This window comes from Mesoplodon mirus (genome assembly GCF_964341445.2).
Source record: "Mesoplodon mirus genome assembly, chromosome: 11".
In the NCBI taxonomy this organism is placed as follows: Eukaryota; Metazoa; Chordata; class Mammalia; order Artiodactyla; family Ziphiidae; genus Mesoplodon; species Mesoplodon mirus.
In genome coordinates this window covers 40,136,275-40,279,413 of record NC_138987.1, presented here as the reverse complement: position 1 = coordinate 40,279,413, position 143,139 = coordinate 40,136,275, and the positions used below count along the sequence as shown (strand labels likewise).

The 143,139-nt window shown below is 51.3% G+C and overlaps 2 protein-coding genes across 2 annotated transcripts in view; one reads left to right on the top strand and one right to left on the bottom strand.

Moving 5' to 3' along the window:
- The window catches only part of EFCAB6 (EF-hand calcium binding domain 6), a 202,887-nt gene extending 139,036 nt beyond the window's left edge, over positions 1-63,851 (top strand). The window contains 11 exon segments of the mRNA XM_082634692.1: positions 6,660-6,848; positions 11,774-11,929; positions 19,901-20,096; positions 23,166-23,357; positions 45,137-45,364; positions 54,162-54,392; positions 55,703-55,856; positions 57,928-58,079; positions 58,083-58,112; positions 60,649-60,798; positions 63,411-63,851. Of these exon segments, the coding sequence (XP_082490818.1) occupies positions 6,660-6,848; positions 11,774-11,929; positions 19,901-20,096; positions 23,166-23,357; positions 45,137-45,364; positions 54,162-54,392; positions 55,703-55,856; positions 57,928-58,079; positions 58,083-58,112; positions 60,649-60,798; positions 63,411-63,533 (1,801 nt within the window). The 3' untranslated portion in view covers positions 63,534-63,851.
- A 13,885-nt stretch (positions 63,852-77,736) lies between these two features.
- Positions 77,737-139,860, bottom strand: MPPED1 (metallophosphoesterase domain containing 1; the record flags this gene model as incomplete). The annotated part of the gene is made up of 6 exons (XM_082636261.1): positions 139,469-139,860; positions 130,232-130,417; positions 99,316-99,537; positions 82,554-82,669; positions 79,885-79,998; positions 77,737-77,855 (listed from the first exon to the last, which is right to left on the bottom strand). The coding sequence occupies exons 1-6, from the start codon at positions 139,690-139,692 to the stop codon at positions 77,737-77,739; spliced, it is 981 nt and encodes a 326-aa protein (XP_082492387.1). The 5' UTR covers positions 139,693-139,860.
- Positions 139,861-143,139: the final 3,279 nt, after the last annotated feature.

Sequence of the window (143,139 nt, the reverse complement as noted above, 5' to 3'; positions counted from 1 at the left end):
CCAGATGAACGTCCAGCCAAAGGGCAAAGGGTGTGTAACATTCCAGGGCTGCGGGGTCACCTGGGTGGCCAGGCAGAAGGGGAGGCTGCACATCAGCTGAACCACATCGTGAAGGGCAGAACAAGGTGGGGACCCCATCCTGGAGGCCAAGTGTTTAGTGGGGAAAGATGGAGGCAGGCCCACGTTCTAGAAAGATCACTCTGGCCATGGGGAGGAGGATGAATCGTCAGAGACGGGGAGGGAGGCACAGAGGTGAATTCAGGGCTGTCTCGGTGTTCTAAGCAAGAGGATGGGGTGACCTTCCCTGGGTGGTGCCTGGACTGGGACGGAAGTGACAGGTGTGAGAGAGATTTAGGAAGTGAACCCGCAGCTGAGGGGCTGTGCTCTGAGGGGGCCTGCACCCTGGCCCATGGCGCCCGGACTGAGCTATGTGACCTTGGGCCAGTGGCTCACCTTCTCTGAGCTTCAGTCATCTCTCCAATGGGATGGCAATGGGGACCAAATGATATAAAGAGGGTACCTGGCATAGATAAGCGTAAAAATTAGTAGCAAAAAGATCATATAGATTTGAAATTATTTTCTGATTACAAATTAATGCACACTCATTTTAGAAGACTCAGAAAATCCAGAGAAGCATAAAGGAAAAGAAAAGACAACAAGAAAGCAGCCATACCCCACTCAGCAGAGATGATAAACTTGGTGGTGTGGTTTTTTTCATCCATTGTGTAGGCGTTTCCATTATCTCGGTGAGCCGTCCTCACCCTCATTCCACCTCCTGGCCTGCTCCTCTCAATGGCTCAGCGTTTGCTGACCCTGACTCACCCTGGTCCACTCCCTCCGAGTCCCCGCCTGCCTTACGAAGCAGGAGGGCTAGGCGGCAAGGCGGTGGCCAGCGCCAGGCTGCGCAGGCACCAAGGAGTCTCCTGCAGTCGCCGGTACAGGGGGAGGGGCACTCTCCCTCCTGGCGGGAGTGACAGGGACCCCCGGCAAGGCAGGGAGCAGCTGGGGCCAACGTGACACTCTGCCAGCTCCCGGGGTCTGCTAGTGAGAAGAGGAAAGCCCCCGCCAAAACTGGGTAGCTGGAAGTGAGGAGGAAAATAACATTCAACATTCTTTCGAAAACACAGAATTAGAAAATAGAATATAGACAAAAACTTGTCAGCATCCATTGTTCACTCAACATTTATGAAGCACCTGTGAAGTGCACTCTTTCAGAGCTTTGGGTTAGTCTGGCAGGTCTTGTTTACGCTGGAAGTAAATGAGTGCATTAACTCCCAAATCTCAGTGACCTGGCACATGGATGCTTAGTTCGTATTCACACAAAGTCTAGCATGTCTAGCGGCTCTTCTGGACCGTTCTCTTCCAAGTGGTGATTCGGGATCTGGCTTCCAGTTGTGGTTTCTTCCCTCAGCAGGGTCCCCCGGGACCTGCAGAGCACAGGACCGCACACGGGCTTTGGCGGGCTTCGGCCCAGAAGGACACACTTCTACCCACAGCCTGTGGCCCAGGGCCGGGCCGTGGCCCCAGCTAACTGCACAGGGGCGGACAGAGTGGGGAGCACGTGAGTGTTAAGCGAGCCTGGCTCACCGAGGGTTAAAGGTACACAACCGTCAAGCCTGAAGGAGGCCGTTGTGAAAAGAAACCCGGTAACTGAAGCCAGGCAGGATCTTTTAGCACGAGATTTCAGGAGCAATGCATTTGGTTTTGGAGAGACTGCCGAGAATAAATTACAAGATGAAAGTGCATCCATCCATCCATTCATTCATTCATCGGAGCAATCATTAAGCACGATTTTCTTGAAACTTTCTAAGTTGCAAGCCCTGTGCTAGATTCTGGGGTTCCAGAGATGAAGGCAGCCTCCACCCTCAGGTTGCTCACGACTCGGCCGGGAAGACAGCAGCTGCATGCCAGGAGGGAGAGGCTGGGCAGCCCGGGCTGTGGGTGTTCAGAGAGAGACCCCCAGGAGGTGCGATGCCTGAGTTGAGGCTTAAGAAACAGTCATTAGCCAGAGGTGGGGAAAGGGGGTCCTGGTGAGCAGAGAGGCCCAGAGCCGGGGGAGTGGGAGGTCCCTGGATTGGAAGAGGAAGGATGCTGCTTCCATCAGAAGAGCCTGAGACCCAGAGCCTGCTGGGCACAGGGCACCCCAGGACCAGGGCACAGAGCCCTGGGGGGCACGCCCTTCGGGGGCGCTCAGTGTTCTGAGCCCCTTCTGTAGCCTCATTTCATTGGGTAGAACTCAGCTATTTTAGATCTAAAACCAACTTTGCTGAAAAACTATGAAGCCAGTATATTATAAAAATGCACAGACGACTCAGGTAGGACAGCAGCAGCCTGGGAAACTTGCATATAGATGCCAGTCGTGTACAACCAGCTGATCACGCAGACCTGGCAGAATGTTCAGCAGATAATTAATGCCCAATTTATGCACATTTCTTGTTTGGGTAGGTAAGTTGTATGTTAGTATTCCAATATAAAAGGCAAAGATGGGCTTCCCTGGTGGCGCAGTGGTTGAGAGTCCGCCTGCCGAGGCAGAGGACACAGGTTCGTGCCCCGGTCCGGGAAGATCCCACATGCCGCGGAGCGACTGGGCCCGTGAGCCATGGCCGCTGAGCCTGCGCGTCCGGAGCCTGCGCTCCGCAACGGGAGAAGCCACAACAGTGAGAGGCCCGCGTACCGCAAAAAAAAAAAAAAAAGGCAAAGACTATTCAAAAGTCCCTGTGTCATGTGCATCGGCCCACGGGAAGACATATGACTCTCGGTTAACGTGAAGCTGGGTCATCTCTGTTGCCTCAACCAAGGCAGTGTCTAGAGAGAACCTACCCCGTGCCATGCTGGTGGAACACCTGGACCAGGAGAGCCTCTGGGTGGGAAAAGATTTGAAAAGGTTGAAGGAACAGTTCAGAAAAGAGAGGATCGAATGGGACGTGATGGTCGGGGATGAGTTAGAAGAGCTGCACGTGAAGGAGGGACTAGCCGGACAGGCCCTTAGCTCCGCATAAAGGACGCCTTCGTGACCAACATCGTCTCGAACTCCACTGGGCAGTCCCTGAAGGAGCGGGTTTCCCATCTCTGGCGTGGCTTCATCCAAGGCCAGACCACCGCTTACTGGGGAGTGTAGGGGCTGGATTGTGGCCCTGGATGGGGATGGAGCCCATGGTGTCTCATCTGTGGCTCCAGCAGGACTGGCTGAATGTGCCATTGGGCACTGCCCCCTTAGGCAGCTGGACATTCTGTGCTCTGAAGGGCAGCTCTCTGAGCCACCGGACCACCCTCACAGGTGGTCCCTGAGAGAATCCCTCTGTCCAAGCTGCATAAGGACCACGTCTCCCTCTGCTTCGGACCTGGGTCGTCAGTGGGGCTTGCACCAGACCCTCTAAATCTGGGGTCAGTGGTGCTGGAAGATTCTTCTGTCATTTAGGTAAGAATCAAGTGCTAAACTGAGCGTGAAAGAGTGAGACTTTCTCAGCACAGCAATCGATGTGGACATATTCAGATCATGTGTACAACCAAATTGCTGTGTGTACAATAAATGGGCAGCGTAATCTGATTATATCATAAATTAGTGGCCATTGCCGTATGCAAATGCGAGTTTTTATGGGTCCTCTGTTTATGTGCACGTTTTTCCTGCACATCTGTTGCTGAACCCTTTTAAAATTCAACCTTTACAGGCAAGTTGATTTTTTTTTAATGTGACACAAAGGATTATATGATGAAGGGTGAGGTTATGTAAGCTGAATTAACTCTCTTATTATTCACATTCATAACAATATTTTAGTTGCAATTGTGTAATCTGGTCTTCCGTTCCTTGGAGATGCGAATAGAATGTTTATGATCTTTATTAATGAAGTAATTAAGAAGTGTCTTTTCATTCAGTTCAAGTGTCACGATTGAGAATTTGTTGTTGGGAATCTCGTGAGCATCGCCCGCGGGGATGGCAGGCCTTCCTTAGGGACATGTGCCCTTCATGTTCATTGCTCAGCAGCCAGGTATCGATAAGGAAGTTTTGCGAGGCATGTTGCTGGGAACTGTGGGTTCGCCCATCAAGATAAACGAGGCACGGTTTCTCCTTGAGAAACCCACCGTCGAGCAGGGAGGGAAGACCCGGACTGAAGCGGGGGAAGCAGAGGTGGGATGTGGTTGAGCCTTTGGGTGGTGAATAGCAGCGGCAAACACCAGGCCCTGGTCCCAGCCTCCACCCGCACTCACCCCGCTCCCCGGTCCTCACCACAGGCTACAGGGATCCAGGGGAGGCGGAGATACAGTGTTTTTGCCTCAGGACGAGAGAGAAGTCCCAGAAGAGGCGCCCTGCTGGCCAGGCCTTGCTTGTCAGGCGGGTGGTCTGTGCACGTTCTCTCAGGAGCCCCCCTGTAGGGGTGGGGAGCCCCCTTGGGGAGCTTTCTTCTAGGGGTGTCTTTATAGAGTTGCATCACAGCAGCACTCTGGTGGCATCAGGCTGGTCACGGGCCTGATGCAGCTCAGGGAAAGACCCACGGCCCTGGGATCGCCCTAGGAGCTCAAGAAATGGCAACCCTCCCCTTCCCAGGTGCACTGATGGAGAACGAGACTCTCCTTCCTGCAGCTGGCTCGTCACCAGCAGTAGGAAAAGCCGTTTGCTAGAGGCACTGGCCCTTCGTGCTGCCTGGCACATAAAGCCACTACAAGCCTCGGGCTTCCTCTGGTGGGTGGGTCGCTTTGTTTCGTTTTAGAAGAAAAATAAACTGAATAAAGGTAGAATGGTACTTTTGGGGGTCGCAGGCACTAAGGTCGTACTAATAACGGACACCTGGAAAGGTCTGGAAGGGCTTCCCAAATCCTTAGTAACAACGACAGCACTGGGGATATGATTCGAGCCAGCAGGTCTCGGAGCGCCCTCCCCCTCCATGCTGCAGGCCAGGCGAGGAAACCGAGCCCAGGTGGGTGGGTGGCGGGACCCGGCCAGCGACTTCAGGCCGGTGAGCTGGCGTCTCAGACATCGCCGCCCTCCCTGCCCCTCCGTCGCAGGAGGGGACTCTCCTCACCTTCTAGGACGGAGCACCTGATGAAAGCAGGCCTGGATGCTGGGAGGCAGGTGGAGGTGAGACGCGAGGCCCAGGGGCGCCGCAGAGGGAGGGGTGGGCAGGGGGGCCTCGGGGACTTCTCACCCCTCGTCCTCCACCCAGCACCCCAGCCCTGGAGGACAGGAAAGTCGGGTAAGTAAATCCGTTCTCCTACTCGTTACTCCGGTGGGAGGGGCGCAGGGGACCCGGTGCGGGGCGGCGGCCAGCGTGTGGTCCTGCAGCATCTGGTGGGCGGCGGAGAGCAGAGGGGGCCCTGCTTCACACAGGAGAGCCCAGGGCGCCTGGCTCCGCCCCACAGGCACCGACAGCGGCCGGATGCAGCGTGAAGCCCCCGACATTGTGCAAATACCGCCTCAGCCCTCGGAACGCTGAGTTCATCTGGGAAAAGCCCCGTCGGAATTGCCATTTTTATCTGTTAGAGGAGGACCGAGATCTTTCCGTGAAAATAAATGCTTCTTTTCTTTAAAGAAAATTGGCAATTTGCCTTACAATTTTTTATTGAAGTAATTCTATTCTATTTGAATGCTGTTGGGAGATAAAAACCCTCCATTATGCCTTTTTTAAAATGAATTACAATTTAGAAAAATCCCAATAATAGAAAATGACATAAAAGGTACATAACATAATTCTTATCTTGTTTTCCTGACTAGTCTCTCTCGTTGGTTGTATGTAATTGGCATCTCTTCAAAGAGAAAACGGGGAATTGGAATCAAGTGGCATTCATTTATTTGAGTTTTAAGATTGAATATGCTTTTTGACGGCTTTTCTTCTGAACCTTAGCATAGTTCCTCTTACATGTAGGTGCTCAATAAAAGACCGTTGAATGAACGGAAGGGTTGGTTTTAATTTTCCGTGGTCACAGTCGTATTTCTAACAGAATGTCAGAGGATGAATCCAGTTGCTTTCTTGGGGTGGACCAAGATCACCTTGTGTGAGGTGACCTTCCTGTTGATTGATGAGCCTATGGATAGCTCAGGTTCACCTCAGGTCTGGGGTAAGGCTCAGGATCCTGCGTTCCTGACCCCCGGGGAGGTCGGTGCTGCAGGCCTGCAGAGTACACAGGGTGTGAGGAGCCAGGCAGACGGAGTGCAGACGGTGTTAAAGCCCTGAGCACCTCGCACTGGTGAGAGTTTTGTCTTTTTTTTTTTTTTACATCTTTATTGGGGTATAATTGCTTCACAATGGTGTGTTAGTTTCTGCTTTATAACAAAGTGAATCTGTTATACATATACATCTGTTCCCATATCCCTTCCCTCTTGCGTCTCCCTCCCTCCCACCCTCCCTATCCCACCCCTCCAGTCGGTCACAAAAGCACCCTCTTCAATAAGTGGTGCTGGGAAAACTGGACAGGTACATGTAAAAGTATGAGATTAGATCACTCCCTAACAGCATACACAAAAATAAGCTCAAAATGGATTAAAGACCTAAATGTAAGGCCAGAAACTTTCAAACTCTTAGAGGAAAACATAGGCAGAACACTCTACGACATAAATCACAGCAAGATCCTCTTTGACCCACCTCGTAGAGAAATGGAAATAAAAACAAAAGTAAACAAATGGGACCTAATGAAACTTCAAAGCTTTTGTTTGTTTGTCTTTAAAGGTACGACACCAAGGGAAGAGGGCACATTACTTACCAAGAATTTTTACAGAAATTGGGGATTAACTATTCGGCGGATATTCATCAGCCCTGTGCAAAGGATTATTTCAACTTCATGGGTCATTTCACGAAGCCACAGCAGGTGCCAGAAGAGATGAAGGACCAGAGCGCGGAGAGGGCCGCGCCGGCCGGGTGAGTCTGTGAGCACACGGCCCGGGGGCCGGCGTCCGTTCCTCGTTGACCCCTGCAGCACTGGTTGTTCTGAAGTGGTACCTGCCAGTGCTGGCAAAGCTGCCGTGAAATTGTAACACTCGTTCACTGCTGTAGGTTCTAGAAATCGGCGCTAAGTCACAAAGCTACAAAGGAGTTAAAGAGCTACAAGCCTAGCCCACCCTACCCAGTCACACTCTCAGGCCGCCCTTGAGAACTGAACCTTTGAGGTGTTTACTAACCTAAGCACCTGGCCCCTCCTCTGGACAAGTAGAATGCAGGTTCCACAAAGACATGCCTGTCTCCACCCAGTTCAGAACAGTGCTTGACGCCTAGTAGGCACCCAGTGAGTATTTGTCCAGTGAATGAATGAAGGAACAGACACATTCTTTAACTCAGCAGTTCAACTTTGGGGACTTTATCCCAAAGAAATAATGCGGAAGAGGCCAGCAGTTTAGCAGGTGGAAGGTATGACTTGCAGTGTGTCTTCAACAGCAGCAACAGAAGGACACCTGTCGGCTTCCCTGGTGGCACAGTGGTTGAGAGTCCGCCTGCCGATGCAGGGTACACGGGTTCGTGCCCCAGTCTGGGAAGATCCCACATGCCACGGAGTGGCTGGGCCCGTGAGCCATGGCCACTGGGCCTGCGCGTCTGGAGCCTGTGCTCCGCAACGGGAGAGGCCACGACAGTGAGAGGCCCGCGTACCGCAAAAAAAAAACCAAAAAACAAAAAACAAAAACCTGTCAATCCCAGATGAGGGCCTGGCTTACAGAGCGTGGCCCCAAGGAATATGAGGTGGTGTATGCCAGTTTCAACCATCACCTCAGACACTGTGGGAATGTCTGTGATAGAAGGCTAATTGGCAGTGAAGTTTTAAACAGTCTGTATAGGGACTTCCCTGGCGGTCCAGTGGTTAGGACTCCACGCTTCCACTGCAGGGGGCTCGGATTCGATCCCTGGTTGGGGAACTAAGATCCCGAGTGCCCCGTGGTGTGGCCAAAATAAATAAATAAATAAACAGTCTGTATACCATGATTGGAGCTACACCAAATGTACGTGCCTGTCCACAAGATGCTGCACAGAAGGTATCGTGTTGTATTTGGGTGGTGGGACTGCACGTTGATTCCTTTCAGAGTTTAAAAGTAGTCACTAATGAAACTAGTCACTAATGCCATATTTTAAAATTCTAAAACAATGGATAAAGAAAATGTGGTACATACATATACAATGGAATATTATTCAGCCATAAAAAAGAATGAAATATTGCCATTTGCGATAACACAGCTGGACCTTAAGAGCATTATGCCAAGTGAAATAAGTCAGACAAAGAAAGACAAAAACCGTATGATCTCACTTATATGTGGAATCTTAAAAAAAAAAAACCCAAGCTCATAGATACAGAAAACAGACTGGCAGTTGCCAGAGGTGAGGGTAGCGTGGGATGCCGAAGTGGGTGAAGTGGGTCAAAAAGCACAACTTCCATTATGATAGAAATAGGTCCTGGGGATGTGACGTACAGCAAGGTGACTACTGTTAGTAATACTGTACTGCATATCTGAAAGTTGCTAAGAAGGTAAATCTTGAAAGTTCTCATCCTATGGATGGTGATGGATGGTAACTATACATCTTACAGTGTATACAGGTATCTAATCATTATGTTGTATACCTGAAACTAATATAATGTTATATGTCAATTATGCCTCAATTAAAAAAAGGAACATAGGAGAAAATTTTGCCGCATTTGATGTGACCCTAAAGTGATGGGACAGACTTTCTCAATCAGTCTCGGTCCTGGGTGACCGCCCGCCAGCACTCCCCAGGCCTGGGACCCTGCTCCCCGCTCCAGAGGCTTACCTCCCTGGCACTCTCATCTGTGTGTCTGTCCATCTCCTGTCTGTCACTTCAGCTCTCTGTCCCCATCATCTCTGAATGAGTGAATGAGCTGTTGCTAAAGAATCCCCAGAGGAAAGAAGCACTCCAAGCACACAGGGATGAAACGTAATGGCTAAATGGGGTTTAAGAGAAGGGCAGTTTGAACACACCCCTGAATTATGTCTAAGTTACTGAGTTATGAAGCCCGAAGGCAGAGAATGGAGTTGGTGAAATTTCAAGTAAAAATATGCACAAGATTGGTATAAATATCAAACATGCCATAAAGGTAACGAAAAAGTGGAATTTATCTTTCCCAGACAGGGCTGGCCTCGTCACCCACACGTGTCTTCCCTTCCCTCTCTCCTGCCACTTGTGAGTAATGAGGCTCTGGGAGGCATCTCACATCCTCAGCATCGTCTGCATGTTCTTCCTCTTCTTGTTTCTGTTTATTGTGCGATCATGGATCTGTAGCTGGGAGAACTACGTGCCACTGGACGAAGCGTTTCAGATCATCAGGCTCCGAAAACTGATTCATACTCACCCGGTCCCCTGCCACCATCACGCTCTCTTACCAAAGAAGACAAGCCGATGCGTAAAAATTCATGACCGGCTTCTGTTTCCTCAAAGATGTCAGGTTGTGGAATTGTCCAGTCACTCTGCCCTTCAGGAAGGCCCACTTTTCAATGTTGGCGTCAGTGGGTCTTCCAGAGAACCCATCAGATGCAGTGTGTCCAGGACTTTTAACCTCCTCATTTATACTGAAGCTTTGATAAGATTAAGAAACAGGGGTCGTGTTCATTCAAGTGACTGAAATTTTATGTTTGCCTCTTAAATCTAAGAGTTTTAATTTTGTTTGAAGTGGCCTGAATACATTTTAAAAATTCAGAAGAATCCTTTTCTAAACCCATATTTATTTTCCAGAGTCAGACCAGCAATAGTGAACTAGCCGCAGAAGCTCAGCCGGCTGTTCTCAAATGCAAATTGCGAGGCACAGGAGCAAAACCAGCCGGGCTGCACAGGGTTCTCTCCAGTTCTCTCCAGCGTGCCGGCCCGGCTGTGTGTGAGAGGGGCTCTGCTGCCGTCCACCGGCTGTGCCACTGCCCTCTTTGCGCTTCCGTCTCGTTGTCCAGATCAGGGACCAGACACTGTGTGGGCTGACGCGGGTTCTGCTTGGCAGCGTGGCGTGATCAGAGCTCCGAATCCTCACTTATTCTGAGCACATATTTACCCTGCGAAGGAAATAATCACTGCCTGGAAACCAGTCCAAGAAATACTGAATGCCTCAATTTTCTAAAAATATGTATCTCAAAAAAGTTTTGATTTTTTTATACCTTCATTTACTTTCATTTTGAAGGATTAAGTGGAATATAATAGTTGTGATCACGAGTAATCATTTTGTAGGATGGGACTGAATTCAAAGGACACCTGTGAGGGAATCCAGGGTGTTGCTGCTCTTGGGATGCATTCCCCGGACAGTTAGTGAAGCTCATTTTTATCAGCTTCTCGAAGACTCACACCAGCCAGCTCAGAACCGGAGGCCATCAGGGGAGGGAGATGGTGACCCATGTAGCTTCAGGGTCCAAGCCTCCCTCTCCCCCCAAATATTCCCTCAACTTCCCCTCTTCTGATTTCTGACTCCTCTGTTGCTATGGATTATTTTTTCCAGGCACGCTCAAGGAACAATTTGTGGATATGTATCCACAAATACATATCGGAGGTGGTAGACAATTACCAGCAAAGACGTGTTTGGAGTTTCTGGCATATCCTTTTCCCTGAGTAAGAACCTCACAGCCGAGCTTGAGTCAGACAGGCACAGTGCTTAGTGTGGTAGGAAGAGCTTTCTGGGACCTGGATGAGCGAGTTTATGGAATATAATCCATCCCCTGTAGGTCAGGTGTATGACTTTATTCCTAAAAATGTCCACACTTTTTTATTCCCTTATCAATAATTTTTTTTAAGTCTGGGAAGAATTTTCCTGAAAGACTGAATCAGAAACACATTCCCAAGAAAATCAGCCCTCGAGCACGAGCTGGGGCTACAGCCGGACGCTGTCTCTGTCCCAGCAGGGGAAAGCTGGCTGAGCCCGGGCGCCTCACAGGCCGGCACTATCTGCTTCCTATAAAACAGGGATGATAATTACCCTCCTCCCTTGTAGGGCTGTTGAGAAAAATAAATGGGAGAAGGTACACGAAGACAGCACAGCTTCTGGTTTCCCAACTGATACACGCAAGTTATGGGCTGTGCTTCTTAAGAACAAAGGACCTGGACCCCCGCCCCCGTCAGCGCTCACTGACCAGTCTCTCTGCCCTCCTTGGTTCCCGCTCCCGCATTCCTGCCTCAGGGCCTTTGCGCTGGCTGTCCCTGGGCCCAGAGAGGTCTTCCAAGGGTAAATCCCCACTGGGTCCTTGACCTCCCTGCCATCTCTGCTCAAGTGTCACCTTCCCCAGTGAGGTCCCCCTGCACCCCCTACTGGGAACTGCAGGCCCCCTACCATGGGCATTCTCAGCCCCGCTTGTGGGTGCTCAGCTAACCCCTGACCCACTCTACAGGGCACTGTTGTCTTCCGTTTATCGTTGGCCTTGCCCCAGGGAGAACGTAAATTCTTCTAAGGAGGCCTCTCTCATTCACTAGGTGTATCCTGACACCTAGAGCAGTACCTGGCACGTGATAGGTGCTCAACGAGTCTACATCAAGAGGATGGAGGTGTATTTCCCGTGTCTGTGATATCACTGTATTTTTAAATGCTTGGCTCCATTTTTAAAGTACCCATTCTAGTAAAAAGACAAGGTTGTAATTTCTCTAACATAGTTTTGCTAATGATAATAATAATAAAATGGTAATGATAAAAATGATTATTATTTTTTTCCAGAATACCTTTCAATGTAAATGTTACATCAAGGCTGCAAAGCATCTTCAAAATTAGTTGTCAGATGAAGCATCAAATCATCACATTAGAATGATCATGGAACTCTTGCTTTAAAGAAATTATTTGTTTTCCCAGTTTTAGTGTGTGTCTCAAATGCATTCTCTTTCAGGGATAAGCTTAAGGACCACTATCAAGATATCAGCAAGGCACTCACCAAACTAGATAAATCCAAAAATGGCTACATATCCTTATGCAAGATGCAGAAGTTGCTGCAGGAGTGCGGCTGTTCTCTGAAGGAAGAGGAGCTGGCCGATCTTCTAACCAGGTTTTCTATGATGAGGCAATACGTTTCTTACAGCACTGAAAATCAAGTTGTCGCATTGCTTTCATGAATTTCTTCTTTTCCCGTCCACTCAAACAGCCTTTCGGCATTGAAATAACCTCCATGCCACCAAAAACTCAGCCTCTATCTGTGTACAGAAGTAGAACTGTAATGTTGTACTCATAAAACTTATATAATACTATAAACCAATGTGACCTCAATTTAAAAAAAAAAAAAAGAATGAATCTTCAAATACTCCTCTGGCTGGGCTACGTTCTAATGGGTTTGAGTCAACTCAAAGCAAAAAAAAAGCAACTTGACAAATCCATAACTTTTCCTGGTGTGTCTCAGCAGCATAATCATCCTTTTTTAACAGTATTTTCATTTCACCCAAGTTATTCATGCACTTGGGCAGGAGTCAAGTCGTCCTGCAAGGCTTATTAAAAACAGCAGTCCCCTGCCCTGCCATCCTCCCCATATCCTCCCCAGAGTCAATAACTCCCAATGCTTTAATTCATATATTTTGGTACTTAACTCAGTAGTTCTAAGTGACAAGCTTATACAGCCACTTCTTGATTTTTCACTTCTAGGCAGTGTCTATCAACTTCCTACCAGGAAGATGCGGATTTAACTCTTTTTCACCCATCACATAACCACCAACCACCTCACCCCACAGCCTCCACCACCCCGTGGAGACACATGCAAACTTACCCCGTTGTCCCCCCATATTTCTGTGTCACAGTTTGGTGTAGTTCAATATTCAGGCTTTCTATTACTGTGACTAGCTGATCACTTTTCTTTTCCCATAGAACATTCTGTTTTCCCTGGAGTTAATAATATTTTTTTCTGTTTGCTCAGTTTCTATGTAGTTCTTATCACTAATTAAACCCCCAACGCACCCCAGCTTGTGAAATCTCTTTCCAGTATGTTCAGACACCTCAGCTAATCTGTCAGCTTCGTCTTCTTGGACGTCCCTTTTCATGTTCTTCAACTCTCAGAAATTTTCTTGATTTACTTCATTAAAGAGTTCCTCTCCTGTTTGTTTCTTTCTGAACCTCCTGTTGTTATTGATTAGTGAGCCACCCAGAGTGTCTTCTTATATTTTAAACCTTCCCTGTCCTCCATCTCTTTTTCTTCTTGCTCCACCTTCTGGGAGACTTCCTCAGTTTCAGTTCGCAACCCTTCTTTTGAGATTTTTGTCTCTGCTAATCATACTTATCATATTTTAAATTGCCAGAACTTGTTTTTATTCTCAGAATATTCCTTTTCTATAGCATCCTGTTCTTGTTTCATGGATATACTAGTTCATGTCTCTGACGATATTAAGAACAGATTTTTTTTAAGTTTTCTTCACTTAAGAAGTCTCTCCTCAGTGTTGCTTTTTTCTGCTCTCTTCCATGTTAGACATTTTCCTCAAAAATATGCTCCTATTAAGAATGAGATACTAAGAGATAGATTAAAAGTTCTGCACAGATGGGTAGAGCTAGTCAACTTCAGTTTGAACTGCTTTGGCAGGGTAATCTGGTGGGTAGTTTCCTTGGAAGACTCCCAATGTCAGAATCTTTAAAACTTTTCTTTTGGGCTGGTCAGATTTCCCAGGGATTAGGGTTGCCAGATAAGACATAGAGTGCCCATTTAAATTTGAGTTTCAGATAAACAGTATTTTTTTAGTATAAGTATGTGCCACGCAATATTTGGTATATATTTATACTAAAATTATTTTTGTTTATCTGAAATTCTAATTTAATTGAGTATCCTTCTAGGCTTCTGTTTGTTTCTTTGTTTTTCTAAACCTGGCAACCCAACCAGAGAAGACTTGTTGGTCTCCTGCTGCCAGCACTCTGGGAGCTGACTGGGAACAGAAGGCTGGAAGTTTCAACAGTCAGCATGATAAGCTAAATAATGCCCCCAAAGATATTTAAGTCCCAATTCCTGGAACCTGTGTATGTCACCTTATATGGAAAGAGACTTTATGGATGTGATTAAGTTAAGGATCTTGGGAAGGGGAGGTGATCCTGGGTTATATGGATGGGCCCAGTGTGATCACAAGTGTCCTTATAAGAGGGAGTCAGGGAGAGATTTCACCCAGAAGTGACCACAGAGGGAGAAATTGGAGCAATGTGGCCACAAGCCAAGGATCGCCAGCAGCCACCGGAAGCTGGAAGAGGCAAAGAACAGATTATCCCCTAGAGCCTCTCGGGGGAGCACAACCCAGCTGACACCGTGATTTCTGCCCAGTGAAGCTGATTTCCAACTTCTGGTGTCCAGAACAGTAAGAGAATAGATGTGTGCTGTTTAAAGCCACCCGCTTTGTGGCATCATGTTATAGAGTCATAGGAAACTAATAGAGTCAGTATAAAAGCTTTCACTTAACTCCCCTCTTTTCACTGAGAACCCTCCCTGTTTTGAACTGTGACAAACACCATCTGCAGAGAACACCTCTCCAGATCCTCCACTGTGTGTAGTGGGCGGGTGGGGGCCAGGCACCCAGCCTGGGGAGTCTGAGGAGGGGCACGGGGTCTAATTGCGTCCCACGCAGGCTTTTAGCCAGTCCTTCTCTTTTAACCCCACTTTCATTCCTATGTCTAGGTGTACCTGGAGCCCACTTCTGGAGGCTCTGAGGGTTTGCAGGGTGTATCGGATACCCTTCCGTGTTCCTTCTGTTGGTTCCAGGAGGAGATTTCTTGAATCTGACGCATCTGTTCTCCCTCATCCATCAAATTCCCAGCAGCTGTTGTCTTCTTCCACTTTCTCTCCATCCTTCGTGTTTTCTGCCGGTGTTCTGCAAACTCCAGCCAGCATCAGAAACTCGGCTGGCTTGCTGGGCCCCTCCCTCGGGCTCTCTGACTTAGCAGGCCTGGGAATCTGCATTTCTAACGAGGCCCTGGGTGATGCTGCTGCTGCTGGACTAGAGCATCCCAAGAACCACTGTCTGATGCCTTTTAAAAACGCCTTCTTCTGTCATTTTAGAAGGAACGGAGCTAGATATGTGCGTTCAAGCCACTTTAATGGCAAGTCCTATCCTCTTATAATTTTAAACCCAAATAACTCAGAGTTGATTGGTCCTCCTCGGACTGCTTTTGTATGCAGTTTCTAACTTGCGGTGTCCCTTAGCTGTGCTGGCTGGAAGTTCTATGACTAAGTGCATGGGTCTTATGTTCCTCTCCTTGTGAGGTGAGGATACTAGCACCCCTCCCCTCCCTTTAAAAAATGTTAGCGGTTGCTCTAGGGTTTGCAGTGCACACGAACAACTAGCCTAAGTCCACTGTCAAATAACACATTACTACTTCACGGGAGGTGCAGGTGCCTTATTACAAACTAAGTGTCCCTGAATCTTCTCTCCTGTCCCCTGTAACATTGCTCTTACTCACGTCACTTTTCCATCTGCTGTAGTCACCCAATACATTGTTATTGTTACTTTGAACAGTGATCTATTAGATCAACTAAGAATAAAAGATATTATTTTACCTTCATTTATTCCTTCTCTTAGGCTCTTTCTTCCTTTAGGTAGATCCACGTTTCTGATCCGTCTGATTTTCCTTCTCTCAGAAGAATGTGTTCTAGCATGTTTTGAAGGGCAGGGTGGCTGGTGATGAATTCCCTCGGTGATTGTTTGTCGGAGAAGGTATTTATTTCTCCTCCACTTTTGAAGGATGATTTCACTGCTTATAGAATTCTAGGTTGGTGATTTTTTCCTTTCCACACTCTAAATATTTCAGTCCACTCTCTTCTTGCTTGCATGATTTCTGATGAGAAGCCCCATGTAATTCTTATCTTTGTTCCTCTGTAGATGCTTTCCCCCCTCTCTGGCTTCTTTCAAGATTTTCTCTTTGTCTTTGGTTTTCAGCAGTTTGAATATGATATAAGTGGGTGTCGTTTTTGGTATTTTTCTGCGTGGTGTTCTCCGAGCTTCCTGGAAATGTGCCTTGTGTCTATTATTAATTTTGGAAAATTCTCGGCCGTTATTACTTCAAATGTTTTTTTCTGATTCTTTCTTTTTCTCCTTCTGGTATTCCAATTATGAGTATGTTCCACTTTTGAAACTGTCTCACGGTTCTTGGATGTTCTGCTCTGGGTGGGGGGGGGGTGGTTTCCACTCTTTTTTTCTCTTTGCATTTCAATTCAGGAATTCTCTTATTGACATAATTCAAGCTCACTGATATTTTCCTCAACCATGTCCAGTCTACTGATGAGCCCATTAAACGCATTCTGCATTTCTGTTATGCTGTTTTTCATTTCCAGGATTTCCTTTGATTCCTAAGAAGGAGTACCCGTCCCTGCTTACATTAGCCATTTGTTTTATGTGTTGTCCACTTTTTCCATTAGACTCCTTTACAGTGTAACCATAGTTATTTTAAATTCCCTGTCTGATAATCCCACAATACATCACGTCTGAGACTGGTTCGCATGCTTGCTTTGCTGTCTCTTCAGACCGTGTTTCTTCTTGCCTTTTGGCACGCCTTGCAGCTTCACTGTTGTTGAAAGCCAGACGTGACACGCTGGGTGATAGGAGCGGAGGTAAGCAAGCCTCTCACGTGAGGTTGTGTTGACTCAGGCAGGAGGTGGGCTGCGTTTAGTGCTGCTGTCGCTGTCAGTGCCGAGGGCTTGGATTCCCTAGAGTGTCCTTGTTTTTGTCCCTCCTGTTTCCTTAGGCTTCCCTAGGAACTCCTCCTTAGGTAGAGTCTGTGTTTGCAGCTCTTTTCTTTGTAACCCACTGTTGTTATACTGGAGCTGGCTTGATACGGTGGTAAGGTATGAGGGAGGGGAAAGACTCTATACTCTTATGATGAAATCTCAGTCTTTCAGTGGGCTTGAGTCCCTGGGCTGCAACCTTCAGAAATGTTTCTTAGCTTTTTTTTCTCCCTCAGATGAGACAGGAAGTCTAGAGGGGGCTGGAGTTGGCTCACTGCCTTTCCCCCAGATGGGATAAGGCTCTGGCAAATTCTTTTCCCTTGGAAAAGTATTACTCCAAAGCCTCTGGGCATATTTCCCAAGGATTATTATTCCCCTTCCCCTGCCAGAGCCAAGAGGAGACCATCTTCAGATTTCCACTGTGATAACCTAGTGGGGTTCTTGAAGGTAAGGCCCATGAAAGTAGGGCGTCCCTAAGACTGGGCCCCCCAGGGGTTTCTCAGTCTCACACTAGTCCACACACAGCCCCCACCATTGCTCAAGTTACCACTTAAGTGTTCCTACCAGCTCCAAAGGCCTTTGCTCCAGGAAGAGCAGATCTTGGCTGTAATTCTCTATGTTCACCCATCTCTCCAGATTTTGGGGTGACGTTTTGCCCTGTGACCTCAATTTTCTGATGGGACCAAGAAAAGCCATTGGCTTTCAGTTTGTTCAGCTTCTTTCTTATTGTGAAGATGAAAGTGACACTTCCGAGTGCCAGAGCTTCCCCCCTTCCTATCACTTTCCCTCTCCATGTCCCATCTTTAGTCAGCTACAGTTTTTCTTTGGAAGAGCTAGTTAAATTTAACTTCTAAATGTCCTACAGGCACAACCAGGTCCTCTCTGCTTGGTTCATTGCTTGATTATAAAACTCAAAAACCTGTAAACAGCATTTCATAATTATGACTATGTACATATTCATAATTCATAATATTCAATGTCCGGGTAATGAATGAAAATTAGCTTTCTTCTCAGTGGCACTATCCCTGGGCCTCTGTGTCTACCTTGTTGTAGGCAAACCTGGGGGTACCCATGCATCTTTTCTAAGCCATTTGGGGAAAGGCGGTTCTTTGCTGTAAGCTGCTTCCAAGGACATAGAGAGTAGGGTGATTTCTTTAACCATTGCTGTTTTCTGAACATGGGGCTCGGCTGAAGTTCAACATTGTCAACCTTCAGCTTTCTCCGGAATTCTGCACCACTTTCTGTTCTCTCCACTTTTCTCCTGCTGCCCTCCATCCTAGAGCCTCGCTCCCCACTCTCCTGTTCCAGGTCTGTCACCCAAGAGTGTCCTGGGCTGTCCCCACTATTCTCCAGGGTTGGATCCCCTGTTTCTTATATCCCACATTTTTTTATTTCTTAATTTACATTCTTATTTCGCTGAAGTACTTCCTGGAGTAATTTCCTAAGAAAGTGGGGGGACAGGAAATAAATTTTCTCAGTTCTTTGTCTGACACTATTTTTTATTTTCCTTCACACACATTGTTAGCTCGCCTGAACATAGAATCCTAGGGAGAAAATCATTTTCCCATAAAACTTTGAAGGACAGTGCTCCATTGTCTGTGTGTGTATGTATATGTGTGAGTGTGTGCAAGTGTATGAGTGTGTATGTGAGTGTGTGTTAAGTGTGTGTGTGTGAATGTGTGTATAGGGGAAAGAGGACCGTTTCATCCTCAAATGCCTGTATGTTCTTTTCTTCCTTAAACATGGTCTCCTCTCACTAAATCTATTTCCAGCTGAACAAGAATTCAAATGCATTCAGTGAATAAACCATGGAAAAATAGCACCAGATAAATAATTAACTGAATGATTACAAGAGAGTCTTGTTAAAGCATAGTTAGGCTTGATACTTCTATAAGCAGCGACACAAGGGCTGTGGAATTTCTGTAGTCCACCTGTCAATGGGGTGATCAACTTTTTTACGAATCAAAACCTTAATAAGGATCCATCGCTCAGCCGCTTGTTTCTTCTCAAAGACCTCTTGATGATAAACATCTCTGTTATTTGTAATTATATGTAGATTGTTCTTTTCTAGATCCAAAATAGACTTTTCTAAATAATACTGAGATTAGCATATGCATTTGATTTTATTACTAAATTTTAATACCAAGTTGGCAATTTATCCTGCTGATGAAATAGAGCTGATTATCCTTTTCCTCCGTGTCTCCGTCGTGTAAGCCAGCAGCGCGGGGCCTGTGGACGGCAGCTCTGCAGCTGTGGGCTGGAGAAGCACAGCCCTTGGCTTGTTCTCTTTAGGAGCAGATACCCGAGTCGCTGGAAACTTTTCTCTCCGGCTTCCTGACGTTCCAAGCTGTTCTTTGACACACGCTCCATCCTGCTGAAAGAAAGTTCAGGGATCAAGGTGCCAGCAATCCTCAGGGAATCTAAGTTACAGAAATGTGAACTTTGAATGCAATTAAGCTTTATTTTGAGTTATTTTACATCTTTCATAAATATGCTCTATATTCTCATGAAACGTGGATTTGCGCTCGCGATGTATTCTTGTAGAATGTAAAGGTATTTTCTTCTGTGTTGGAGTGCTCTTTTTCTGCGTGGATGTCCTTGTTGAGACACAGAGACACACACCCAGATGGAATTTCTAACTGAGAAAATACTAAACGATGTAGGTTTCGTAAAAATATGTTTTGAGTGCTTTCAGCTTGACAGCATAATTTCAACCATTCTTGAAAAAGGATTTAGCATCTATTTTACTCAGTTCCTCTTTTCCTTTTCGCTGTCTTTATTGAACTTCCCTTATTTTCAGATTCCCATTTCGCAGTGCAGGCCCTCGTTAGCTAAGGTCCCAATGACCGCACCCCTACCCCCACCCCGACCCCGCAGTCCTGCCCCCAGACCAGCTCTGCCATCACCATCACATGCATCTCCCCAGGATCCGACTCTGCGCGTGTCGGGTCCCTGCCGAAGCACCTTCATCTGCCCCCGCCACAGGGCCAGATTCCTCAGCCAGGCCTCCTCCTCCATCCTCTGCTCTTCAAACCCGTGAGCCCACTGTCCAGCCTTCAAGTCTCAGAGCTTCAGGGCAGGACAGTCTGTGCCCCCCCGCAGCTGGCAGTGGCCCCGCACTCTCTCCTGTCATAGCCCTTCCCCAGTGCCCTTAGACTGCAGTCTTCGTGTGAGCTCGTCTAACAGCATAGCTGACCTGTGTGCGTGCACCTACAGGCCAGGGAAACGCGTCTCAACATTATTCATGTTCTCCACACTGTTCTGTGCTCAGCAAGTGTTTGTTGAATGAATAAGTGATGGGTTTTTTAAATTAATGTATTGTTTTCTTTCTCTTGGGACAAGCTGGGGAATCAGCTGGCATGGTGATTCCATCAATTACCTTGACTTCTTGAGAGCAGTGGAGAATAGCAAGCCGACAAAACCTCAGCCACAAGAGAAAGAGGAGAGCATGCCAATCAATTTTGCGACCCTAAGTCCAGAGGACGTTCTGAAGCACATCCAGGAGGTCGTTGCCTCCTCCAGCCCGGCTTTGTCAGCGGTATGAGAAAAAGCACATGCTTTTTACTGTGGAAACTGAAGTTCTGGGGCTCACGCCAATTCCTAAAACCAGCTCTCAGCCCTGCCCCTCATCCTGGGCCCCTCCACCTCTCGCCACTCTGCTTGGGGCATCAGAACTTGATGGTTGGTCGAGAATAGATTGTTCACTGGAGCAAATGTGTATCCACTTTTGCTCTGTACAAAGCTACCGTGAGCGTGCCCAGCATGTGTTCTGTGAGATGAAAGTGCTCAGTGTTTAGCAAAGGCTGGGTCTGCAGTGAGGGCAAGGGGTTCTGGGCAGAGGGCAGAGGACAGAGGCCTCAGGGGAGCCCAGGCCAGTGGGGAATGAGTGACGCCAGGTGGCCTTGAAGATGTTGGCCGGGGCCGGGCGGTAGCACAAAGCCTCATCGTGACCGGGAGCCCAGGGCAGGGGGTGTAAGAAGGGGGTCCCCCGAGTACACTGACGTTTAGGCTGATGTCTGTGTGACCTGGGGGGGGGGCGTGCCAAGACCCGGTGTATGTGGGCATGACACTGCGGGGCTTATCCTTGGAAGACACTGCTCGGGCCGTGCTCCCCGCCGGGTGCTGGTCCCCCTCGCGGGTCCCCACGTGAGTTTCCCCTGCAGCAGCCGCAGGACGAGAGATGCTGCGTGCAGAGGGCAGGCCTTGCAGTCTAATGAGACGGTGAACACAGGGCCTCCCGGGTGATGCTGGGTGTGTGCGGTCCAGACAGCACAGTCGTAGCAGGGCTGCCTCTGTGTCTGCCACATGCAGACCCTCAGCCCCACGCCGACACCGAGGCCCACCTCGCTGAAGGCCTGCATCCTCTTAGCGCCGGGAGGCAAGCTGGGCCCTGGAGTCCAAGGTTCAGTGGGAGACAAGGAGAAAGGCAGGGCAGCCCAGCCAGCTTGTGAACGTTCTGGAATACCGGCGAGCGTGGCCTTCCTCCCCGACAGCAGACATTGTTTGCATGCAGGAATTCTCTGTGAGGATTTAGCATATTTGTGTCTTTATTTTAATGACTATCTAAAGATCAAAGAAAAATTAGTATGAACACGTTACGGGTCATCTAGGAAGACCATCTGTACCCCTTTCGACACCAGATTGCCCTGGCCCAGTGGTCACCCCGTGAGGACTGCAAACTCGGATGGGCACAGGGACCAGAAGGAAAAAAGTGATAAACGGGCCAGGCCACGGCCACAGCAGGCCAGAGGCACAGCCCTGTCCAGAGTGCAGCTTCTCCCCAGCCCCTGCCGACTGCTGCTGAGCTGAAAAATGGTCCCAGCTCTGCCAGATCTTTGTATTTTTCCTGAGAAGCTATGAAACCTCCTGACTTCTAAATGTCAGCACGTACTTCAGATTTGTCAAAAGCACTGTGCAGGCCAAATAAATCCATTTGCAGGATGGCTCTGCCCCGTTCCAGTTTAGGGCGGCACCATGTCACATCTATCAGGATGTTTCTCAAACTGAGGTCCATGGAACCTGTGGGGGGAACCACCGTTCTCACTTCTGAGAAATACTCCTTAGGAGACGAGGTTTTAAGCAAGAGAGTGAGATTCTCTGGCCAGGAGACTGGCAGATGGCCTGGAGGGGGAGGGCGTTTGGGGCAGCGAGGCGAGGAGGGAATGACGATGTCTGAGGATGGCTGTCAGGAAGGGTACCAGACACATGATGCAGCTCCTTGTGTCACTGGAGACACGTCTCAATGCAGCGTCTTGTTTCTGAAATGACACAGCAATACCTTATATTTATGTGGAGTTTTATAGATTCCCTAAGCCTTGGCATATTTGATTCTTCCACCCACCCTGTGGCTTGTCAGGCTGGATTGACACACAGGGAAGCCACACAGCCCCAGGGAAGTGCAGGTCCCATGGCCACAGCAAGCCGGACCCCAGCTCAGCCCTTAGGTCCACTGAGCCTTGCGGCACCGCAGCACCTTCTAACGCCCTCAGAACAGAATGCTCGGTCAGCTCCCTTCATGTTGACTGCCATTCTCCTGAACATATGCCGAGATCCACTGTGCGCCGGGTACCTGGACAGGTGCGTCTTCAGGTTGCCATAGTAAAACTTAGACCAACGCGAGTTCTGTTGTCCCTCTTTTCATACCGATGAAGTTAAGCTCAGAGAGGTTAAGGGTTTATGGTGGGCAACACAGCCAGGGTTCAGAGTCTACCACCTGGCTGTGTCGTATCTACACAGGCTAAATGAAAGCTTGAAGCCAGACAGTATTAAGGTTAATTTGGTTACCTGTATAACACCTTGTGGACGGACAGGGTGTGCCCAGTTAGTCCTGAGTGAGAATTAACTGCAGGGAATTTGGGTTTGGGTCTGAAAGGACGTTAAATTCTTACTTAAAAAACTAAGATCTTAACTTACCCCTTGATACGGATTTTCTAGTGCAATAGAAATGAATGATTTTGTTTCAACAGATGGGAAAAAATGTGCTTTCTTTTTATAGCAAATGTTTGCACTTCAGTTTGACTGCTTTACTGCTGGGCTGGCGCCGGCTGCCCCAGGCCCTCTGCACAGGCGCAGGCAGGGGTGTCTCCCCCACCGTAAAGGACAGAGCCTCGGTGTTCAGGCCCTGGGGTGTGGGTGGGATGGGGCAGTCCCTCACTCCTTCTCCTGGCCACTTCCCACGTCAGACTCCTATAGCGAGACCCCTGCCCCACACCTGGACGCAGTGGGGTAGCACCTGAGCTTCTCACTCACAGGTGATTCATTGGGGAGCTAGAATTTAATGATGCAGATACCTCGGGCAAGTTCCTTCGTGCCTCGGAGCCTCCTCGGGACTGGCGAGGACCGGGGCTCCTCTTTCACTCCTCTTCATCTTCGTATCCAAAGAGGAGGGACTAAGGCAAGTTTCCTCAATGACACATCAACTCTCAGCCAGGGTGCACATCCTACCTGTCTGTCTTCAGTCCTCGTGCGTTTATTTAGTAATTTAGAATCTACAGGGGACTCATGTTCACTTGATTTCATTTGCATTCAGAAAAGCAATACTTAAGACAAATATTTTTGAAATATTCACTTGACAGTAACATCTGCCTTTATTTTTTTTTAATTGTAGGCATTTTCTGCACTGGATACAGAGAACACTGGGTTTGTAAAGGCTTCGGATTTTGGACAAGTTCTTAAGGATTTCTGTTACAAACTAACAGATACCCAGTATCATTATTTTTTGAGAAAACTAAGAATTCATCTCACCCCCTATATAAATTGGAAATATTTTCTCCAGAACTTCAACAGTTACCTTGAGGAGGTAAGAATGTCTGCAGAACATAAGCATTTCTTTTTGAAAAAGGGCTAAAATTAGTGTTTGCAAAATAGATAATTGATTAAAACCACATCAGATAAATTGGCAATCACCTCAGTTAATTAGTTCATTCTAAATGAAAAATTGATATAAATTCTACGTAGTGTTAGAAGGTAAATACGTATCCTTTAATTCATTAGAAAGTTATTCTATTCTATTCTATTATTTTGTTTATTTTCAAAGAAGTTTAGGAGAGCCTGCTTTTGTCTGGTTGTTTTAATGAGTTCTAAGGATCTTAGATCCCTGAAGATGACCTAGTGTCGAGAGAAGTGAGGCCACTACACGTCAGGCCCTGAACCAGCAATGGGGGAATTAGGACCCACTTGGGAGACATTTGTTGAGGACCCACTATGTGTCGGGCCCTGGGCCATGTATCAGCCAAGCCTGAGGTAGGGGTAATCGTGGAGTTAGTAGGGTCCTGGGGGCAGTCTAAGAGGGCTTCCTAGAGGAGGGTGGGTGGCTGACCACAAGGCTCTCGTTCCTTCCCGGGACCACTTCTCTGGCAGCACGAGCTGTTCCTTCTTAGGCTGTTTCTCCATTTCTAAATGTAAATGGCCCTACATCATTAGCGACAATTACAATCTAGTTTCAGCCAGCTTGGATTTCTTCGGTCACCATTCTGTGCTGAGTGAGAATGGACACACAGGGGTCCCTGCCGCCATGGAAAGGGAGATGAAAACAAATATGAAAGATCCAAACACAGTGCAACGGCTAAGTCACAACAGGCTTGTGCTGAAATGTATTTAACTGTCCTCCTGTAGCTGGACGCTGAGGTCATTTCCAATTGCACACTTTTGTATCTAGTGAACACCCGAGTTCATAAATCCTTGCTCACTTATCTGGGATACGTTCTTGGAAATGAGATTGCTAGAACAAGTGGCATGAGCGTTTTTAAGGTCTGAGACTCACTGTAATAACAGTAACAGCAGCAAACTCAATATAGTGCTTTCTGAGGGCAAGGCCCCGTTCTTAGTCCTATATGGGTATTAACTGGTATAATTCTTTTGCTATCACTACGAGGTACATGCTAGTAATATCCCATTTTATGGATGAGGACACTGGGGCACACACATCAAGTCATTGCCCACAGTCACCCCAAAGGGGGGCAGTAGAGCTGGCTTGTGGCCCCAGAAGCCTGGCTCCCAACTCCAGGTCCCTGAAGGCTGTGCCATCTCCTCTGGGGTGTGTGAGTATTTTCATCTCTGCCATTTAGATGGACATTTCCTAACAAAATATACTATTTTGTTGCCTGTTTTAAAACTTTATATATACGATATTGTATCAGATTCTGTCTTCGGCACTTGTGTTTTTCTTGCTTAATATCATGAATTTAAGATTGATCCATGTTGTTACATTGGCTTTAGTTCACTCGCTCAAGCTGCCATAAAATTAGCCAATTAAATGATAAATGAATATATTCTATTGAATGAACAAACCCCGTTCAGTAGTCGTCCTCCTGCTAATGGCATACAGGCGGTTTGCGGTTTTCTCCGTTACGAGCAGGGCACGGCCAGCCTTCTGTGACTGTGACCCTTGCACACTCGGGGTCACTCTGCCTGGAACGGCTGCGGGAGGGGGCGGGGGCACAAGTTCAGCTCCACAGACACCGCCACGGTGGCTGCACCCGCCAGCACACACTCCCGCCAGCCCTGCGGGAGAGCTGCTGACGCGCCGCATCCCGGAGCCCTTGGTGTTATCGGGAGTTTCATTTCTGCCAAGGCTTTCAAATGTTATCAGCCATCCAGGCTCCCTCGTCTGAGAACTGCCTGGAAGGATTCCACTCCTTTGTTGGTATGGGCGTTGCAAATGTCTTCTCCTGGTCTGTGACTTGTCTTTTCCCTTTGTCTGTGGTGACTCTCACTATTTTTATGTGAATTATACTTTTTTTCTGATTTTAAAAGAAATACATATTGTGAAAATTTTGGAAAATACAGGAAAGTGTAAAAAAAAGAAGATAGTCGTTTAACCCTGTGATGATGGTGTGATGACAGGAACAACCTCCATACGGTTTAGTGAGACCTATTGAGCTCTGGGCCCTCCCCCTGGCATTTGCTCACCTGGTTGCTGCCCGGATGAAGGAGGGGATCAGGTGGAACAGGTGGGTCCCGAAGTCAGGTACCTGCCTCCGCAGCTGGAGTGGACGCCAGGCAGCTCAGCTTCAGAGCTGTCTTCTTCCCAAGGGCCACGCTGCCTCAGAGAGCTTCTTCGTCTATTTTTAATGCATTTACCCCCAATTCTTTCACTGTGGTAAAATACACATACCATAAAGTTTGCCATCTTAACCCTTTTTAAATTAATGCACAGCTCAGTGGCATTAAGTCGATTCATGTTGCTGTGTAATCATCACCACCCTCCACCTGCAGAACTCTCTTCATCTTGCAAAACTGAAACTCTGTCCCCATTAAACACTAACTCCCCAACTCCCCTCCCCCAGCCCCTGGCACCCACTGTTCTACTTCCTCTAGGAATTTGACGACTCCAGGTGCCTCAGATGAGTGAAACCTACGGTATTTGTCCTTTTGCGTCTGGCTTATTTTACTGAGCGTAATGTCTTCAGGGTTTATCCTCTTGTAGCACGGTCAGAACTTCCTTCCTTTTAAAGTCTCATAATAGTCCACTGTATGGATAGACCATATTTTGTGTATCCATTGATCTATGGATACATCTATATCTATCCTATCCAGTGAAAGCTTGGGTTGCTTCCACGTTTTAGCTACGGTACTGTGAATAATGCCGCCATGAACGTGAGTGTACAGATGTACTGCATGTTTTTACATAGTGGAGATAACATTTTATTTTTTATTTATTTATTATTATTTTTGCGGTATGCGGGCTTCTCACTGTTGTGGCCTCTCCCGTTGTGGAGCACGGTCTCTGGACACACAGGCTCAGTGGCCATGGCTCACGGGCCCAGCCGCTCCGTGGCATGTGGGATCTTCCCGGATCGGGGCACGAACCCGTGTCCCCTGCATCGGCAGGCGGACTCTCAACCACTGCACCACCAGGGAAGCCCAGTGGAGATAACATTTTAGATATAATCATGTATCTTGCTGTTTTTCCTTTAACATTAAATTCCACCAAGTCACTTAAAGTTCTTCCAAACATGAGTTAAAATATCTCCATAACATTCCACCAACTCCTTATTTTTAAGCATTTTGGTTTTATTCCAGCTTTCACCACTGTAATTTACTGGGCCATGAACACTTTGTATGCAAGTCTATGTACATATTTTGGACCTTCTTCCTAAAGAAAGAATCCAAGAAATAACTGGGCTCAAAGGATAGGAATACTTTTACTGATCTTGAAAGCAGCCCCATTTTTAAAAAATAATTTTTTCTATTAGGTTGAATCATATGAAATCACCATTTTTAGAGTCCTAAATGATTGAATATTGATAATTTCATATGGCTTAAGCTAATATTTGTAGAAGTAGGCTGTGTCCATTTACATGATTTGGAATATACCAATCTTTTTTTTTTTTTTTTGTGGTACGCGGGCCTCTCACTTTTGTGGCCTCTCCCATTGCAGAGCACAGGCTCCGGACGCGCAGGCCCCACAGCCATGGCTCACGGGCCTGGCCGCTCCGCGGCATGTGGGATATTCCCGGACCGGGGCACGAACCCATGTCCTCTCCATCGGCAGGCGCACTCTCAACCACTGCGCCACCAGGGAAACCCCATACCAATCATTTTGAAGGAGAGAATTAAAGTCCCCCCCTAGGGACAAACAGTGTTAACACGTTGGTATATTTATCTCTAATCCTCTTTTTTATACAAATATCCTATGGGGGTGAGGTCAAGGACAGAGAGTATATGCTGCTGAATTAGGGGGTGGTTGGGGATTTTCACAACTCTTAAAAGACTCTTTTATGTTTTTAAATTTATTTTTCTTTGAACTTTTAAATTTTATTTTATTATTTTTTATTAATTTTATTAATTAATTTATTTATGTTTTGGCTGCATTGGGTCTTCATTGCTGCGCGCGGGCTTTCTCTAGTTGTGGTGAGCGGGGCTACTCTTCATTGTTGCGGAGCACGGGCTGTAGGCGCACGGGCTCAGTAGTTGTGAACTACTTGCAGGCTCTACTGGAGGCACACAGGCTCAGTAGTTGTGGTGCACGGGTTTAAATGCTGCGCGGCCTGTGGGATCTTCCCCGACCAGGGATCAACCCCATGTCCCCTGCACTGGCAGGCGGATTCTTAACCACTGCACCACCAGGGAAGTCCCAAGACTCTTTTTTAAACAAACGTTTATTATTTGTATCAAAGTAATATATGCCCATATAGAAATAAAATTGAATTGTTGCAAAAGATTTAAAAGCAGAGATCACTTGATCAACTGTTCACCGCAGTCCTGCTCCCCAAAGGCAGCCACTGTAACCCCCTGTTGTTTCTCCAGCTGCACCTTCCTGTCTCTCAGTACCTCCCCTCCCCTCCATTCCCTAACCACCCCCAGAAAGGAGAGAGGGCTCGGCTTTCCCACCCCAGCTGCCCACCTCCTCCTCTGGGACCCCTGCATGTCCCTCTGGAGCTGCCTTTTCACTTCCTGTGATATCGCTGGCATTTCCATGTCAGTGATTTGTCTCTAACGCAAATCACTTTGCTTTAGAGACAAAGTGGGGTGGATGTGTACCATCCCAGTCACTCTGTCCATCAGCCAGCATTTCCTGTGCGCCCGCTGTGTACCCAGCACTGAGCGGGTCCTGAGGTCAGCAGTGCCAGGGGCCTGCGTCCTAGCAAGGGAGACGGACGAGAAATGAGAATGTGTACCAGATGTCAGAAGCCAGTATGTGCTGGGGGATAAAATAAACCCGGACAGAAGGGTAGCCCGGTGAGAAGGGGACATCTGAGCCGATACCCATCGGAGGGCAGGGTGGGACTCAGTGACCTCTAGGGAGGGGATGTTGGAGCACAGCCCTGCAGAGACCCAGCAGGAGGGAGCCCTCGGGGCTTGAGGTGTGGCTGCCTGGGCAGGTGGGAGGGAGGGAGGCGAAGTAGGAAGTGCTCAGGGACCGATGAGGGGGGCGGCCCTGTAGCTCACATGGAGACCCAGGGAAGGAGTGGGGAGAGGAGCGTCGTGACCGTGACCAACTAACATTTTATTTTTTTATTTTATTTTTTTATTATTTTTTAATTTTATTTTATATTTTTTTTGCGGTACACGGGCCTCTCACTGTTGTGGCCTCTCCCGTTGCGGAGAACAGGCTCCGGACGCGCAGGCTCAGCGGCCATGGCTCACGGGCCCAGCCGCTCCACGGCATGTGGGATCCTCCCGGACCGGGGCACAAACCCGTGTCCCCTGCATCGGCAGGCGGACTCTCAACCACTGCGCCACCAGGGAAGCCCCCCCAACTAACATTTTAGAGAAGTCACGGTGGACACCGGGTGGGGAAGACTCGAGGAGGGGGCCCGGGGGCGCCAAGGGCCAGTAGGGAGGCGGGCGCACCCTGGGGAGGGATGCTGCTGGCATGGCTCACTCCTGGATACATTTGGAAAGTGGAAGGTGAGAGAATGAGTCAGGAGTGGCCCAGGCTTTGGGGCTTTGAATGGGGAAGGGAGCAGGAGGACAGGTGTCCTGGGTCAGCAGTCAGCTTCATCGGCTTCGCCGATGCCCCGTCGTTGGTCTTGAAGCGACTTCCAGTGTTCCGAGTTCTAATTACTGTAGAGTGTCCTTGCCGAGCACCTATAAGTACGTGCCCAGACCCTTCCAGCGGCTCCCACTGGAGGACTCCACTGGCCACGCCGAATCTTTACGGGCTGTGTCCAGAGGTCACGCAGCCTGCAGGCAGAGGACGCGGCTTGTCCTCACTCACGGGTCACTCTGAGCATCTCTGCCGACCCTTGAGTTCCCGGAACCAGGGGCGAATGTCTCCAAAGCTTCAAACATTGCTACTCGCTTCCCCTGACATTCATCCTACCTGATTTCTTCGCAAAGTCCCCTTCGCCTCTGGAAGCACTTTGCTGAACGTTCTTGCGAGGAGGTTCTAGGATTAACTGCAACATGAGTGACGGTGGGAGATGTGTTTCGAGACAGGAGGGGGCATGGAGGCTGGCGGGGCAGCAGGGACTCAGAGGTGGCACAGCCTGGCCCACTCTTTGCCCTCACTCCCCGCTTTCCCTGTCCATGTGCAGTGGGTGCTTGGGACTAAGTGGCATCAGCCCCACACTGGCCTGGGGGTGGGAAGTCCTGCTGAGAAGCCAGTGCTTGAGCAGAGGTGCCTTTACCGGAAGGACAAGTTGAGGTTGGGACTTCCAGCTTGAAAGGATGTGGGGTGTGAAGCCTCAGTGTGGGGCGACTACACAGTTCAGGGTATGTTGGGGGTTTCTTTTTTTTGTTTTTTTTTTTTTTTTTGGCGGTACGCGGGCCTCTCACTGCTGCGGCCTCTCCCGTTGCGGAGCACAGGCTCCGGACGCGCAGGCCCAGCGGCCACGGCCCACGGGCCCAGCCGCTCCGCAGCACGTGGGACCCTCCCGGACCGGGAGGGTCAGCAGGCGGACTCCCAACCACTGTGCCACCAGGGAAGCCCTGGGGGTTTCTTTTGTCCCGTTTTTTTGAAGAGAGAGGAGGGCAGCAGGGGCAGACCACCGGGGCCCTGCGTCCCTCGCGCCGGAGTTCAGGTCCCTTCCTCTGAGCAGCAGGAGACTCGTTAAGACTTCTGAGCAGGGACATGGGTCAGCTTCCTCAAGGGTGGCTGGGATGGCAAAGTGGCTGTGTGAGAGCCGTGACCGTGTACAAGTGATGGTTTCGGAAGTTTAATCCTGAGCTGATGTTCTTAATAGAAAGAAAAGAAGTAACAAACAATAGGAAGAGTTAATGCATCCTCCTCGAGCTCATTAAATACATCAGCCATCCCTTCCTCTAGGGGATGCATGGGCGGCAAGTAATTAAAAGGAGATTACCAAAATGTAATTAAGGCAGTTGGGACCTCTTCTCGCAAAGGAAGTTCGCTGTGAATAATCCCCAGCCAAACCAAATCCGTTCCTGGAAAAGGGACAGCTGGAAAGGTAGCTAAGGAGTCTTGTAAGGCCTTGAGGAGATGGAAAGCACACAGAGAGTAAAGATGACGATTTTACACCTGCTCACGATCCAGTTCTCAGTCGGGGTGCACCGCTAAATCTGCCCCCCAAAACTCGTATTGACCTGTGTCTCGTGTGTCCATCACACACAACAGGGGAAAAGCGTCTCAGCTTTCAGAACAGGTGCCGCGTTACTTTCAGATCCTGGCGCGTGGCTCGGCCCTGGCGTGTGGCTCGGCCCTGGCGTGCAGATCGGCCCTGGCTTTTGGGCTCCTTGCTCTTCCCGCTGCCCCACTGAAGCATTTCTCAAAGTGGGGGGTCACGGGCTGGCGCAGATCAACCTCCCGCCATCGACTCAGCGCGTGGGCCGCACGTCACTCTTGGGACACCGAGCTCAGCCCGGAGGCCGGGGAGCTGCACACGATGAGGCTCCGTCAGGCTTTGCAGACAGGAGCAAAGGACATGCCTGGTGCCACTGGGAGCATCACACCTGAGTCAGGACAAGAAACACTAGCTCAGATGACACAAAAGAAGAGGAACGAGGTATTAAAACTGAAATGCTACCAGAGCCTTGGTTGAAAAGTAAAAAAGAAAAAACAAGACAAGCTCTGAACGTCAGCACTAACACCTTTTTCATAAGATTCTCACAAACGAGGTGAAAACGTTATCTGAATGTCTGCCCTCAGCAAATACCTCTTTTTCACTTCTGGGAAAAACATTTTACATTCAAAATGCTACGTGCAAACTATATAGAGTATCACTACTTGTTTTTAGAAATCATTCCTGTTTAACATTTCTTTTAAGTCTTAAAGTGCAATTTCAGTGTCTTCCGTGAATATAAAATAATGCTCAGAGCAGAAATAGAATTTTTCAAAGACACGGTAGAAACCCATATAAAATCTTTCTACTTTCTTATCATGGAACTAATGGAATTTTTTAACAAAACGCATCCTTATTCAATGCAGAGTAATTATTTTGTCACATTCTAGCTAACAGAGAGCCAATGAGATCTGTCCTTACCTTGTGTTTATAATATATTGTCCGTAAAGTCATCCAGTGAGACGTTGAGTAACTTGAAGATGATTTTTTTCCAAGAGAGAATTTAAGATTGTAGTTTTCAGCTGAACAAGAGACCGTAAAGCACATCAAAATGTTTGTAATCTTCTATGAACATCTCATTTATATTAGTTGCCAACAGTGTTACTTTGATTTATCTTTCTTTTTATTGTAAATATAATGGTGTCCATGTATTTTTAATGAATATTATAAAGATGGGGACGTTTCCTTTTCAGGAAAAGACTCGAAGATCATGGGAAATAAATTAAGGAAATTATTAAGATATGTCATTCCTGTTATTTACTCTTGCCCCTGATGGCGAGAAAGGCTGAGTCCTCTTGATACAATTTCGGTGATTTTTGAATGTTTCCCCTAAATTTCACTCCCTTTCCAATTGTCAATGGGATAATTACTACCTGTTGTCCTGGAGACGGTTGAGTATATGGCAGGGTGGGAGGGATAACACAGGCCGCTTGGACACTTGCGGTGGCCTTGGTGACAGTGCAGGGTGAGGGGCTGCTGGGCCCGCCGTGCCTGAGCTAAAGGAAAAGGAATATTGTCAACCACTGCCTTGTATGAAAATGACATCATCACACCAGAGGAGTAGTTAGGGGCCAACCTGCGCAAGTTACCTGACCACAGCCAGCATGACACATCGCCATTCTCGTAAGGTTAACACGCTTCTCCCAAATCTGAGTGCATCAAAGCACTCATGCATCCTGGGCCCCATCTTGATCTGGAGCCTCCAGTCAGAAGGAGTAGAAGTCCCCCCCCGCCTTCCCCAGCTTCCAGGGGTGTGGACAGTCGAGGGACTGGGCACCTACCTCTCTAGCAGCTGCCAGATGGGCCCCTGCCAGAGTTAGGACAGGGCTCGGCCACCTGGTTTCCACGCCTCTTGCAGAAAAGCAAAGGGGGCCATGCCAGGCTTGCTTCCACGTGACCCCTGTACAGCGCCAGCAGGGCCGGGCCCTCAGCCCGTCTCTAGGGAACGCTGTACAGCTCCTCCAATGTCCCACCTTGTATTTGTCAGTCATTCTCGCATTCTCCAAACGCTTTCGCCAGCACTCCCCTCGAATGTGGGCTGGCGATCTCTCTTGATTCCTACCCTCAGTGGGAATACATGAGGGTATTCATGTATAGGGTATTCATGTATAGGCTCTCTACATGTTCAAAATAAGCGGACAGTGGCACAGCCCATCCCTGCAGACCCCCTCCAGGGCCATGGCAGTCTGATTCGCGGTCTAATTCAATTGCCAATGTTTGGATCAATTAAACATCAGAGTTGAGCTGTACCGTTGATTCTACAAGGTCATGACCATATCAGGAAGCCAAGAGTCAATCCAAGAAGTCATTGTTCCCAACAAGCCTCGCAGAGCAAATCCAGGCTGCAGACGGCACCAGTTTCTTTTTTTTTTTTTTTTTTTTTTTTTTTTTGCGGTACGCGGGCCTCTCACTGTTGTGGCCTCTCCCGTTGTGGAGCACAGGCTCCAGATGCGCAGGCTCAGCGGCCATGGCTCACGGGCCCAGCCGCTCCGCGGCATGTGGGATCTTCCCAGACCAGGGCACGAACCCGTGTCTCCTGCATTGGCAGGCGGGCTCCCAACCACTGCGCCACCAGGGAAGCCCCCAGTTTCTTAATTGTTACCACATACCTACATGTCTAGCTTGGAGGTGAGCTCTCACGTTCTGGCTTTAGCTGCCCCATTTGACTGGGAGAATCTTACCTTCCCACATTCAGCACGTGTGTGACAGTGTGTTCCAGACCCTGGCCTACCTAGTGATTTTGCCCAGCCATTTACCATCATCTTCTTGTCACCCACAGTCAGACACCAACATCCAGACGGTGGCTAATACGCACTGGGCACGTGCTGTGAGCCAGGCCCTGTTCTAGGCACTTTACCTAAATTAACTCAGCTAACCCTCCTAAGATCCCTTTTAAGGATGAGGAGACTGTGGAACGGAGAGGTTACAGCATCTGTTCCCGGTCACACAGCTAGAAGTGCCAGAGCGGGGATTAGAATTCAGACCAGAATCAGGCCCCTGCTCTCAGCTTCCTACTGTCAGCGGGAGCTGTCTTGAGTGTCCACCCCACAGGGTTGTTGTTTGGATTAAGCGAGTTAATGCAGAAAGAGCTTTGCATGGAACCGAGCGTAGCAAACACCAAATGTTTGCATTATTTTTTTTATATTCTATCCTACTTCAGTGAGTGCGTGGTTATTGTATAATATTTAGTAATGATGTGATTATATGGTGTGTAATTTATTTGGGTGGAAGAATTCATCTAATAGTTTCATAAATGAATTCAGCCATGAGTTTATTGAATCATTAAAGGGTTGAAGGGGTAGCTTAAATGTTTCCTCTACTTCTCAGCATTTTATGGCAATTTCGTGCTACCAAAGGATTTGTGCATTGGGTGTTTGCAGAGGTGTCAGATGGATCCTTTGTGAATGTCGAGCTGTATGGTGGAAGTCAGCTCGGAGGGCCGAAGGGGGAGGACCTAAGTCTTCATGGTCAGGGGCAGAGATGGCATAATCACCTCTCTGATGAGCTAACACCGTGTCTGGACTTTGGCAGACCAGGCTTCCCGGGCATAAGGATCAGCCTGTGCAGGGACCCAAGATGGGAAACGTGTACTTTGGGCTTGGCTAGAGCATGGGTCAAAGTGGGGTGAGAGGCCGGGGGCAGAGGACCTGGGAGGGAGGCCAAGGGGCAGGGCTGTTAGGGTGGGTCTCCCCCGTGCTTGCCTCCGTGGGCCTCTCAAAGCATCAGCTTCTCCAAGGCAGGGCTTTGTCTCTGCCGTTCACTGCTCTATTCCCCTTGCCTGGCATGGAGCCTGGCACGCGGTAGGCCCTCAGTCAGTGCTGATGAATTCGCACATTCCTCTCTCGGGTGGGCTCTGTACTTGTGCATGTGGTGGGGCTGGGATCATGGAAGGATGGGAGAGCACAGCTCTGAAGTCATCAGCTCACAGGGGAGTAGCCTGGGGACTGTGGCCGGGTCCTGACCCACTTACTTTGTCTAGAAATAGGGAGAACCACGGCTGCCTCGAAGGGCAATAGGAGGATTAGAGAAACTTCTGCAACGCCCCAGCCCAGCGCCTGGGTGAAGGAGACACAGTGAAGGATGGCCACCAGGACTGGGTCTCAGTTAGCCTTGGTTCAGTTGACTTGAAGCTTGATTTGATTGTAGCCTTTCCAAAGGAAAAGGAACCTGAAATCTCCAGATTTGCCTTCATGCATTACCTAGAAAGAATCCCTCCGTGGTCAGAGATCCCAGTGTGGGCAGTGGTCACACCACCAGGAAACTTGGGTTGTGCCTGCAGTTCTGGTGTCACCCTTTTGAATCTGCAAACAGCATACTGGATTGCTGAGGCCAATTCATCGATCACTAAGACCTCCAGACCTCCCGACAGACGAGCGTCTACCCTTGGCCTCGTGCGTGCTGGGCTCTGGGAGTCACAAAAGTTGGTTCCTTGATCCGGCAGGAGGCGTCTGTAGCAGCACGTTTGCACACAGAGCTTTCACTTTATTCTCAACTGGATTTTTTTAAATGTTTTATCTTTTTTTTTGACAGGCAGTTTTGCTGCTGTTGTTATTTTTAGCATTCATTAATTCACTGTAAATACAAATGAAGATACAGTGCAATTAATTTCTTTGCTAATCAAAATATTTGATCAAATGAAGCAATTTTTCAATTCTTAGAAGTAATTATACTGTTCTTTAAAAGGAAGTAGAGGAATTCATTACTGAGTATTTCTAATTAGGAGTTTTTCTACCTGCTGTATTCTTATTCTGTATGAAGTTTTGGGATTTTTTTTCCTCCTGTAAGGAATCATGGGAAAAACTGTATAACTGAATCCCTAAGTATTCAGAACAAAACTTAGTAGAAGAATCATGCAGTCTGATTAGCTAATTATAACCTTCATAATAGTTAGACTGATATACTAACATGTTTCCAATCTGACAGCTGGAATGGACCTTGCTAAACCATGTTGTCCCAGCTAGGTGACTGCCACCTTGGACACCCACAGGAGGAGTGTTACAAAGTCCCTTTGCAAAGTGCCCATCATCAAGGAACACTGACAGCCAAAAAACCACCTTCTCTTCTATGTACTCTGAGCTCAGTACCTTTTATTTCTCACTAACTAGAAATTCAGAACTGAATTGGTCAGCTATCGCCGTGTAACAAACAACCACGGAACCTCCAGGACTGTGAGCATTCGTTCGGTTTTTGCTTGTGGGCTGGCTGATCTGGGCTGGCTCAGCTCTGGTGGCCTGACTGGGATATCTCTGCTCCTTGGACCAGAGCAAAGTCACGTGGGCTCCTCTCAAAGGGCAGCACAACAGACACAGGAAGGCTTGCAGATCACGCAAACACTTGTTAATTCTTTGGTCACGTCGAACCTGCTAACGTTCCCTTGGCCAGACCAGTCATATGGCTGAATCCAAAGCCACAGGATAGGGAAATATTCTCAGCTCTTCAGTGGGAGGAACCCCGGAGTCCCATGGCAAAGGATGTGGAGACAGGGGAGTTGAGGAAATGGGCCTTGAATGCAGCATGCCACCAGCAAACAGATACACGGCGTGTCTCTGTCTCCAGCCCTGCCAGATCATCTGATAGCTCAGCCCACCCCTCCACCCCTTCCCTACCACGTTCTCTCCTCCAGGTTACCTAGAGAAGTTGCTTAGGATACGATTTCATGGAAAAGTGATTTTATAAGTCAGCCAAGAACGTGGCTGGACGTAACTTATTGACAGGACACTAAAAGGCTCTGTTATGGAATCATTCCCGTAACAGAGCTGTTGAAACAAGAGTACAATAAAACTGAATATGAGCTAACAGAAGAATTCCAGGGTCAGTGAACCCCCTGGAGCGCCCTGCCCCCTCTAGCTTGTTCTTGCCCTGGGCTCACTCTCTCAGCTTTGGGTTGGGGGCACAAGTTTCTTACTTGGGGATCCCCCAACCCCTTTCAAATATGAGTTCCCCAGGGGCTTCCCTGGTGGTGCAGTGGTTGAGAGTCCGCCTGCCGATGCAGGGGACACAGGTTCACGCCCCGGTCTGGGAAGATCCCATGTGCCGCGGAGCGGCTGGGCCCGTGAGCCATGGCCACTGAGCCTGCGCGTCCAGAGCCTGTGCTCTGCAACGGGAGAGGCCACAACAGTGAGAGGCCCGCATGCCGCAAAAAAAAAAAAGTTCCCTGCAGCAGAGATGGGGTTAATTTGTCTTTATGGGGGACAGGTTGGTGCAGTGCCTTCCTGAGAGGAGAGGATGCTCCCTGTTTGTCCCCTGTCTCCTGGGATGATTCTTGCGGGCAGCTTCCTCTGATTCGTGTGGCTGTCACGACCTTACAGACTGAGAACCTTGGCCCGGGGAAGTGAGGTGACTGCTTGAGATCCAGCCAGAAGGTGGCATGGCTCTAGCCTAGCCGTCCTGAATCTGAGCCCCCGCTCCGCCTGCAGGGCCCGAAGCAGCTGGTCAGGAGCCCGGGTCCTGCGGACGGCCCTCTTCAGGATGCGTGACGATGTCTCAGACCTGGCTTCCCTCCCCAGCAGGCTGGCTTGACCTGCAGGCAACAGCGGGCGCCACATGCCTCTGCCCTCTGATGACCCCCCATAGAGCCGGTGTGGGCCAGGAACCAGGACTCAGCCCAGGTCTGCCCGACCTCTTGACTCAGACGAAGATGTCTATTAAAACAACTGTCAAGAACAGCAAGGACGGCCGCCCATGTTTGCCAGGCGTTGGGCGAAGCACCGTGAGGGTTATTTTGTTGAGATCCCAGGCCTGACCTTTGAGACGGGTCGGGTTTTATTCTCGTGAGAAAAGTGAGGCAGAGGGGAGTGCGTCTTGCCTGAGGTCACAAGGAAGAGCAGAACTGAGCTCCATTCAGCCCTGAGCAGCCCCAAAGCCCTCAGCTGACGGCGAGCTGTCCTCACCCTCCAGGCCCGGCCCCTCTACTTGACCAGTCTGGCCCCTGGTCGACTTCTGCTGGGTCCCAGTCGGGCAGAACTTGGGTTGCTGGTGCTGCTCCCTGGCTGGGCTCTCGAGGCCGGGTGGGTCTGCCCCTCCTTCACGTTTGGTGTCAGGCGTGGGATGGTGGTGGATCTGAGCCGCCAGGAGGACGGGACACAGGCTGGGGGTCCCAGCTCTGGGCCTGCAGGGCTCCCCCAGTTCATCAGCCGGCACTGCACGCTGGGAGACCGCCCAGTCTGGGCGGAAGGCGGCCTCAGAGACACTGGGCTGTGGGGCGCGAGGAGCCCTGAGCTGGGGCAGAGGGGGTGGGCTCAGGGTGGGTTCCTGCACAGACCTCCCCCCGGGCCCCTCCCACGCGGGCTTCCTCCCTCTGACCCCCCACTGGTTGGGGCGGCCTCTTGGGGGAGTCCAAGCAATGGCAGGATTCAGAGCCCCTGGATTACACTGTACAGCTTGCTTTTTACTAAATGAGATACGTGGCTACGTTTGAGCCTGAGAAAAGCTCCATAAAATTGACGTGTTATTGGGCGGCTCTTTGAGGATTGTGTGCTGCAAATGTTGGGACATTGTTTCTTTTATGTATTTTGCCAACAATGTCGTGTCGTCACAAAGGGGACCAAGAATCTTCCTTCTGGGTCAGGTGGCCCGTACTTCTCTGCAACATCAAGAGGGACAATTGTTTGTAAAACAAGGTTCCATGAATACCCTTGAATAAGTGAGAGAAGATACCTTCAAAACATGTAAATCGGGCTTCCCTGGTGGCACAGTGGTTGAGAGTCCGCCTGCCGATGCAGGGGACACGGGTTCGTGCCCCGGTCCGGGAGGATCCCACATGCCGCGGAGCGGCTGGGCCCGTGAGCCATGGCTGCTGGGCCTGCGCGTCCGGAGCCTGTGCTCCGCAACGGGAGAGGCCACAACAGTGAGAGGCCCGCGTACCGCAAAAAAAAAAAACAACAAAAAACAAAAAACACGTAAATCATTCTCTAACTGGGTCAGACCCGTAGTGCATTGGAGTCTACTTTTTTTTTGTTTCATTTGAAAAGTCACCGGTGTGCGCAGTTGTCAGATGGGGGGCTGCGGGGAGGAGTGCTGAGGACACAGGCCCAGCGTCTCCTGCTCCAAAGAATAGTGGGGACAGAAGTGGGCGCCTGACACCTCATCCCTCCCGAGTTCTCTCCGTCTTGCAGCTGTGATTCCTATCCTGAGAGGACCTTTTATGTAAAGCGTAGTTAGTTTTGGAAAGTGACATTTGCGTCTGAAGATAGTGGTGTCTTTTCTGATTAGGAGAAACATTTCTTCTAGTTATAGAAAAAGCACTATTTTTCCCCATTCAGATATAACGATCACGTGAGAAGCGCCAGGGACACAAAAGCGCCAGACCAAGAGCCATCTGTTCTTCCCTGGCGTCTCTAGTCACTCAGCAAGGCTGGCGGTGGTGGCTGAGCGGCTTTGCAAAGAGCAGGATGGGAACCAGAATGTGGGCGCCTAACAGCCTCGAGCCCAAATGCCCTTGATGGGAGAGCCAGGAGGCCCTACCCTCCAGAGGCCAGAGGCTTCTCCGGGTGGCACGGGGTGGGGAGCAGCACGGCTGCATCCCCTGGGGCCTGGGGACCTTCTGGTCAAGGGTTGGTCCCTTGTGCACAAAGGCGATGACAGTGGTGCTGCTGGGGGCGGGGTAACTAGTGATCTTTGTTTTCAATTTGTGCCCTGTTTGTAGTTTTCTACAGTGAACATGCAATAATTATCTTTGCAAGCAGCAAAAGAATATCTCTAACTGGCAGCGAAACCACCTTTGTGACAAACATAGTCCCCCTCCCTCTCCGTGTCCACAGCCTGGCCTCTGGCTGTGGCTTTGGGGATGTTGAGAAAAGCGCTGGGGGTGCAGGAAGCCAGCGCTGCTCTCCTGACCTTCCTGCCAGCTTGTCAAGTAAGGATAATAGCGCCTCGGGTGCCAGTTTTCAAGGATTTGCACCTGTACCTCCTTCACCTCCTGGCTCAGTGGTTTCCTCCTCTGGAGGCTGTTTCCATCAGTTGTGTCAAGAGCACATGACCCGTTATAATCTCTGCTCACCTGTGAGACTGGCCCTCATCTCTCTTCCCGCCCAGACCCTACCCGGGCAAGACTATTTAAGGATTATCTGTTATATGTCTCCCCAGCATCTAGCGAAGAGCCTGGCACACAGCAGACATTCCAGGGGTGTCTGTGGATGGCTCAATACAGTCATCTCGGGCGTGCGTTGAGTGTTCATCCTCTGTAAGTGCATCGCGTGTGCGTGTGTCACACGCCCAGCACAGGTGCTCGCCCTCCCCCCAGGGCTCTGGGATTCAGTGTGACCCAGGTGTCACTCTGATCCCTGCACAGGTGGAGAGCGGGCAGATTCACATCCAGGGCAGTCACAGCGAGCAGGGCTCCGAGACCAGCCGTTCCTCCACGTCGCTCGCAAGCAGGCTATCCTGGCCCCCAGCCTCAGGACCCCGACCCGCGGGGCAGACAAGACTCCCGGCTTGGGAGCCCCACCCAGTCATCTGCCTGGCTCTGCCCTCATTTATTCCTCATCCAGAGAACAATCGTTAGTACTAGGGTGTGTATATATACACATGTGTGCGTGTATGTGTGTGTGCTCGTATGATCATTTGGACCCTTTTGTGGCCCCTTTCCCCTTAGTGCACTGCAAACATTTTACCATATTGTTAAACTATTTCTTGAAACCTTCTAAATAGCTGCACTGTCATCCATCTTCTAGAAATATCGTGTTTTATTTAACCATTCTCCTAATTTAGACATCTAAAGTGTTGCTAATTTTTTTTTAATTTTGTGAATCCCATAAATAATACTGTAATGATCATAATTCCATGTTTATTTCCTCAAGGAAAGTCTTCAAAGGGTAGGTACCAAGTCAAAGGATAGGCACTTTTATGGCTCCAGATACCTTATTCCCCTTTTCCCAGCACTGATATCGTCAATCAAGAAGTTTGCATTTCTTAGAAGAAAAAAGTGGAATCTTGTGTTCTTTTCCATTTTTTTGCAGCATGACCAGGTCAGAGTTTTTTAACAGAAGACCCAGGGTGGCTGCCCAGAGCAATCATTCATTTGATTGGCTGTGTGGAGACACTGTTTATCCACTCTTTCTTTGAACAAATAGCAAGGTCCCGCTGTGTGCCAGGTTCTTCTAAGCACTCAAGGATTCAGCAGTGCACAAAAGACTAGACTTGCCTTGAAGTTTATTTTCTGTTGGGATGAGAAAGACAATTAGGGTAAATATGAGGTGGATCAGAGAACCATACGTGGGATGGAAATGAGCAGGGAAAGCGAGAGAGAATCTGGAGTTCGGCTCAGGAATGTGATAAAAACCCTGAGAGAAGGGCGAGAACAGCAGGTGCAAAGGCCCTGAGGCAGGAAGGAGCTTGCTGTGAATGAAGCACAGCAGGAGGCTCTCACAGAGTGAGGTCAGAAGGAGTCGTGGGCGAGCCATTGTGACACCCTGCCTGTTACTCTGAGCAACATGGGAAGCCATTTGACCTGATTTGCACTTTAAAGAGATCATCCTCAGGGGAAAATGACTGTGGCTTTTTGATTATGGCTCTGCCCTCCCTTACCCCTCCATCCAGAGAACAAGTGCTGACATGTGTGTGCATGTAATACACGTGTGTGTGTACTTTAAAAGACTGAGGGTGGAAACAGGGAGGCTGATGCAATAATCGGTGCAAGATGATGGCAGCCTGGACCAGGGGGTGAGTGTAGAGCGGTCAGCTTCCAGGTATGCACTGGGAGCAGAGCCACTGGGATTTGCGGCTGGTTTGGGTATGAGTGATAGAAAGATCCGTCACAGAGGACTCTATTCTGAGCTACCGGGACAATTTCCATTTGCTGAGATGGGGACCTCAGAAGGACTGTGTTTTGAAGCTGATGACTCAAGAAAGAAGAAAGAATTTTCCTTTCTGAAACTCGGATGTTCTGTTTTGCTTGGGAGGGCCTCTCTCTCCCAAGGTTATCTTGGAGTCAGCCAGCCATACAGCTCCTTGCTACTTTTATAACATTGTAACAATAGGCTTTGTGATGTAAGGGCTCAGTCACAGAAGAGACTTACTTCTCATGAACAGTCTGAGTAGGTGTCCACTGATTTATTTGTATATTCTGGACCTAGCTCTTCTGATTCTATCGTTCTGATTATATCAAGTTTATGGTGTTTTTTAATATCTGGTGGCTCAAAAACATCATTGGTAGCCTTTTCCAAAAATTTAATGGCAAATCTCACATATTTCTTTTTCTTTACCAACTTTAATATCGACGTCTAATGAGTCCCCCAAATATCCATTGAGATATATTTTTCTTTTTTAATTTTTAAATTTTATTTATTTTTTTATACAGCAGGTTCTCATTAGTTATCCATTTTATGCATATTAGTGTATATATGTCAATCCCAAGCCATTGAGATTTTTACTAGAGTTTTATTTATTTATAATTTGAGAAAGGTTTTACCTTTGGAAGTAGAGTCTTCACATCCAGGAGCATAGTATGTGTCTCTTTTCATTCCAGTCTTGCTTTAATAACCTTCAGTAGAATGTGTATGTCTTTCTTTGTATAGGTCTTACGCCTTTCAGATGTAATCTATCCTAAAGTATTCAGTAGCTTTGTCATTAATGTGAATGTGGATTTTTTTTCACAATGCAATTTCTAACTTGTTATATTTACTGTTTAAAAAAAAAGTATTGTTTTTTTTTGTATTTTTTACTTGAATCCAGCCACTTTCCTAATTGTCTTGAGATTTTCTAGTTGTAAAATCATATCCCAAATAATGATGAATCTTGTTTTTCAACATTTATACTGTTTATTTCATCTTGTCTTATTTCAAAAGCTGAAACCTCTAAAACTGACTAGCAGAACTGACGGTGAGCGTGCCTGTCTTCTTTCTGACTTTAATGGCAATGCTTCAGTGTTTCACCCATGTAACATATTTGCAGATAGTGTCTGTTAATATTCTCGTGTTTAGGATGTTCATTTTGTTTCCATGTAGTTTATATGTTCTGTTCTATTCTATACCATTTAGTCAGGAACGGCTGCCGAATTTTGTTAAATGCCATTTTGCCATCTGTTGATATGTGACCTCTGCTAATATAAGGAATTGAAGTTTTGCTAATTCTTGAAGGATTCTTATTCTTGGAATAAACCCTAATTGATCTCAGTATGCCCTTTTAAAATATGGCACTAAATATTCCTAATGTTTTCTTTTTTTGATGTATTTGCATTTATATCCATAAACTGGATTGGCTTATATTTTTCTTTCCAAGTGTTTTCTTTATCACATTTTTGTATTAGGGTAATACAAAATGAACTGGAATACTATATATCACTTTTTGTGTTCTGGAATAATTTGACTAATGTAAAAATTATCTAGGCTTGACACCTTTTTACTGATAGATGGTAGATCTTTTAACAGCTTTTTAAATTTCTTTTGTGGTTACCTGTCTATTCAGGCTTTCCTATTACTTAAGTTAAATTTAGTGATCTATATTTTGCTAGAAAATGATTCAATTTCCTCCAGAGTTTAAAGCATATTAACTTAAGGTTGCCCATCCTACTTTGTTAGAATTCTTCCATATCTGTTGTTAAAATAGTAGTATTTCCAATTCGTTTTGTGTGTTTAACGCTTTCAGAGGGCACTCACACACACCATCTCATGGGAGCCTTGATTCCTCCTGGAAAGATGAGGAAACTGAGGGAAACATGGTTAAGTGGCTTGCGGGGTCACACAGCCAGTTAGAGGCAGAGTCTAGCCTCAGACCGGGGACCCACCTTCCCCTGCGGGACACGACCACCTGTGCTTCTTCCAGTTATGTTCACCTGGGGTGCGTCCTCCTCAGGCCCCAAAGGTGTGACAGGTTTACACTTCGAGCCTGAGTCTCCATCCAGAAAAAGTCCCTGTACTCTCTGAGCACCAACACCCCTTGCAACGTTTAGGGAAAGGCCCTCCTGCCTAGATACAGGGGGTGCATTTTCAACTGTTTGAGCAAGTGTAAGATGCATCTGTAATATCACTTTTTTTCTAGAATGAAAAAGGAAAGGTGTTCATTCGCTTTACAGATGGCTCCAAATGGACATATTTAAAAGCCTCTGTTAACCTTTGGGTGGTCAAGGATGTGGTGGGCTGTGGTTTGAGTGTGTGTATATTCACGTTTTGGGGGATATTCCCAGCAGCATCCTGTGTTTGATACAATTTCATAAAGTAACATTATACTCTGTCCTGAAGGATAGTAGCATATAATACCTATATTGCTATGGAATTGCTGAACATGAATCATGACCAAGTTTTAATACAGGCTGGGGGCATTAGATTGATCATCTGGTAAAGTGCTGGTGCTTGGAAAGAACTGTTATCCTAGCTAACAGTCATGAAGGGTTTTGATGTGGAGAAACCCAGTGTATCTGAGAATCCACCCTGGTACGGGGGCAGCATTCATGCCTCCGTTACCCCTGGGTTCTCACGGAGCCCGGTCTCCCCTCCCAACCCGGGGCTCCATCCCGTCCTCATACTCCAGGAGCCGACCTGCTGACGCAGTGACCACAGGTGTAGCTTCGGGACCTTTTCCTAATTGCAGCAAGTAGATGCACATCAGGGCTGCAGCCCTGGCCCTGTTCACTACCCTCGCAGGAGGCTGGGGACTCAGCCGCCCCCAACCCCGGCTTCACCCTTCCAGCTCCAGTCTCCTTAGTGCCCAGGATAGACAGAGGCCCTTGTCATTTCCAGGGCTGCTGATGGTCACTAAGTAACTTCCCTTGCCTGCTCTTCCTGTGGTCTGTCCACCACACGGATCATCAGCCGATGCACACTGAGATACTGAACGTGGGCTGAAGGCCCCTCCAGCTCACCTGGCCACGAGCCCTTTGCCAGCACATCAGCCTAAACATCCAGTAAAAGGATCCTTCTACTGTTCCTCCATCCTCGTGGCTCACTCCCCCCACCCAGAAAGCTGTCCTGGGGTGCAGACAGGGCCTGTCCCTCCTCGGGGATTCTCAGCACCCTGGACAGCGTCCCCAGGCCCTGAAAGCACCTCCCAACACCCGGCTGTCCTTGCCCTACGAGGGGTGCTGAACGGGTTCCAGGCCAGCGGGCGGCTCCGTTGTCCCCACAGCCTCCAACTGCAGGAACCTGCACTCACCAGGATCAAATCCCTGCGGGTCTCCAAAGTTTCAGACCCAAGGGACGCTTAGCCGACAGCGGTGCTACAGCACAATGGGAGCAGTCATCCAAAACCGCCTTTCACATTGTAACTGCTGGGAGTGTAAATTAATCAAACTGAGGTTCGGAAAATGAAAGCAGTCTGGATCCACATCCCTGTTGATTCCCTTACCGCTCAGAGCAGACACCCACTGTGTGCTTGTTACACAAACCAGAGGACAGGCTGAACGAGTGAAGGGATGAGGGGAAGAGGTGCGCCCGGGCCTGGCCCCTTGCCCTGCCCCACGGGGCCGACACACTCTGCTTCTCCTCCGTGGCAGGTCAGCCCAGGCTCCCACTTCAGCCAAATCTGCCCCTGCAGTCGGGCCTCTGGGTCACACTGTCTCCTGGCTCTTCATCTTCCTCACTAAGCTGGACCTCCCAGGACCTGCCCTGGCTGAGGCACGCAGTGCCAGGGTGATTCATTATTTATTAAATGGATCAATTTTCCATTCTGTTTTGCCCAGGCTGCTGCTGAGTGGGCTGAGAAGATGCCCAAAGGCCCGCCGCCCATATCTCCCAAGGAAATGGCAAACCAAGAGGTCCTGGCTCGGCTCCACAAAGCCGTGACCTTCCACTACCACACCATCGCCCAGGAGTTTGAGAACTTTGACACCATGCAGACCCATACCGCCTCCAGGGACGAGTTCCGGTCCATTTGTACTCGCCACGTCCAAGTTCTGACGGATGAGCAAGTAAGAAACGCATTTCCTTTAGCCTCCTAAGCGATGCGTAAAGAGTTTAAGACTGTTCTCTAGTTTTTTAAATACTTGAAGGTTTTTTGGGGGCGGGGGGTGGTTTGTTGTTATCTAGTTTTAAACCTTACTGGGGACTCACGGAGCTTTCTGTTTATGTAACAGGTATGAATCACACCATTTCAATCAGGGTGCAAATAATATCACTTTTATTTTTAAAATCAAATTAAACTCGGTCCAGCTACCACTGTCCTTCTTCCCCCTTCCCCAGATCATTCCTGGGCTTAAGTGATCCAAAGAGGGGGCCAGTTTCTCCCCACATCTGAGCCGGGAGTGTGGGGGTAAGGGTGGACGTAGAGCCTGTAGGCTGCTCTGACGCTCCCACCACCTCCCGGCTCCCGGCCTCTCCCTGGTTCTGCTGCCGGCGTTTCTGGATGCTCTGGAGCTACTGCCCCAGGCATGCTGGTGACACGCCCACCCCCAGTGGGCCTCTCCACTGTCCACAGGCTGGACACAGGCCACCCTCTCTGAGGTCCTCTTGCCCATCACAGAACCCTCACAAGAGTTTCTCTGCAGTCTCTTCCCCAAGGACTGAGCTGGGCTCTTTTTAGCTCAAAGCTCTAGCAACCTGCTGCCCTGGCCTCTTTGGCCCTTCATGGCTTTCCTAGGCCAAGAGCATCTCCCAGCAGGACGGCGTCCCAGGGGCCTGCCTTGCTCACTGGCCTCAGCCGATAATCTCACTGAAAGTCAGCATGGGGGAGCGGAGCCCTGGCTGCTTGGTCCTCACTGTGCCCCCAGCACTGAAACGAAGCCTGGCACAGAGCAGGTGCTCAGCATGTCCCAGTGAGTGGACAGTGTCCACGTTCCCACCCCCATCCCAGCAGTCCAGGGGCTGAACAGCCAATAACAGAGCACCACTGATCCAGTCCCAGAAGCAGATTTCCCTTCTTCCCAGAAAATGCACTGCTACCAGCCCTCTTCAGTTCTCAGATGAATTGATGCCCCATCCATTCCCAGAGAATAATTCAGATGAGAAAGGAACTCCAAAATACTCACAAAAGCACCCCCGCCTCCCCTCTTCCTCCTGGCTCTGCTCAGGCCCAGCCCAGGGGGCTTCCTACAGCTACCCGTGTGGAAATGTCATTCTTTCCCCTCCAGAGCTGGGTCACTCCAAACTCAAGTCTCACATTGTCAGAGGTTTAGGGTGAGGACTGGAAGTATTCACGGGGAGGGGTGATCATCGTGCCCAACCTCCATCCCTACTTAGGCCTCGGAACTCACTGCCCTAAAGAATGAATTGGTTAAAGATATTAGCAATATGAACACCAGATTTCACTTTCCTAAAATATCACCTTTTTTAGGCATTATGATCATTTCTGCTAAGCAAAACAATGCCCTATTTCCAAACAATTCTGTCCCACAGAGCATCCAAGCCAAGTGAGCTCTCTATTTGCACATATCAATACTTCTCTCCATTACTACAAATGGATAGAAGCCTTTAAAATTAGTACAGTTGCATTTATTATTCTATGGGGCCAACTAATAAAGGTTGGTAATAAAGATTTTTAGTAATAAAGATTAGTAATAAAGATTTTTTAGTAATAAAGATTTTAGTAATAAAGATTTTTCATTCCATCTAAATGAGCAAAATTTTACTCTAATTATAGGTATAAATTAATGACATGCCGGCACATCTGGCATTCATAACAGAGAATTTGATTCTAATTGTCCACTAAGAAAGCTTCACCATTCCCGTCACAGACAGCACCCCCTACCCTCCACCCCCTGCAAAAAAATCAAGCACTTACTTTTGAATGCTGCTTTCTAAAAATACACGGACACGTCTCAAAGACAGTCTGCACCATTGAGAGCATCAAAGCCTGGCATGAGTACCGTGGTTTAAGTTGGGTGATGATTAGCAGAAATTGTGCTATATTTGGGAAGGATGCTTCTAGATACAGGCTAGTAAACAGAAAGCAAAAGCCCCAGAGATCCATATGTTTTCTTCTTGCATGAGTTGCTTAGCCAGCGACCTTCTTGGTTGGATGGCCCAGTGTCTGGCACAGTAAGACACAGAAGTAATTTGCACTCTTGACATGTCTAGACCCCTCATGCCATTATGGGGAAGAGTTCACCGGAGATACTGGGACAGGTCCGACCATGTTAAACAGCTTTCAGGTACAGATTCCATGACTTCGTTTATCTACATTATAAAGACTTATCTCTAAAAAATCCAATCATCGTGAATCTGAGGGGCCAGCTTTCTTGACTTACAGAGCTCCGTAAGTAGGGAAGTGCCACATCTTTGGAAACCTTTTGGCACAATTAACCTTTCAGAAAAAGAGAGCGACTTTCAGAGCAGATGGAGTCAGACACTGACAGGTCTTCATGGCTCTGCATAAAGCGTGTTATAAAAGTCTGTGAAACTGGGTCCACTTGGATCTGGCTTAAGATAGAGATCCCATGGGGAGAGCCTGTCCTGGTGAGGCGATTTAGATCAGTCCATAGCGACCGCATGAGAACTTTGAATGTGCAGCTATATTAGAAGAAGGAACCAGCAAACATTTCTGAGCATTCCAGATGTGATATTTCTAAAACAGACAGCTTTAGGAAGAGAGAAAAATACAGGCAGACTTGGGTTTCGGTTACCCTGCTTCTGCACTCGTCCAACTTTGTGACTTTGGAGAATTATTCAACCTCTCTGAGCTTCAATGTCCTTCCCTCTGAAATGGGACAGTGCTCCCCAGGCTGATCCAGGTGCCCTCCCCTCTGCCCAGGCTGCAGTTCTGCCTTCCCCATCTTTGCCCATGCAGTCCCTGCCTGCCCCTGCCCCCGTCCCTTCCCCCGCCCCCTTGTATCTGGCCACACCGACTCCCTCTTCCAGACTCACTTCGAGCCAAGTGAAGCCTTTTCTGACCACACCTTTACCTGCTGGAGCTGGCCATGCCCCGCTTTGCCCTCCCCCCTCCCCCCACCTTGAGCTCTCCATCATCTGGCTGAGCCCTTGGGACACCTTGCATGTTCTTGGGCACAGAGCTTCCTGTCTTGGCTGCACAGTGAGTGCCCGAAGGCAGCATGCACCCACCCCTTCACTTATTGGGGGCCCTCTGAGCTCAGAGTGGTGACGCTAGGTCCGAGGGAACCAAGGCGGGCCTGCTCCCTGCCTCCGTTGAGTCTGCATCCTGGGAGGGTAGAGAGAGGTTAAACACCTGTGGTACATTATTTCTGTAATTCCACACTGCTCTCTGCTGCAAAGGGCCATGCAGCATGCTGGGAGAGCAGAGCTGGGGGCTGACCTGGACCGAGGGGTCAGGGCTGTTTCCCTGAGGACACAATGCTGGAATGTGGGCGTTGCCTCCGAGAGGAGACGGGAGAGTGCAGGCAGAGGGAGCATCCTCGAAGCAGGCACAGTGGGCACGCTGCTTAGATGGTGATGCTGCCAGCCGGCTAGTGGGCACCAGAGACACACGCTGCCCATGGGGTCTGTGTTCCTTGAGGGGCGGGCAGACAGTGAACAAAATATGTGTGTGTTGGATGGTGATAAATGCTCTAGAGGCCAAAAAAAAAAAAAAAAAAAAAAAGCAGGGAAGAGGGTAGTGCTAGGGAATTGAGAGGGTGCGTTGTGAGTAGGGCGGTCAGGGGAGGCCCCTGAGAAGGCAACATCTGATTAAAGACCTGGGTCAGGTGGATGGCTGGGAACAGTGGAGGTTGGATCATGAATGCGTTTCAGAGTTGGAAGCAACAGAATTTGCTAATGGATGTGGGTGGAAGAGTGAGAAGGGGAGTAGAGGATGGGGAAGCCAAAGGAGCCGTGGATGGGGTGCTGTGGGGGGCAGGGGGAGGGGAGGGCGGGCGTGGGGCGCCTCACTGATCCATTGTCCACAGTCACATCTTCTGTCCTGCTCTCCTTCCTGTTCACTTTCTTTTTTGCTCAAGTACATCTTTACTTGCTCTTTCAGGGGAGAGGAAGCCCGAGAGCTTCCCTACTTTGCCCTCGTCCTCAAAATATAGTTTGGCTGGGGATAGAATTCTAGGTCCAAGTTTTCTCTCCCTGACCCTTTCAAGCGGTTTCTCAGTTGCCTTCCAGCATCTCTCGGTGTTGATGAGGCATCTGCTAATTATCACATGCTTTCTCCAGGGCCCAGATCCCAGTGGGAAGAAAGGCAGGGGCTGAGCTGCTCATGCCAGTTCCTTTTTACCAGAATGCCGCTCTGAGACGACGGGTGAGGTACGAGTGAGTGAGGAGAGAGGAACCAGCCGGGCTGTTCTGATAAGTCCCGAATGCTCCACACGCAGCTCGCCCAGGCAGGTCTCCTCGGCGTGGTCCCCACCGCAAGGTGGTCCTACAGTTGTCTTGGCTGGTCCTAGGGACTGGACTCCTCCTGCCTTGGCCTCCAGGCGTTTGTCCTCAGTGACTGTGGAAATTCTGTGCCCACGAGCAGCAGAGGCCAGTTCCAGTTTCTACGTCAGGTAGTGGGTGATGGCTTGGTTCTAACTGCCCATCTCACATGGGGGCCTCTTTTCCCTGTTCCTGAGAGAATACCGCCCACCACCTGCATCATACCATGCCTCGAATGCCATGGGTTTTTTCTCCATTTCTGTTTAATCCGATTTTCCTGTTGTGTTTGAATAAGGACAATGCATTTTATTTATTTATTTATTTATTTATTTATTTTACATCTTTATTGGTGTATAATTGCTTTACAATGGTGTGTTAGTTTCTGCTTTATAACAAAGTGAATCAGCTATACGTACACATATATCCCCATATCTCCTCCCTCTTGCCTCTCCCTCCCACCCTCCCTATCCCACCCCTCTAGGTGGTCACAAAGCACCGAGCTGATCTCCCTGTGCTATGCAGCTGCTTCCCACTAGCTATCGATTTTACATTTGGTAGTGTATATATGTCCATGCCACTCTCTCACTTCGTCCCAGCTTACCCTTCCCCCTCCCCATGTCTTCAAGTCCATTCTCTACGTCTGCGTCTTTGTTCCTGTCCTGCCCCTAGGTTCTTCATGACTTTTTTTTTTTAGATTCCATATATATGTGTTAGCATATGGTATTTGTTTTTCTCTTTCTGACTTACTTCACTCTGTATGACAGACTCTAGGTCCATCCACCTCACTACAAATAACTCAATTTCATTTCTTTTTATGGCTGAGTAATATTCCATTGTATATATGTGCCACATCTTCTTTATCCACTCATCTGTCGATGTACGCTTAGCTTGCTTCCATGTCCTGGCTATTGTAAATAGAGCTGCAATGAACATTGTGGTACATGACTCTTTTTGAATTGTGGTTTTCTTAGGGTATATGCCCAGGAGTGGGATTACTGGGTCATATGGTAGTTCTATTTTTAGTTTTTTAAGGCACCTCCATACTGTACTCCATAGTGGTTGTATCAATTTACATTCCCACCAACAGTGCAAGAGGGTTCCCTTTTCTCCACACCCTCTCCAACATTTATTGTTTGTAGACTTTTTTGATGATGGCCATTCTGACTGGTGCAAGGTGATACCTCATTGTAGTTTTGATTTGTATTTCTCTAATGATTAGTGATGTTGAGCATCCTTTCATGTGTTTGTTGGCCATCTGTATATCTTCTTTGGAGGGACAGTGCATTTTAAAAAACTAGTTTCCACGTCTCTGCTGAAACTCCCCATCTGTTCATGCATGTTGTGTACCTTTTCTACTAAATCCATTAATGTATTAGCCACAGTTGTTTTAATGTTCCTGTCTGACAATCCCCACAGTGGGGTCATCTCTGAGTCTTGTCTGTTGATGGGTGCATCTCTTGGCAATGGGTCGGTTTTTCTTTTGTTTGTATGTCTCAAGATTTTTAAAAAATTGAATGCCAGACATCGTGTGAAGAAGAATAGTAGAGACAGTGGTATAAATGATATTTATGCCTGGAAATGGGTGCACCTCTTCTCTGTCAGGCTGTGAGTGTGGGAGCGTTGTTGGATCAGTCTGGTGGGTAATTGAGCTACATTTGAATTTTGTTGTTACTACTCTTCCCCAGCATCAGATCCCTCCAGCAGAAGATTGCCCAGGGCCCCCGGGCTTGAGTGGGTTTGCTATGCCTCCCCCTGTGGCTTTGCTTCCCAGTAGAGGAGGGTCTGGAGAAGCGGGCAGTGTTTCACGTCCATCCCCCACCAGTGGCTTCACATGGCCTCTTGGGAGCAGCGGCAAAGGCTGCAGAGGAGAGCTTGTGAGTGTGAGCGTTCCCTGTGCCCGTGACTCCCAGCTCTTCTAGACTGAGCACCAGCCCAGCTTGGCCTTCAGGAATTTGCTAACATCTCGGCTGATTTCTTCCCACCCTCGCACTTCCTCCTGAGCCCCGCCAAGAGTGAGAGCTGGCGCGACGGCCTCTCCTTGGAGCCTCGGGGCTCCGTGGAGTTCAGTCCCCTCAGCTCCTGCAACCTCAACTGTCTCATGGGGTCCGGAAAAGTTCTGAGTTTGTAGGTATTTGGCTTTTTCTTGTTAGAATGGGAGTGGCGTTCGCTTGCCGCTTCCCACATCACAAGCAGAAGCGGAACCCGAAGTGGTGAATTTTTAAGTAGTTAGAAGGTAGTTGTCTGCTACTCTGCGTTTCCAGGGGACCTTTCAGCAGGTGTGCATTCTGCCACGTGACATGGAAACTTGCTGACATGGAATGAACTTGCCTTTCAGTTCCTTCACAAACCACAGGAATTTTACCCGGGTTTCACGTCCAGCTCACAGGCCCGTAAGTTTCCAGAGTCCACTTTTGTGGTACCCATTTCCAGTCTTCTGATGCCCCTCCTGTCCCCACAGCCCACACCAGCCGCCAGGCTGCGTCAGTGTCCTGGGCTGTAACCCGTCAGGACTGAAGAGCCACACGTGAGCCTCCACTTCCCCACCCACCCAGGGCCATCCTAGCAATGTGTATTCTACCCGTTGAAGCCCCTTCAGTTAAAACAGGATAAGAGTAGGCTTTGCGCGGTCCTGCCTTGACCTCGCTTGCCTCGCAGGCTTTCATTAGGAAGGTGGTGGGCCCCTGCCTCACCTGCCTGGGAGTGAGCCCCTCTCGTTGTCCTTGGCCGTTCTGTAGGCGTCCTCATGTCCATGCTTCAGCTCTTCACTGCCTCCTGAAGCATTCGTGCCCATCCTTTGTATCTGTCCTCAATCACATGACCTTCCTCCCGCTTGCCTCCCAAGTCTTGCTAAGGTACGAGAGCATGAGACCCCACCGGCAGCCCACCCTCCTTTAAGCCACATCTCTGTTCCTTAAAGCCCTTCCTAAGAGGTGTGATCGGAACACAGTTTAGCCCTTCCCTCCATCCTTCTTCATTTCTAAAGGGTCTTCCCATTGTCTGATCAGTCTTATCATGTGATACGGATCTTCAACCTTTAAAAAAAAAACATGTATTGAGCACCTACTGTGTGCTAGCACCTTTGCAAGATGGTTGGCATTTAAAGATGAACCTCAGAGGATCCTTCGGGGAGTCTCTCAGCCAGGCTAGGTGTCACCTCCTGGGTGGCTTCATCAGGATGCCAGGAGGGAGAGAAGAGGCTCCGGTCTGCCCAGTGGTTCTGGAGAACTTCCCTGGAGGAGACCGGTGCGGGGGTTACTGCCCTTGGTGATGATGCTGAGGTCTGTCTGAGCCCATGTGGTCACTTTCTCAGGGACCCTCACTTCCACTCCACCAAGTAGTTTTCCCTCATTGATCAAAATTAAAACAACATAAAACTACAGGTGTGATAAATGACACTGAACTATACACACACACGTGAAGTTGTTACGTAAGATGTAACCTTGGAGGGAAGTTGGGTGGAGGGTCCCTGAGGACCTCTCTGTATCATTCTTGCAACTTCCTGCAAATCTATAATGATTTTGAAATAAAAAGCTAAAACACATCAAGAATATTGTCCCAGACTAAACCGTTTTCCCTTCTCAGGGCCTGGAATATTCTCCCTCTCTTCCTCACCCCTCAGTACTTCATTTCCAGAATTTCAAGTAGAGCCGGACATGGTCCCTTTTAATATGCTTCTGGAAAACCCCAGTGGAGCCCACAAGCCAAGCGGGTTTCTGACCAAGTTCAGGCACAGGGTAGGAACATCCCTCCCACAGCCTCAGGGGTGGAGAGGCAGCTGCACTGGGCCTCGGGGGCTGTGAAAAAGCAAACTGGAAGTAAATTACCATCTTCTCGGCCCCCTGAAGCCCTCGAGTCATCAAGGGCGGCTCACTTGGCATTGAGTCATTTTGCAACATCCGTGCCGGGCTGCATGTGGCCCTGACCCAGCCCGTGACATCAGACGGCACCGACACAAAACCGTAAACTTCCGCTGTTCTCCAGATGCCTCCCTTTTCATCGTGTGAGAAGACATTGTTTGCCCTGAGGGTGAGAAAAATTGCGGTGGCTGAGGGCTGCAGCACCTGTGCGTTGTTTGCAGGGCTCAGGGGGCCTTCCAGGAGCAGGAAGGAGCCTGGCTGGGCTCCCGGGGAACGAGGTGGGCTGGGGCTTGATTTGCATTTTCTCCTAAAACATTCTGTCCTGCAGCTCAGTCTCTGTGACTAATCACAAGACTTAATGGCCTTAAAGTGCTCGCTAAGGGCCCAATTCAATTAAAAAATGTCCTGCAGAAGCCATGGATAATCCTCCCTTGTCTGCTTTCCCAGGAAGCCGCAGCCGGATGGGTGTTTTTCTTTTTTCAATTTTTCATTTGACGTGGGCCCTGGACCCCTGCGGAGGAGAGCGCCTCTTTGCTGGCTTCTTCTCCACTTCAGAGGGTTTGCCTCTAACCCTGGGAGGTGACCTCTGCTTCTTTGCCAGTTTGACAGGCTCTGGGACGAGATGCCTGTCAACGCTAAGGGAAGGCTGCAGTACCTGGACTTCCTGAGCAGCTTCAGCTCGGAGAAGGCGGCCCCGCCGCCGGCGCCGGGAGACTCGGCCAAGGCCCAGAGAGGGAGCAGCGTCCCCGAGGTCTCAGAGAGAAGCAGGTCTACAGGGTCATCGCCCACTCGAGACCTGAAAGCAGGGTCCAAACCGCGGAGTCACCCCTGCGTGAGTTCCTGTCTCGCAGCGTCGCACTGGGTCCACGTCCTGCTGGGGCTGGGGTCCTAGTGTCCCCACAGGGTGTGGGTGACCGAGAGGGTGGCCAGGGTGAGCCTGGGGCGGGGGGCTTGGAGAAGAGCCACTGGTGGGTCCTCTCAGTCCCCTGCCTGGGAGGGGAGGTAGCTGTGGGCACGGGGTGGGTGGGAGGGAAGAGTAAAGAGGATTCAGAGCAGGAAGGGACCTTGGGGGCAGGGGCGGCATGTCAGCCACAGGGAGGGCATCATCTCAGACGAACGCAGATGCCCCAGGGTGGACAGCCCCGCCGTGGGCCACAGGACCTGCAAGGTAAGTGTTGTTACACCCGTTTTACGGTTGAAGACACGAGGCTCTAAGCAGGGTCCTCGTGAGCTCAGGTCGCTTGTTAGACACAGAGAGAGCTGATTTCAAACCCAGGCGTGTCTGACCGCGCAGCCCTGGACCTGGACCAAGCTGCCCCGGCCTGGGATTGGGAGAGGGGCTCAGCCTCGCCGAGGCTCCCCTTCCTCTGCAAGAAGCTTGACGGTGTCTCCGGGGGAGGGTTGTTGAGGGGATGCCAGCGGGCACAGGAACACACCCACCGCCGAGCTTCGTGCGCGGTGAGCACTCATTCATTCCTCGGGACTTCAGTCAACTCGTGTTTATCGCACGCCTACTACGTGCAGAGAATGAACACAGGTCCCTGCCCTTGTGGAGTTTACGATCTTGGGGGTGATGGGCAAGAGCAGTGAACATGTAAGGAAAGTATTTAGTGAGTTAAAGGTGGTGTGTGGAGCAGAATGAAGGGGGGTCAGGAGCACCCCGAAGGCGTCCACGCCTCAGTCCCCGGAACCTGTCATGTGTACCTTACATGGCGAGGGGGAATCAAGGTTGCAGAGGGAGTTAAAGTTGCTAATCGGCTGAATGCAAGACAAGATTGTCCCGGAGTGTCCGGGGGGCCCGAGGTAATCACACGGGCCAGTCACTGGGGACACAGAGGCAGAAGGGTCACACTGGAGAGATGCAGTCTGGGGGAGACCCACCCGGAGTTGCAGCTTTGAAGGTGAGGGACGGGGCCACGCATCAAGGAATGTGGAGGCCTCCAGAAGCCAGAAAGGGCCAGCTATATATTTGTTTCCAAAACTGTTTCTGTTAAAATGGTAACATTACCATTTTTGTTTTGTTTTTCATTTTATTTCTGAAAAAATGCTGCCTGTGAAACTGCACCTGAGTCCTATCTGTGAGTTTCTCTTATTACTTCCATGTGGAATCTCAGGTTACAAGACAGGTTTCTATCTTGCTAGACCCCTGCGAGCACGACCTCGCCACTGCAGAACTGCGAGCCCATTGAGAACAAGCTGCGGAAGAAGATCCAGGGCTGCTGGCGCGAGTTCCTGCGAGAGTGCCAGGAGCGGGACGCCAACAAGGAGGGCGAGATCCCCGCCACCGAGCTCCAGGGTGCGTCCCGTTCCCTTCCCCCCCCCGGGGATACAGGGTCACCTCCCAGCACAGGTCCACTCCTCATGGTGGCGGCAGGGGAGTGACACAACAGGAGCCCGGCGGGGAGCACCTCAGTAAACCCCAGTATGGGGGACAAGGACTCCTAATGCCTCAGCCCCTACCCGGCAGGTCCACACCTTCTTGATCAAGTCAGCACGGGAAACCGCAGGCTGGGTTGTGGTCTCTGGGCAGGTTGTAAATGGTGACAGACTTGGAGAGCTGAGGGAGGTGGGACATGGGCGGGGCGCAGGGGACAGTTGGGGACCCAGCTCTGCCCTGTTGATTCGATTTTCGCCATGTATCACTTGGGTAGCCTTCAGATAAGACCGGTTAGATGTAAACTCCCACTAATTGTGGCATACTGTTTATGCAACCTTTCACATTACAGGGAAACCTGACCAGGTCACTCCTCTGCTTAAAAGCCCCCTCAGCCCATCCCCCACCCCCACCTTCTTTAATATATGGACCCCTTTTAAAGGAAAGCGTTTTTCCTGAGAACCTCCTATGTCAACATAAACTACTTTTATGGTGTAAACTCTTTAAGTGAACAGCTCCTACCCCGCCCCCCCACCAAAAAAAAAACACTTATGAGTTAAATGTAAAAATTTGAAATCAGTTCTAATTCAACGATGTGACATTGATTTGATGTGACATGTTTCGCTGAAACGAAATCACCAATGTGGGTTTTAATGCACGTTTGCGTCCCACTTGTTTTTTAGTTAATTCTTTTGATTTTGAGCATGATGAACCCTAACTTGCGGTTCTTCATCATCATCACCATCATCACTGTTTTTCTTTTTAACCGTGAACCCCCGTAAGCGCCCCATCCACGGCTCTGACAGTGCATCCAAACTTCAGTGCTCTGAAAAAAAAACAGATTAATTTTCAGAAGTCATTCTGTATTTTCTGTACGTGTTGGATGGCCTTCTGCAAGTTGGAACCTCCAAGGCATCTAGTGGCCATTCCCTTGTGTCCCCCCGCCCATGTCCTGGGTGCACCGTGCCCTCCTACAGCTTTCCTCTGTGCAAAGGCAAAGAAACCTGTTTGCACAAGTGCAGCAGCGTCTTCTGGGCTGCGCTGGTTTGAAGACATCATGTCTATAAATTCCACATCCACTGGTTTTCCTCACTAACCTCAACGGTTAATGTAGCACAGTGTCCCACTCCCAGAAACTTTGTTGCCTTCGTGATGTCCAATGGAAGTCTCAGCTTATTCAGCTTAAACTAAAATCCTTATCCTACCTGTCTTCCAGTTATGAGTTGTGACTCCAAAAGAAGCTTCGGCTGTATACCTAGTAAAAGACTGAGCACAAGTATTAGTGCAAAGCAAGGGGGTGTTGACATCCTGACATTGCCACCTCAGGGCAGCCAGGAGGACTCCCCAGTGTGGCATCGACGTGACCCTCGTCAGAAAGCCAGACACAAACCCTCAAATCGCATGACGGTTGTCTCTTCCGGGAGGTCTGTGTATTCCAGAATACACATTTTAAATCATTAAAATGAAAACTCAAAATGCATAAATTGGTGTAGCCCGGAAGACCCTTGAGAGCCTATCTCAGAAGCACAGTTGGAAAATGCTTGCTCGGGGGCCAAGTCTGAATCCCTGACCCCCCGTCGGGCCCCTGCCAGACTCAACCCCAGCATGTGGAACCTTCCCTTCTCCCCTCCTGCCCGGCTCTGCCCCTACTCCCGTCTGCTGGGACCATCCCTCTGCCTTCTCCCCGCCTGCATTCGTAAGCCCCACGGTGTCATGTCTGTACTGCTGTGACCACGGCGACGGTGACCGTGCAAAGCCGGGCCGGCAGGCAAAGCCAGGACCGAGGGGGCCCAGCAGGACGCGGGTCCCCTCCCTCCTTGCCGCACTTACCTCGTCGCGTGCCTGTGTGTTTCCATATCTGTCCAGCCACCAACCATGAGCCTGTGAAGCAAGCACAGGGCGTCTCAGCCAGTGATGAGTGAGTGAATGAAGCCGTGATCAAACGAGTGAGTGAACTGACCGCCACCAACTGAACTGACATGTTTGCCTTTAGCTCTCGTGGAGAAATTCAATCTGGACGTAAACAGAGACGAGTGCCGGCAGCTCATCGTCAAGTACGACTTAAAGAACAACGGGAGGTTTGCTTATTGCAACTTCATTCAGAGCTGCGTCCTCCTGTTAAAAGCAAAGGAAACCTCGCTGATGTAGAGAATGAAAATCCAGAACGCGAATAAAATGGTACGTGAATCGTCCAGAGGAAAGGGGTGGGGCTGGGGCTGAACGGGCTTCTTTCATTTTTCTCAGTTCGGCCTAAATCCCATTGTCTCACTTCATACAAACGGTGGCCCCATAAGGGCCTGGAGACCCCAGACTGGGAACCAGCAGCCTGGATCCCAGGTTCTCAAACTGGCCGGGTGGCACATGCCCGTGGGCACCTCTGTGCGGCGAGTGTCGGGCAGAGTGTCAGCGGCTCACACGGCCACCAGGAGCGGGGGGTCTCGGTCAGTTCACTGGAGAGGCAAGTGGGGTGGGACCACAGCAAAGGGAAGCACCTGTAACTTACACGTAACCGCCTGTTCACTCATCAGCTGTCTGAGACGGGCTGACCTTGCTCCTGGTATGGGCGGCCAGTCGGAGACCCTTTCTCTTTCTTGCGTAAACTACACCTGTGATGCATTGCCTACAGTTCTCTTCTTGTTTCCTTGAAGAGGAATGAGACCCTAAAGATGCTTAAATGGCAACTGGAGGGCCTGTGCCCTAGATTTTTACCTTTTTTCTTAATCGTTTGTAATTTTGTGATTCTCACCCACACCCACTTCAACCACGCTGTTCACGGACTCACCTTTCTCGAGTCTTTCCACACCATGAAGTAGAAAAAGGCTTTTTCACACTCATATTCCATCATCGATAACGCTGAATTCAGTTCCATTGAATTAAACAAGTACAACTGGCCTTGTCGACCTGGGAGCAAACACAGCTGATGCCAGCTGCCGTAGGACCCAGCTGCGGGGACCAGAGGTGTGGGGCAGACCTGACAGCACAGGTGGTGGCTTAAGACTGCTGGCGGCTTAGCCCAGCAAACAGTGGATTCCATAGCAGAAACTTTCCACGCAGCCGAATTTGTCATTTTGTGCTACATCGGGCCCCATCTGAGCATCGTTTCTAGTTCAGCCAAGCAAGGGGTGGCATCAAAGGCTTAGGCCAAGTTAAGGAGGTAAAACTGAACCGTAAGACAGTTCTTTCTCCAGCTCAGCTCTTCTGTGAGTGGAGAAAACACTGTCCTTGGTGGGTCGTCAGGGGACACAGGAACATAGCTGGAGAACCATGGAGACCGCACAGCCTTCAAGGCCCCCGCCAGCTCTGGCCCTCCTCCACCTCTTCCGGCCTCAGCTCCCCCTTCTGTAAATGAGGGGAGGCGTGCTGAGCCCCTGGGCAGATGTCCCAGCTCGCCTCCGTGTGCTGAGGCCTTGCCCCCCAGCTCCGGTCTTTCACCCAGACGTGACCACAGCCTCCGCTCTGTGGCTTAGGCTAGTCCTGTCTTCCATCCTGGGCATGACTGACAAGGTGGTGAGACTCCCTGGGAGCCTTTCCCAGGAGAGAGTGTGGCCAGGGCCTGCCCCTGCCCCTGCCTGGTCCCTGTGCCAGTCCCCATCCCCTCTGCAGGCTGTCCAGGCCCCACCATGCCAACTGTCTGCCGGCAGAGTAGCTAAAAGGGCCATTGCCTTTTCTAGTGCTTTGGGGGCTTTCCACAACTTTGACAGCAGAGACACCCTCTGTGGAAGTGAGCTGGGGCTTTGCTTTTGAGGGCTCTTCTAGAGGTGGAGGACTTCTGGATGGGTTGGTGTACAGGGCTGGGATGGGAAACCCTTTCTCAGGCCAAGCTTGGGTATGGGAAGGGCTAGGGCGCATACAATCCCTTCCTCTTCCCGTGCATGCTGACCAGCTGATTGGATAAATTGGCAGCTAACGAAGCTATAGGGTATCTGGTTTCTGTCATAGGTGCTAAATGATATAAAAATTGAAAGCAATTTAACTTTGTGCTAATTTGTTTCATGTAGTGCCATGTTAAAAATTAAACTTTCCCAGAATGTGTTACACATTACTGCCTACAGTCCACCTCTGTGATATTCAGACGTGCCTTGGGGCTAAAACGTGCTAAAATATCTTATTTTCAATCTAATAAATAGCATCTAAATGAAATAATCATAGTGTAGTATACTGTCTAATTACTAGATGTAATTACAACCTTGTGATTTTTTTTCAAAAAACTCTGTTCATTATAAGAACGTACTAGAAGACCCCAGCTGAGTCTCTTTTTTTCCCTCAGACTATTTTGAAATTGGCCGGTTATCTGCCTGGCTCTCCCCTCAAGTACATGGGGAGGGGCTCCCTGGGAGGCAGCCTGGCAGGTGTTGGTGTCAGGCGGAGCCTCCCTGAGCCTCCATTTCCCAATCCAGGAAATGGGGATGAGGAGACCTACCTTCCTCCCAGGGTGGGGGAGGAGGGGAAGGAGGCGCAAAGGAGATGCTGTTTGTGATCAGCCTGCACATGGACTTGTAATGCCAGGATGAGCAGCAGGGATGGGGCACTTGCCGACTCCACTCTAGCTGGGAGCGTGGGGTGGGGAGTGAGCAGGGGGCCAAGACAGGAGCAAGGCCCAGGACAGGAGCTGGCAGCCCTCCTCCCTCCCCTCCGGGCCATGGCCCGTCCGCTCCATCCTTCCCATCCGAAACCTCCTTTCTTACCTCCTCTTGGTTTTCGGTTCTTTTCCCAGAAAGAAGGCGGTGCTGAGACTTCTTCCTTTTACTCCGCTCTGCTGCGGATTCAACCCCAAATTGTGCACTGCTGGAGGCCGATGCGGCGCACACTCAAGGCCTACGACGAGGGAAGGACGGGGCTTTTAAGCGTGGCTGATTTCAGGAAGGTGAGCACAGCTCTTGGGTGGCTGTGACCTCTGACCAGGAAGCAGTGGCCAAATGCCAGTGGCCAGAAAACCTCCAGAAAGGATCCGCCAACCCCCAGCGGAAGGCCCAGGTGTGGGCAGCTGTCCCAGACCTCACTTCCTCGGTTCCCCCAGGTGGTCAAGGGCCGAGTGCACCTGTCCCTGTGCTGCAGACCCCAGGCTCTCCTCCCTGAGGGTTTCTAGAACCCTGCAGGGACGTCCTGGTGCCGACACCTGAGTGCCGCTGCCCTTGGGCAGCGCTACAGCTGCTGTGTCTCCTCGGAGCCCTGGCTGCACTCCACCCCGCACCAGGCCAGGCCTCCTCCCCAGCCCCCGTCCCAGGTCGTTGTGGGGGGAGCCGGCAAGGTCACAGAGCAGAATGACAGCATCGGGGTCCGAGGCGGGGACCCAGGTGTCCGACTCAGGGCCCACAGACCCCAGCCCTGCCTCACAGGGGTCGGCCCTCCCCTCTCCCGCAGCTGCCCTCACGGGGAGGGGCTGCCCACCGCGCACCACGCGGTTTGGCAAGCAGCTCTCCCGACAGAGCCTGAGCCCTGGTGCTTTCCCTGCCCCGCGAGAAAGTCCAGCATCCACGGAGGACGGTGGTCTGGAGGGAGCGCCTGGCCCACCGCAGCCGCCCCTCTAGAGCAGAGCCTCTTTGCTTGACTTTAGCCTGCAGAACCTTGGGAGTGCTTCTCCCAGAGGAAAGAAGCGGGCCACCCTCAAGGGTGACTTAAAACTCCCACGTTCAGAATAACGTAGAATCCTTCGATTGGCAGTTTCTTGACCCCCCTCTCCTCTTCTCTCTGCATCCCCACCCCGGCCACTGAGGTTCAGAAAATCATTGAGGTCTAGAACATTAGACTAAAAATCAAATATTACAGCCAAGAAGAAAACTCACTCAAGACATCAAAGAGAGAAGGGGTTATGACCTCAAAATGCACTTACAAAAAAATGTGTTCCTTAGATTTATCTGTGCTTCAACAGCTAAAAAAAAGTTTTTTAAGTAAAAAAGCTTTTCTTAAATAATAATGCAGGAAGATGAACCGCAGTTGGAGGGCCTGGCAGGGCTGCATTCTCAAGGGCCTCGTGCAAGGCGCTGGAGGGCGAGGGGCCCCCTAGAGCCCCAGTGCCATGCACGGTGGGCGGGGGCCAGGCCTGTCACTGGGCGGGGGCCTCCATGCCCCACAGTGGCAGCCAGCTCACAGCGTTTGTCTTTACTTTGGGGGCAAGTAAAATTCTCAGCCAGAGAAGGGAAGGAAGCGGGTGAGCTTCTGTTAGTCTCCTCCTCTTCAGGTAATTTCCCAGGAATTCAGGGTGGCTGACAGCAGGGAGAGGGCAATAGAAACGGAGACGTTGCCCTCAGCAGAGCCAGAGCCTGAGACCAGATGGGTGCTGGGACCCTCTGGACACCCAGGCTCAGTCGCCTTTTGTGCTCTCAGCCCATCAGCCCCATAGCCAGGCCAGCTGACCTCAGCCCCACGGTCCCGGGCCAGTCCTGCCGGCCCCAGAGGAACGTCGGGCTCTTCTAGCCCCACTTTCTAGCCCCCTCTGAGAAACAAATTATAACACAAAACATAGACGGGAAATGTATAACCTAATGTTTATATTTATCTAATAGGGTATCTATCTATTAAAATTTGTCTGTTGCACATAACAGAGGTGAAAAAAAAAAAAAAACAGCACCTTAAACATGGTAGAAGTTTATTTCTCTCTCACATAAAAGAATCCCAGAGGTAGGAAGTCCAGAGCTGGCGTGGTGGCCGGACAGTCATCGGGGACATCTGTATTTTTTTCTGCCATCCTCAACACCTGACTTCCTGCCTCAAGGTCGCCTCATGGTCCAAGATGGCTGCTAAAGCCCCAGCATCACTTTCACATTGCAGGCAGCAGAAAAGAGAGAAAGAGGGCATGCCCTTCTTCTTTAGAGACTTCCCAGAAGTCCCGCATAACATTCTCACTTAGTTTTAACTGGCCAGAACATACCTAGCTATAAGAGAAGCTAAGAAATGTCGCCTCTTTTAGGTGGACTCCCAGCAGCCTGGAAGAAAATCAGGGTTCTGATTACAGAAGGGGAAAGGGCAGTCGGTATTGGTTGGGCAATAGCAGGCTCTGCCACAGGCTATATTACTGTTGGGTCATAACGACTCCCTGCACCCTGCACCTGTGGGCCTGTCCTCCTCCCCAGGTGGGCCGCACCCCGAGGCCCCACCCTAGCTAAGGCCCTGTGGCCAGGTCTCTCCTCCAGTCCCCTCCTCTCCATCCATCCTCCTCGTCCTCCACGTTGACCAGCCTCACTACTCTTCGGGGAGGCGATTCTGGGAGGGCCGGGTAGGGGTAGGGAACCCCAGCAGCTCCCATCTGAAGGGAAGTCCAGGAGTCTTCCTGTCCCGCACCCGTGTTGCTGGACGGGGCTGCCCTGTTGGCGGGAGGCAGGGAGCAGAGAAGAGGGGTGGGGAGAAGGGAAGTGGGAGAGAGAGCTGCTGGGGGCAACTCTGGAGGTGGGCGGTCCAGGCTCGGGGCAGGAGGAGAGGTGGGCGCATGCCTCCTTGAGTGGCTCCGAGACCAGCGGGGGCTCCCCGTCTCTCCTGCAGGTCCTGAGGCAGTACAGCATCAACCTCTCCGAGGAGGAGTTCTTCCACATCCTGGAGTATTATGACAAGACGCTGTCTTCAAAAATCTCCTACAACGACTTCCTCCGGGCCTTCCTTCAGTAGGGGGCCAGCTCTGCGAGCCCAGCGTGGACAGATGGGGACTGCAGGGCCTGTCCCCGAGACTAGTAAAATCTATCATCGGGGTGTCTCATGAACTTCCAGAGCGTCCCCCAAACAGAGCACACACCCACGCCCAGCCTGCGTCTTTCCGAGGTCATCCCAGGCCCAGCGCTGGGCTCTAGCATCAGCAGCGGCCTTCCAGAGGGCCTCAGGGCTGCCCCGCTGAGCCTCGGGACCCTCGTTAGTTTGAGCAAATTAAAATGTTAGTCTTTGCAAGAATGATACTTGAGACTTTAAAAGAACCACCAACAATAAATTCAAAACTCAGAATTTCTGAAGGTTTTATTCATAAGAGCTTGCTGGGTGCCTCAGGGACGCCGCAGCACTTCCTCGACCTGGGTCACATCTGTGCCCCTGCTGGGCTTGTCCACAGGGCCACCTCTCTGCCCCTGGGGACACAGGCACTAGCCTGACGTCACGGAGGAGCGGCCGACATCTAAGTCAGGCCCCATGTGTTCTTTGGGGGCTCAGCCTTTCCAGGGCCTGGCTAAGCTGTCAGCTGATTGGAGCCACCCACCAGCACCCATTTCGGGAGAGACTCTTGCTTGGACACGACAGGGTGTGACAAACTAAGAGAAGTTTTAAGTCGCTGCAGTCCTTTCCACCCATCATGAAGAAGATGGAAGGGAGACAGTTTGCTGCCTTCTGGAAGGTTCTGGAAGGAACAGGAGAGGCAGGCAAGAGAACTGCTCCTGAGCTGTGTGACCCCGGGCCGTCAGGGAGGGGTGGGGACAAGGAGCCTCCACTGTCACCCTGAGTAAACACACGAGCAACACACGGCCAGTGGACCTCACTTCCCTCAAAGGGAGGCCCGGCCAGCGCCCACTGCGGCCCCAGCCACCGGAGGGCGGGTTCCCCAGGGCCTGGGCAGTGGCCTTGGCTTCTCCTCCCCTTTCCTGCGGCCATCACTGCCATGGCCACGCCTCCTCCTTTCCCTGCTCCCACGGGACACAGACACGGCTGCCGACCAGGGAAGGAGTCAAATGTTAACCAGAGACCATGGGAGTTCTTAGGAAGTCAGACCAGAGCTAACCTCCTGTGAGCCCTGCTGGCTGCACAGCCACTCCAGCGGGCCAGATGGGGTCTCCGTCCCCAGTGGAGAGATGGAGACCCTGAGACCCAGGTGGAGGAGGGGAGGACGCCCTCTGGGGTGCCTGAGGAGTGAGGAGTCGGCTCCTTGCTTCCTGCCCCTCAGCCAGGCACCCCCCTGCCTGGCAGGGGGGCATCAGAGACCAGGCTGATCCCAGAGAACCTGGGGGCCCTGGAGGAGGCTCAGAGGACAAAGATGCCCACTGCGGGGGGGAAGGGGGAGGGGTTGCCCTGAAGGCAGCCTGAGTTCAGGGAGGAGGGAGGGGCCGTGGTCCCTGCTGGCCCCAAGTCGGTGCCGTGGAACAGGAATGCCCTCGGCCCCAGCAGCTCTTCTTTCTAAGGGGTGGGGGTGGGAGGATGCCCTGCTCTTGTGCCCCTGCCCCAGCATTCGGGACCCCGCCTGTGTGCCCAGCCCCCACCCCGTGTGCCTGGCTTCAACCTTCTTGAGATGCCACTCACACTCTGCACCTGCTCCTCGGGGAATGCTAACTTGTCCTTCAAAACTCAGTGCAGAGCCGCCTCTTACAGGAAGCCTTCCTGACTTCCCCAGGCTGAGCTGCGCATTTCGTCTGATGCTGTTCAGCAGCCTGTGGGTCTGTCGTTGAGGGGCTTAGGGGGCCTCTGGGTCAAGAAGGGGCTCAAGAGGCAAGTGGCTCATCCTGACACAGAAGCAGGACTCAGTGGGGTCACAACTGGCCACCAGCCCTCCTGAAACATTCTCAGAGTAGTTTTGGTGTCAGTGAGATGGGGTTCCAGTTCCAGCTCTACCATGACACTCAGCCAAGTCATTTCACCCCTCTGAGTCTCACTTTCCACATCTGTAAAATGGGCAATCACAACCCCCTCTCAGAGGACATTGTGAGGACCACATGTGGAAGGAGTTTGGCTCTGCAGTGGGGTTTTCTCTCGGAGTTAGCAGAGCTTCCGAGCTGAGGGTTGCAGGCAAGTGGGCTGTTAGCCACCCTCTCCCTTAACCCCAGAAGAGGTGGGGCAGCTGCTTTCCCAATGCCTGGCCCTTTCAAGCTTGAGTCAAGAGAGCAGGGCTGGACTGAGGATCAGGGTGTCCAGCTGCCCCCTGCTCATCCCCTGGCCCCTGTGCAACTTCCCTCTCGGGCTGAGCCTCCATTTCCGCATCTGCAAAATGAAGACAACCTCGCTGCCCTCGGGCTTGTTCTCCAGTCGGTCTGTGCCCAGCCCCACGAGTCAAACCCAAACCTGTCTCCTAGAACCCCCAACAAGGTAGGTCGGAGACAATCAAAAGAGAGGAGGTCAGGGCTGGTGGGGGGAGCCCTAGGTATGGGAACCTGAAGAGCCCTGGCCCTACGCCTACAGCTGGACTTCAGGACAGAATTTCAGCAAGGGGTTGAAGGAGGGTTTCAGCTGAGAGCCCTCAGAGTCAACGCTGGGAGGCCAAGAGGGCTGGGCCATTTCCCAAAGGCAGTACCGTGCTCCCAGCCGGGACCACCCGTCCCCTCCCTCTTCTCTTTCCTGGGTCCTTGTATCCCGATCAGGTGTCTTCAGGTGGGCAGCCTTCCCAGAGCCAGGCCCAGCTGGGAGCAACAGCCCTTCTGGATCTTACTGTGCTGAAAGAACTGAGTGCCCATTTTTCCACCCCAGTAGAACTCATATTAAAGCAAATGGCCCTATTTGTCTCCCCGTCATATATCCATGTCCCTTGCTTTTGACCTTGAAGTTCCTGTTGCTAAATAATGTCTATTTCCCCAGTCCTTGAATCCACACTCAGCCACGTGACTTGTTTTGGCCAATGAGCTATTAGTAAGCATGACACAACAGAGATTTGAGAAACACCTGTGGTTTTGGGCTTTGAGATGCAGAGAGCTGGAAAGAGCATCACTCCCACCTGTATGAGAAAAGAAAAGCTGGACAAAATGCAAGTTAACTACTTTTCTTAAACCCACCTGAGAATGGAGCTCTGTGCAAACAATTCACTAAAGTTTAGAGATAGGTGCCTGTAGGGAGAAACAAGACCCAAGCATTTGCTTACCTGGGATAGACATCACAGAATACCATATAAGCTAGTAAGAGGATTCAGCTGGACATTTTTAACAGATTGCTCAAAACCAAATGTGGGCTAGCCTGAGAATGTGAAGGCTCTGGGGGCTCTGACACAGAGGGGTTTGCATCCTCCAGGAAGCTCACCAGGTGCTCACAGAGATCAGGGAGGATCCAGAGGAAGCTTCCTCTGTCCCTGTCCGTGCAGCGGTGTGGCTGGAAGAGGGTACCAGCAGCCACAGCTGAAACTCTGCCAGAACCCATCTCCCCATCCCTCAAAGGGAGCAGAAAGCTCCATATGCAGAGAAAAGGACAGCAAAACCATAGCCTGAGGGCACCGGACAGAACCCAGTGCAGGCAAGGGGGCAGAACAAGCTCTACTCCTGGAGGTGGAGGGGGGCAGAAATATATACTAAGCCCTGTATTACATCTGCAGGAGGGGCAGGGCACTCATGAAGGCTCACAGTATGCAAGGCTGAATCAGAACCTCAGAGAAGCCCCCACCCCATCCTCTACCACCACACCGACAATCATCAAATAAAATGAAAGGGGAAACAGCTAGGAGAGCCACAGGAGCCCATCGCTCCAGGGAGCAGCACAAAGGAAGATCCAAAGGCAAGCTGTGAGCAAAATTCAATGCAGCCCAACTCCTGACAAGATCAACCCAAGCCCCACACTGAAGTCCTAACAGAAAGACATATTCTTCTCCAAGTGTAAAAAATACTTACCTCAGCATCTACTGTTCTATTGTATCAGAAGTTAGCAAATCACAATCAGTGGACCAAATAGGGCCTGTGGCTTATTTTCATACAGTTTATGAGCTAAGAACGATTTTCACATTTTTAAAAGGTTGGAGGAGGAGAAAGAGAACAAGAGCAAGAAGTACAAGAATCGACAGACTGTGTGTAGCCCACAAAGCCTAAAATATTTTCCATCTGACTTTCTACAGAAAAGTTTGCTGACCTCTGCTATACAAATGTCCAGCTTTCAATAAAAAATTATGAGGCATACCAAACGGCAATTAAAAGAAAAAATAAATAAACAGTGAAGAGACAAAGCAGTCATCAGAATGAGACTCAGATTTGGCACAGATTTTAAACTATCAGAAAAGAAATTTAAAATAATCAATTTGTATGTTAAAGCTCTAGCAGAAAAAGTAGACAACACATATAATCAGACAGGAAGTTTCAGCAGAGAGGTGGAAACTGTAAGAATCAAATTGAAATCTTAGAAATGAAAAACAGTAACAAAGATAATGATTGCCTTTGACAGTCGCATCAGTAGACTTAACACAATCAAGGAAAGAATGAGTGACCTTGAAGATAGATTAATAACATGTACCCCAATTGAAATGCAAAGAGAAGAAAGAATGGGAAAAATAACAAAATAGCAGAGAGATGTGGGACGATGTAAAATGGTCTAACATATACATAATTGGAAACTAAGAAGAAGAAAGAGAACATGGGGCAGAAGAAATATTTGAATAAATAATAGCTGAGAATTTTCCAAAATTAGTGAAAGACCCTAAACTACAGAGAAAAGAAGCTTATTGGACCAGGCAAGATTCCTTTATATACATAAGATTCTCATATGCATATGAGAGAGAGAGAGAGAGGGAGGGAGGGAGAGTTTTAAAAGTTAAAAGTTATATATACTTTCAAAAGTTAATAAGTCAATACAGGAGATAAGATGGAATCATAGAGGCGAAATTAGAAGAATAAGGACCTCTGACACGTCTCTCCTCCAAATTGTTAAAATCAACTTTTTCAGAATTCTAGAACTTAACCGAAGATTTGCAAGAACCCAAGGAACATTTATTCAAGAAAAACAGCTGAAACCTAGCAAGGACAGCAAGCTTTGTGGCATTTTAACTTGTCCTAGCCCAGTCAGCCACCTCCAGCTCCACAGTAGCCTTGAGAAATAACAGCTCTCTCAATGCAGTGGCAGTCACTCGAGGGAGCAGAATAGAGCTGGAGCACTTTCAAAGCCTCATTCCCAAAGAATTATCATTATTTGACCTGCCTAGTGATTCCCTGGAAGACCTCATTTGCAAGACTGTCTGTACGTGAACTGACTCAGAGACTGCACAGTTACGGGTCTGAAAAAACATTCCCCCCAGAGTAGGGGAGGGGACGTTTGTCAAAAAACAATTACACACAAATGTTTTAACTTTGCGGCTGCTTGAAGCAGTAGATAACAGCTGGGGTAACCAATAGACTACACAGAATGCTTAAAAGGAAAAGCTGAGGAATAAGAGGGTTTGGAAAGTTCCCGAGATATTCCTGGGAATCTAGAAGGCCATGTATGTGCATAGGGCTGGGCACATGCCCAGGGATGTGTGCTTGCTCAGAAAAGACATGAGAAAGCCCTAAGCTGTCATCTCTAGCTGACCCTAAGGCTCTGCACAAGCAGGAAATCAAGGCTAAAGCAGAGTTGTCAGCTCCATACCTGAGTGTAGAAGGCATGATTCAAAATGCACACAGAGCTCAGCAGCAGACTGGGAGATTTACTGGTTCCAAGTGTTTAAGGAAATCTCTGCCTAATGATTAGCTAACCATTAAGCTACCTGAGAAAAGATTTCAATGGCCACACATGACAAAGAATACAAACTTTACAGAATTATTTCAGAGAAGTCACTAAATAAACAATTACAATAAGCAGCAACAATAGTAAACCTTTGGAGGAGGACAATCTTATTTCCAAAGTTGCTATAGTACATTATTTTAAATGACCAGTGTTTAACAAAAAATTTTAAGACATACAAAGAAACATGAAAGTATGGCCCATACACAGCGGAAGAAAAGTAATCAATAAAAACTGCCCCAGAGGAAGCCCAGATATTGGACTTAGTAGACAAAAACTTTAAATCAGCTTTTTTGAATATATTCAAATATCCAAAGGAACCCATGTCTAAAGAACAAAAAGAGGGCTTCCCTGGTGGCACAGTGGTTGAGAGTCCGCCTGCCAATGCAGGGGATGCGGGTTTGTGCCCCGGTCCAGTAAGATCCCACATGCTGCGGAGTGGCTGGGCCCGTGAGCCATGGCCGCTGAGCCTGCACGTCCGGAGCCTGTGCTCCGCAACGGGAGAGGCCACAACAGTGAGAGGCCCGCGTACCGCAATAAAAAAAATAATAAATAAATAAATAAATAAAATCTCAGCAAGATTTATACGTCAAGTCATCCATGACCCTAGAGGGGTGGGATAGGGAGGATGGGAGGGAGGCGCAAGAGGGAGGGGATATGGGGACATGTGTATGAATATGGCTGATTAGCTTTGTTGTGCAACAGAATCTAACATGGTATTGTGAAGCAATTATACTCCAATAAATATCTATTTAAAAAAAAGAAATATATATATATATGAAAAGTAAAGGAGTTAAATTAGCCAAAACAACTGTGAAAAAGAACAAAACTGAAGCACCCATACTACCCAACTTCAAGATTTACCCATAAAATTATAGTAATCAGGAGAATATGATTTTGACAAAATCACAGACCAGAAATAAACCCACACAAACATAGTCAACTGATTTTTGACAAATGTGCAAAGGCAATTCCATGGAAAAATAGTGTCCATTTGAAAAAACATGAAGTTGTCACATACCTCACACCTTACACAGAAATTAACTCAAAATGCATTATAGACCCAAATGTAAACATAAAACTTCTACGAGAAAACATCAGAGAAAATCTGCATGACCTTGGGTTTGTCAATGTGCTACACCAAAAACACAATCTATAAAAGAAAAAATCGATAAACTGGACTTTATGAAAATTTAAAACTTTTGCTCTGAGAAACTGTCAAGAGGATAAAAAGACAACCTACAGCCTGGAAGAAAAGATTTGCAAATCACGTATTCAATTAAGGACTTGTATCCAGTGCCTAAAGAACTTTAAAATTCAAAAACAAGAACAAAAAACAACCTAGTTTTTAAAGAAGGGCACAAAAGATCTGAACAGGTGCTTCACAAAAGAAATATGGCAAATAAACATATAAAAAGATGTTCCACATTATTAGTCATCAGAGAAATGGAAATTAAAACCACAATGAGATATAACATACTCAAATGGTTAAAATTTTTTAATTAAAAAAAAATTTGGGGGGGTATAGTTGATTTACAATGTTGTGTTAGTTTCAGGTGTACAGCAAAGTGAATCTGTTATACATATACATATATCCACTGTCTTTTAGATTCTTTTCCCATATAGGCCATTACAGAGTATTGAGTAGAGTTCCCTGTGCTATACAGTAGGTCCTTATTAGTTATCTATTTTTTATATATAGTGGTGTGTATGTGTCAACTCCAATCTTCCAATTTATCCCTTCCCTCCCCCTTAACCCCAGGTAACCATAGTTTGTTTTCTACATCTGTAACTCTATTTCTGTTTTGTAGATAGATTCATTTGTAGCCTTTTTTTAGATTTGGTTAAAATTTTTAAATTGACAATACCAAATTCCAGTGAGGATGTGGACCAATAGGAATACTCATTTATTGCCCATAGGATTACAAAACCATACAGCTATTTTGAAAACGGTGTGATTAAAAAGGGGCCAAATAAAGGAATTTTTCAGGTGATGGAACTATTCCCTATAGTACTGGTGTGTTGGATACATAACTCTAAGTATTTGTCAAAACCCATAGAACTGTACATTACAAAGAGTGAACTCTATTGTATGCAAACTTGAAACAGCCAATAGTGTGTCAGGGAGTCTCAGGATGGAATGCAGACTGTGACTAAAGGATCTAATTGTATTGCAAATATGTGACAAAACCTCACTGATTAGGTGGGGGGAAAGGAGCTGACCAATTTAACCTTGGAAAACAGAGTTTAGACTGTAAAGCTAAAGACAAAAAGATTGCACATGAACCCTGTACTCTGGTTGGTAACCATGTTTCTTACAGGGGTACAGATCAGCAGTTCTGAGACTATGTGCTTTGTAGGTATCCTAGGGTCAAACAAATACCTAAACTGATTGTAGATATGGGAGCCAGGCTTCTGATTATCAAAGAAAAAAGTTACAAATGGGCAAGGCAGCAAGGCAAGAGTAAATTCTGCATTGTTGGGTTAGCGTCAGAGGGGAGGCTGTCAGTATGAACTAATGCTTATTTTGAGATAAATAGATGATAGGTGGATGGATGGACGGACGGATACAGAGGCAGGGATAGATAAGTGTATGTATACATGGATTAGTATACTACAAATATTTCCTAGCTCTGTCCACTAAGAGGGTCTAGAAATAGTGATAGTAGCAACCAGTCCATCTACAATCCAGATCTTAGTTTCTAAATAAAAGGAGCCAGAACGCTATGGAGAAATGGCTGATGCTAGCACTGGGGCAAGAGAAATACAAGGTGAGCCTGGAGCAGAAAGCAAGAAAGTGAAACAAACAAACGAACAAACAAAAAAATAGGAATATGTCAAAAGAACACAGGAGCCAATTTGAAAGGGCTCCCAAATGGACAAAGTTAGAACAATTTGACCGATGAAATAAATGATAGCATGAGATTCTAACCTAAAGAATATCCATGCTGCTGTAAATAAATAAATGACAGAGAAGGGACAAATCTCCCTTACAGAACAATTCCAAATAATAAATGTAGGAGGGAAAAAGAAATAGAAAATCACCATGAGAACACCACAGTAACCACTGATCCAGGCAAGATCCACGGATGGATGCTAAAATTAGTGGGCAAAACTTTAGGAGGCTTGCATAGCCTTGAAATGTCTCCTCCAAATAGGTATTAATTAATGTGGTGATTTTATCATACATCCACATTCTTTGATGCTTCATTCCCCTCTCCTTGAGTGTGAGCTGGACTAGCGACTCATTTCTAACAAACTGAGTGTGGAAAAGGAACACTGGTATCTTTATAGTGGAGAAACCTGGCAGACATCCCGTAACCATGTGATCAAGATTAACGTCCACAGTGATAAGTCACGGTGGTCTCATGTTACCCCAGATATGACGCCTTGAGAAGGACACATCACCTCCGCACACAACCCCAGACAAATCATGAGAAATCATCAGACAAACCCAACTTGAGGGGCAGGCTACAAAATAGTCAGTATTCTTCAAAACTTTCAAGGTCATGAAAATTGAGGAAAGGCGGGGAAAATATTGCCAACCACAGGGGGCTAAGCAAACACGATGACTAAATGCAACATGGTCTCGTGGACGGGACGTTAATGAAAAAGATCCAGGGACTTCCCTGGTGGCGCAGTGGTTAAGAATCCACCTGCCAAAGCAGGGAACACGGGTTCAAGCCCTGGGCCGGGAAGATCCCACATGCCGTGGAGCAACTAAGCCCGTGCACCACAACTACTGAGCCCGCGTGCCACAACTATGGAAGCCCACATGTCTAGAGCCCGTGCTCTGCAACAAGAGAAGCCACCGCAATGAGAAGCCCACGCACCGCAATGAAGAGCAGCCCATGCTCACCGGAGCTAGAGAAAACCCACAAGCAGCAACGAAGACCCAATGCAGCCAAATAAATAAATAAATTTATTTTTAAAAAATCCAAATGAAGATCTAATAGTCTTATATCACTGCTAATCTTTTAGTTTTGATAAATGTAACATAGGAATATAAGATGTTACCATTAGGGGAAACTGAGTGAAGGGTATGTGGGCACTCTCTGTACCATCTTTACAACTCTTTGCAAATCTAAAATTATTTCAAAATAAAAAGGTTTTTTTTAAAGAGGGAAATCATTTCCTGTTGTTCAGGGCCCAGCCAGTCTCCCTCTCCAGGAAGTTTTCTCTGATCTCCCCTGCACCCTGGGTTTGATCTTCCTTGGGGTCCTCAAGCCTGACTGTGCCTGCCACTCACTGGACCCCAAGCATGTAACAGCTGAAGGGTTCAGCTTCTTTCCTGGGATCAGATGAGCCTTCCAAAGCACCCCTTGAGCTTCCAGACAGCAGGGCCTAATTCTCACATCTTGGAGGACTTCGCAGTCCATGCCTTCAAGGGGAGGGTGGGGCTGAGGGCCCCCTGGAGTGTCTAAGATCTTCTGTGATGAGACCCCCCGCTGGCCAGGCAGGTTTGGGCCCAGCTAGGAGCTGTGGGGGGCATTAGGGGAGAGCACTGGATGAAGCCTGGGTCCCCAGAGCTTGTCGCCTCTACTAGCTTATTCAGGAGGGTGGAGCAGGGGTCTCCTGGAAGAAAAAGACCTGGCAATTTGGTCCCGGTGGAGGTTCAAGGACCAGCTTCATGGAAGCTGAATTGCAAGAAAAAGCAGCTGGGGGCTGGGCTCCCTGAGAACGAGCTCCCCACAAGGGCGGAGGCAGAGGGAGCGGAGGCAGCTCGCTGGATTTGCCCATCGGGCTCCCAGGGACAATAGGAGCGTCACCAGGGACCCCATCCTGTATCGTCCCATCGGGCCACGGGGGCACCTGGGGAAAGATGGCTGTAAAGCATGAGCGAGCCCAGAGTGCTGAACCACCTGCACCACTGTGTAAACCCCAGACACATCAGAGCCCGTCTACACTGAAGGCAGCAGGAGCACACAGCTCAGAGCTTAGCAGCTGCTGCCTGTCAGCAGAGCAGGTACCAGGCACTTAAGCAGCACTTGCAATGTGACAGCATTACCAGAGGCAGCGGCAGCCACGGTGTGTCCCTGCCCCTGCCTGGGACCCCTGCTCAGGTACACAATGGCCGAGAGTAGCAGAAGGGGTGCCTCAAATAGAGCACCTCCTCTCCACGGGCTATGGACGGGGACCCAAGGCCCAGGACCGGTCGTTGTAGGCACCTGTGAGCTTCTGGTGGAGGGGAACTGTCTGGAAGGGCATATTACAGGTGGGCCAGTCTGAGGACAGGAGAGGGTCATTGAGGGCTGATGCCATCATAGGCTCCCTCAGCCTGCTCCCCCAGCCCCATGGCTCTGGTTATGACCCACAAATTTAGGTCTCCAGAGAGGCTCCTCCCCTCCAGGCCCATTTATCACCCCCCATCCCCGGCCACTGGACACCTCCCCCTGCATATCCCAAGGCCACCTCCAGCTCATGAATCCCAAACAGAATTCAACACCCTTCCTCCAACCTGTTCTTCCTGCCCCATGTGTCCCCTCCATGATGGGCAGCCAACACCCATTACCATCCTTGTCTCCCCACGCCCCTACCTCCTAAATCTACCTCCTAAATCTATCACTACCACCACTGCCACATCCCTGTTCCAAGCCAGGTCCAAGAGAGGTGCTCAGTGAATATCTGTGGGCTGGCTGGATGGATGGGTGGGTGGATGGATGGATGGATGGATGGTGGTTGGATGGATGGATGGATGGAGGAATGGATTGATCAATGGGTAAGTGAACAGTTGGGTAGATGGATGAGTGGATAGATCGATGGGTTGATGGATGGATGAAAATGGCAGAACTTCTACAGCACAGGGAGCTCTGGAACTGGAGTTGTTATACCTGCCAGTATTTTTCTTGGGCAACACCAGGACCCTTAGTGTGACAAGGGCTGGATTGGAACTTGCTGCTTCGAGAAGAGGCTAGAGCTAAGGCCATTTCGAGATGTTCTGTTTTGGGGGGACGATGTGCTCCAGCTATTTGAACACAACAAGGCACAGAACTGCATGTGCCAACCACCTCTGAGGGAAGCTGGAGCAAGCAGAAGGTTGCCAGTCATCGGCACACGCAAGGTCTTTGGCCTCTGAACTCAGTCCAGGACTCAGGACTTGGCCAGGAGGACGCCACTCGTCCCCTACATGCCCCACACGACACCCGGAGACACAGAGAGAGAGGCACCAGGAGGGCTTCTCTTTCTTTTTACAAAGACTTTATTGTCTGACATGCTTGACAAAAAAAATTACAGCCACAATCAAGTTATGCCGAAATGATTGAGGAGCATGCCATCATCTTTCATACCTCAAGGACTTTTAATGAATTTTCTTTTAAAGTAACAGCTGCCTTCATAACTTTTATTTTCCACATAAAAATACACCATATTCTGAAGGTACCTTAGGAAAAAAAACATTTTTTTTTAAGTTTATAGTTCTTGGTCCGCATAGAAATTCAGTAGAGGTTACTGAAAGGGCCTGGAGTCCTCTCCACCCCACGCATTCACGCACACGCCGTGTGTCAGAGGTGTCCCCAGAGACCCTGTAAACATCCCCGGCTACCAGGAACCACTTGGGCCAAAAAGGATTCCTGAAACCCTGCACCCCGTGGAGCAAAGCTGGCCTCGGCCAGTGTGGTGCTGCTACTGGGCTCCCTGGATGGTGCCCCTCGCCCCACGGGGAGCCCCACTTGAGTAGGGAAGAAATCATGGTCTCCTGGGATCCTGGGCAGAGAGAACAGGGTCCTCCAAGACTCCAGGGGCTCTCCATGAGAAATGAACCAGACAGGTGCTGAATAGGACCCTTAAAAAAAAAAAAAGAGCCTTGGACCGTGCATTGCCTTGTAGGGCAGGAGCTTTGAGTGGTGGGAGAGCAGGGGCTGTGAAGCCAGAGACCAAGGTTCAAATCCTGCCTCTGCCTCTTTTGAGCTGTGCACCCTCAGGCAGGTTACCTCACCTCTCTGATCTCAATCTCCTCGTCTCCAAAAGGGGGACAGCAGTACCCACCTTGCAAGACTGCTGGAAATGAGATCGTATCTGCAAAGGGCTCATTAAATGCTGGTCCCAGGCCTGGGACTAAGGGGAGGTGAGCAGGGCCCTCCTCTCAGGTGTACAACTTAAGGGGCGCCAAAAAACTCAGAGATCGAGATAAATGATACTATTTTAATGCAATGTTTTTAAAAATCAAAATTAATGCAGGGAAAAAATCTATGATGAACAAAATATCCAAATTTTAAATAAAGGCAGAATCTGACCCTGCACGTGCTAATCCTGCCTCAGTGGCCTCACCCCAACGAGGCCCTGCTGGTTCTCTGTCCATCAGAGACTCAGCCCAACCACCCAGTCCTAATTTAAAGAAGAAAAAGAAGCCCCCCCTGGGTGGAGCTGCTGGAGCCCAAGCCCATCTCTGTCTCTGTGCCATCTTCCCTTGGGGGCCGCCAGCTGGCACCCAGGGACACGGCAGCACGACTGTGAACCATTCAGCCTCCCTCGGCTGTGGGCACGGCAGCCAGAATCCGAAGGGCGAGGGAAATCCCACTGGGGTACAGAACCTAGTCGAGGGCAGCAATGAGAACCACGGGGTCCACTTTATTAAATTAAGAAGGGGGCGTGAGCACACGTGTGTGTGTGTGTGTGCACGTGTGCACGTGTGTGTCCACACCCGTATGGGCACGTACAGGGGGCAGGGCAGCCTCAGCCCTCAGAGGCCCCAGCCTTCTGAGTTCTGCAGAGCAGCACAGCCCCCAGGGGACCAGGGGCATCCAGGACTTGGGAACCCTCCAGCTGGTCCTGGGCCCTCATCAGGCTCGTTCCGTAGAAACAACCCCCCAAGTCCAGGCTCCGAGCGGGTGCCCGGGATGCTCAGGCCACAGTTTACATCAGCAAAAATGCCCACAAGAAGAAAACGGGGGATCCATGAAGCAAAGGGCTGGTCGGCCTGGCCAGGTGCGGCCCGATTCCTGAGACGTCCCTGATCGTTCCCTCGGAGGCCTGGAAGGAGCGGAAGGGCTGCCTGCACTCAGGCTACGACACACCCTCCCACCCCCCAACCCTGAGGCTTGTAGCCACACAGACCCTCGGTGAGGAGATTTTGTGCCAGAACTTCCAGAATCTGTCCAAGAGCAGCGGCTTCCCAAACCCACGAGGGTGTCCAACTGAGAAGGATAAAGATTCAGTCACTTCCCAAGCAGGACAGGGCCACGAGTGTAGTAGGTCCTTTAACAAGGAACACACGGAAGGGACACGCAGAAATCAGCAATGAGCACAGAACCCCTGACGGACCTGCAGGGTCCTGACTCCAAATGACAGAAGGCTGAAGAGTCAGGGGTGATTTTCTTCATTCCAAGGCCTCAGCCCGCCTGCGGGGCTGGTCCCCACAGCCGGACGGGCTGTCTGCATGAAAGGAAGGGGGGTTGGAGGTCCGTGCTCTCAGCTAGGTGTACGTAGCTGACGCGGGTGGGAAGCGCTGGGGCGGTGGGGGCAGTCAGGAGTTCCGGGGTGTGGGGAGGTCGATGACTATGGGTGGGTTCACGGGCTGGTAGTTCACAGTGCACACAGATGCGTTCACATAGGTGGTTGTCCCATCCGCCATGACTCCATACCCTAGAAAGTAAGCACACAGCTGTCAGGGCTGAGAGGTGACACCAGGACCCGAAGCAGTGAGGGGGGTCTTGTGAGTGTGGTAGTCAGAGGGCACTCAGCCACAAGGGGCTGAAGATGTCTGGGCCGAGCTACTGAAACCATCAAGCACAGGCTCGTCATCTATAAATGGTGATGATGACAGATGCTCCTCCCAAGCCTGCTGTGAGCAGCAAATGAGATAATAATTCACATGCTCGGCCCAGTGCCTGGAAAGCACATGGTGAGACATCATCACTGACATCATCACCATCACCATCATCACCACTGTCACCATCATCACCATCACCATGATCATCACCATCATCGTCACTATCACCATCTCATCATCGTCATCATCACCATCATTATCATCATCACCACCTCCATCATCACCATCATCACCATCACCATGATCATCACCATCACCATCATCATTACCATCACTGTCATTATCACCACCATTATCACCACCTCCATCATCACCATCACCATCATCACCATTATCATCACCACCTCCATCATCACCATCACCATCATCATTACCATCACTGTCATTATCACCACCATCATCATCACCATCACCACCGTCATCATCACCATCACCATCATCACCATCACCACCATCTCCATCATCACTACCATCATTGTAACCATCATTATCATCACCACCATCATTGTCATGTACTTTCTTCTCCTCACCTCTGTCCCCAAACATACCCTCTTCCCACCACATCTACTGGTCAGAATCCTCCTCAATCTTGAGCTCAGCTCACCTCCAAACCAAAAGGGACACTTCCCCTCCTCTGTGCAGGCTACCCATTCTTTGGGGCCTGCATTTTCTTGTATAATCATGCAGGGGTGTGGTTTGGATCACACACAACCTTGGATCTGATGGCACTACATGCCCACAGTAGGTCTACAGAAAATGACAGCCATTATTATTATCCCACAGCATAAGAGCTGTCCATCTCTCCCATGACCTTTCAGATTCTGCCTTTGATGGCTCATCTGTTGCCCAGGAGTCTGTGAGCTCCCTGGGGCTGGAGAGGTCTGATCACGCCTGCCCCTGACCGCATGATGCAGAGGGAAGGGTCTGAGCTTTATTTGCTTCTGAGCTGGAAAGTGATCTGATGTGGACCAAGCCATGTGAGTCCCAGAGGCCCTGGCCCAAAGTTCAGGAGGCCAGGAGACAAGCTTGGGGGAAAACCATGTGCTTCCTGGCAGGGGACAATGGGACCGGGAAGCCTTGGACAGGTGGGATAAAGGTGCAAAAGGAGCGAAAGGAGGGATCTGTCAAACTGGTGAACTCAGACTCCAGTGAGGAAGCCTGAGGTCTAATGAGGTAAGCCCTGTGCAGTGACAGGCCGGGGCAGTCAAGGCTGGAGCCGACATCGCCAGTCACCTTCATGGCCACCCTGCCCACTCTTCCGAGGTGATGTGGACATAGCAAGGGGTCCTGCCCCCCAGGACAGAAGGCAGAACCTCACGTCTGTCTGTGTGTGGGGGGCAGGGGTGGGGGGAGATGCCAATAAAGCCCCTTGGGCAGGCAGGCAGCCCTCCCCATCCATTAAACACCTACTGTATGCCAGGCCGTAGGGATGTGAGCAACAAGACAGGGCCACCTGCCCTGTAAGGAGCTCACAGTGTGCCCCCAAATCGAACACCTCCTCCACGTCACATCCAAATGTCCCCTCCTCCAAAAAGCCCCCAGCCATCTCCGAAGACTTCCCAGGGTGGAGGAGGCACGGCAGAGTTGCAGGGCTCCAAGGAAGTAAAACTTACTTCTAAGTCTTGCCAGACTTTTCTTCCATCTTCCTATGATAAAACATTTCAGCAATAGCTAACTGATAGCCGACACGTGGATAGGCATTTACGAAGTGTATGTAGGAAATGGGCTATTTCTCTCTGGCCAGGGAGGAGGTGCCTGGGTTCAAGGGAGGTGAGACAGCCCCCCTGAAGGGCCAATGAGGTGCCCCGCCCCACTGCCGGTAAGGCCCCCACCCCTGCTGACCTTCATGGATGTGGCCGAAGACATGCAGCCGCGGCTGGACACGCCTTTGCACCGTGTTGAGCAGCTCCACGCAGCCCACCCGCTGCATCTTCTTGGGGACCCAGTCCAGGAAGCCTGGCGGGGGAGACAGCAGGAGGGCAATGACGGGGCCCAGGCCGCAGCTCTGCAATCTCAGAGACACAGTGGCCCTGGACCCACCCTGCCCTGCTCTCCCCACCCTACCCTGCCTCAGCCTCCAGGAGGGAAGCCTGGCTCCAGCTTGCACTGCCTGGGGCCTCGCAGCCTCATCCTCCCCTGCAGGGCGGCACAGAGAGCCCACTTATAAAAGCCCGAGTAGGCCAGGCACGGTGGGGAGGGGGCAGTCTCAACAGCTGTGAGCCCCCCAGACCATTCATGCTCAAAGTGGTCTCAAGACTGGCATCCACCCATTGCAGAGAGAAGCAAACTGAGGCCAGAGAGGGACAGCGGAGGCCCAAGGCCACCCCAGCAGGTGGCAGCAGAGCGGAACCTGGGAGCAGGATTTCCATGTTGGAGACTTTCTAAACAAACATCACAAAATCATGAAAATGAACTTCTTCATCCACTGCAGCCTTGAGCACGTGGGCCATGTCTGGGTCTGCTCACACCGCCAGCCTCCCGGAGCCGTCCCATATGGTGGCTGTTTATTATCCTCACATGGCTACACAAACCATAGGAGAATACCTGATTACTCCAAGCAGACAACTAGGGTTCATCTCAGCCCCTCTCTGCTCAGGCGGGAGAAACAGGTTTCTACAACCACTGGGAAGGGGAAGAGGAATCCTGCCACTCACAGAATCTGACAGGCTGCAGTGGACCTGACTTAGAGCTGAGAGAGAGAAAGAAGGAGGGAGAGAGGGACGAAGGGAGAGAGGAAGAGAAAGAAGAAGGAAGAGGAGGAAGAAGAGGGGAGAGGTGGGGAGTCGGCAGGGAACAGGCTTGGAGCAGACACTTGGGTTTAAGTCCCAGGCTCTGCTACCTACTGGCTGTGTGACCTTGGACAAGTCACTTAACCTCTCTGTGCCACATTCAACAATTCATCCAACAACTGGGCTGGGCTGAGCACACAGGTGCCCCCAAAACAGGAGCTGTGTGCTGTGTGTGTAGCAGGCGTGGTGAGGCATCCAGAGAGCAGGAACCCAGAAGATGCTGTTGGAGGAGTGGATGGAGGGGTAAAAAGGGGGGAAGGAGGAGAGGGAGAGAGGGAGGGAGGAAGGAAGCAAAAAAACCTGCCTCAGAACCTCACTAGAAGCCACGTGTCATGCCTAAACCACATCAGGGCCCTGGGCCTCGGGGCTCCCTCCGTTTGGAAATGGGGGTAAGAAAGCCTTCATTTCAGCACTTTGTGAGGGTGGAGGGAGGTGCCAAGGGCGTCTGGCACACAGTAGGTGCTCAGGGTAGCTTCACCGTGAACAGGTATCTGAGCGAATGACTCTGGAGCTGCACTGGGCCTCACCTGACAGCCCTTCCCACCTGGGATGCCCTGCCCGCACCCATCTCCCTCCCTGCCTCTCTCAGACCCAATGCTGAGACCACCCTTTCTGTCAGCCTCTGCGGGCCTCCTCTGACGATCTCTGTCTCAGGCTTCCCTCATCCTTGACCATGTCCCACTGGGCTTGGCCGTTCGGTGTCCCTCTGCCCGGCATCTTGGAGCCTTCAAGGCAAGCACTGCATCGGGTTAGCTCCTGGTCCCGCATGGCCCGGCCCAGCCCAGCCCCAAACACCAAGGGAGTGATGACAGGTTTGGTGGAGGCACTGGTGGGGGGGAAGAGGCCGGTCTGGGCAGGACTGCTGGGAGTTTGGACTTCATTCTAAGGACTGAGGGAGCCACAGAGGGTTATAGAGGGATGGCATGGCATAACGGGCCATTCAGAGAATTCCCTCCTACAGACATGAGGAGAGTGGACTGGGTGGGGCAAGACTCAGAGCTGGGGGACCAGTGAGGAGACCACGATGGTCATCAAAGAGACACAAGACACTGGCACGTTGTGGAGAGGAGAGAAAAGAGCTGGAATGCAGTTTGGGGGTAGAATCAAAGGGACGAGCTGAGGGACAGGAAGCGGGGTGTGAGGAAAGGGGGAGGGGAGGACTGAGAAAGGGGCCTGGGTGGCAGACGGCAGGCTAACGCGGAGACCAGGCGAGCGGTGACATCAGCTTGGGCCAGAGGGGGGCCGAGGGGCCGGGGAGGAAAGCTGCTGGCGGTGGAATCACAGGCCCTGGGGACTGTGGGATGGGTGGTCTGATGGGGTGGGGGGGTGCACGGGATGGGGCCCGGTGAGAGTGACCTTGGTGGTATTCAGCCCCCAGGACTCAGCTCTGGAGAGTCAAGGGCCCAGCCTGCCCTTTGACCTCCCCGAGCTCCAAGGTACCACGTGTATAAAAGGGGCAGCTGATCTGACCTCACCGCGCGGCTGTGAGGTGACACATTGAGTCCCCGGCACACAGTCGGTGCTCACGAAATAAGAACCACGACGGGGTGACCTGTCCCTGGTGCCCCAGCAAGCTGGACTCAGAACACAGCCTGTCTGAAGCTCCCCTTGACGGGCCCAGCTACGCCCCCGCTGCCAGCACCCACACCCGCTGCGTCCTCCCCCAGCAGGAGCAGGCATGCGCGGGGCTGGCCAGCCGAGGCGGGGCCGGCTGAGTCTTACCCAGCGGCGGTCCGTGGGTTACCAGGACGTCTACGCCTTCGGGAATGAGGTTCCACTTCTCGAGCAGTGCTTGGCCTCGCGGGAGGTTAAAACCCCAGCCGTAAAACCAGGGCTGCCTGTGGGAGAAGAGCACGTGGGTCAGAGAGGGCCACCGGGAGTGGGGGCAATGACACGGCAGGAGAAGCAGACCACAGTGCCAAACGGCCATCAGGGCCGGCCGGATGCCCAGAACCTCCCGTCCAAGGAAAGGTGCGGATTCACCTGAACTTGACCAGATATTGATCAGACTTTTTCCTTTTTCTATGATGAACAAGTATGATCTATGTAATTTTTGAAAATGAAAGTAAAAAAGAAAATCAACTTCTGCCAAAGACCTCTCTTGTTCCAAGCCCTTCTAAGGAAATTCAGAGAACATTCTCACCTGTCCCCATGGTGGGAAAATGCTCCTCCATCCATCCTCCTTCCTACATTTGGGGCAGGTGGAGCCCCAGCCAAGAGAGAGTGGGTCCCAGGTGGAGGATGCTCCTTCCTGCCTCTACTCAAAGCTCCCAGCAGGGGCTCCACCGGGCTGAGTCCACCCCCAACATTAAGGTCAGGGCTGGGTGGACCGAGGCCATTTAACGGAGTTCCTACCTGTCGCCCAACCCGGACCTAGACTGGTCAGTGCAAGTCATTCCCCTTGATGGGTTCAATGGTGAGCGTGTGACCTAGGTCCTGCCAGTTGGAGGGAATTCCAGACGTTTCTTTCAGTGATGAGAGAAAAGAACACTGTCATCCCTGCATACAAACCACTGAGTTTCTTGCCTTGGGAGCTGTCAGTACCTATTAAACTGTCCCAAAGGGAGATGGCTGGTGCACATGGCCCAGGGGAGCAGCTGGATCAAATCGCACCTGACACCCACCATACCTCTGCACTTCTCAGTTACATGGGCCAACAGAGAGCCATCTGAGTTGGGTTTTCATTTACAACAAAAGTATCCCAACTAAGAATCAGCCCTTAGGCCTAAGTCATTATAAGTTCCCCACAGTAACACAGCTCTTTAGCATTTACAAAGTCACCATCGTCACCACCAACAACAACAACTTTACTGTCATCACCGTGGTGGGTCAAATTGTGTCCCCCCTAAAATATATGTTGAAGTATCAACCCAGTACCTGTGAACGTGACCTTATTTAGAAATAGGGTCTTTGCAGACGTAATCAAGATGAGGTCATACCTGATTAGAGTGGATTCTAATTCATGACTTGTGTCCTTACAAGAGGATCACGTGAAAACACAGACACAGAGAGGAAAAGGCCATGTGACAATGGTCGTAAAGATTGGAGTGATGTGTCTACAAGCCAAGGAATCCCCAGGCTGCCAGCAACCACCAGAAGCTGGGAGAGTGGCACGGAACAGATCCTCCCTTAGTCCCCTCAGCAAGAACTAACCTTGGTGACACCTTGATTTCAGACTTCCAGCCTCCAGAACTGTGACAGAATCAATTCCTGTCGTCTGAAGCCGCACAGTTTGTGATAATTAATTATGCAGCTCTAGGAAACTAATATAATCACCATTACCACCATCACCTCCCCACCTGCCACCCCAGGGACCTCCACACCTGCAGCAAGGTTGGCAGACAGGTCTCTCTCTTTCTGTTTTATGGATGAGGAGACTGAGGGCCAGGGAGTAGAAACTAGAAATTGTCGCCGGCATTTCCTGCGCACCTACTTTTTTTGCCAGGCGCCATCTAATTACTTTATAGGGATAAGTTTATCTAACTGTCAAAAGAATCCTGTGAATTAAGGGCTAGGATTATTCCCATTTTTCAGATGAGGACACAGAGGCTCAGAGAAGTGAGCTGACTCAGGGATCTGGGCCCCGTGAGGCCAGGCACCTCATGTCCATTCGCTGACATACTCTGCACAAGTTGGTAGTGGGGCTGGCCTTTCACATTCAGAGCCTCTCGTGTGTCAAGGCTGCCACTAACATCCCTCTCACGGCCCTCAGGGGCTCCTCCGTGGGAGGCTGACACCCCTAGCTGTTGACCCAACGTCTCTACCGCATTGGCAGCCACCCAATGCACCTCCGTGGAACCCTAGGGGTTCCAGGGAACAGCATTTGAGAACCCCGCTTTAGTCCCACAATGGCAGGTTCTGGACAGGAAGACTGAGGTTCAGCGAGAGGAAGGGAGGTGCCCAGGGTCACACAGTGGTCAGTGAAGAAGTCATTCTGGAACCCAGATCTGACCTCTCTCCCAGCTGCCGTCAAGCCTGCAGTGCCAAATCCTGGAACGTGGGCTTGTGAAGGAAGAGGGTGAGTGGCCATACTGGTTGGTCATTTGGGGTCAAAGGTACTTTCGCCACTTCAGACACCTGGGGCATCCCGTCCGCTGCCAGCCTTTGCTTGTCCGTGACCCCTGCCTGGGACACTGGGTCCCTTCTCTCCTCCTGCCTGCCCCTGACCCCACGCCACGTTTAGCCTTTCAAGCCCTGTCTGATCCATCTTCCTTCTCACCCCGAGTGACTGGCACCTGCCCAGGGGAGGAGCAAATGTTTGTTTAACAAATGGCGTTGAGTGAGAGAGGGCTGGATGGATGGATGAAGTTAACGGGATGTCGAACAGGACTCTTCCTGTTGCCTGGGGATCGCAGCCAAAACTTCAAAGCTCAACACGAACCCCAACGCTGGAATGAAAGCCCCAGGTACCACCCAGGAAAACTTACTAAAAATAAGCAGAACATGCCAGGCCACCATCTCCCCACGCCCCTACCAGCCTAAGTTTTGATCTTGAGGGAGACTTGTGGCTCCTGCCTTGTTCTTGTGGGGGGATGGGGTTCACCCACACCTAGCCATGAGTGCCTTCCAGGGGGACCACCTGTACAGGTGGGGGCCTGGGGATCTGCCCTCTGGAGAGCCCGTGAGAGGAGAAACAGACAGGGAAGGGCAGGTGCACAGGAGCTGTCTGCACCCCCAGGTTTGGGCTGTCCCAAGGGATCCCCACCCACAGGAAGTGCCCTCCGAGTGACGAGACCAGGTGGCCGGGGCTGGGGAAGGCAGCTGGGTGGGTGGCACTGGGAAGTCCCTCGGAAGCCGCCTACTCCCTCAGTCACACCCGACTCAGGCCTGCCTTTGCACTTCTGCAGAAAGCTGAGGGTTCTCTCTGCAGAAAAATGTCTCCACACACACACAATTTTACATCCACCTTCGAGGGAATCCTGGGATCAGACGGACCTGGGTTAGAATGGGTCCACCTCTAACTACCTGTGTGACCTTGGGCAAGTGGCTTAACCTCTCTCTATGCCTCAATTACCCCATCTGTATAATGGGCATAATAATAATACCCTTTGCCTCAACAGGGCTTTGAAAGGATTAAATCAATCCATGTAAAGTGCTTAAAACAGTGCCTGGTCCAATGCTTTGCAACTGCCATCATCTCCATCACCATCCTCCCCAACATCAACACTGTCACCGCCACCACCATCACCATCATCATCTCCATCACCATCATCAGCAGCATCATTACTATGGACCCCTCCCGAAACCCACTCACGGAACGTGGATGAAAAACCTTTGGCCCAGGGCAGGGTTTTTCAAACCACATTTTGAAGGGTCAAACGGCATTTTTAAAAAATTAAAGGAAAAGGGGGAAATAAAGTTGAATAGAAAACATCAGAGTACATCATAGCAGGGAAGGGACACTTTAGTTAAATATATTTATATTTAAATAGACGCCCACATAAGGGTGTACTGAGTCACAATGTAAAAAAAACAAATGCTTTTCCTACCACGGTTCCTGGTCAAAAGCAGTTGGCAGCCCTAACATACTGAGCTCACAGCTCTGCAATTTCTGAAGCCCTCAGACCCTGGGCGTACTCAAAGCCCCACTTTGGCTAAGCCAGGGCGGGGTCCCTGCAGGGAAGGCTGCAGCAGCCTGGAAGCTGCTCATAAAGCCAAGCCCAGTAGTCCCCCCAGAAACCCACAGACCGTCAGCTTACAGCAAAAGGAGCAATGCCTTTCTGCTGCCTTCCAAACACAGCATCCATTTTTCAAAAACCTAATCAAATATTTACAAGAGGGGACAAGGCCTCATCAGCATGGAGAGAAGGCGTCTGTGAGTTCCCATGAGCCACAGCAAGGAGTGACTTTTTGGAAAAGACACTCTGTAACATATCAGAGACCCCACAGACCCCCAGGAGCTGACCCACACGAGCCCCTGCCTACCTTACCTTCCCCCTCCAGTACTAACGAGCCTTCCTCTGGGGGTGGTTTCCCCATAGATATACCTCTGTGGTTCTTGGAAACACGTCACCTCAAATCCTGGGAAGCTGGAATCCACCCTGCCCCCTGGGATGCCCGGAGAGGTTGCTCAAGGGCACTGAAGTTGGCATCAGACACTCTGGCTCTGCCCCTGGGCTGGACCCACCCAGACTCTTTCACCGTGTAAACTGGGATAAGGATGCCTATGGCCCCAGGTGTGACCCTGTGAGGGCAGAGGGGTCCTTCTTGCTCGATGCTCTACCCCACCCGTTGCCTGACACAGAGGGGAGGGAAAGAAGGTGGGTGGGAGGAGGTGTAAGGGAATGAAATTGCACTATCATCGCAAAAATGCCTCCAAATTCCCGGGAGCTCCATCACTGGGAAAAGGGGATGTTCTGGCCTTTATTGAAATCTGGGGGGAGCAGGAAAAGTCAAGTCATGCATGGAAACGTCCAGAGGAGACATTTCTCAGGGCGGCCCGCAGGTTGGGAGGCCTTTCTCAGGGGTGGCCAGGAGCAGGGCCAGAGCAGCGGGAGAGACGGACTCTTCAGGGTGACCTCACTCCCCAGGGTCTGGAAAAGACTTCGGCCACTCCTGCATGACGTCCATCCAGGTTTGTGTCATGAGAAGAGGAGCCAAAGGGATGGGGGGCACCAGCCCTTCCCGAGGGCACAGTCGGCCCCAACGTCCCAGGCATCCTGCGTTTGGTCACTTGACCCTCTCTCCTCGCCCAGCAGGGCCCTTTGGGGCCAGAGGTGAAGTGCGAGGCTGCTCGGGGTTCCAGACAGAGGTCAGGGCAGGCAGGGGCTTGCAGGGCCTGTCATCCAAGCAGCCCGGATCCAGCCCGGCCCCGAGCTCCCACCCACCCTGGGGGCAGCTGTGGGCTGAGACCCACAAATGCCTGAGACGGTGGGCGCTGCCAGAGCCACGGTCCCCATCCCCAGTGCAGCTGGCGCCTGGACGCAGCCTCACTGCCCTGAGGGCCAGGAGCCCACCGTCCAGGACACATCACAGACCCCGAAGAGGTCGGATGGATAAGAATTCCGACAGAGCCATGGCAGGCGGCTTTATGTCCTGAATTTCTGTCTTTCTGTTCTAAAGTAACCATTGGAATAATTTCCTTACAGAATGATAGTTGCCATGACAACCAGAGCAAATTTTCCTTTTCTGAAACAGATGTCTCATTTAGTTGAAAATTAGAATGTGAACAAACCCATGGGAAAAATTAATTCAAACTTTAACAGAGCGGTGAATACAATGTAATCTCTCAGAGGTTAACCCCTTAACAGCTTTTTTGTGCACTTACGGTAACCTTCGAATCCAGTCTAATTAGGCCCGCTTAGCCAATATAAATGACCTCTTCGTGGCCAATCATTAAACGGTTTCCCCCTGAAGCGTGAATTCCGGGTTCCCTAATGGCAGACGGGAGGGGGGCGATGCCTGTCTGTAGAGAACGGCTGAAGCAGAGCCTCCCCTGCTCTGGTTTTTCCATCTCCCCAGGTAAAGCACATGCCCCGGGAAAGGGGGTGTACCAGGGGCCATTCAATTAGCCTGGAGTATGGCCACCCCATTTCCCAGGGATGCTGGGGAGTGGGAGTGGAGGAGGCCCAGGGTGTCCTGGGTAGAGCTGGGCCCAGTGGTGCACCCAGGCCAGGGCGCAACGCCTGAGGGCAGAGGCCAGGGGAGGAGGGCCCCCTTGATAAGCCGCCAAGGGGTCACCGAGGGGACACCCACACAGGCCTAGCTCCAAAGGCTCTCCATGAGCCTCCAATCCTCACACCCACCCCGAGAAGCAACTGCCATCACTGCTCCATTTTACAGATGCACAAACTGAGGTGCACAGAGAATTGCCCAAGGTTACCTGGTAACCAAGTGGCACAGCCAGGGCTCCAACCCAGACAGCAGATTCCAGAGCCTGTGCTCTCTGCTTCAGTCTCAGAGTGATGACAACAGGACCAGGAATCCTGCCCACCTTCCTCAGCAAACCCCACTTTACCAGCCACTTTCACACCTTAGCTCAGTTAGTCCTCAGGACAAAGCTGTCAGGAGGCCCCCACTTTAGAGACGAGGAAATGATTGCACAGAGAAATCATGGGTCTGGGGACACTCAGGAGGCCAGAGGGACCTGGACCAGGGTTCCCAGCTCCTGCATCCTGTGCCCAGTGGGCCGCTGACCCGGATGCCGCTGGGGCAGCTGGACTCCAGTTTCTCCCTCTTCAATGGCAGCTGCCTGCCCGTCCCTCTGAGCCTGGCTGCACTCTGGCTCCTGGTGCTCCACCTCTCATCCACCCTGTGACTCTTCTAGTCCAAAACCTTCCATGGCTCCCAATTACTTCCAGGACAAGCCCAAACCTCATGGCCTGGCATGCGGGGGCCTTGGGCTCTGCCCCATTCCACCTTTCGGACCATCCTGCTCAGATTCCCCAATGAGCTCACCACCCACCAGTCACAACAATCCTCTGTTTCCTGAACAAGGCCCAGCCTTTCCCCACCTCTGTGTTTTTGCTCATACTGTTCCAGCCATCTGAAATGCCCTTCCTAGCCTCTCCTCAGAGTCCATGACCCATTATTTGTTAAGGCCTCGCTCAAAGGCCACCTCTTCCAGGAAGCTTCCCCTGATCACCTCCATCCCCAAGCACAAGTGACCCTCCCTGTTCTGAGTGCCCTTATACAGGCTCCTTCAGGGCAGGCCCGGGTCAAACCATCCCTGAATCCATCCTGCCTAAACTGATGGCTGGGCCCAGGTGGACCTCAGGGTGGGTTTGCACAAAGGGGGACTGAAGGAATGAACGAATGAATGAATGATGGAATGAACTGACAGGTGCTCTACCTGGCAGGCAGGCATGTGGGAAGAACTAAGCATTAACCCTCCCCTCCCCACACCCTCCCCGGGAGCCCTCCCCAGAGCCCCTGTCTGTCAGGAAGCCCTGAGACCCACCACCAGGACCACAACCAGAACCAGAACTCTCGCCATCTGCTGAGCCTCCCATTCTCCCTCACCCTGCCACGACCTGCCTGGGGGAATCCTGTGCCCATTTCACTGATGAGGCCTCAGAGGTGACGCTCACCTCCTCGGCTGCATCCGACTCACCGCCCTTGGGGGACCTTCCCTGCCTCCCCAGGCAGCCCGCTCCCTAGGTGAGGGCAGGGGCGGCTGCCCTACAGGTGGAAGGGAACAGCCTCTCACAGTGGCCCGCCCCATCCCCCCACCGACCAGGTGCTCTCCCACTTCCGCCTCTTCTGCGGGGTGAAAGCTGCAGTGTGAGCGGGGCAGGGCCCTCTCCCCACCAGCAGCCAGCCGCCCCTGAGCTCTAAGACAAGCCTGACCAGGTCCACTCCCTCTCCGGCTGCAGACCGAACACTCATCTTGACCCTAATCTGTTTGTTCTTCCTGCCCCAGGAACCCCTCCCCAAAAGGCCAGGCTTTCCGGGGCCACTTCCAGGGAGCCACATACAGCCTCTGCCTTCTCTCAGGGACAGCCAACACTGAGGGCATCTCAGGTGAGGATGACAGGTGTCACTGGCCCACGTGCGTCCTGGGACCCTCTCAGCACTCCAGTGAGGCTGTGCTCCCATCTGCAGCAGGGAAACCAAGGCTCAGCGTCGGTGACACCCCTGGGTCCCCCGAGAGAGTTCCTGCTGACTCCTCACCCCACAGGCGGCCCCCATTCCTGGGGACGTCCCAGTTCCGGTGGAGGCAGGTTTGCCTTGCTCCTTCTCTGCATCTCCCGGGCTTGGGAGCCAAGCGGGAGTCTGGGGGAGCCGCTGCCACAGCAGGGGAGCCGTGGCTGCCAGCGAGGGGGCAGGGCCAGGACGAGCAGCGACGTGTCCCCGGGACTGTCAGTCACACACCTTGCCCCACACACACTTAGGGCAAGTCAGCAGCAAGAGGAGTGGAACCAAAGAACCGGGTCCTTTGTCATTCCTAATTAATTTCCCCCACCCTTCCGAGGCGCAGAATCATTCATCTTTTGTTTCGCTGGGACCCCTCTGCAGCTGGGAGAAGGCAGAGGACTCGCTTCAAACATTAATCTCATGTAGAAGAGAGTGCGTATGTGTGTTGTGGGGCCTTCTAGAAAGAAAACAACAACGTGAAATCAAGGAAGGTGAGGATAGGAAAGGAGCAGAAGAGAAATCCCGTGCGTGTGAGAGAGGCTGAGTGTGAGAGAGGTGAGAAAGTGTGTAAGAGAGAGTATGGATGCTTATGTGTGCGTGTGTTATGTGGTGTGTGTGTGTGCACGTGTATGGCATGCGTCTGCATGTGCGTGTGCACACGCTCGTGCAGAGATAGCACAGTGTGGGTCCAGACAGGAGGAATTTCTTCCCTCCATCAAAATTTGGCAACTGCCAGTCGTGTGTTAAGGCTGATGAGTATAATAACCGGTGGAGGAAGGAGAGGGAAGTGACCACTGGTGGAGGACACTGCTCGGTCCCTCGGGGACCCTCCCAAGCCTGTCGTGTCCCTGTCACAGGACCAAACGAGGGGGCACCAAGGCTCGGTCAGGGCTCGCGGTCAGCAGGCTTCCCAGCTTGTCTTGAACAGATACAGGCTGTTCCCAACTTGATTTGGGCTCTAGACGGGAAGGGAGGAAAGTACCGCTGAGGTTCTGTGATACTGCGACCAGCACGCGGGGGTCCTCACTCGCTGCACCCTGGCAGGGCCCTGGGAAGGAGAACACGAGGGCCCGGGGCTCGGGGAGCATCCAGCACTCACGGGGCCAGGGATCTAGGACCCCAAGGCCAGCCTCTTGTGGTTCTGCAGCCCAACAGGGACGGGGCCAGGGCCAGGCTGGGAAGCAGCAGCCGATGAGACAGGTCAAAGCCAGCCGCCGCCCCCGGAGCTCCCCAACTCCACCCACCTGGGCGGGAACCTGGCACCACCTCTGCCTACAGCTGAGATCTTGGACCAGTCGCTTGACCAGCCCACGCTTCACCTCACCTCACCTCTCTCCTCTGTAAGACAGGGATGAAAACAGTCCTGCCTTGTCCTGTTGAGAGTGAAAGGCAGAGCAGGTGGGACCGTTGTGCAGCAGACTCATGGGAAGTTTGCTGAATGAGGGTTTCAGGTATTGAAGGGGAGGGAAAGCCTTGGCCTCTCTTGTCTGAACAGATCAAGGCCACGGTCTGTGCTGAAACCACCTAGAAATGCAGGATGAAATGTAAATAAGCACAGTGCTAGATGCCCGGGGACTGCCAGCCTCTGAACCAGGGAACGTGGGTCTTCATGGCCCTGAAGCAACAAGAGAGAAGGCCCCGGTGGTTAGCAGGGGCTGTGACCAGAAAGCTGGGTTCCTAGAGGGCTTCGGGGAAAGAGTGGACCACGGGGAGGCCTCCACCAGAGGGAAGCTTCCCCTGGACCTCTGACCCAGGCTTCCCCAGGCCGTGAGCCCGTGGGCCCAGGAAGCTCTAATCCATGAAAGGAGCAGAAGGGGGTCCCTGGCCAGGTGCACCCACAGATTGGGGTAGACATCCTCTCTGAGGGGCACCCCTAAACCTGGCTGCCCAGGATCCCCCAGATAGAGCCTTGCAGAACATGAGCGGGCAACCCCAAATTACGACACCCCAAACACCTTGGAGAATTACCGGAGAGACTGAAAAATGAGTATTTTTTTTAAGAGATGAAAAAGATTTTCTTAATAGAAAGAGCAAAGGGTGAGGTGGCTGGAACTGAGCCCCAGGCCCACCCATTCCTCAAGCAGAGCCAGAAGGACGGAGGGTCCGGAGCCCAGTGCAGGGCACAGCAGTCCAAACTGGGCTCACCGTGGTCTCCCATCAGCTTCTGGCGGTGGCGGGGACAGCGGGAGCAGCGCGGGCTGTCTCAGGCCTTGGCGACGCCAGGATCCCGCTCCCCTGGCACCCCCTTGACCATATTATGGTGACAGACATTGAGAAGCAAGGGAAAAGCTAGGAGTTCATTATTTCACCCTCTCTATTCTTTTTTCCCAGAAAGATGTATTTTATCAAGCCTTTTAAAAAGCATTTTATTTTAGCACCTCTCTGTCTGCCGTTCTGGGCAGGGCCCCCATCCTTCCACCCTGGCCCATCTGGGCTCTCAGTTACTGTGGGACCTTAAGCCATTCGCTTCATTTTGTGGGTCTCAGTCTTTTCAGCTATACAATGGGGACAAGGGTTAGACCTCACTCATGGTTGTGAAGAATTCAAGCAGCTGGAGCAGCTCTAAGATCAGAGCCCTCGGGTCAGCAGTGAGAATAGTAACTGTGCTACTATTCCAGCAATGAGCAGAGCCCCAGCACCTCCAGGGCACAGAGTTTAAATTCCCAGGCTGCTCAGTTCCTGCCTCCTCCTCGCACCTACCACCCCCAGCGGGCCTGCTCTATGCACACAGGGAAGCAGAGGGAAGGGTGTCAAAGGCTCACGCTAGAACCCACGGCCAGCCTTGTCCAGGGGCCACCCTCTCGGTGCCCGCAGCCCCTGCAGGCTGTACGTACACAACCTCCTCCAGCCCCCACTCTGGGCAGTCGAGGCAGTAGCTGGAGAGGTTTGGGGGTAGGTGGGACCACCGTGTGCTGAATGCCTGTGTGCCAAGCAACTTACGCACAAGACCTCTCTGAATCCTAAGAACAACCCCACGAGGGGACTGTCCCGTTGTCATTTCACAGAAGCCAAGATCTTGACCTGAGGTCACTCAGCTGGGCCCTGCACATCCTGGCTGTTTGGAGAGAGCTGGTCCCCGAGGCTCTGGCTGCCCCCCAGGCCCTGCCCTGCCCATAGGCAGCCAGGCCTCCTAGCTGAGGATCAGGATCCGCGCCCAGACGCCCAGCAGCGGCCCGGCCACCACTTCTCAAAGTTTCCTGTCTCAGCAGGTTTAGATGCCTTCTTTCAAAATACCAGAAGTAATTAGACCAGATGGACTAGCTGCGTGCCAACTTCACTCCCTCCCTCACTCCTTAAAAAAAAAAAAAAAAAAAATTCAAGGCCGTTTTCAGTTAAATGAGAACAAAAAATGCATCCAAAACCCATAAATGAATACGGTATGTATACGGAATTTTTTTTTTAACACTTAGGATTTTGTAACAGCTGAGTTCTTCCTCTTCTTCTGCGGATGGTTCCCGCCCCCTTCCTCTAAGCTGCTCTCGGCGAAGGCTCAGCTCCGGGTCTGCATCTGAGGGGCCCAGAGATGACTTCCAGAAAGTCACGGTGCCCCGGGAGGGTGGCCATGCAAGCACGCGGCTCTAGTGAGCCCTCCACCCCTCCCAGGCCGGATTGGACCGGGGAAGTGGTGACGCAGCCTCCCCTGGAGTCAGGCCCCTGCTCTCCTGGAGCCTCCACTGTTCTAGTTGGGAAAATAGACATGAAAGAAATGGGTTGCTGGAGTAGTTAAGACAGTGTGGCCCTGGAGCTAGGTGGGCTGAAGGAGCAGGCGATAGCCCAGACGCAGCCCCCGTGTGCCCGGCAAGGAGGGCAACACAGAGCAGCCAGGAAGGATGATCTCCATGTTTGGTGCCAGGCCAAGCGGAAAATCCCAAAACGGGATCCCTACCTCACACCGTCAATGCGATCACTGCCAGTGGACGCGACACCTAAACATACTGATAAAAGGCAAAACAGTGAAGATCTGGGAACATAATAAGGAAACATCTTCAGGACTTCAGGGGCGGGATTTCTTAAATAGGACACAAAAAGCACTTACTGCGAAGAAAAACAGTGACACATTTGACGACACCAAAATTACGAACTTTTAGTCATCTGAAGGTACCATGAAGAGAGGGAAGAGGCCGGTCACAAGGGAGGAAAAGCCACATCACACATTACATGTGATGAAGGGCTTGCATTCAGAATACATAAAAAATCTCTACGAACCAACACGGAAAGGGCAGACGACCCAATTATCTTTTTAAATGGGCAAAAGACCTGAGCCCTTCACAAAAGAAGAAATCCAAGCGGCCATGATTCTCAACCTCGCCGGTCGTCAATGGAGTGCAAATGAAAACCACCTTGAGATGTCAGCACAGCCACCACCAGATGGGTACGATCTGCAAGGTCTACAATACCCAGTCCTGGCAAGGAGGTGAGGCAGGGCACTGCTGACAGGAGAAAAGCTGGAGGAGCCCCTGCCAAAGAGCTGTACAGTGTATGACCTGACCACTCCGTTCCTCTGTGTGTGTGTGTGTGTGTGTGTGTCCACATGCACGCACACTCAGGAGTAAATTTCTATGTGCACTAAGAGACATGTGGAATGTTCACAGAAATATTATTTACAATGGGCCCAAAGCAAGGGTGGTGGGAACTGGGCAGAATGGATAAATAACTCGTGATATATTCATACGATGAAATCCTACACAGCACTGAGAAGAGAACCAATCACAACTGCACACGATGACGTGGAAGAATATTAAAAATATATAATATTGAGTGAAAAAAAGCAGTCATGGAACAACACATGAGTCCATTTTTATAAAGTTCGAAAAACAGGCAGAACCCAACTGTCTCAGGATACGGGTGGCCAGACGAAACACAACCTGCCCCGTTAAATGTGAACTTCAGACAAACAACACAATTCTTATAGTGTACATACATTTAAAATATTGCATGGGACATATTCACATTAAAAAATTATTCTCTCTCTGCCTCTGACCATCCTGCAAAAGGGGATTGGTAATGGTGCCCTGTCACGGGGGACACAGCCAGGCCGGACCCATTCTTGGATCTCCAGAGCCCTGCAGGGGGCCAGGCACCTGGCGGCCACTGTGGGCCTCCAAGTGTGTGTCTCACAAGAAGTGGAACCTTTCAAATCTGACCCACCAGTCTCCCAAGCAGAGCATCCCCTGGTGGTAACACTTAGAGGAAAGGCCGGTCCTGGTGACCATGAGTTTGCTGTCTGCTGCCTCCTCCGAGCTTGCTTTGGTGAGTCCTCAATATCAAGGCCACCCTCGTCCCAAGTCGAGCACCAAAAGGGCTTCTCTGAGAGCAGGCCCATGCATCCCTCTGCTTACAGGGGATCATCAGCCTCAGGCAGAGAACCAGTGGCCCTCTGCATGGGGGAGGAGCTGGGAGGACACCAGGCCCAACCACAGTGTATCTCTGCTTGCATGCCCCTTGTAATGGGCGGCTCACCACTCAGTAAGGCCCCACTGCCTCTCCTCTGGGCTCCTGCCTGCGGGATAGTCTTCCCACACTGATGAGAACCTGCCTTCTGTGTCCCTGCTTTGCCTTGTAGGACGACACAGAACAGGTCTGCCCCCAGTGCGGGTCAGCTTTGCCCACATGCCCCAGATACCACTGATATTAGGTTACTTATGGCTACTGATTTATTCGATCCCTGATCCCCGCCTGCTGGTGTTACGATGCTGCTAAAGTCGCCTGTATTCCACGTGTTAGTCAATATGTTAAGGGCACGGGAAAAAGAAAACGAAAACCCTGAACATCTGAATTTAATAATAATCACTGTCAGCTTTGCTGTCCATCCCCTCCTAACAAGCTGCCATATGCCCAGGCGGCCGGCGCCGGGGGCTGAGCTCGCCCAGCCTAAACCTCGACAGACAGTGGGGATGGCGAACAGCTCCCCCGAGCCAGGCAGAGTTGGCAGCCAGGCCACGAGGTTCTTTGCGAACTGATAAGAGCCACTTCCCCAGTGTGGCTTCACCTGACGACACCACAGAGAGGACCCAGGTGCCCCCTTGCCCAGATGGAAGACAGAGGCTCAGAGAGACATGACTTGCCGAGGTCAGATGTGAAGTGAGAGTCAGGGCAGTGGGGACGTCCCTGGTGTGTCTGGGTCCAGGGCACAAGCGTAACTGAAAGTCAGCTCTGCACACACGAGCACTGTGTCCCTTCCAGGCCTCGGGTGTGATGTGCCAGGTCCCCACGGGCTGAGGACGCAGGGCTACAGTGCTGCGACTCACTGAGCACTGGGAGACCAGGGTGAGGCCACCACCCACCGTGGCAGCCACCAGCCCGGCCTAATGGCCCAGCCTCAGGCCTCCGCTCTCTCACTGAGACCCTGGAAGCCACACTCTGCCCCCAGCACATCCACAGCCCTCTGAGCCTCCTGTGCCTTGCCAGGACTGTTTCCTCTGCCCGTCACACCCTTCCCAGACCCCAGAGCTGCTTGTATCTATGGCTCTCCTGTGGGGAGACTTCCCCAACCCTAGCTCCCAGAGCTTCTCCTCTGTGGCTCTTGTTGAATCAAGGAATTGGTGGCTGATGTGTCTCCCATGAGGATAAAAACCCCATGAAGACAGGAGCTGCATCTGTCTGGCTCACGGCACGTCCCCAGAGTGGCCATGGGACAAATACTTGATCAATGAATTAACCAACCAACAGGTGGCCATGAGAACATCATTTTGATCCCCAGGTCTCAATGGGCCAACAAGGCCGACGTGCATCCTGAGGCTATTCAGAGGACTGAGGAACACATGAAGAGCACGTTGTCCCACGCCCGGCACATAGTAGGCGCTCATAAAAGGGCCTCCATCTTGGAGCAGACCGAGAGTGAGGAGAACCACCCACTGTGTGGCCCTGGGCAAGCCATGTCCTCACCGGGGCCTCTACTTACCCTTCTGTAAAAGGAGGTCATTGCAGGCCTGGTCCTACCCTAGGGGCTATTGAGGTATCAGCGGGAACAGAGCTCTCTCTGTCCTGGTCTCCACCCCAGCGGCTCCCCCAGTAATAATAACCACACTCTGGGCCTGGCCTTCATCTGGACGGGCCCACACAGCCCTCACAACCCCCCTATAGGGTGGGCAGTATCATTTCCCTATACAGAGGGACCAGAAAGGCTAAGGCACTTGCCCAGAGTCACACAGCTAAGAGGTGGTGTTACCCCAATTTGAACAACCCTTCCCTTACCACCCAACTGCCCAGCCACTACTGTTGCTGAGATTCCGGGGGCCTGGTGGCAGGGGCCCACCCTCCCAGGCATGCAGGTCCCAGGGGGGAAGGTGGCAGAAGGAACTCAGGATTAGTTCCATGGTGCCATGGAAGCAGGTGCAAGCAACTGGCTCACACAGGGGGAAATGTAGTGAAACTTCCCCAGTACATGAGCCCACGTCTCACCTCACACCACCTGCTCCCAGCCCCAGACGGGGCCTAAAGGAACCCAGGGTTGCTGCATGGAATGCCAGCTCACAGCCTGCATCTCAGAATGCAGGCGAGGGGCCGTCTAGCCCTCGGCGTTAAGGGCTGTGAACCAACAGCGGGCCCAAGAAGAGTGTGGCGGGTCCGGCACATAACAGGGGCCCCGAAATATAGCTCCTCCCTTGCCTCCTCCGCCTATGGAAACCCCACACCTCCTTCAAATACCCCCTCCAACAGGGAGCCCTCCTGGATCTCACCAAGCCCTCCTTGGGTCCCTTCTCTGTGTAGCAGCCTGGTGCTGGGCCCGCCATGGCATGGGGTCGGGGGTGTGCATCCAGCTGGGATGAAGGTAAGGGTCAAGGAGAAGACAGGCACTCCTCCCACTCAGGCCCCAGGGGGCCTGCAACTAAAAGGTCCAGAACTGCCCGTGCCGGAGCCACAGAAGTCAAAGCAGAGACCACAGGCAGCTCGAGCACAGAGCAGCTGGACACCAGCAAGGCTGACAGCGGCCTCACTCAGGCCTCAGCAGCGCCAGCACTTGGCCTGCAGCTGGCATAGGGGACCACAGGGCTGGCCTGACATCCTGGCCAGGAGCCTGGGGAGCTGGCCGTCAAAGGGGTTCTTTGGGGCCCAGCTATGGGGCTGCACAGAGCTGCTCTGGGTGGGGTGGGAAGGACACTGAGGGACACCTGCCGGCTCCCACCCCCTGCTGTCCTCCATCCCACATCTGGGTTCCAGGCAAGGCTGTGATGGAAGGGGGCTCCACAGAGCAAATAACAAGAATGATGTCTCCACAACCACCCCCTGCAGAAGGTGCCCCATCACTCCCATTGTGCAGAGGAGGAAACTGAGGCACCGAGAGGTTAAGTGACTCGCCCAGGGTCACACAGCCCATAAGAGGTGAGGCCAAGGGGCTTCCCTGGTGGCGCAGTGGTTGAGAGTCCGCCTGCCGATGCCCCGGTCCGGGAGGATCCCACATGCCGCGGAGCGGCTGGGCCCGTGAGCCATGGCCGCTGAGCCGGCGCGTCCGGAGCCTGTGCTCCGCAGTGGGAGAGGCCACAGCGGTGAGAGGCCCGTGTACCGCAAAAAAAAAAAAAAAAAAAAAAAAAAGCAAGGATTCTGGAACCAAACTGCCTGGGTTTAATCTCAGCTCTGCCTATTCCTACCTGTGTGACCTTCCGCCAGGCCCTTACCCTCTCTGTGCCTCAGTTTCCTCACCTGGGAAATGGGGATACTAATAGTACCTGTCTATATGTGAGACAGTATAGCATATATAATTATTTGCCAGATATGGGGAAACCAAGGCTCAGAGAGTGGCAGCAACCTGCCTAGGGTCACACAGCGTGAGGGGAGAGCTGGCCCTGGGTCTCTCTGCTGCCTCTCCCAGCCCCTCTTCCCTCCATGCACTCGGCCTCACCTCGTCCATCCCCCCAGCACAGCTTCACTGTCACCAGCGGTCAGAACAGCGCCCACCGGGCACACTCACCACGGGGAGCCGTAGATCCGGAAGCCCCGCACGGTGACCTCCGAGTCCTGCAGGTAGATGCAGTTGGTTAGCAGCGACTGCACGTTCTCGTAGTTCTCCGGCTTCAGCTTCGACACGGACGGGAAGTAGTAAAAGTCCTGCTTGATGAGGTCGGCCATGAACTCCTGGTCGAAGGTCAGCTCGTGGTTGCCTGCGATCACGATCTTGTACTCGTAGGGCAGGCTGCCTGCAGAGCCGACACAGACAGATACACGGTGTGCCGCTGTTGGCTTCTGGAGGCCACGGTGCCGGGGGGAGGGGCAGGCAAGAGCCCCTGGACCCCCTGGCAGAGCTGACCCTCGCCACCGACAGGTGCCTTCTGATCAGAGGCGGCGGCGGCAGCCTGATCACCATCCCTGTGGCCTCCCTGCCCCCGCTGCTGCTGGGTGACAGGCCGCCCGCCCCCTAGACCAGCAGGACGGGGCTGGGCAGTTTCCTGCAGTGCCTCTGAGCTGCAGTGGACCCGGCCTCATCCTCAGGACTCCCCCACCTCCGTTTCTTCTGTCCGGGCCACTTTTCCACTGGAAGGAGACCCTGCCCTGGACCCCCAGGCCTGCCTCGCCAGCCTCACTGTCTCAGGCCCCCTCCACCTGGGGGTCTGACTTGTTAGCTTCCACATTAACAGGAATTGCAAGTTCTTTGCAGAGCCCAGGTCAAACCTTTGGAGACCCTACGCTCGGGAAAGATTACACTGCCCATCCCCACCCCTACTGCCATGGAATTCAAAGTCAAAACACAGTCTAAGTGGGAACAAAACAAAACCGTCCATGTATAACATACACTGAGCTAATACTAGGGTCCTTCGAGCTGTGCCCTCTGCAAATTCCACGCGGTTCCTCAACGCCGTGCTTCTTCCCCTTTCTTTCTCTGGGGTCTTACGTCACAGATGCACTAGGCAGGTGTGTGCAATGCCTCCCGGGTCATCTGGCCTTGGGCTGGGTTCCAGCACAGCCGCCCAAGGCTATCACAGCCCCTCGGCCTCAGTAAACTGGCCGCCACCCGCCCTGCCTCCCCAACACCTGCCGGCAGCAGCCTGACCCCAGGCTCAGGCCCGTGACTCCCGACCTCCCACCAGCCTCAGCTGCTAGGCTCTCCAGGCCTGGAGAAAGAGTCATGATGGTACCTGATTAGGATAAAAAAATGAATTTTGAAGGTGAACCCCGAGGCCCAAGCCTCTTTCTTGCCCCCTCCCCAAGGGTGTGCCCTGGTGGGTCAAGCAAACACCAAGGGGCGTGTGAAGGTGCCAGCCCAGCATGGTGCCTTGAGGAGATGGGGTGTCCAGGCAGGAGGATGGTGACATTCCATAGCCATTTCACAGACAAGTAACTGCGGCCACTGAATGGACCTTCTAAACCACTGAGTTCTCGTTTCTGAAGGAGCCAGGACAAAAGACACCAAACTTTGCGTCTGTTTCAGCAAGAAAGTCGCTTCTTTTGTCCAAATTCTTCAGCAGTAACTGGCTAGTTAGCACGACCCCATGCACGTATAAGCCCTACTACACGTCAGGCACGGAGCCAGGCCTTCATCATCTCCATCGTGCAGACGCGGAAACTGAGGCTCAGGAAGCTGCGGGGTGATGTGCTGGAGGCCACGTGGCCAGGAGGCGGCAGAGCTGGATTCTGAGCCAGGCAGTCCTGTGTGACCCTGACTTTCCACCTACTCGGGGAAAGCCCGGGAAAGCGCCCTCGACAAGGCCAGGGCGAGAGCCCCATCCTGACCACCGAGAGCTGTGGCCACACCTCTGGCTCCGGCCTCCCATCTGGGGGTCCCAGGGTGATGTGAGGACCGCCCCGGGCTAACAGAGATCCACACCTCAGGAGGCGTCTTCTCCATTCCCAGTGACCATGACTCCCACAGGAGCACACATAGGGCAAAGTGCCCGGCTTTGGAGCCAGCGGACCTGGGTTCTGTCACCTCTCGTCCGAGCAGGTCACTTAACCTCTCTGAGCCTCAGTTTCCCCTCTGATCAACGTGAGTGTGCCTGGTAACTGCCCCTTTCTGGGGGCCAAGGGCCTCGTGTGGCCCCCAGCTCCACCAAGCCCCTTCCCTGTGGCTGGTCCCATCCAGTGGTAACACAGTCCAGGGACAGCAGAGCTTTCTCACTCTTGACCATGACCTGAAACTCGACCTCCTCTGCTGTGTGAGCCTTCTATCAGAAACCCAATTCCAGAAATGCCTCTTCTCCAAATTCTGAGGACTGTCTGCCTTACTGGGAACCGAGGCCCACAATACCAGGTCAGCTGCGACAGACGTGGGATCAGACTCAGCTCCCCATAAGGTTCCAGGAAGAACCCCGTTTGCCCAGCACTGTGGAAGCTCCAGGAAGGGGCAGGGTGAGTTTTATGGCTGTGCCATACAATGAAGTTCTAGGTACCATAACTACAACTATTATCATATTCTAATTGCAATGAAATGGAAGCGTCCAGAACCTAGTTAGAAACTTCTCCAGCCCGCCCCCCTCCCACCCCTGCAGTTGGGACCTGCCCATTCTGCCTGGCCTCAGGCTCTATGGCTGTGGCAAAGGGCTGTTGGGTGGCCGCTCACCTCCCCGCCTGGCCACAGAGGAGGTGGGGACCCCAGCACGGAGAGAGAAGTTTTTCACAAAACAAGCAGAAAACCATAATCTGTTCATCACTGCCTCACTGGCCACCCAGACTTCTTTAGAGGTTTGAGAAAATAGCGTTCTCTCTTCTTTGGTGTTTGTCAACTCTGGGAGGCTGTCCGATGACAGGCATGGGCTCCAGGGGCTGACAGCTGGGTCCCAGACCCAGTCTGCCACTAACCGGCTATGTGACTTGACCTCCCCGGGCCTCTGTTTCCTCACCTGTGAAACAGGAAGAATAATGCCTACCTCGCAAGACCGTTCTAGGATTTCACAAGACAATGAATGGAAACACACAAAGCCTTTTGATGTTCAGAAAAAGTCAGCTTCCCTGGGCCAGAGTTTGCAAACTAGAAGCCAGCAGGCCAGCCCAGCCCACAGGCATATTTTGTTTGGCATATTTTTTTGGCTTTTCTAAATTTGAATTTGTTGCCAACATTAAAAATTAGAGAAATTCCAATAAAATGTCATTCTTTCTGTTTTCTAAAAATCAATCAATCAATTTTAAAATCTCACCATCCTGGCCTAGGCAAGTGCTGAGTGCCTGTGCTTCCCTTAGACAGGAAGCAGAGGGCAGTTTGCCCAGTCCCCACCTGTCCCTACTACTCACACCCAGCCCACTTCACTCATTTTAAGGTACTGCCCACTCCCGGCAGCGTTGGGGATTCTGGCCCCGGCCACAGTCCCTGGAGACGAAGGGGACCAGACCTGGCCCCTGCCCCTCCGAGCTGCCAACCAGGCTGTGGGGATGAGCTCTCCAAGGCCCCTCTGCCTCCCCGCCTCACCCATCCTCCTATCTGTCATCCCAGCCTGGCCCAGGGATGCTGAGACGTCCTGTTGTTCTCCTCACAGGAGAGAATCAGGAGCAGAGAGGAGATGTGTTGGCTTCACCATCTCCATCCCAAGCAGGTCCCAGCAGAAGTCTGGAAAGTGAAGCCCCCGCCAGTACCCCAGGTGACACAGTGCAGAGACCCCTCTCTCCAGTGATGCTCAGGCTGCCGGCGGGGAGGGGAGAGGCTTGCCTGGGCCTGAGCATCTGGAGAAGGGTCGTGGAGGACAGCACAGAGAAGCCTGCCATTTCCGGGACCTCACTGTTGGGCCAGCCACCCTTGGTAAAAGACTGGGCCCTCCCGAGGTGGGCTCTGTCACCTCCGCCTCGAAGATGGGGAACGAGGGTCCCAGGTCAGGAACCTGCCCAGGTCCCGCAGCAGGTGAGCGGGAGAAGCAATACTAGGTGCTGGTCCAGCTGACTCCACACCTCTGGGTCAGCAGCTCAGATTCGTTCAAGGCCACCAGGCCAGCCCCTCGCCAAACTGCAGTCGCGGCTGGAGCAGTGGCCACCATGACTGCCTTCCAGGACTAGTTCTCTGCGTTTCCACTTCACGGCATCCATCCACCCGACTCGGCGCGCCACCCCGGCTGGGGGAGCCCAAGCCGCACTAATGTATTGATGTCATGTCTCTGACTGGGGGTGTTACTTAAGCAAATTACTACAACCTTACAGTTTCATTTATTTCCGCAGCTCCTGACTACCAGAGACTGAGGAGTGGGCAGGAGGCTGTGGGCTCTCTCCTGTCCCTCCCACCTCGGATCAGAGGAGGTAACTGAGGCTTCTTCCCTCCCAGGGGAGAACCAGCTCCTGGACATAAAGCCAGGTGGGGGGCAGGAGCCATAACATGCTGGCGTGACACCCTCAAATATTGTCTGGTTTCTCCCCAAAAGATGGGTGCCACACGGCTTGGAGGCAGGGGGCTCGTCCATTTGTGAACACAGAAACCTTCCAGCACCTTCTGAGCTGGAAACCCAGCCACAAACACATCCCTGTCTTCATGTTCACTTGGACTTGGCAACTCGCCAGCTGTGTATAACCTTCAAAGACACTTAAGTATTATTATCCCCATTTTACATCTGGGAAAATGGAGGCTCAGAGAGGTTACACAAATCAATAATAAACTGATGAACAAGCACAGAGGGTAAGACAGTTTTTGTGGCTTGGCCTCATCAAACTCATCCTGAACTGGTACCATCATGCTACACTGCCTCTCAGCGGGTAGACAGATCATTGGATGGATGATGGATGGATGGATGAGTGGATGGATAGATGGATGGATGCATGACGGACGGATGGATGGATGGATGCATGACGGACGGATGGATGGACGGATGCATGAGTGGATGGATGATGGATGGATGAGTGGATGGATAAATGAATGGATGCATGATGGACGGATGGACGGATGCATGAGTGGATGGATGATGGATGGATGAGTGGATGGATAAATGAATGGATGCATGATGGACGGATGGATGGACGGATGCATGAGTGGATGGATAGATGGATGGATGGACAAAGAGGGATGGATTATGGATAGACGAACAGATGGAAAGAGATAGATGGATGCATTTATAAATCAATCAATCCATCTTGGGATAGCTTTGTCTCTTTTATACCAACTGATCTCTGTCTACCTGGATCCCTCCCTTTCCTCCAAATTTGTCCTCCAACTGTCCTGGCAGGGCTTGCTATCCAGACCCACCTCCCTCACCCATAATCCTGACTGGCCCTCTCTGAATCTTCTCCCACTGGACCTGCTCTCTTGTAGATGGAGGTGGGAGAGCCAGAACCAAGGCTCTGGTACGGCTTAACTATCACAGAGGCAGGTGGAAAAGTCCCCTCCTCTGTTCTGGGGCTGCTACCTCTGTTGCTACAACCTAAAGATGCATTAGATGCTCACATCAGCCTGCAGCTCTTACCAACCTGATTGTGGATAAAATGCCCAACGACCAATCATCAGAGGCTTTCTGGCTTAGCTTCATCTTCCCCCTCCTGTATCTGGGTAGTGAATGAGGGAGTGTTTAGGAGCCCTCAACGACCATTTGACTTGCAGGGGCTTCGTGGGGGAAAAGATGAGATGAAAACAAACTCTTCCCCCGATGCCTGCCCAGAGGAAATGAATGTTGTTCCCTCTGCCCCTTCTTGTGGCTGTCCTTCCTGGCAGCAGAGAAGAGGGCTAACATACAGGGAGACCACCTCAGTGCCCAGACGGAAGCACCTGCCCTGACAAGGTGCCAAGAGTGCCTGAACCCCGGCTGTTCTCCAGCAGGTGTCTGGGGGCTGTGCCAGCTTGGTGAGGCTCCGAGAGGGGACAAATGGGCCCAATGCCTTCTCACACCCACCTCCCTCAGCTCAACAGAAGCAAAGAATCCAGTCAGCCTATCCCAAAAGCCCAGCAAGCCAGAAACTCACTTTCTTCCCTGAAGCTGGGCCCTGTTTTAACCCCCCGGCCCTGGTCAGCTGCCCACAAGCTCTGTCTGAGCACAGGCTGTGTTCCAGAAGCTGGACAAGGCACCAAACAAAGCTTAGTCCTGAGGTCAGTACCAGAAGTGACATGCAGAGCTTCCAACTCACACCCCTCATTGGACAGAGGAGGAGACTGGAGTTCAGAGAGGGAAGGGGGCTTGCCTGAGGTCACACAGCAAGACAGGAGCGAACCAGCACTCAAACCCCAGGCTCCTACCCCAGGAATGCAGAACAGTGGTCACACCAGACAGCCTCTGGTAGGACGTGCAGGCTGAGTTGGGGACTGAAAAGATAGGACATTCGGGAAGAGTGGCACAGAGACCTGAGGGTCTGCTTGGCTCCTGGGCCAGGTGGACCTTGCTGGGGTGTGATCTCCCAGCCTCGGGTCTGGGAGAAGCAGCAAGTCCTCGTGGAAACCAGCCCTCCTCCCTGCTTTTCAGAGCTGGTGGGCATTGTTATGCATTTGTATTCTGCGTGATAACATCCAGCTCATCTTCCCCAAATGCTTCGTTTCTTCTCAGCCAGCTCACTTGAAATCCTGGCATTTGCTAGCCATGGATTTGTTGGTGGTAAAAGGACCATTTAGGTATTCATCAGCAGAGAATTGGAGGATGATCATACTATTTTAACTTTTCATTTGCCATCTATGTCCAAATAGATATGCACCCACACCTAGATTCCACATGGCAGCGAGTATGCGCGGGGTTCAGAGCACAAAGAGGGATGCAAACGAAAGCTCTGCTACTTGCGCTTCCAAGATTAATCTCCCTCCAAAAGGTTATAATTCTTTATCGCTAACACTCACCCATCCCATTGAACAGAAAGTGCTACCTCCAAACTGCATAATCTGTTAAATTCAACATGATATGTGCAAGCTTCTCCATAATCTATGCCATTCCCGGAGCAGCGTACGGAGCCCGGCAGAGTTTTAGTGTTCCCTGAATGCAGCGGCAATCAGGCAAATGCCCACTTATGGTTCCTCCCGCCCATCCCCGTCTCGCAGAACACAGCAGAGGGGAATAGAATAAAGAGACGGCATAACGATCTCTGATTGCATTTTTAGTGCGTCTTTGACAGTTCTGTGTTTAAACACTTGCCCATGTCTGGGAGATTCACGTGACCAGACTTCTTGGGATGGCACTTGATCTAGAGTAACTCTGGAATGGAGACTCGGCTTCAAGCTGCCGTCGGGGCTGCAGGGGGCTCGGGCACACGTGTGCCATCGCCATGCACACACAGAGGACACGGGCCGGCGATGCAAAAAGGGAATCTGTGTGCAGCCCAAGCAGGCGGGAGAGGCTGAAGACAGGTGCCTGGGCCAAAGGCAGGGCTGAGAGATGGGAGCACACTGCACGGGCTGTGTCCCCCAGAAGCTGGTTTGTGCTGCCCTGTGCCAGGCACTGTGATAAGCAATTTAGATGCAACGCTTCTAGACACCCTTAGAAAGCAAGGCTGGACCCCATCTCTGCCTTCTCCTGGCTACTTGGCCTAGAGTGAAAACCCTCACTTCTCTGAGCCTCAGCATCCTCATCTGTAAAGGCAGAACGTTTAGGGTTCTTCACAGAGTTCTTGGAAAAATCAAACTACGGAAGACACATAAAGCCCCTGTATTGTACTTATACAGAGATTTGTTTTAGTCAGGTATGGTAAGACTTGCAGACACGGAAATGACTGCCTTGAGGAAGAGGGTTATACTCACAGATCCGTAGAAACAGGGCAAGCGGGCAGAGGATGGGCTAGTGAATAATGCGGGTGGGCTCTGGGGCACAGGGCTGACCTTCGTTGTCTGCTCCCAGGCCCTGGGGTGATTGATCAGGGCAGTGTGTGCGACAGCCCTATGCAGGACGTGGCTGGGGGTGGGGTGTGGAGTCTGGATTAGTTGGTTTGCTTGTGAAAGGTGTGCTCAGAGGTGAGTCCTTTACTATCTCTACAATGGGTTAACTCTGCAGGGGTAGTCCCTCAGGGTCAGCCAGACTCCAAGATGCCAAGCCATCAGAATTCAGAAAACCAAAGGCATGACTGATACAACCTGGATGGTAGCTGTTATCACCAGCTTTAGGGATGTTAGGAGGAGTAAATGCCATGCTCTGCTATGAAATCCAGAAATGTTAGCTGGGAAGATGGAGATGAAAAAAGAGGCCTAAGAAAGTCAGGTCACTTGCCTGGCGTCACACAGCAGCACTGGAGTCCAAATCGCCTGCCTAAACCTGGGTGTCGAGACACCCCCCCCCCCCCACTGTAGGACAGACAGTCCTGGGAGGGCAGACCCTCCACCCACCGAGCTGCAGGCCGGCCCCCTCGGGTCCCATGGGGGAGGGTTCTGGATTCACAACCCAACACCGGTGCCCATATTTAAAAGGCAAATGCGATTTTTCTTCTGTTTCATCCTAATAGCCAAAATGTTTAACTTTCAAACATTTGTTTTTCCTGGGAAATGTTTTAAAAACAGGAACATTCAGTCCTAATCATCTATTTAAATGCTTGTTTCAATTGCTACCGCAGAGCACATAGGACTTCAGGCTGAAGGGGACAGTTGAAAGGTTTCTGGGTTCTTCCTCCCCCAAACTAGGCCTCCTGTAGCCAGAAAGATTTTGTGGGAACCTCCCCAGAACACACATGCCCAAACACTTCATGAAAAGCTCCCCAGGGCCCTCACAAGGGGCCAAGCTGGTGACCACGGATGTAACACGCATTCAGAACTCAAGGCTACGGCGCCCCCTCCAGGCCAGGCCCCGGTGGTGCCCTGACCTCAACTTCCCGCAGCACGACACACCGTGCACCCCCCTGAGCTGCTTGAGGCTTCTTTGTTCATGCTGTTCCATCCACCTAGGACCCTCTTCCTGCCCTTCTTTCTGAGCCAACTCCAACTGATTCTCCCTTCATCAATGGGCCCAAGTGCCACTTCCTCCAGGCTGCCTGCCACGAGCGTCCTTTTTCACCCAGCACTTGGGGCTCCCAGCTCCGCCCAGCCTGAGCTCTCGCTGTCGCTGCTTCGTCTGCTTCCCCCACCAGCCGGGCGTCCTCCCAGGCTGAGACCAGCCTGCTTCCTCTCTTGCGCCCAGCACAGGGCTGGCTATGGGGGGAAGTGCTCATACATGCTCACTGAATCCAAGATGTATTATCATCCACGTAGGATAGAGGATGAGGATCAGATGGTGAGGTCAATGACTCACCAAAGGTCCCCAAGCAGTCCACTACGGAATGTTACAGAAGGATCATCGTTAAGATCCTGACCAGCCTGTCGGGTGGCAGCCCCCAAGCTGTCGTGGCTTTCACTCCCTCAACAGACATCAAGATGGGCACAAGGCCCAGGTGTGGGGCTGGCACCCGGAGGCTCCAGTAAGAGCCTCCCTGGAGGCAGGGAGGCCTGGGTTCAGCCTCAGCTCTGCTACCACATCACCGGACCCGGGTGAGGCCTACCCCTGCTCAAGCCTCAGTTTCCCCATCTATCCCATGAGGAGGTCCTGACCCTTACAGAGCCCTTTCAGCTTTCTAAGACCCTCCAGGAGGTGCCGGGGTTGGGGGGGCTTCCCAAGGCAGGTGCTAATAGGGCCAAACAGCAGGACAGAAAGGGCTCACACAGGGCAGGGCATTTTGAATGTGCATGTTTGCCTGCTTGTTGCTGACACCCTGTGAAATCAACAGTAAAGGAATAAAAAGGTATGACCCTCCACAAGAAGCAAAGCGAGCTGTGGCCAGAGCCCCAGGCGGCTCAGGGACCCAGGCTCAGGTGCATGGTCGACCTAGAACCCATGGGAGCAGGTAGGCCCGGGGTGCTTCCCCCATCACATCCGTCACCACGCCCTTCACCCACCAATCTCCGCAGAAGAGAGGGTATTTACTCTCAAGGGAAAATAACAGCTCCACAGAGCCCCATTTAGGGACCACAAGGCTTGAGGGAGGATGGGCAGTGAGGTCGGAGGCTGAACAACAGTAGGATAAAGTGAAAGAATAAATATAGTGACTGTGGAGACCCCAGGCCCCTTCCCCAGTGAGCTCTCAGGTTCTGGAAGCCAGCCTTGGAAACTGGGGAACTCATTTCTGGGGAGAAAGATAGGTCCAGGAGAAAAGACCTACAGATAGTGATATCAGGGGCCCCCCAAAGAGATGGGAGGACCCCATCACAGTACATCCTCCACCCACACACACACACATGTATACACACAGCTTATCAACAGCTTTCAACCGTCTAGTTCTTAAACACAACACACAGGATCATCAGACCTCGGAGAAAATCCTCCAAGCTGAAAACGGAGGCAGAGGCCAAAACAAGAAGAAAGGAAATTGGAGGAAAAGGGGTTGAGGCAGGGGGAAAAAAATAACATATAATTACCACCATTGGTGAGATAACAGAAGATATTACACCCGTGAAATTCTAGCAGGGTGCTCTTAACAAAAGAAATTAAAACGTGGCAGAATTTTAAAATTTTGGTTAGAGAGTAGAAGATGGAATTGAGGAAATCTCCCAGATTTTCTCAATCCTCCCATGTGGAGGATCCCACATGCCGCGGAGCAGCTGGGCCCGTGAGCCATGGCCGCTGAGCCTGCGCGTCTGGAGCCTGTGCTCCATAATGGGAGAGGCCACAACAGTGAGAGGCCCGCGTACCGCAAAAAAAAAAAAAAAAAAAGAATGTCCCAGGATTAAAGGACAATATTTGCTCCATTTAAAGGGTTACCTGAGTGCCCACAATAATGAATGAAAAAACACCCACATCTGAGGCACACTGCCCAGAAACAAAACAGGTCATGTACAAAGGGTGAGATATCCAAACGATAGTGGAATCTTCAAGAGTGACACAGGAAACTAAAAGAAAACAGAGCAATGCCTTCCAAATTTTGAGGGAAAATGATCTGCTACCCAGAATTCTACACCCAGACAAACTATCAATTAAGATTGAGGACAGGGGCTTCCCTGGTGGCGCAGTGGTTGAGAGTCCGCCTGCCGATTCAGGGCACGCGGGTTCGTGCCCCGGTCCAGGAAGATCCCACATGCCGCAGAGCGGCTGGGCCCGTGAGCCATGGCCGCTGAGCCTGCGCATCCGGAGCCTGTGCTCCACAACGGGAGAGGCCACAACAGTGAGAGGCCCGCGTACCGCAAAAAAAAAAAAAAAAAAAAAAGATTGAGGACAAAATAAAGACTTCTCCTGACATACAATTTTGCCAAACATTTATCTCCAGCACATTCTTTCCCAGAAAGCTACTGAAGGGTGTGTTCCACCAGAATGAGGGAGTAAACCAAGAAAAAGGAAGCCATGGGATCCCGGAACCAGGAGCTCCAAGAGAAAAGGAAGGCGAAGGGAAATGGTGAAAGGGATCCAGGGTGATGAGTGTACACAGGCCTGGAGGCCAGCTAATCCAGACCAGGGCAGGGGTTGGAGGCTCAGGAAGTGTAAGAAAAATGGGCCATCAGATGGCCTGGCCCAGCCTACCACATTGCTGAGGGGCACTTCAAACCCTACAGGAGACAGGGATGAACCACAATGGGTACAAGGAAAAACAAGCAAACAAAACAATTTACTACTTTAGGAAAAACAATAGGTTATGCAATGAATATTTAACCAAAAACTGTGATGGGACTACAGCAAAAGGATAAGAGAGGAGATGTGTATATATGGGTAGAGAGACTAAGTCTCTATTTTCATTTTTCATAGTAAGACATTAAAAAGTAATCCCTAAAATTGAAAAATAAAAAAAACAGCATGGGTTTCCCTGGTGGCACAGTGGTTGAGAGTCCGCCTGCCAATGCAGGGGACACAGGTTCGTGCCCCGGTCCGGGAAGATCCCACATGCTGCGGAGCGGCTGAGCCCGTGAGCCATGGCCACTGAGCCTGCACGTCCGGAGCCTGTGCTCCGCAATGGGAGAGGCCACAACAGTGAGAGGCCAGTGTACTGCAAAAAAAAAACCCAAACAAACAAAAAAAACAAAAAAAACCCCCAGCAATATAAGGTTGTTACTCAGAGACATCGTGGTGATAAATCAGTAGCTACCAGATTTGCACGGGGAATAGGAATCAGGACTGGGGAGGGGACCTGGGGAGGAGGCTGCTGGCTTTACCATAAGCTTTGTAGCATGTTGTGACTCATTCTGCACATGTATTACCTTAATGCAAATAAAATTGTAATGAAATTAAAGGACAGCATTGGAGGCCAGGCACTCCTCACCTGCCTCCTACCTCTGCCCAGGGCAGCCTGACCTCTCACTGGTTCTACCCGCTGCTCAAAATCTAGAACCAAATCAAACTGGGTCACAAATGAATCTGTAGACTGTTTTGCATGGTACTGACATCTTAACAATCTGATTCTGAGGGTCTAAGGGCTGGGATGACTCTAGCAACCAGGTTCAAAGGCAGGTGATCTGGCCAAGCATCTCCTAACCCTGGCAGGTCAGACAGCCACCAATAACATCACAGGTGTTGCCTGCTGAGAGTCTGAGACAGGCTCCCTCCTACCTTACTTCTAACTCTTACAACAGCCCCACAAAATGGGCAGTAGATTGGCAGATGAAGAAATTGGGGCTCAGTGAGTTTAAATAACTACAAAATGGGTAAGCAGAGAAGTGGGAATCCATCTGTAGCTGAAGCCTCAATCTCTCCATTTCTGTCACACCACCAAGACATATTACATATGCCAAAGAAATATTCCTCAGGAAAAAAAAAGAAAAAAATGGTGCCATATACTTGAGTCCTTATAAAATCTCCCCTGTTATGAGGAGCTCTCAATGATTTTATTTTAAACAACATAACATTTTGGAGATATCTTGTGGCTTCATAAACAAGCCTTTACAGACCATCTTGAAAAGCAATACAGATGTCAGAACAAGTTAAACGAATTCAGCAAAGGTGCAGGATACAAAAGCAATGGGCAAGACAAGCAGTTGCATTTCTATACACTAACAATAAACAATCTGAAAAGGATATTAAGAAAACAATCCTATTTGCAATAGCATCAAAAAGAATAAAATAGGACTTCCCCGGTGGTGCAGTGGTTAAGACTCCACCTGCCAATGCAGGGGACACAGATTCAAGCCCTGGTCCAGGAAGATCCCACATGCTGCACAGCAACTAAGCCCATGCGCCACAACTACTCAGCCTGCGCTCTAGAGCCCGCAAGCCACAACTATTGAGCCTGCGTGCCACAACTACTGAAGCCCGTGCATCTAGAGCCCATGCTCTGCAACAAGAGAAGCCACCACAATGAGAAGCCCACGCACTGCAACGAAGTGTAGCCCCCGCTCACCAAAACTAGAGAAAGCCCGCATGCAGCTATGAAGACCCAATGCAGCCAAAAATACATAAATAAATTTATTTTTTTAAAAAAAGAACAAAATACTTAGGAATAAATTTAACCAAGGAGGTGAAATATTTGTACACTGAAAAATCCAAAATATCTGCTGAGAGAGACTAAAGAAGACACCAATAAGTGGAAAGAAGTCCTGTGCTCATGGATTGGAAGACTTCATATAGTTAAGATGTCAATATTATCCAAAACAATCTACAGATTCAATGGAATCCCTACAAAACTCTCAATGATGTTTCTTTCAGAAACAGAAAATCCATCCTAAAATTCATATGAAATCTCAAGAGTCCCTGAATAGCCAAAATAATCTTGAAAAAGAAAAACAAAGTTGGAGGTCCCACACGTCCTGATTTCAAAACTGACTACAAAGCTACAGTAATTAAAACAGTACGGTACTGGCATAAATACAGACATATAGATCAATGCAGTAGAAGAGAGAGCCCAGAAATAAACATATATGGTCAAATGATTTTCGACAAAGGGACTAAGAGGGAAAAGAACAGTCTTTCAACAAATGGTGCCAGGAAAACTGGACATCCAATACCAAAGAATGAAGCTGGCCCCTTAACATCATATACAAAAATGAACTCAAAACGGAACAAAGATCTAAAGTTAAGAGCTAAAATTATAATACTCTTAAAAGAAACCATAGGGGGAAAGCTCCATGACATTGGATTTGGCAATGATTTCTTGGATATGACACCAAAAGTGCAGGCAACAAAAGAAAAATATATCAAAATTTAAAACTTCTGTACATCAAAGACACCATCAGCAGAGTGAAAAGGCAACCCAAAGAATGGGGAAAGAATTTCAAATCATATTTCTGGTAAGATGTTAATACCCAGAGTATACAGAGAACTCCTAAAACTCAACAACAAAACCCCCAAACAATCAAATTCAAAAATGGGCAGAGGACTTGAATTGAGATTTCTCCAAAATGGCCAATAAGCATATGAAAAGATGTTCCACATCACTGATCATTAGGGAACTGCAAATCAAAGTGTGAGATAACAGCCTCCATCCATCAGGATGGTTACTATCAGAAAAACAGAAAACAGCAAGTGCCGGTAAAGTTGTGGAGAAATGACAGCCCTTGGGCACTGTTGGTAGGAATATAAAATGGAACAGCCGCTGTGGAAAACAGTATGGAAGTTTCTCAAAAATTAAAAACAGAACTAGCATATGATCCAGCAGTTCCATTTCTGGGTATATGCCCTGAAGAACTGGAAGCAGGGACACAAACAGGTATTTGTACCCTCATATTCGCAACAGCATTATTCACAACAGCTCAAAGGTGGGGGCAACTCAGGTGTCCATTAACAGATAAATGGATAAGTACAATGTGGCATATCCACACAATGGAATATAATTCAGCCTTAAAAAGGAAGGAAATTTTGACACACACTACAACATGCATGAACCTTGAGGACATTTTGCTCAGTGAAATGAGCCAGTCACAAAAGAATAAATACTGTATGATTCTACTTATATGAGGTCCCTGTAGTCAAATTCACAGAGACAGAAAGTAGAATGGTGAGTGCCAGGGGCTGGGGAGGAGGAGTTAGTGTTTAATGGGTACAACGTTTCAGTTTGGGAAGATGAAGAGCTCAGGAGATGGATGGGGTGATGGTTGCACAGCAATGTGAATGTGCTTCATGCCACTGAGCTGCACACTTGAAAAAGGTTAAAATGGCAAATGTTATGTATATTTAACCACGATTTAAATTTTAAAATAATCTTAAAAGAAGAGAACCAAGGGCCTTGAATTCCAGACACTAGAATTGTGAGCAGGTAGAACCATAGGTTCTTGGAACTCTTAGAATCCTAGAATCTTAGAGCCCTGGAAGCCAATCATTCTAATCTTGGAAGCAAACAATTCTAGAACTTTAGAAGTCATCAAGGTTTACAGGTGGAAAGGGACTGAGTGGCCATCTAGAGTCTTGGCCCCCTCACCCTTCCCCCCTTTACCAAAAAGTCCTACTTAAGGAGCTCCAGGCCAGGAAGCCTATACCTGCTTCCATCCTTCCAGAAAATTCCCAGCATGGATTTCACCTGGGGTTTGACAGCCCTGGATGAAAGACATGACTATGGGGACAGATACCTGGCCTTCGTGTTACGGAATAAACGTTTTTCCAAAAGGTTCCTCTGGTGCCTTCTGACACCTACAGACAACCCTTTTAAAGGGGAAAAAATTGGCCCAAAACGATATTCTTTGCAGTAGCAACTGAAATAAGTACTTGAAAATGGTTAAGACAAAACGTTCCTATTTTTTAAATACTTCTTAGTGAAACCAAGTGTTTTAAAGCTAAATAAACATTTTGGAGATTAAGATACATGAAAGTAAAATCATCTTGCCACCTCTGTTGATGTCTCCTTTATTCTACAGTCATTCTCCTTGGCCCTAATAAGTGCCGGACCCTGTGCTGGGAGCTGGGGACAGAGAGGTCCCGACCCAGTCCCTTCTCCTGTTGTCTAGTGTGAAAAGATACATGCAAGAAATCTGGGATCTGTAATGCGGGCGGTACCAAGTCATAGGGAACCGTAAACAGTAGTGAGTTTTCCTTTCCCTGACCAGGAGTGAGGGAGGAGCTCTGAAAGGTGGCTAAGAGGGAGCATCATAGAAGTAGCAGCTCTCCAGGCAGACGAGGCTGGGAAGGGCATCCCGGGAAGAGTACCCCACACAAGCAAAGGCACAGAGGTGGGAAAATCTACCTGCTAGGTATTTGGCCATTGCTTAGAAGCCCAGGGCAGATGGGGCTGCAAGTGGGGACAGGCCTGGGAGGGACAGATGGGGTCACACCAGGAGGGGTCTCCACTGCCCGGCGAAGATCTGGACTTCTCCCAGACACAGGAGAAAACCAAAAAAGAGCATTAAGGGGAGAGGGGATACGGTTGGATCGATGAACAAAAAACTTTCAAACACAAATATGACAAATGTTAGTCTGGAAAGTGACTATTTGAGAGGTTGGGATGCTACCAGAGAAAGCCCCGCTTTGTCAGCTCCACGTTTCCCCTTCAGGGTCATGGCTGTCAAACCAGCCCAGAATTAGCTCCAAACGGCCTCTGAGAGCTCTCAGATCTTCATTTGCATCGTGCACACGCGGAAAGGTGTGACATTCTTCTTCTTAAAAGAAATCAAAGAAACAAACCTATACACTTAAAAAAAAACCAAAACCCTGATTTTCTTTAAAACAAATTTCAAAGAACTAAATCCTAACTTTTAAATATCTGATTTTTAAAAAGGAAGGCATCCATGGACTTCCCTGGGGGTCCAGTGGTTAAGACTCTGTGCTCCCAATGCAGGGGACCCAGGTTCCATCCCTGGTCAGGGAACTGGATCCCGCATGCCTCAGCGAAGATCCTTCATGCGACAAAGAAAATTCCCGTGCCACAACTAAGACTCAGCACAGCCAAATAAATAAATATTTTTTAAAAAGGAAGGCATCCTTGCATAATATTAATAATAGTAATGAAAGCTCCCATCAACTGGGCATCTACTTTTTGCTGGGCACTTTAGATGCATTCATAAAATAACCACAACAAAAACAGCAGTGGCATTTATTATTATGTGTTTATCTCACACCAGGTCCTATGGTGAGCCCAGATCAGCCCCTGCCTCACTGAACCTTCCCAATATCAGCCCCCTTTTACAGATGAGAAAACTGAGGCTAGGGGAGAGGACATAACATGCCGAAAGCCAGGTGGCTTGGAAGAACGGAGCCGCAATCCAAACCCGAGGGGTGTATCCAGACCCACATGCTTGAACAGTGTCTTATTCAATCCTCACAATAGCCTACAAAGAAAGTGTGTTAGCCCCACACTGTAGATGGATACACTGAGGCCCAAGAGAGTAATGACTTTCTCAAGGTTGCGCAGCAGGCATGTGGCCAGGTAGGGCTGGGGAGGCAGTCCCACCTGCTCCAAAGCCTGCATCCTTTCCACTGGCTCCTCTGTCACTTCAGGAATTTAATTTATAAATAATAAATGGTAATAGCGAGTGCCTGCTGGGGCTGGGGCTGTCCGTGGTGCTGAAGATGCAACATGCCTGAGATAGACAAGATCCCTGCCTTCCAGAAGTGGACCTTCGTGGGATATTGGCAATAAAGGAACCAAGAATTAAGTACCAGGTCAGGTGAGGATAACAGATATGGGAAAATGAAGCCAGGTAAGCAGGACAGGGCACACTGGGGTAGAGAAGCAGATCAATGTAGGGCCATCAGGAAGGCCTCTCTGGAAAGGTGACCCCTGAGAGCCAGGAACTGGGTGACCTCCGGGAAACCATATTCCTGCACCAGGTCTCAGTCTCCTCATCTGTAAAGTGGGGGTGGCATCACTCAGGACCCAGGCTGTTTGTTTCAAAGGAGAAGTGAGCAAACAACATGAAAGCACTTTTAAACTGTAAACTGCCATCCAGAAAACAATCGTGGTTGTTCAGCCCTCATGCGACTTGTATACAAGGCTTTGCAGCAAAATGTGTTTTTCACATAAGAAATGTAAGGTGTTGGACCTTCTTGTGTCCCATCAACAATTTAAACATGACTTTATTTAGTTGGTCCTGATGTTATAAAGTGTAACTCCTGACCATAAATATCAAAACAGACTTGGTAAGGAGGAATCTGTTAATAGCAAGGGCTGGGATTTTCTGAATATACAAGGGGAAGTTCCCACATAAAACAGTTCACCTTAGGCATTAAAAGAAATAATTTAAACATTTTAAAAGAGCGTAGGCTTCGATTGCACTTTTATTTACTGTGCGATCTTGGGCAAGCTCTTCGCCTAAGCTTGGTTCCTTCTCCCACAGAGACAGTAACAGCAGAGACCTCAAGGGGTTGTCTTGCCCCTACAGTAGCCCTGTGGCTATTTAATTTCAAACTAATTGCAATGAAATGAAACACATAAGTCAGTTTCTCAGTCACACTAGCCCCATTGCAAGTGCTCAATACCCACAAGGGGCAGGTGGCCGCAGTACTGGACAGCTTAGGTCTAGGGCCTTGCTACTCATCAGCTGGGAGCTGGCGAGAAACGCAGATCCTCCAGCCCATCCCAGGCCTGCTGAACTGAGATCTGCGCTTTAACAAGATTCCCCCCAACCTCTCCAGGGAAATCTCAGGCACCTGAAGTCTGAGAAGGGCTGCCCGGGAGAGAGCAGGTAGGGAGACACCCTATGAGAAGGGGCAGCTCTGTAACAATGACAAGGATGACAGGACAGTTTCCACACCCTCTCTTAGTGGTGGTCACAGTCTCCAAACCAAACTAGTCACAGAACTTCTGACAAAGGCTGCGCTGAGTCCAGGTGCAGGAGGCAGGCAGAGGAAGGTGGTGTGGACAGGAAAATGGAATCCCTCAGACATTTCAGAAGTTTGTGTGCACACGGGGACAGAATATTTCCATTCTGTGCTGGCCAGGATTTTCTGGCTTGTTGACTATTCCTGTTTTGGAATGAAGTCCAACATGAAAATGACATTTTAAAAAACCCACAGGCTGACTTCATATCCAAACACATCTCTCCATGTTTGTAGAGAAAAAAAAGAAAGAAAGAAAAGAAGCATACCAGCAAGAGAATCTTGCTTCCCCCAACTCGTGAATGGCCAGCCAGCTATCTCTCTTTCAACCAACGATTTCCTCCGATGGTTCCACAGCCTTGCCCCAGCGCTGACGCCGACGAGGGAAAATGCACTTTGGGGCAAAGAGGAAGGCTCACAGCGGGAAACCCAGCAAAGCCTCAGAGCACAAGTTGTTTTTAACACTTCATCTCTCACCTGCACAATTACCAGCCTGGGAGGAAGGCATCCTCCTCCTCCACTGACGGATGAGGAACCTGAGATGCAGGGCAGGGGAGTCACCTGCCCTCCGTCTCACACCTGGGAGGCAGGTGAGTGTCTAACCTGATCTCAGGCTACCACTTCACCCAGTTCTGTCTCCACCATGTCATGGCATTTTCTTGTTTACATTTCTCTTGAGTAGGGGTCTTGGTTGTTTTGCTACCCACTGTATCCTCGGCATCTAGCAGGGTCTAGAACTAGGTATGTGCTCAGTAAATGTGTGTCGAATGAATGGATGAATGAAATGTAATGGCAGCAGGGCCTCCAGCCTCAGACCCTTGGTTAGCCTGTCCCTTCGAGCTGGAAGGCCTGCACCCCACCCTCCACTAGTCCAAACACTGTCTAAATGCCAAGGACCCTGTCAAGTGCCACTTCTTACGTGAAGCAACCCCACCTACCCTACTTGGTCCCCATGCAGCCTCTGTCTCTCCCACTTGCCCCTCAGGCCCTCCATGGAACTCCAGCCACATGCCTCCTTGCCGGTCTTCAAATGTGCCACCAACACTCTGTCCAGAATGCCCCCCCCCCAGACATTTGCATGGCTGGCTCCCTCCATTCCAGTCTCTGCTCAAATGTCACCTCATCGGAGGGTGACGTCATGCCCTGTCCTCCTATCCCTGATCTCCCAACATATCAAAGCTCTGTTTATCCATGGCCTGTCTTCTGCGTGTTCACTGCTACATCCTCAGTGCCCAGAATCAGGCCCTGCATGTAAAAAGGGGTCAGCAAACACCCGTTGAGTAAAGAATCAGGTGCAAATGGGAAAACACCCAATAATGATGATGACTACTATGGGATAGGGTTAAAACAAGTGAGAAGGGAGACACCAGACAGCAAAGATACGTAAGACGGTGGGAGGAGGGGCGGGGTGGGTGCGTTCCAGGGACCTTCGGGCAAGAGTGGCAGTGTTGATTAATTTTAGGCTAAGTTGGATATGCGTATTAAAATATTATGAGTAACCACTAAACAAATCGAAAAGGAATGTAGAATTTCCAAACCAGTAGAGGGGAAAAAAAAAAAAAAACTTCAATCAATCCAAAAGAAAGCAGAGGAGGGAGACAGAAAGCACAAAATGAATGACAGAGATGTTTTATATACTGGGAAAGACTAAACAAATATTCATTGTTATTACTCAAGTACAGACATCTTTACCGAGGTCCTCCTACACAGAAACGACCAGGGCACAGGTCTGATCCTCAAGGGACTCACAGCTGAGTGAAATGGACATCAAACATGCACAGGGGATGGCCCATTCAGAGGGGCTGGCACGTTTCCTACTCCCATAATCACAGCCATTTGCCAAATGCATCTATCTTTTTCACCTTGGCCCCCAGGAAGCTCAGGCTCCAACTTCCAGCCCACAGAGTCCACATGAGCCCCAGGTGTTGATATGCTAGGCTCTCCCTCTGAGTTGCTCTGATTCCTTTTTCTTTTTTTTTTTTTTTTTTTTTCTTTTTGCGGTATGCGGGCCTCTCACTGTTGTGGCCTCTCCCGTTGCGGAGCACAGGCTCCGGATGCGCAGGCCCAGCGGCCATGGCTCACGGGCCCAGCCGCTCCGCGGCATATGGGATCCTCCCAGACCGGGGCACGAACCCGTATCCCCTGCATCGGCAGGCGGACTCTCAACCACTGCGCCACCAGGGAGGCCCTGATTCCTTTTTCTTAACACTGGCTTTTAATTTATCATCAACACTCTACCATTTTACTCTTCTTATTGTTTTTATAAACCGTCTCAAATCCTTTGACACAAGGTGGGGTATAAATAAGCAAGCAAAAAGTCCAAACGAACAACAAAACACACAAAATAAAACGACGGAAGAACTTTCAAAGAGCCCAGATCTTTCAGTGAAATGTATTTCTACCTTATTTAAACATTAAAAAAAAATTTTTTTAACTTAAGGCAGAGATTTTTAGGATGATGGTCTTAAAAAAAAAAACACTGCAAAACATGTTTGAAATACATACACACACACACACACACACACACACACAACAGGGGGTCTCACTTCATTTCCAAAGCCATTCTGTTGTAAATAGATAATTAGCACTTAAGCACACCTTTCAGGGGGTTTATATATTAACATGAAAATACTGTAATTACAGCTGGCCAAAATCGCTTGACTACCACTTAGAATTCTAGATTTTTCATCTTTATTAGAAGTTAACTTTCTCTCTTTTAGCCCCTGAAACACAGCTTGGCTTTGTGAGAAATCTTTTTTGGTGAAGAATAGAGCAAGTTAATTTTTTAAATGAATACTGAACCTCCACTGCACTCTTCCTCTAGTTTTTTATCTGAGCATTGGTCTCCCTCTCTCTGGGCGACCACTTGTTTATCAGTCACCTTGGCTGCTGTGACTACACACAACCAAAATTCCTCAACACCAACCTGCTTCTGAGCAGACAGAGCCAGAAATGACATGAACCCAGAGTCAAAACATTTTTTTTCTTTTAAATATTCAATCTCGAGTCTTTGCGGGAAGAGCAACCTGTTTCTGAAAATGTCTGGACCAGGACATTGTATCCAACTAATGAGCAAAGGAGCCAGAATCCATTTGAAGTCTACTGTACACATCCAGTGATGACTATTATGAGCTCTTTAGAAAATGAAGTTGGTTGGATATTTTGGTTGAAGTGACCACAGCACAAGGTTTTTCTTTTCCTTTTTCGTTCGCTTAACAAATACTTGGCGATAAACACTTGCCTGCGTTGTTTGCTCTCTGTCCCCTTGGCCACCTCCAGGTCCACTCCCAGCCCTCCTGCCTCTCCTGGAGTCCCAGTGTCCTCCCCTGTCTGCTACGGTCATGCACCACCCAGCAGCCAAAGGGGACTTTCAAAACACTGAGTCAGGGCTTCCCTGGTGGCGCAGTGGTTGAGAGTCCGCCTGCCGATGCAGGGGACGCGGGTTTGTGCCCCGGTCCGGGAGGATCCCACATGCCGCGGAGCGGCTGGGCCCGTGAGCCATGGCCGCTGAGCCTGCGTGTCCGGAGCCTGTGCTCCGCAACGGGAGAGGCCACAACAGTGAGAGGCCCATGTACCGCAAAAAAAAAAAAAAAAAAAAACCACTGAGTCACACCATGTCCCCCCACCGCTCTGTGGCCACTTTAACACTCAGAATGAAATCCACATCCTCGCCCTGTTGGTCAGCAGACTGGGGCCTCCCTCCCTGGCCTCTGGCATCACTGGGCTCAGCCCTGCAGGCCTCGGGCTGCACACCAAACAACTCAGGGCAGGGCCCTCTTCAGCTCAGGATGCTCTCTGAGAGGCCATCCTAGATCACCTATGTCAAGAAACCTCCCACCCCCATCACTATCACCTCACCCTGGTCATTGATCTGATTCATCCATCCAATCCCCTAAATGATCTTGTCTGTTTACAGTAAGTCCCCTACTATGAACCTTTAAGCTGCGAACTTTCAAAGATGCGAACGTGTATAGTATAGTATAGTATTTTTATTTCAAGCCCAGGACGTCCGGAAGCAAGTGTAAAAGCAGTGGTGATGTAGTACTATATAGCCGATTGTGTTACTTGGGTACCTAGGCTAACTTTGCTGGACGTACAGACAAATTGGACTTAGGAACGCGCCCTCAGAACGGAACTCGTTCTTATGTGGGGGACTTACTGTACTTTGCTTATCGCCTGAGCCTGCATTCGTCCTCGGGCCCTCCTGGCAGGGGCTACATTGGTCATCACCAAACCTCCAACACCAAGACAGGGAACACAGTAGGCCCTCCGCTCAAGACATGGGATGACTGGGATGCGTGTGGACCCCTCCCCTGTTCTCCTGCGGCCATAGGCCAGCGGGAGAGACAGACACTCAGCTCACCCACAGCGAGGCTCTGAGGTCAGCAGGCGTGTGGGCCGGGAGGGGAGCCAAGCGGGAGCTCCAGCGGGGGCTTAGTCAACACATGGTCTAAACGTCACATTCTGTGGATGCAGACGTGGACACTCAGAGGGAGAAGCGAGGTCACCTGGCCGATGAAGGGCAGAGTCAGAAGTGGGCCCCAGGGCCCCCTGACTTCAGCGCTCCATCCCCAGCTCTGCCGAAGAGGCTGTGAGTCCTGACCTCGGTCAACGTGAGGCCTGTCAGACTGGACCTGCCAGCCAGCTGAGCTGCCCACACCCTGGGGACTTCGGCCAGTCCCAGGAAACCCATCCCTCCCCCAACACCCTGGCTGCCTGGGGCAGGACAGTGGGATGGCTCTGCCCAAGGAAACCCAGAAGGTGTCCGGCCCCAAACTTGGGGTGTGCACGGCCTGGGCAGGGTCACCCAGATCCTGTCTCTCAGGCCTGATACGCTGGATGCCCACCGCGGCACTTCCACGGCCCGCAGCAGGTACTGGGCATAAAAAGACACAAGTGAACACACACAGGTAAGAGACTCTGGGAAGACAGTGTCCCACTGTGGGGAGGCTGGAAGGATGGAGGTAAAAACAATTTGTCTCAGGAATAAGCCAAAAGCAGCGACTTGTACAAGCTGCCGGGACAGAGCTGTGGGGAGTGGCGAGCCAGAGCGAAGCCTTCCCGAAGGCTGGCCTCGCCCCAGAGGAGGGGGAAGGGAGAGAAGAGAGGGCCGAACCTGGGCAGTGCGTGAGGAGGTCAGCAACCTCTAGCTGCATCCGAAACAACTGTTTCCCACAGAGAGTAACAGTTCTGTGCCAGGGAGCAGCCTCCTGCTTCCTGGGGATCCTGGGGAGCATGGAGATGCTCGCCCCACCTGCAGCTCCTGCCACGGGCTCCTGAGTCCAATGGCAAAGAGGCAAAAGGACGGCGTGGAGCCCACCTCTGCACCAACCCCCCTATGGCCCTCGGGTCCTCAACGCAGTGGCAAATGAGGCAAAAAACAAAGAAATCACCTCGGAATGATTTCTCCGTTTCCCTTTCTCTCCCTTCCTCCCTTACAGATTTTAATTAAGGGTTTACTTGCAAAAGACCTAGCTCTATTTAACTAAATCCTTGGACCCCTTTTATATTGTCTTATATATCGTGTTATGCTAGGGCGCCAGTAAAAAGTTAATTATAACTTCTAAACTCTCCACTGCCAGCCCCTCATCTTCCTCCCCCGTCTGATGCCGCTAACGGTAGCGCCACTTAATTAACCAGCCCCTTGTGGGTAACCAGACCTCTCCACGCTTTCTTCAACAGACACCCGCAGGCACCCCTGGGGCCAGGCTGGACTGGGTCCTGAGGACCTGCACGGACTGGGCGCCGTCTCAACCCTGGAGGGGCTCACAGGACCCTGCAGGAGGAAGGGGAGGCTGGCAGGACAGCCCACTTGGGACCCCAAAACAGCTCGGCAGGTGACAGAAGTGAGTGAAGAAGACACGGGCAGGACAGACAACAGCAAGGCAAAAATAATGGGTGGCCCTGATGGCCTCAGAGGGAAGGGAGCAAGGGTACCGGAGCTGTGGTTGGGAGGGTCTCAGTGGAGGCCTACATCTTACGACATAGCCTCTGGGGATGGGGCTGAGGTTTGGGAGTTCAGTTTGGGACCTAAAAACGAGTCTAAAATCCTGGTGGACAGCCAGGAGGAGGTGTCTTCTGAGAAGACTGATTAATATACCGGCTGGATCTCAAAGAGGGATCAGGTCTGGGAGGAGATAGAGGCGTCTGCGAGTCTGGGCAGAAGCAAGAGCAGGGGGGTATGACTATCATCTGGAAAGAAGGGGTCCAGAGGCCCACGGTTGGTCCTGGGAGGAGCCACTTTCAGTGAGAAGGAGAACCAGGAACAAAAGGAGGAGATGGAGAAGCAGGGAGCCCAGAGAGGGAGGTGTGGAAGCTGGGGAAGGAGAACCCAAGCTGGACGGGGCGGCATCAGTCAGGTGGGGAGGCGGAGAGGAGGGGTGAGCACCTGGCTGTGGCCTCTGGGCAGTCACTCTGAGGCCGGTGCCGGGGTCTGAGGCTGCAGGAGCCGGGGGTGGGAGCGAGGGATGCGGTGGCTGCAGGCTTCTCCTGGCAGGGGCGTGGGGAGGCCAGTGGCAGAGAGCAGGCTTTCCGGCATCTTATGAATCCCGCCTCCTGAACTGACCGCTCTTGAGGACATGGCTGTCACTCAGAGCCAGAGGCAGAATTGGGCCTGGTGCTCTTCCCTTGGGGAAGATGCGGGCATGTCGCGGCCTCAGGGTCAGGCGCTGCCTCTGTAGACGGCATCCTGGGAGGCGGGTGCTCCTGGGCGCTTGGGCTCCGTCCCTGCCCTCAGCACCCCCGGCTTCCAGTAGCGAGCCCAGGCTCACCTGCTGGCCTCAGCTCCTAGGCTCATCCTGGAGACGCCCACTCAGCCTCTGCCCTTTCGCAGACCCTCCCGGAGTCCCGTATTGCGACAGCCGTGCCCACACTCTTCTGCATCACAGCCCTGCCCTCCTCGAAGCCCCATTTGCTGCCATCCCACCCAACAGCAACCAGCAGGGACGCAGGGACCAGCTCACAGTGCATCCACCCCGAGTCTATGTCTCTGTCCAGGGCTTCCCCCGGCTGAGGCACTGGCTGGTGCTAGGGATGAGGCTAGCCCTGCCCTCCAGGGGCTGACAGTCTCAGGGGGAGGCTGGGCGGACGGGAGGCATGAGGACACAGATAATTCCCTCCACAAGGTGAGGGCCACCACCAAGGCCTGAATAGGGAGCCCTGGGTGCACAGGGAGAAGGGACCAATGCCGCCCAGTGGGGCAGGGGGAAGCTTCACAAGAGTGACATTTAGGGGTGGGTAGGACTCTGTCGGGTGGATGAGAAAGAGCCTTCCCAGCTGGGGGATGGGCATAAGCCAGGGCCCAGGGTGGGGAACTGGAGTCTGCCAGTGTGGCTGGAAGAAAATGGCTCGCCGACCTTGAGGCTCGTTGATTTCCCTGTGTTTGTGGCGGACTCAGCTCAGGGAGAGGCAGCTTTTTACGACAACAGCTGCTACTTCAGGAGGGCTTCTCCTTGTGCTAAGCACTGTATGGGAACATGATTCTTCAATCCTCCCCAAACCCATGGGGTAGGTAAATAATTCTTCCCATTTCACAGATGAGGCACAGAGAGGTTGAGTGGCTAAGCTAAGGTCACACAGCAAATAAGAGGCTGAAGCAGGGGTAAAGACAGGTCTGCCTGACTTCCAGGAGGGAGCTCTTAACCTTCATGCCGTCCCACCTCCCTGCACAGACACAACTTACTGGGCCAACCAGTCTGTGGGCTCCACGCTGCCGGTCCATCATCACGCAGCTACTGCGGGGGAGCAAGGAGCTTCCAGCATATTCTTTTCCATTTTCAGCCAATTTTGCTCTTCTTTTCACTCTTTATAGCCAGAAAGCCCGTCTTTAGCAATTTTTTAGCTGCTTATGGGGACATTTACAAATCAAGCTGGTGTTTCTATTTCATGAACGTATTTGGGATATTAATGGCTGAAGGGAAAAAGGGGCTGCTCAGAGGGGCCCTGTCATCCCAATCCAGCGCCCCCCAAAGAACACAGACCCAGACAGAGTGGCAAGTGGGCAAAACGTGGACACCACGCACAGCCAAGCCAACAGCAACGCACCCGACAGCAAATTAGAGTCACGTAAGTTTAGCCACACCTCTCCCCAGTTAGGTGCCTAGTCTTCTCTTACAAGGAGGGCCTTTATTAACTTTTCAAATCTTCTCCTGTCTGTCTGGAGGTGTCCCCTGGAATATGATTTTAGATGCTTTCCATGAGATCAACGAACAGGGAAGAAGCTGGTTATGAATTTCAACTCTGTAACTTTCTCACTTGGGCGGAGGAAGAGCTTGGCCAGTGGGCCTGAGAGGTGGATGGGGCCCCGCTGGCCTAAGGAAGGGGCTCCAGGGGAGAGCTTCTGAGCGGCTGGATGACACCAGCACTGACCTGAGCCCAGCGCGGCCCCTATCCCCATCCTGGGACACACTGCGCACCAGACACCAGAGAAGCCAGCATTTCTTTAAACACAGCAAGATTTTAGTGTTGCCTTTTTAAAGCTACGAGAATAATACATGCTCCCTATAGAAAATCAGAGGGAAAAAAGAAAGAGAGAGAATCATAAAGAAGAAAATAAAAATCCTCATGATCCCATCTCCCAGACATCGCTTCTGGAACATTCCAGAGCCTTTGCCCTCACTGGCCTTGCTGTCTCTGCAATCCAGGCCTTTTTAAAGGTCACTCCCATACACAAACCTTCCCAAAGACCCCATGGCACTTAGAATCAACCCCAAACTCCTGCCGCTGGCCCACAGGGCGTATCTGAACCAACCCGTGACAAACCCTCCACACTGCACACCTGCCTGCCTGCCTTCAGGTCCTCTGCAGCCGCTGTGTCCCTGCCTGGAATGTCCCTCCTACATCACCTCACTCTCACCTCCACACCTCACCCAAAGCCTCCTCTTCAGGGAGGCCTTCCATGGCACCTCAAGGGGTTCTCAGTCACCACCACGCCCCCTGGGCCAGCGCTCTGCCGACCTCATCACGTGAACGGTTCTCTTACTGCTTCTGGTGTATCCACCCATCCACTGTGTCCCCATCACCAGACGCAGCATCCTGTCCTCACTCCCCACCATCACCCACTGCATGGGACACGCTTGCACAGAGCTCTCAGTGAGGTGTACTGAATGGACGAATGAATAGCCCTGCTGTCTTTGCTGAGTGTGTGTGTGTGTGTGTGTGTGTGTGTGTGTCTGCAAGAACTGCCCACACAGCTGAGATCGTAGGTCAACTCCACACACTTTTTTTTTTTTTTTTTTTGTGGTACGCGGGCCTCTCACTGTTGTGGCCTCTCCCGTTGCGGAGCACAGGCTCCGGAAGCGCAGGCTCAGCGGCCATGGCTCATGGGCCCAGCCGCTCCACGGCATGTGGGATCTTCCCGGACCGGGGCACGAACCCGTGTCCCCTGCACTGGCAGGCGGACTCTCAACCACTGCGCCACCAGGGAAGCCCGACTCCACACACTTTTACACACAAATCATCTACCGCTTCTCCCTGCAACTCAACGTGAAGGCTCAGGTCAAGTCCCCCCCAACTGCCTACCGTGGGACCAGCCCATGTCTCCTACCTCTACCCCAAGGGGGCCCTGATCTGCAAACACCAGCTCCTGGGGGCAGTAATAACATCTACACGGCCCTTTACAGTTCACACACTTGAACATTTCCTCCATCCCAGTGGAGTCTCAGAACAACCTGCCTCCAAAGAGGCAGGCAGGTCAAGGGGAGCCTGACCACTCCCAGTTAAAACGAGGCCAGGGAGGCTCAGAGAGGTCACATGACTGCTGCAATCACCTGGGAGAAAGCTGACCCTGGACGTCTGGCCCCAAAAGGCACAGTCCACACCTTAACTTCGAATCAGTGAGCTTTCACCATAAAAACAGGAGAGGTGATAACAGAGGAGAGGACAAGAGCTCGGCTCTGGAGTCCAACTGCCTGGGTTCAAATCCCAGCTCTGCCACTTACTAGCTGTGTGACCTTGGGCAAGTTCCTTCACTCCTCTGGGCCTCGGTTTCTCCTCTGTCAAGTGGGGATGACAATAGCTCCTGCCTCGTTCCCTCATCAAGAGAAGCAAATGATTTAATAATATACATAAAGGGCACATGCTAACACTCAATAAACACGGAGCCCTTTATAACACCACCCTGAGCCCATCTCTGCCACATCACCACGCCCCTGGCACATGAACCACCAGCCCACAGAGGTGAGTCACCTTGTGCAGTGGGCCAGTTCCCAAAAAGCCAGCTGCGGACGGACCGCTATAAACCCACTTCAACTGATGCCCTAACTCACATGCAAATTCCTCCAGCTCTGTCACTCTTCAGTCTGAAGCCCCGCCCAGCCCACTTGAGTGACAAACACTGACATCTGCAAACACTTCAAAGCTGCCAAGGGGAGAGGTCCTTTTGTAAAAGGGAGACCCCTCTGTAAGTTCACCCTTCCCACCCGTGATGATCCAGGCAAATAAATCAATCCCACGCCAAGCGCAGACTACGAAGAAAGCCTCCTAAATTCCTCCAGCACATAATTCTGACTTCTGTTAAGAGGCGAGTAAAGAGATTCTCCTAAAATGCCCATCTCACCGTGCTGGCCCTCCCAGGCCCCTGCTTTCCCCTTACCTGCAGAGTCTCAGGGAGTCCCCACCCCTCTTTCCAGGCTCATCACCCTCACGTCCTCCAAACCTCCTCCCTCCAGTCACAACATGTCATGCCACCTCTCAAGTGTCCCCCCGCAGGCTTTGGCCTCAGCTGTCCCCTCAGCCTGCAGCCGCTCTGTTCCCAGCACAATCGCCCAGTTCCCCAGGCCGGGCCCAGCCCAATGGCAGCTTGTCCCAGAAGCCGCCCCTGCCTGGGGAGAGGCCACCAGCAGCCTCTGCACTGAGATCCCACAGCCCTTGGCCACCACCCCCCTGGCACATGCAACTGTTGGATTCATTTACTCACTCAGCTTGGAGAGGGGCACGTCTGGGCCAGGGGTACATCGGAAATGGTCCCTCACTTCGGGAACCTCAGTGCAGGGGAGCCGACATCGTCTGCTGTCAGATAGGGGTCTAAACAGCACCCACCCCAAATGGCTGTTCCTCAAATTCATCCAGGCAGTGGTGGTAAGGAGCCTGGCACACAAGCAGATGCCCAGCCACCAGCGACTCCTGTTCTCTGCCTGGGACATGGACTCGGCTCAGCCTGACATCTTTTGAGACCCACAGCAGGGGGACAAGAAACCAGCCTCAGTGAGGGTCCCCTCCTAGGAAGCAGCCCGGACCTGGAAGCAGCACGGGGCGTGGGGAGAAGCCCAGGGCAGACTCACCGACAGGAGTCCCTCCCATCCCAGCCTTCCCAAGGCTCAGCCCAAACAGGGCCCTTGATGAGAACTTCCCATTTGAATAATCAATATTTAAAGCTCCAAGCCTGCCAAGGGGAGTGCAAGGCCTTGCTTGTAAATATTTGTCTCGACTGGCAAAGCCAGCCTCTCCCGCTGCAGCCACCCGCCTCTCTCCTGGCCCTCTGCTCCTGGCCCTCTGCTTGCACAGCTCCCAGCCAACTGCACAGCGGGATGCCCCTGGGGAGGCGGGGGACCGTCTGGCGGCCACGAGGGGCTGCACAGGGAGGTGGGCCCGCCCCGTACCCAGGCCTCTGTGACAGGAGGCCAGTACACCGGGCAGCCCAGGGGCCATCCATCTGTCTCCTTGGGCCATGGCAGAGAGATTCGCTGTGAGGTTTCTCTGGATTCCAAGCAAACGGCTTTTCCCAGGGGGCACCCCAGATTTATGTCTTTCTTATTTTGGAAGAAAGCAAAGCCAAAGACAAAACCCTAGGGGCGTGCTTGCAAATCACGGCCCACCATCTCCTATGGCGTGGGACGGCACTCCGCTGACTGTACCAATGGCTGCCCACGGAGGAACCCACACCGGGCCCCCTGGGCTCCTGCTTGGGGACACGGAGGCCTGGACGGTCCCCTCACTGGAGAAGCCGTCAATGACTGTGGGTGGCTGTACCTACCAGCTGAGGTGCCTGCCCTGACATCACCGTTCCCAGAGAGTCATTCATTCATTCGCCCATTCAGCCACTTATCCGCTCATCAATTATTTACTCAGCACCTACCTGTACCAGGCACTGGGGGCTGGACACACAAGTGGACAAAACCAAACCTGGGCAAAATCCCTTTGGGAGGAAGTCTCCCAGGCCAAAAAAATCCCACAGACAAATGGAAAATCACAGCAGAGACAAGTGCTGGGGTAGGAGACCTCCTAGGTGTCACAGGAGAGTGAGAGGGGTGTGGCCTGGTCCCGGAGGTCAGGGGGCTTCCCAGGGGAGGTGGACAGGTGACAAAGTCCAGGGAGGGGCCGGGCAGAGCAGGGAGGAAGGACGGGTGGGCAGGGGGCCGCCCGAGTCTGGCTGCTCACAGGAACCACCCCTTCTGGCACCTACCCAGCCACTCGTTGAATTTCTTCACCTCGCTCGGGAGCCCCAGCTCAGTGAAGTCCCCGGCATGGATCAGCACGTCGCCGTAGGGCATCTGGATGGGGTCCGTCCTCGAGTGGGTGTCAGACACACAGACAAAGCGGGTGTATCCGGGCGGCTTGGGGGCGTCATGAGGCACCGGGTCCACCCTGAGGGGAGAGAAGATCATGGGGTCACGGGGTCACGGTGCTGGGAGCCTGCAGCTCATGTCCCATCAACTCAGATCACAGCCAGATCAGATCACACGTGGTCCAGATCACATCCGCCTGCCCACCTGTGTCCGAATCCTGACCCTCCTGCTCACTAGCAGGGCAAAACATTTTCCCCCTGAGCCTCAGTTTCTCCTCTGTAACATGGGAAGCCCCAAGGGTTGTTGCGAGGTAATGAGTGGGAAGGGCTGACAGGTACAGCCTGGCATCTGTACCTGCGTGCACCTGTATGGCGACTACAGCTAACCTGCTGCTTGACAAGTAGTACCTCTCTACCTTTTTTTTTTTTTTCATTATCAGCCCTTAAGGGGCCTTTTTCTCTTTTCTCTCTTTTTTTTTTTTTTTTTTGCGGTACGCGGGCCTCTCACTGCTGTGGCCTCTCCTGTTGCGGAGCACAGGCTCCAGACGCGCAGGCTCAGGGGCCATGGCTCACGGGCCCAGCCGCTCCGCGGCATGTGGGATCCTCCCGGACCGGGGCACGAACCCGCGTCCCCTGCATCGGCAGGCGGACTCTCAACCACTGCGCCACCAGGGAAGCCCAAGGGGCCTTTTTAGATGTTTTTTCTACTCACCCGTCTCAAAAAGTTCTAACACCACGGATACGCTGTATATCTGTTCAGTTACTGTGTGTGTATCTGTGCTTTAGAATCAGAGTAAGATTTTTTTCACCCCCCAAAACCAGTTTTCACCCCCATGGGGGGTGCTATCCACCCCATCAAGGATGCATGGACTGAGGTCCACCATCCAGCTGGAAGATCCGACTCTCTGGCACTGTGCAGAGACAGCACACGTAGCAACCAGGGAGAGCCACGAGTGAAGGGGGGAATTTCGTGGGAACTCGTGAAACAAAGCACTAAAGACAGGCAGCAATTTTCCAGAACTATGAGATGGTCCGATTGGGTTTAGAACAAGGGCTTTCCAAGGTCCTGTAGGAAAACAGTTCTGGAATCAGAAGACCAGGCTTCAGATCCAGATCTGCTGCCCATCACTAATGTGTAACCTTAGGAAAATGTTTGGCCTTGGTTTGCTCATCTGTAAAATGGAGCTACCTCATTAGGCAATAATGTTCAGAAAATTAAAAAGCTGTACAACTGTAAGTTCTTGGTCCCTGGGAGCCCCTGGGAGCCTTCTCGTCTTACAGATGAGGACACTGAGCAGGTGGCCCCCCCAGTTCAGGGCTCTCCCCGAGAGCCACACTCTGCCTCCTCAGCTGACTGGTTTTGCCAGGCTCAAAACTCTGAAAAACAACGCAATGACATTTCGACGAGCTGCTCTCTCCAAATGAGTATGCCGCTCGAGGAGTTGTGTTTAAATCTAATTATGCGCCAAACCAAAAGCGGTACCATATCAGTTACATAAATACTTTTAAAGACATCTTTCTAATTATCTTTTTTTTTCAGACAAAATACTTCAAAGAAACGTAACTAACACCTTACGAGAGACGTGGGTTCAGCATGCTAGTGTGCAGGGAGCATTAGCAATGCCCCATCCGCCGCAGCTACAGCGTCACATCGGCCCCTCCACATCACCAGGCCGCAGCGGGAGGGGTTCACGGGGCACCTTTCTGGGGTGGTTAAGTCAAGTTAGAATCCCAGCAGGTCAGAGTTGGACCCGACCGGGGAGAAGAGGAAAAATCCCTGAGTCTGATGATGGCAACAGGAGGGTTCTGGAGCCCTTCTTTGTCCCTCTCATGCCTTCATTCCTTCATTCATTCCCTCATTCATTCAACACAGCACATCCTGAATGCCTACTGGGTACCAGCCCTGAGCTCAAAGCTGGGGAACTGAATGAACCAGGCCTGATCCCTGATTGATGGTGGAGACTCTCAGACTTGGCCAGGAAGCGACAATAAAGTCACAAGATTTGATGGGGCAGCAGAGGGGCTGGGGGCCAGAGAAGGTCCTAACCTGGCCTGGGGCCCCCTGAACTTTCCAGGAGGAGGTGATCTGGAAGCTCAAATCTCCCTCCCAGTAATTCCGGCCTCTCCTCTGTCCTCTGGGTCCCTCCCCCCACCCTATGTGACAGTCTTGCAGGGAGCCAGCCTGTGAATCCACCTGTCCGCCCCTAACACAGCTGATTGGACCAAGGCAGCCAATCACTACTGGGCTACTGGCCTGGCAAGGAACATGAGTGAGCCAATCAAATTCATTCATTCTTTCTTTCTTTCTTTCTTTCTTTCTTTCTTTCTTTCTTTCTTTCTTTCATTCCCCCTCACATACACTGAGGTGGTGAGGACACCACAAGGAAACAGAGAACAAGTCAAAGAGACAAAAAAAGGAGACACAGGGAGGGAGATGCCACCCACTGTGAGTCCCTCGTGGAGGAGCCCTGAGCAGGTCACAGTTCCCACCATCAGCCAGCCAAGAGCACACGAGTTCCACGGGCGCTAGTCAGGCTGGGCCTGCTGCTGGAGCCCAAGCTCTTTAATTAACTCTATTCTTACTTCCCTCCGCCCCGAGGCTTCTGAGCTCAGGGAGGATGCAAACCTAATAATCCCCAGAGAAAAAAACATAGACTCTTATTTCCGCGCACTGTCCTCCGGCTATTTGGATTGTAACAAATGCTCAACCTTGAAATAATAACAGTAATGATACTGATGATTTCCACGGGTTGAGAGCTCATTATGTGCTAAGCGCTTTACATGCAACTGCTCTCTTCACCCTCACAATGACTGTCTGAGCAGGGCACTATGGGTGTGCCCATTTTATAGATGAGGAAACTGAGGATCAGAAAAGGCTAACTTGCTCAGGATCTCAGCTATGGAAGCTGGTGGAGCTGGAATTTGAAGCTGGTTTTTGGTTCCAGAACTCACACCAAGCTGGACTATTTCCAGGCCTTACTTCATTTCATTCAGTCAATCTATGGACAAATGCTTCTTGAGTGCCCCCTAAATACCAAACACCTGCTAGACACAGGATAGGACACCCATAGAGACCACCTCGTGCAGCTCCCAGAAACCCTGCCTGTGTTTAGAAGTGAGGAAAAGAGCAAGAAGAATGAAGATATGGAGAAAGAGAAAGAGAGCACACACAGGGTGGGAGGACTTGGCAGCATCATTTGAACCCTAGATCCAGCTGTGCCTGAAGCTGGTCCAACCCTGGATTTCCTAGCTAATTATGTGAGCCAGTAAACTCTCGTTTACCCATAAGACAATTTGAATTGGGTTCCTGACACTTGCAATGGCAAAACCCTGGCTAACCCCTGAGTGCCAGCAGCCCTGTAGAGTAAGTAACTGAGGCCTGGAAAGGTTAGTCCCACATCCAGGGCCCCTGCTAGTACGTTAAAGAGTAGAATTTGAACCTAGGTCTTCAGAACTGGAATTGGGGCATTTAACCTCACACCTTCTCGCGACTAGAAGAAACAAAACAAAATGGTTATTTTCCAGAGTCGTTCTTCATGGACCAGAGAGAAGGTATGGAAACAAGTGTTCCTGGTTTGGGGTGGGGGCCGCAAACCCGACTTTCCCAAAGCATCTGCCTGCTGAGGTGGCCCCAATCAAGGCTGTGGCTCTTTCTCTCTCTCTCTCTGAGACCTACAACCTGTCACCACTCTCTCCAGCCTCACAAGGGATCTCCCCACCAGAATCCTGGCAGCAGGGATGGTACAGAATAGAGAACTCAGCCTCCGGCACCTGGACCCAGGCTGGCACCCTGGCTCGGCGACTTCCTCGCTGGGCCCTGGACCCTCCCATCCTCCAGTCCAGCTCTGTAAGGTGGGAACCACCCACTCTCTCGGAGATGTGAGAACTGGAAACCCCAATGAATGCCCGCTGCAGGCCATTTCCTGTGCCCTGGACCACTTCTCGGTCTCTCTCTCCCCTAAGCCATTGGCTCCCTGGAAGTACAGCTCCTGGTAGCAAAAACTCATGTGGGCATCAGAAGCAAAGCCCCGTCCCCCCACTACTTCCTGGGGAAATAGGGTGCACTGAAAGCCAGGGGGTGGAGGGCAGAGGACTCGTTCCTTCAGTGAAGTTCCAAAACCATGTCCAGCCACGTAACCGGACACGAGCCGTGGCGTTCTAGAATGAGAGAGACCTCTGGTCCCCTCCTTTCATCCTACAAGTGGGGAAACGGAGGGCCAGAGGAGGGCAGGGACTGGTTGGCGCTGGGCCACACTGCCCAAAGCTCTTTCCACGAAGCACTGGCTCTGAGGTGACCTCCACCCCGGGTCCCTATGCCTGCCCTTCCTCCCCACATCCTGGCTTTGCTTTTGTTGGTCCTCCAAGCTCCAGGGTTATGCCACCGCCCCCAGGAAGCCCTCCTTGAACTCCCACCACACTCTTCCTGGGGCGTGCACCCTGCCTCATCCTCACTCCCTTTTCTTTCCCTCCTCCTGTCCACTGTGCTAGGCTCGAGGGACAGCCCGTGCTGGTGGAGGGGACAGATGCTTAGAAAACTGTCCCACAAATGAATGCATAAGCAGAGGCTGAAGCCTGTGCCACGAAGGGGAAGCTCTGAGTGCTTAGATCGGGGTGGGGGGGGTGTTAGGAAAGTCTGGGGAAGGGTCAGGGAAGGTGTCCCCAAGGAAGTGACACCTGGGTGAGAGCTGAAGGATGAGTCTATGTTGTCAGGACAAAGAGTAGGGGAGGCAGAGGGAACCATGGAATGTCCCAGAAAACACGTAAAGAACAAATGTGTATGGGGGGGGGTGGCTGGGAGGAATTGGGAGATTAGGATTGACACATATACACTATTGATACTATGTATAAAATGGACAACTAAGGAGAACATACTGTATAGCACAGGGAACTCTACTTAACGCACTGTGGTGACCTAAACGGGAAGGAAATCCAAAAGAGAGCATATATATATACGTATAGCTGATTCATTTTGCTGTACAGTAGAAACTAACACAACATTGTAAAGCAACTATACTCCAATAAAAATTAATTTAAAAAAAAAACATAAATGTCCCAGAAACCAGAACTGCACCTGGAGCCCTTGGGGAGAGGGTGCAGGATGCGGCTTGAGAACAGACAGAGTCCAGGTCAGGGCCTTCCTCCTGCCACGCCCCCTCGGCCCCCTCCCGGGGCCAAGGCTGACCCTCACTGTCTCCTGGAGACCTCTCAGTGCACAGACGGGCTAGGGGCCACCGGGTCCCTTCTGAAGCCTCCGTCTCACCTAGCGAGGGGGTCGGTACTCCAACCCGGCCCAGAGGGGAGGGATGGGGACAGGGGGCCAGTCCCAGCCTGGCGCAGAGCAGTGCTCCCGCCCTGCTACATTCTTCAAGGACCCCGTACAGCCTGATGTGCTTGGAGGGTCTTTAAATGGGTTATTAGTCTAGTATCCACCAATGGGACTCCTTTTAAAGGCCAGAGAGGAGTCGCCATGCCTGGCACCAGCCACCCCCCCATAAGGTGGATCCCCAGGGTAACCCTGTCCCGCAGACACTGCTCTCACCTTCTCGCTGAGCACCAGGCCACCCGTCCACCTGCCCACCCAGGACTAAGGGGCCAGTGCCTGGAGGGGCTCTCTCCCCAGACCACCGCAGGGTTTCTCGGCCCCCAGGGTAAGGGGTCTTCCGTCTCAGGACCCAAAACCCAGAGGCCCAGATCCAGACATTCACTCCTCAGGCAAAGACAGCCTCGTTACCGCCAGGGTCTCTGGGGGCAACTACATAAATCACAGGGCTCAATCAGAGGCCACGTTTGGACTGTCACTGTTGTTACTAAATGTAAATTGTGGATTTATTAAATAGGGCCCCCTCACTCCCTCACCCCAGAGACAAAGCCCAGGGTGGCGATAAATCACGTGTTGGGAAGTGGCATCCATCCTCCCACGTCTCCCTCAGTGGACACTCGCCATGGAAACCCACGTGCTTCCCTGGTGCGCAGGGTGTGAGTCCAAAGAAGGGGGGTGGGAGGGAGCAGCACCCGCCGAGTCCCCATGCGACCCGGCTTCACCCAGCTGTGTGCAAAGTTGCCTTTCAAAGGCGGGTTGACCCGAGCAGGCAATGAGAGAGCTCTGGATGAGGAGTCCAGAACCAGGGCTCACTGCGTGCTCTTCCCAGGACCCGGCCCAAACCCCCAGCCTCCCCAGAGCCCCACTGCCAATAAAGCCCGGAACCCTGGCCTCAGGAGCAGGCAGCACAGAGCAGGCCAGGAGGGATGGAACGGGGCAGGCCGGTGTGCACCTGCTCCGCCCACACCAGCTGAGGGACCCTGCTCCGCCCACACCAGCTGAGGGACCGCAAAAAGCCATTAAGCTTTTTCTCCACAGCACTTACTGCTACGGGGATCCTATGCTATCGCACACTTCATGACTTTTACGACATATCCCACTGGAGGGTCAGCTCAGCGCGGGCAGGGCTCTGTCCCTGATCACTGCTGTGTCCCTAGAACCTAGCCCAGCCAGCGAGTACTAACAATACTGGACATCTGCGGCCTGGCCCCCCTCTATGTGGGTTCACCTACCTAATCCGCAGCATTACAATGAGCAGCATTATGTAGACGGGGAAACTGAGGCACCAAGAGACACCCAACAAACAAGTGGCAGAGCCAGGATTCAAAGCCAGGCAGGCTAGCCTGGAGCCCATGTTCCTAACTAACCAGTGTGCTGGGCAGCTGCTCACAAACACCCCGAGTGGACGGATAAATGGACGAATGAACAAATAACCCGCAGTTGTTAAATGGGGGGAATCTCCCTCCTCTCACCTGGTCATTCACTGCCCTTCCTCAGAGCACAGCCTGGCCTGTGGGGGCCCGCGTGGCTCCTGCCCAGCGCAACCTCCACCCAGCTGGGAGTTCCTGCACTTCCCAGCCACCCCCCGGCTCAGACCCTGCAGCAACTTCTGCCTGGCCTGCTTCCTCCTCCGGGCCCCTCCCAACTTGCTGCCCTCACTCCTCCTCCTCTGGGTCTCAACCTAAAAGTCAGCTCTTCCAGAGGGTCCTTCCTCAGCCCCTTGGCCACCCTGTCTCCTGACTTCTGTTGCCCTCGCCCTGTTCTGGGACTGGGGGCTGCCCGGCGGGGGTGTTCTACAGGGCAGCACTGCCTGCTACTACTCAGCTGTATCTGCGGTGCCCGGGGGCCCCTCCTAATGGGTGTGCAGACAAATGGACACAGACACGTACCCCACCTGCTCTGCCGGAAGGGCCCGGTGCTCTCGCCCGTCCCCAGTGGCATCCGGGGACCTCAGGCACTGTCACTTCCAGCCCAGGAGGATAAACCCCATCAACAGAAGAGCAAACCCAGCCCTGGGAAGGCCTTCCCCATGGCAGCAGCCCTGCCAGGCCTCAAGGTCCCAGAGACCAAGGAAGAGCGTGCCTGAGACCCAGGGCCTCCCATCCCGCCCAAATCTGCCAATCTGGCTCCAAAATGGGTACTGGGGTTAGTTTCCCAAAGAGAAATCTACCAAAAAATAAAGTAAGCAGCTACTACTGACAGGCCAGCCCTGCAGCTCCCACGGAAATGAATGTTTTCCAGAGCAGGCACTGCAGGGAAGAGGGTGTTCCCGATGCTGGAACCTACCCCCAGGCCTGGTGCCCACCTGCCTTCCACAACCCCTTCGCCCATGAATAATCTCTCTGCACCCATCCTCTACAACAGAAGACCAGTCCCGAGGGAACCACACAGTAACAAGAGGCAGCAACCTCCCGACCCCACTTCCAGGCCCGGGTGTAGAAACCCCCTGGCTCCTTCTCTCCGTGGGCCGCGTGCCGCATTCTCCCGTCTCCCCAAGGGACAGCCGCTAATACCTCACGTGACCACTGCTCCCTAGAGACGGTACTCAAGGTCCTAGAGGAAGCTGGGGTCTGTGTCCTCATGGAGGCATCTGACCCAGCCTGGGGGTCAGGGGGGCCTGCTCTGAGCCCCAGAGCCCAGGAGCATCCCCATCACAGCTCTGACCTCCCTGTGCTCTCACTGGGAACTCGACGGGGCTCCCCATCGTCAGGGGCTTGTCAGAGACCCAGACCCAGCACAGGGGCACCCCAAAGGGGCTGAGAGAAGTTTCAACAATGGAGCAGACGAATGTCTAAATTCTCAGATGGAGGCACGTACATACTTAGGTCCACAGACATCACAGCAAAAGGATGCTAAGCGTGGAGAGTGCCCTGGACTGGAGACGGGTGTCAGTTCTGGTGCCTGCCAGCTGTGTGGGCTCGCGTGGGTCACCTGTCTGGGCCTCTGCTTCCTCACCAGGTAAGCCCTGTGGTGCAGGGCTGATGGGAGCGGGCAGCGGGGACAAAGGAGGAGGAGGAGGTTCTGGCAACACCCGGAGTCGCCCAGGGCAGGGCCAGGAATTTATCCACCTCCACCCTGTGCCACCTGCACCTCTCCCGACCACTGGAAAAAAATCCAGGGAGTGGGGGAAAGGTTCTACCTGTGCACAGGAGTCCCAGGTCTATGTTCTCGCTGCGGCCCCACTGCTGGGGCACCCCTGGTATTTTCCATCAGCCCCAAAGGGCAGGCAGCAGAATTCCCCAGTCCTTTTGGAAAGCACCTCTGCTTTTTCAACAGAAGCAAAGGGGGTCTGGGCAAAAGGGAGGGGCAGAGGGAAGAGAGGACAGCCAGGCCAAGCCCAGGGTCCTACCCTGCCATGGGGCCTGCAGCAAGTCCCGTCCCCGCTCTGGGCCTCGTCCTCCCCAACTGTACAACGAGGAACATGAATTAGACCAGGGGGTCAGTAACCAAATACCAAGAAGGGGCAGCTGGAACTCAGCCCCCCAGACATTGCCACGAGGACGTATGGGCCTGGGGTGGCCAGGACTTTGGGCTTTGTACGGCAAATCACCTCATTTTTCAATATTTGTAAAACATTCTCCTGGCCAAATGAAACAAGACTCCAGGCCAGGATCGGCCCACAGGCCAGCACGCTGCAACTTCTCCCACATCCCTCCCATCTCAGAGCCTCGCTGGTCTGGGGATTCCAGAACCACTGCATGAAACGCTTGGGCCCAGAAGCCAGGAGGCACTCCGAGTCCAGGAGCCCACCCCGGACAGCCCTCACCACCCACACCTTCCACCCGCAGTCCCACTGGAGGCGCCCACTCACATCTGCACGTGCGGCGGCTGGAAGCGGCCCTGGTTGATGTTGTAGAAGGTGAAGGCCTGGGTGGGGTTGGAGCTGTACTCGTCCACCTCGATGACGAGCCGGCTGTGCTGGTGCCTCCGAGCGGCCATCACGTGGGACTGCGAGAAGGCCATGCCCAGGCCGCAGGGCAGGAGGGCCAGGGCCTCTGCCTTCAGGACGCCGGGATCCCACCTAGCGCGCCACATGGACCTCCGCAGGCCGCCCGGGCATCTCCCGCCGCCCGGCCCCGAGCCAGACCTGGGAACAGACTGAGGAGACGGAGCAGAACCGTGCGACAGTTAATCTGTTTGGGATTTGCTTTATTTAATGTCAGATGAAGATTTAGAAAGAGGGAGAGGGCGGGGGAGAGGGGGGAAAAAAAAAAAAAAAACACAGTCGTACAGCTCAAAAACTCATTACAAATCTTTCCAACTCAGCAGTTTGATGAATATACTTTGGTAAAAAGAAAAGGGAAGGGAGGGAGGGGACCAAAAAAAAAAAAAAAAAACCACAACGCCATGGACGGATGCATGCATGGTCCAACATGTTTAAATACTTAAGACTTTTTTTTTTTTTTTTTTGCCTTCGACAAAACCCCCCAGAGCCCACAGCGTGGCCGTGAGATGTGGAAGACAATGGCTAGTATTCTGGAAACAGGTAAGGTAAGTTTTACTTTTCGGAACTGGGGAATAGGAAGGATTCACCTCCAACCCCACCCGCTCCCCTCAGACCCCCCCACCAACACACTCCCACACGGACACACCCCTACAAGCCCGAGCAGGTGGGGAAAGCACGGGCACAAATTCCTTCATCAACCACCATTTCGCCTAAAGATATCTTTTTAGCAGCACCCGGATAAGGGATTTTCCCAGAAAGATTGCCATACACCAGCTCAGCTCAGAGGGTGGTCATGGTCGGGCGTTGGGTGGGAATCTACTTTAAAAAAAACAAAAAAAAACAAAAAAAAAAACCAACCTTCTCAAGTGCCTTATAAGGATCTCAGGAATTCTGATGTTCCCAGTCAAACCTTGAATCTACTCAAATCACAGATTACAAATGCTATAGATATTTTTTTCATTTCTTTCATTGGAAAGTACAGTTTGCATTTGTAGTTACTAGATTAAAATGTCCCTTTTTGATCCCAACTCGGCTATGTGGAATCCTGGAAACGGAGGTCCTGGATAAGGCTGCATCCTACCCTGACACACACACTTGCCATGACAGCCCATGCTTCCTCATTAAGATCATCTTTTTTCTTGCTCTTTTCCACAATTTTTTTTAAAATTATATAAATAGGAAATGCCTCAAAGATTCGTTTTGTTTTGGTTTTTGGTCATTAAGACCCTCCGACGATTGTATCTGCACTTCATTTAACCAAGGAGAAAATAACATCATTTAAACTATTCCTGGACAGTCAGATCCCACTCACGTGAAAGGAAGAAAAATCCCCTTTGCTTTGCACATGGAAGAAGAATGGACACAGTCAGAAAACAAGTTAGATTAGGAAAATGACAAAAATTAGAGACTGGAGAACATTTTAATTAGGTGCAAAGGAGAAACGGATTATTAATTTTTTTTAAGTCTCAACAATCATGCCCATACGGGGTGCAATAAACAGCAATAGCCTTCTGCTCTCCCATCACTATCCTCCCCCCCAAAAAACGCATCCTGGTTCAGAATACATATCCCTCCTTTCCACTTGGGAAGATAAGGAGAAAAAAATCAGCCTTTTCCCTCCAGGACGCACTTGCTCCTGTTCTTTGTCCTGTTCGTTGTTTCTAATGAATCGGCTCCCCCATCGGACGCAGCGTGGCAGGCCTCCTAGCTGGGTGAGTCAGGGTGTCCAGGCCTCGGAGCCTGTGCCCGTCCTGTTTACCCCGGGAGAGGCCTCAAGGCAGCAGACGCCGAGGTCCAGGGCTCCAACAGCCCAGATCTGAACAAGAGTTTGAGGCCCAGCCTGGAGCTGACCTGCTGTGTGACCTTAAGCCAACTTCCTAATCTAAATCTTAGCTTCGTCTTCTGGGAAATGGGTTCGATAATGGTAACATTGCCCCCAGGGCAGCTGCGCAGGTTAAACGAATGGGAATTCTGAGCACAGTGCCTGGCAGGTACCAAGTGCCCAGCTAATGTTCGCCATTACTATTATAATCACTATTCAGTTCAATCGGGGACCTGTGTATGGAAGGCTTGCTGTGGGCAGGTGCTGCCCAGGTGCTGGGGCACCTGGGGTCCAGGGGTGTCCAGTGTGAGCAAAGGGGGCAGCTCCAGAAGCCCTGAAGAACCGCAGTTTTCTCAAATGTAAGCTGACTACGTCAAGCCCCTGCTTGAAATCCTTACCGTGGCTCCTCTGATGAGGACCCACGGCCCGTGGGCCCTGCCCACACTCCAGCCACACAGGTCTGTGCCCAGCAGGCTCCAGTGCCCAGGGGCCTCTAGCTAATGAGTGCTGTGTGCTGGTTCAGAGCACGCAGTTCCAACACTTTCAAGGGGCCCCTCTCTAAGGCTCACCAACTACCTATGACATAGGTGTTCCAATACCCCCCATTCTGCAGATGAGAACGGTGTGTCACAGAGAAGTGAGGTCTCTTGCCCAAGCCCAGCACAGAGAGAGGGTGGTGCTGAGACCCGGACACAGGCAGCCTGGAGCCCCCTTGGCCTCCTCTCCATCTGGCCAAACTCACCCTTCACCCCTCAACAACGCCAGTATTTCCTCAGAGAGGCCTCGATCAGGGGTCCTCGTCCCAGGGTCCCATGAAGAGCCTGGATGTCCCCTGGAGGCTGAGCCTAGGTCTCCCTCGCTCACCCTGGTACGTCAGATCAAGCTCCAGCAGCTCTGTGACCTGCCAGGGACTCTGATTCCTAGTCCACGAAATGGAGAGAAAATAGTACCCATGTCATACAGTCGTGAAGATTAAATGAGGTGACACATGTAAACTGCTTTTCACAGAGCCCAGCACAGAGTAAATGCCAGAAAATGTTGCGATTGTTGTTTTTATCATCATCATCATCACCCCAGGGCCCATCACAGATGCTTCATAAATACTGAATTAGTGAATGTATAGATGCAGGGATGGATGGAAGGATGGAGAAATGGAGGGAAGGATGCAGGGATGGATGAAGGGAGGGGTGCGGGGATGGGGCCCTCCACCCATCCCTGCCCCCAAGGAGCGGGCGCCTGCATGCCCTGCAGCCAGGCTAGCCGCAGTAGAGGAGAACCAGTCTGCACCAGGGGACTCAGCCAGAAAAGGCAGGCTGCAAGGTGTCCCGGGAGGCACTCCGCAGTGAAATGCTGCATAAAGGGGTTTGCAGTGGGCCCTGCTCAGAGAAATCAGGGAAACTGGGAACGCAGAGCCTTCTTTTAATACCCATTTAATATTTATGGAGCTGCAGCAGCGTCAGCCACTGTGCAGAGAACGCAGCCGATCCACGGAGGGGGAGCCGCGATTCCCAAACAAACGGCTTTGAGCTGGGAAGCATTTACACCTGGTCCACAAAACAACACAGCACGCAGGCAACGTGGAGGATGCTGGGACCCACTGCAGGGGAGACCACCTGGGCTTCCATCCTGGCTCTCTGTCCAGTGGAATGACCTTGAGCAAGTCACACATCCTGGCTGGGCCACCGGGGCCTCCTCCGTGCCAGTGGGCAGGAAG